The sequence below is a fragment of the Euphorbia lathyris genome, chromosome 4 (genome assembly GCF_963576675.1).
Source record: "Euphorbia lathyris chromosome 4, ddEupLath1.1, whole genome shotgun sequence".
Lineage (NCBI taxonomy): Eukaryota > Viridiplantae > Streptophyta > Magnoliopsida > Malpighiales > Euphorbiaceae > Euphorbia > Euphorbia lathyris.
The window spans coordinates 61446981-61591159 of record NC_088913.1 but is presented as its reverse complement, the minus strand read 5'-3'; the positions used below and the strand labels follow the sequence as shown (position 1 = coordinate 61591159).

The 144179-nt window shown below is 37.9% G+C and overlaps 3 protein-coding genes, 1 long non-coding RNA gene and 1 other non-coding gene across 5 annotated transcripts; all 5 read right to left on the bottom strand.

Moving 5' to 3' along the window:
- Positions 1-5102: 5102 nt before the first annotated feature.
- Positions 5103-7290, bottom strand: LOC136227582 (uncharacterized). The gene is made up of 3 exons (XR_010688134.1): positions 7184-7290; positions 6628-6776; positions 5103-5755 (listed from the first exon to the last, which is right to left on the bottom strand). It is a non-coding gene; the product is annotated as an uncharacterized lncRNA (long non-coding RNA).
- A 44376-nt stretch (positions 7291-51666) lies between these two features.
- Positions 51667-51773, bottom strand: LOC136228119 (small nucleolar RNA R71). The gene has a single exon (XR_010688453.1). It is a non-coding gene; the product is annotated as a small nucleolar RNA R71 (small nucleolar RNA).
- Positions 51774-86369: 34596 nt separating this feature from the next.
- Positions 86370-98471, bottom strand: LOC136226191 (pescadillo homolog). The gene is made up of 13 exons (XM_066014541.1): positions 98338-98471; positions 98144-98229; positions 97157-97405; positions 96908-97033; positions 90612-90696; positions 90418-90528; positions 90019-90112; positions 89531-89817; positions 88193-88300; positions 87952-88073; positions 87641-87860; positions 87109-87324; positions 86370-86624 (listed from the first exon to the last, which is right to left on the bottom strand). The coding sequence occupies exons 1-13, from the start codon at positions 98368-98370 to the stop codon at positions 86538-86540; spliced, it is 1824 nt and encodes a 607-aa protein (XP_065870613.1). The 5' UTR covers positions 98371-98471; the 3' UTR covers positions 86370-86537.
- Positions 98472-112178: 13707 nt separating this feature from the next.
- LOC136227863 (rhomboid-like protein 19) lies at positions 112179-116802 on the bottom strand. The gene is made up of 8 exons (XM_066016632.1): positions 116582-116802; positions 116256-116380; positions 114017-114077; positions 113737-113903; positions 113438-113543; positions 113137-113339; positions 112893-113030; positions 112179-112444 (listed from the first exon to the last, which is right to left on the bottom strand). The coding sequence occupies exons 1-8, from the start codon at positions 116603-116605 to the stop codon at positions 112342-112344; spliced, it is 927 nt and encodes a 308-aa protein (XP_065872704.1). The 5' UTR covers positions 116606-116802; the 3' UTR covers positions 112179-112341.
- Positions 116803-120787: 3985 nt separating this feature from the next.
- Positions 120788-133569, bottom strand: LOC136225954 (uncharacterized). The gene is made up of 17 exons (XM_066014167.1): positions 133432-133569; positions 132971-133318; positions 132518-132693; positions 131089-131254; positions 130846-130898; positions 129872-130012; positions 129643-129747; positions 129410-129535; positions 128593-128793; positions 128294-128400; positions 127881-128043; positions 127617-127682; positions 125506-125599; positions 122993-123105; positions 122530-122600; positions 121971-122097; positions 120788-121713 (listed from the first exon to the last, which is right to left on the bottom strand). Exons 2-17 carry the CDS (start codon positions 133311-133313, stop codon positions 121273-121275), a joined length of 2493 nt encoding a protein of 830 aa, XP_065870239.1. The 5' UTR covers positions 133314-133318; positions 133432-133569; the 3' UTR covers positions 120788-121272.
- Between the last annotated feature and the right edge of the window lie 10610 nt (positions 133570-144179).

Here is a 144179-nt window from a genome sequence, read left to right as displayed (position 1 = left end):
ATGGTGAAATGGTTGCGAAGCCACTGTGTGTCGATGGAAAAGGGGCGGTTGTGAAGGCGGAAGTTGAAGAGGGCGGCACCGGGAACTCCATTAGAAGTGAGGGTGGTGTAGAAATCCAAGACCAATGAGGGGTAAACGTGCTGGCGTGCACGGAAGTGATTGTGCCAATTGAGGGTACGGAGGTGATCCTCGAAAGCACTTCGAACGTTGTAATGATCAAGAGTGCTGAGGTTGATGTACGGGAGGTCCATGACATGGGCAGCGGAGAGGGTTTGGTAGGATAGGGCCTCCGCTTCGGTGAGGAGATGAAGGGAGCCCGATATTGGCGGGTGAGTGGTGGTGTTTCCTCCCGTTCGGGTGGTGGTGGTGATTGGTGTTGGTGGGAACGAGAAGAACGGGCACGAGTGGACCGCGGGAGACGGTCACTAGCGGGTAAGAGTGAGTGTAAGGGATGGAAGTTAGGGGAAAGGGAGGAGTATATATAGTGAAGGGGTGGAAATCCAAGTGTTTCTCGGATTCCCAAGGGGTACGCGGGGCGTGAAGGGGCCACGCCATGCGTATCCCACCTCCTGATCTTATTCAACGAAAAAATTGGCACGGCATGCGGGGCGTGCAGGGGAACACGCCACATGTATCGCACCTCCTGGCCGAATTTAGGCAAAAATACCGCGGCACGCGGGGCGTGCAGGGGAGCACGCCATGCGTATCCGACGAAATATTAAATTATTTTCGGTTATTAAAGACAATGAAAGGTTTATGTGGCTAATTAAATTTTTTTTATGTTTTTAATGGGCAATTAAGAGGGTGGTTAAAGGACAAATTAATGTAGAGGGAAGTTAAAGAAATTTGAATTTGAAAAGAAGTGATGTGATTGGAGGTGGAGTGTGGGAGTGGGAAAGATATTTAGGGAAGAGGGAAGAGTGATGGGAGAGGTGGAAGGGGAAAGGCTGCCATGGGGAGTTGCAATTCGCAACTCCCCGAGGATACGCGGGGCGTGCCCGAGGGGACGCTCCGCGTGCCCTTGCACGTGGCGTTTATTAGGGGGAAGACTTAACGGTCGAAGGTTACACGGGACGTGGTAGGGTGTACGCCCCGCGTAACGTCCCTTTTATTACGAAAAATGGGAACAGACATGTAGCTGCGCAGGGCGTACAGGCGTGTACGCGCCGCGTGGATATTTTGGATTTAAAATGGGATTTGTTTTTCATTTTTTTTAAGACTCGACGAAACGAACTTGGACGGAATGCGCTAGATTCACAAACTAAAAATGAAAGATGCGAAAAGGATGAAAATATATACGAATAAAATGAGAATACATTGAAAAGCGTGTATGATACATATAAACAAAAAGGTTTGGGGAACGCAAACCGGTGCTACGTTTTTAGTCGGAGTAGCTCGACTTTCTCTTGCGGCGGCTTATTGCAGGTGTAGGTGCCGCGGCCTCGCCCGGGTGGATCGGAGGGTGGACACCGTTGATGACATATGCTGTGATTGGCGCCGAAAGCAACCAATCGCGGAATCAAGCTGCTCGGCAGGACCGGAGCCTGGAGTATGGAAGAGTCGCCACCCACGAATGGGAAATGAACACCGATCCCTTGCGGGAGACCGGTGAGGGTTCGGGAAACTTAGGTACGAGCCGAGAAGGTTAGCTCCTTTCAAGAGAAAGGCTACTAGGCACCCCGACATCGTCCGGTTATGAACCACCGGCCTCCTACTTAGCGTGTTAGGCGATAACGGACTAATCGTATATTTCTTTAAGTTTAAAATTCATTTGAAACCTTTTCTTTCTCGCTTTGAAAATCGTTTTGAGCATGTTATTGAAAGCTATTTTAGTAAAGAATCACGCATTTTGCATAAATTTAAAGTATATAGGAGAGAGAGGGAGAAGAAAGAATGGATTTATTCACAGTGTGATTTATGCTTCAATTTATATATTAACTCTAAGCTAATCTCATTCCCCAAAAAACGAGTTTATTTACACGGTTCGTACCTTAATCGCCGTTGGAACGATTTAGGTACGTTTCCCAAACCCCGTCAATTTACATGATATCGACTCGAATCGCCGTTGGAACGACTCAAGCGTTTGAAAACGTGAGATAAGAAGCTTTAACAAAAAACGTGATTAAGCATACAAGTCCATTAATTTTTGTACAAAACCGTTTAGTTGGGAAAACGATTCAAAACGCTATTAATTACAATTAAAAGACTATTTTAATTACAAGGTTCGCTTAATCCGTCGTTGGAACGAATTAAGGTTTTAAAACATGATATTTGAGAAATCATTTGAAAACGATTAAGAATTAAGGAGAAACCTTTTAATTAAATTAGGAACCTCTAGAAACCATTAGTTTAAATAATCAAGTTAAAATCTCTTTTGTGGTTTATTTTTCATTTTTTCACTCAATTTACTCCTTACTTAAATATAATTACAATAATAAACAAATTAAATCCAAACCCCACCCTAAATACATTTGAAATATATATATATACACAAAAATGAGTAATAATACCCATTAAAACCAAATAGAGAAAATAATACATATTAATAGGTAAAAATAGTGATGAAAATACTATTAGATATAATATACTTTTATTCAAGTTAAAATTATGTAAAACAATGAACAAAGTTCATAGAAAAACAACCTTTAATCCAAAATAGTTTTTACCTAATAAACTCTAAACCAAGGTTTAATACCCCCCAACATCATCTATTAATTATCCCAAAACCCCCCAAAAAAACTATACATATATATATACATATAATTTACCAAAGCTAATTTAGTATAAATGATATCAAAATAAAGAATAAATAGATGTATAATTAGTATTTAATAGTTATATACCACAAAAATAATTTTGATAAACATATTACATAGTTACATATATACATATATAATAATTAATTCCAAAAGGGTAATAAATATGTTCAAAAATGGGCTTTTTAAAGTTCCAGCAGATTTACCGACGGAAAATCCGTCGGTAAACAGCCTTTAACGACAGAAAATGGCAGAATTACAGAAACAGCACCTAACTTTCCAGATTTATTCAAACACTTTAAATCTAAACTATTCTATCATTTTGTGTCTCCGAACTACCGAAATTGGATCATAGTCAATAACGGAGACTCCTAAAACGATGTTTTATTTCAAAACGTTATTCGGAAATATTTTTAAAATTTATAATTACAACGTTTGATCCCGAACTACCCTCAAATTGGGTCACGGTTCGTGTTGGGATGTCAAAACGAGGGTTTTTATTTAAAACAAAAATATTTGTTTAATACGAGACGAGAATTAAACAAACGCGGAAAGTAAATAAACAACTAAATAAATAAATAAAACTATATCCTAAAAATAAATAAATAAAACTATATCCTAAAAATAAATAAATGAAGAAAATAAATAAAATAAATAAATAAAACGAGTCTAGTCCTCGGATAATACCTCAAGATCGGTATTGACAGCTGAAGTCGGTTGATTCCACGAATTACGATTTTTCGGTGTTTTTTGGTGTTTCGGTAAAATATTTAACTTTTAGAAAATTTGGATTTTTTAGGAAAAAAAAATATTTTCTCCCAAAAATTGACTTTCTCTCTCTAAAAATGTCTAGAGTGAGAAAGCTCCAAAAATCCCCTTTTCCTGAAATGCATGGGGATCCGTGCCTTTTATAGGCACGGATCCCAAAAGAATTGGGCGTCGCCCGACGGGAGTTGGGCGACGCCCAAAACAGGTTGGGCGGAAGCCCAACGCAGGTTGGGCGCGCGCGCCCAGCTGCCGCTGGGCGTGCGCCCTGCGCTGCTGGGCGTGCGCCCTGCGCTGCTGGGCGCGCGCCCAACTGCTGTCGGGCGCTCGCCCAACGCCGCTGAGCACTCGCGAGCCGTCTACTTGACGACACGCAATCCTTTCGAACCCTTTCGTGATTTTTATTGTTTAAATTATTGGAATCAACCGCTTCAACCGTCTTGTTATGGGTTTTCATCACAGGTCCTCCGACTCGGTGTCTACAGTTGCCCCTACTTTTCTATTTTGACAGTGAGGTGTGTGCTTTTTCGAAAAAACTTTTTTCGCGAATGCGACACATGCAATGGAAAACATATTAAAGTAAAAGACACATATAGAGTGGGAGGAGAGATACCTGATCTCCATGTTGCAAGTTCCTATCTTCCCTTCAATCCTCACTTAGGCTATCCCGTCCTTGCCTCTGAATTGGCTGCCGGCGGACGCTCCTTCTGGGGACCCTAGTCTCTAAATCGACCGCGGGTAAAATGGCTCTTTTTAGCAACCCTGGTCTCTAAATCGACCGCGGGTAAAATGGCTCTCTCTAGCAACCCTGGTCTCTAAATCGACCGCAGGTAAAATGGCTCTTTCTAGCAACCCTGGTCATCGACCGCAGGTAAAATGGCCCTCTCTGGCAACCCTGGTCATCGACCGTAGGTAAAATGGTTCTCTTTAGCAACCCCGGTCATCGACCGTAGGTAAAATGGCTCTCTCTAGCAACGTTGGTCATCGATCGTACACTACAAGAAAATATCTATTTACTGACGGAAAATTCCGTCGTAAACATAGAAATTCCGTCAGTAAACTGGTTTATTGACGGAACTCTGACGGAACGAAAAACGTCAAATATACACACGTCAGTAAATTATTCTGACGGAATATTGACGGAATAATGAATTGACGGAATACTGGACATATTCCGTCAAGAAATTCTGACGTTTTATTTGACGATGGAACCGTCAAACCGTTGCCGTTTAAAATAACAGAAACATTTTCGTCAGGATATTTATTCTGACGGAAGTTTCCGTCAATAAATTTAAAATCAAAATTTTTAAAATAAATAATAATATATTAGCATTGATTTTATAATTATAATTCATAAATTAAAAAATAAATATTATTTGTTAAATATCAACAGTTGGATTGAAGGGAGCTGATTATATCTACAAAGACACATTAAAAAAAATTGTGCTCAAAACTAACAATAAAATTGTCCCAAAAAGAGGATAACCAACAAAAAGAGGATAACCAACACAAATATGGTGACCATGGATAAACAGTTGTAGGTGAACATGTTACATTTGGATTGAAGGAGCCAATAAAATATATAAAAGTGGCAAACTCTTACATTAAATTAGCAATAAGTGAGTAATGCTAATTTACATCAGGTTTATATATACAAAAGAAAGAAGACATTATAATAATCCATTCCAGGGAAACAGAATATACAAGCTATACTAAGAAACATTGTGTAAGATGGGCACAATTTCGTAATTGAAATTTGTGAACCTTTAAACATTATGTGCAATGTGGCATATCAGCAAATCTATGAACACAAACAACAAATCCAATTTTTCTAGTCACCAACACTTAAAATGAACCCATACCCTAGAGTTTTACTTTGGCAGATGAAAACTGCAATAGACAACTTCTACATAGGACGAACAGATGCTTACTGCAATTAGCTCGATTGCCACCTGCCTTGGTTAGTTACATACATCTGACTACCTAAATCTCAAATTAGCTCTAGTAATTGGCACCAACCTAAAACACGAACTGAACTTAGTACAACATTAATAAATGATAACGAGTATGACAGCAAAGCCATGACAAGAAAAACATGGATCTTTCACTGATTTGAACATGAACATCTACAACTTGGATCTCGATGCCCCTTTTTTCTTCAAAATCTAATTCACAAAGCAGGAACCAGCATGGTCCAGGAAAAGCTTCAGCCCTTTAACTGCTGCTGCAAAAATCTGGAGATCCAAATGTGGAACTTGTCAAAGAATTGAAACACAAATAGCAGTCAAAGAATTGAAACACAAATAGCAATCAGATGCATATAAAAAAAAGCAGGAACCAGCATGGTTTTAACTGTTGCTGCAAAAATCTGGAAATCCAAAGGTGGAACCTTATATATATATAACAACCCCTAAAGTAGGTCTTATATAAGTCCAGAGGCAGAGTTAAGAAGCACGAGGATAGAGGCAGAGCTAAGGTGCACGAGAATGTCGGTGCACTTCTAGCCCTTCGGAACCACCCCTTACAGGATAGTTCCCCTTCCTCTGCACATCTCTCATTTTACATTTTTAGGGAGTTGATTGCATCTTTAGTAGATGAAGGTTTATGTATCTACTTTTTTTCTCCAACCTAAGCCAAAACAGTGTCGTTCTGGCCGAGGTTATATGTACTTTACCCCGAACATCAACCACATTTTGATGAGCAAAAAAATAGGTGAAAGAAGTAAATTTAGAGGACTGTTCATTGGTACTTTGCTACAAATCCTTTACTTCCCAGTGTTAAAAGACCTAACCATTGAGGTTGAATTTATTACAATGTCAAAAATCACTTACCATAAAAAAGCAAACAAACAAAAAGTGTCCTTATTTGTGCCATAAAAACATCAGTTTCAGTGTTCACACCAATAATTTGACACTATTAATAACAAATTAATAATAATTTCAGAACTCATATTCTTCACTTTACGAAATACTTCTTACCAGACTATATATTAATGTCATTATCTAGTTTCACAACAAACTCAACTCATTCACAAGGAAATGGCTTTCCTGCATTATATGTTAATCATAGCATTCCACTTTAATCGTAATAACATGGTTATAGCTACCTGGGTTCTCTTACACTCGACAAAGAGCTTATCGTCAATCAAAAAGTTTAAGGCTCTGCCTCCTTTGCCGAAACCTAAATTGCCTCCTCTGCAACCAACCCCATGGGAAGCATCACCGACTCAGACATCATCAGAATTGCCTCCTCAACCTGCATTTACACCTACCTGCATTATATGTTGATCATAGCATTCCTCTTTAATTGTAATAAGAACCAAAACCAAACCCATTTCACATTAAAGCCGAAAAATCAGTCATTACTCAAATTATCAACATAAACTATGCAACACAAAAACCCATTTGCAGATGGTACGAGTTAAATGTAAAAAAGAACAGATCTTTTTAAGAGAAATCCAACAAAGAGCTAAAAAAAATAACAACAAAGACTAATGATCACATTAATTAATAATATAGTGCAAATATTAAATAAAAGGAACACAATGTTGAACAAGTTGTATATAAAATCCATAAAACGCTGGAATGAAAAGGGAACAAAAGCAAAATAAAAAAATGAAACTAAATTAAACGGAGAAAAATAAGAGAAGTACGAAATTTCACCGGAATAAGTAAGCTGTCGGTGAAGAAGAGAGCAGATCCATCCGAGCTTCGAGGAATAAACATCATCGTTTCCGTTTGGAAGAGAATCACCAGATGGGAGAGTGTAGCGCCTGTACATAATAGCTACATGCGGATCTATATATCTATATATATATATATATATATATAATATAAAACATTAACGATGGAGCTGAGGTGTCACTTTAGTTATATTAATGTCTGTACATAATAGCTACATGCGGATCTATATATCTATATATATATATATATATAAAATATAAAACATTAACGATGGAGCTGAGGTGTCCACCTTTTTTTTACTGATAAAAAATATAATATAAAATATTGATAATGTAGAATCCTTGCCTTTCCATTCATTGATAATGTGATATATATACACAATATATATGTGTGAACATGATAATTACAAATCAATTATATTCCTAAATTACAGCAGAAATATCCATATCTAATACACCCCTGTAGTCGAAACGGGAGGTGGTCGAACGTTGAGACTAGAGCGGAAGTCGTCGAAAAGAATTTGTGGTAGACCTTTGGTGAAAATATCTGCAATTTGATGACGAGAAGGAACATGAAGTACCCTAACCTCTCCTTTAGCAACCTTTTCTCGAACAAAATGTATATCCATCTCAATATGCTTGGTACGTTGGTGTTGTACAGGATTACCAGTGAGGTAAACTGCACTCACATTGTCACAATATACCAAGGTGGATTTACTAATAGGGCAATGAAGTTCAAGAAGAAGATTTCTAATCCAGCAAGTTTCAGATACGACATTAGCAACACCACGATACTCTGCTTCAGCACTAGAACGAGATAAAGTGGGTTGCCGCTTAGCAGACCAAGACAGAAGATTGTCACCAAGGAAAACACAATATCCTGAAGTAGAACGTCGAGTGTCAGGACATCCCCCCCAATCTGCATCTGTATAGGAGACCAAGGAATCTAGTGAAGAGGTTGTGAATGTAAGTCCGAACTCCAGGGTTCCTTTAACATATCGAAGAATCCGCTTGATAGCTGCCATATGAGACGTTTTGGGATCGTGCATGAATAAACAGACTTGCTGAACAGCATAACTGATGTCTGGGCGAGTGAGAGTCAAATACTGTAATGCACCAGCTAAACTTCGATACTCAGATGGATCATGATAAGCAGAACCAGATGAAGCACTCAGTTTTTGCTTAGTGTCAACAGGTGTTGTACAGGAATTTGCTGAAGAAAGACCGGCTTTAGAAATGATCTCAGTAGCATACTTCTTTTGAGACAGAAAAAGAGAGCCGGCGCTCCGAGTGACAGATATCCCTAAAAAATAACTCAATGGGCCAAGATCTTTCATAGCAAATTCGGAACTCAATTTGTTGATAATTGACTCTCGTAGAGCAGTGGAAGAAGTAGCTAGAACGATGTCATCCACATATAAGAGTAGATATGCCATCTCTGCTCCCCGACGAAAGACAAACAGTGAATGATCAGATTTACTGTGAGAAAAACCCATGGTAGACAAGAAAGAGGCAAACCGTTGGTACCACGCCCGTGGTGCCTGTTTGAGACCATAAAGAGACTTTTGAAGAAGGCATACATGATCTGGATAGTTGGGATCCCGAAATCCCAGTGGTTGATGCATATAAACAGTCTCATGAAGATCCCCATGAAGAAAAGCATTTTTTACATCCAGCTGATGTAGTGGCCAACCTTTAGAAAGTGCAATACTTAATACAGCTCGAATTGTTGCTGGCTTAACAACTGGACTGAAAGTATCACCACAGTCTACCCCAACAAGTTGATTCGCCCCATTTCCAACAAGTCTTGCTTTGTATCTTTCAAAAGATCCATCTGCATTAAATTTGTGCCTGAGAATCCACCAACTACGAAGAACATTAGCATTAGAAGGACGGGGTACGAGGACCCACGTCTTATTTTCAATAAGAGCCTTATATTCTTCAGTCATGGCTTGTTTCCAATTAGGGTCTTGTAAAGCAAGTGAGGGATTAGAAGGAATAGGAGAAATAGTGGTGGTGTGTAAGTTGAGCTTTCTTTGGGGTTTGAAAATTCCAAGTTTAGCTCGGGTTGTCATAGGGTGAGTCGGTTGGGTTGGGTTGGCGTGTATAGGATCGGGAGAAGGCGGGGAAGTGGGCTGTTGTGGGGAGGTGAGCTGTTGTGGGGAATTTGTGTTTGGGCCGTGTTGAATTGGAGAAGGAAAGGGACTGTCGAGAGGAGAAGGGGGAAGTGCTGGGCTGTTTTGGGAAGATGGGTTGGGACTGTTGGGCCGTGGTGAAACTGGGCTTTGGTTAGGAGTGGACGCATTAGTGGGGAAGGGAATAATGGGTTGGGTTGTTTGTGTAGGTGAGTTGGAAATAGAAGAAATGGGAGGGGAGGCCGAGACATGTTTAGTGGAAAATGGAAATTTGCTTTCATTGAAAATAACGTGACGAGATATAATTATTTTCCGCGCGGAGATGTCGTAACACTTATAGCCTCGATGATTGGATGGATATCCAAGAAACACACATGGAGAGGACCTAGGTTGAAGTTTATTTCTAGAGGAAGAAGGGACAAGTGGGTAACAAAGACAACCGAAAGTGCGTAAGTGAGTATAAGAAGGAGTACGATTGTAGAGAATTTGAGTCGGTGAAAGAAGACTAAGATTTTTGTGAGGGAGAATATTTAAAAGATAGGCCGCATGAGCAAGAGCATGAGGCCAGAAAGAATGAGAGCAAGAAGCATGTGTTAGAAGAGTGCGAATTATATTATTGATTGTTCGAATCGTTCGTTCAGATTTACCGTTTTGGGAGGAAGTATGTGGACATGAAAAACGGAATTGCATACCATTATTGTTAAAAAAATCATGAAAATGACTATTGTTATACTCACCACCATTATCACACTGAAAAGTTTTGATATCTTTTTCAAATTGAGTACGTACGTAATTTCGGAATGTGAGGAACACAGAAAAAACTTGAGATTTATTTGCTAAGGGAAAAGTCCACAGAAAATTAGAATAATCATCTAGGAAAAGAACATAATATCTATAGCCACTAGAACTTAGAACAGGAGATGTCCATATATCACTATGAATAATATCAAACGGCATTGATGACATATTTTTAGAAGCATAAAAAGGCAATTTAATATGTTTCCCAAGCACACAAGAATTGCAAATAGAAAAATCAACATTTTTAGGACAAGAAATAAAATTATTAGTTCGAAGATTGTCTAAAATTTGAGGACCAGGATGGCCCAATCTATTGTGCCAAACTGAAGGAGATAAAACAGAAGCATTTAAAGCATAAGAAGACTCTGAAGAGGAGGATGTGACTGGATATAAATCACCGGTGCTATTACATCTCATAATAGGGATCCCCGTGCGCAAGTCCTTCACAGAGAAACCAACAGGATCAAATTCAACGGACACATTATTATCAATAGCAAATTTCCGCACAGATATAAGGTTTTTGATTAATCTAGGGGCATGTAAAACATTGTTCAATTCTAGGGTTTTGTTGTTTGTTTTTAAGGATGCATTACCAAGACCGATAACAGGAATACAAGTGCCATTACCTACTACGATACTCGTGTTAGGACTCTTATTTAAATAAGATGTGAGTTTACCTCCATCCCCGCTCATGTGAGAAGTGGCGCCGGTGTCCATATGCCAAGGTTCTGCAGGTGGTGTGATTGTCAAGGTGTGCATAGCCGCCTCAATGTTTGTTGGAGTGTAATACTGGGCCAGATGGGCCTGCGGATGGGCTCCCAATATGCCTGGCTGGACTGCAGAAGAATTGTTATTAAAAACAGGCCCGCGAGTTGCACCATGAGTTGCACCATGTGAAGAATTGGGCCAAGAAGGATAAGGACATGGGGGATAGGCCCATTGGGGCGCCTGTCCAGTCCATGGCCCGTACCCCCATGGCTGTTGTAAAGAAACAGCCCCTGACCAGCGAGGACCGCTATTTTGCTGCCATCGTCCGCCTCTGCCCCGTCCGCCTCTGCCACGGCGATAATAACCCCGGCCACCGCGAGCAGCGCCAGAATTTTGAGGGAAAGAAGGCCGAACGTGATTTGAATATGGAGGAGCTTGATTCGACGGGGACTGTTGGGCGATAGTAACGGCGGCAATTTCAGATCCGACGGTGGCGGCTGTGCGTTTTTTACGGGCAGATTCTTCCAATAATAACATGGACCTTGCCTTTGTGAAATTGGGCAGAATGTCATTGTGGCGAATTTGTATTCCGATTGTCTCGTAGGCGTCAGTGAGCCCTGAAATTAATTGAAGAACGAGACGATCGTTGGATACGGCAGCCCCGACGTTGCTTAATTGGTCCGAGAGGGACTTCAAATGTTGGCAGTAGGCAGAGATATCATCAAAATTTTCAAGTCTAGCATTGGACAGTTCTTGTTGTAAATAAAGGGCTCTTGAATTTTTATTATCGGAGAATTGTTGTTCTAGGAGTTTCCAAGCGTCGGCGGCTGTTAAATTTGGTCCGATGATACTGTTGAGAAGGTCTGAAGATATGGTTCCATAAATCCATTGCAACACGATGGCATCAACACGAGACCATAAACCTGGATTGTTTGCTTTCATAACCGAAGAAGAGGTTTCCGATTTATCGTCGGTTTCAGGAAGGATATGATCAAGAACTTGAAAAGCACGGGCATGTGTTTTAAAAAGTTCAGCCCAAGTGGTATAGAGGCCTTTGCCGGATTCGAGAGGATCACGAATAAAGGAGGTAATGTTGATAATGGAGAGGGCCGGATGAGTTGGTGCGGCGGCGGCACCATTGTTTTGTTCATTGTTTGGCATGGTGGCAGTAGAGTTTTTAGGGATGAAGAACGGCAGAATGAGGAAGAGAGAAAGAAGAGATTTGGGTGGGATTAGGGAGAGAAATTTTAGGAGAGAGTTTTTAGGAAAGAAATTAGGCTCATGATACCATGATAATGTAGAATCCTTGCCTTTCCATTCATTGATAATGTGATATATATACACAAGATATATGTGTGAAGATGATAATTACAAATCAATTATATTCCTAAATTACAGCAGAAATATCCATATCTAATAAATATAATATATTAACTTTAATTATATTATTATATTTATTTATAAAAAGATTATTTTATCCGTACTATATCTAAGAGATCTACAGAATTTAAATTAATCCCTAAAATCTCTCTAATTCTCTGCATATTTATATCTAAAAGTTCTACATAATTTAAATTAATCCCTAAAATCTCTCTAAGTCTCTGCATATCTATATCTAAAAGTTCTATATAATTTAAATTAATCCCTAAAATCCATCTAATTCTCTGCATATCTATATATATATTCTATATATATATATATAATATAAAACAGTAACGATGGAGTCGAGGTGTCACTTCCTCCTTTTTTACTGATAAAAAATATAATAAAAAATATAATATATTAACTTTAATTATATTATTATATTTATTTATAAAAAGATTATTTTATCCGTAAGATATCTAAGAGTTCTACATAATTTAAATTAATCCCTAAAATCTCTCTAATTCTCTGCATATCTATATCTAAAAGTTATACATAATTTAAATTAATCTCTAAAATATCTCTAATTCTCTGCATATCTATATCTAAAAGTTCTACATAATTTAAATTAGTCCCTAAAATCTCTACAATTCTCTGCATATCTATATATAATATAAAACAGTAACGACGGAGCTGATGTGTCACTTCCTCCTTTTTTACTGATAAAAAATATAACATATTTTTATTCAAAAAAAATATAATATATTAACTTTAGTTATATTATTATATTTATTTATAAAAAGATTATTTTATCCGTACTATATCTAAGAGTTCTAGAGAATTTAAATTAATCTCTAAAATCTCTCTAATTCTCTCCATAAAATCTCTCTAATTCTCTGCATATCTATATCTAAAAGTTCTACGTAATTTAAATTAGTCCCTAAAATCTCTCTAATTCTCTGCATATCTATATATAATATAAAACAGTAACGATGGAGCTGAGGTGTCACTTCCTCCTTTTTTACTGATAAAAAATATAATATATTAACTTTAGTTATATTATTATATTTATTTATAAAAAGATTATTTTATCCGTACTATATCTAAAATTCTACATAATTTAAATTAATCCCTAAAATCTCCCTAATTCTCTGCATATCTATATCTAAAAGTTCTACATAATTTAAATTAGTCCCTAAAATCTCTCTAATTCTCTGCATATCTATATCTATATATAATATAAAACAGTAACGATGGATCTGAGGTGTCACTTCCTCCTTTTTTACTGATAAAAATATAATATATTAACTTTAGTTATATTATTATATTTATTTGTAAAAAGATTATTTTATCTGTACTATATCTAAGAGATCTACATAATTTAAATTAATCCCTAAAATCTCTCTAATTCTCTGCATATCTATATCTAAAAGTTATACATAATTTAAATTAATCCCCAAAATATCTCTAATTCCCTGCATATCTATATCTAAAAGTTATACATAATTTAAATTAATCCCCAAAATATCTCTAATTCCCTGCATATCTATATCTAAAAGTTCTACATAATTAAAATTACTCCCTAAAATCTCTCTAATTCTCTGCATATCTATATATAATATAAAACAGTAACGATGGAGCTGAGGTGTCACTTCCTCCTTTTTTACTGATAAAAAATATAATAAAAAATATAATATATTAACTTTAGTTATATTATTATATTTATTTATAAAAAGATTATTTTATCTGTACTATATCTAAGAGATCTACATAATTTAAATTAATCCCTAAAATCTCTCTAATTCTCTGCATATCTATATCTAAAAGTTATACATAATTTAAATTAATCCCTAAAATATCTCTAATTCCCTGCATATCTATATCTAAAAGTTCTACATAATTTAAATTAATCCCTAAAATTCCTCTAATTCTCTGCATATCTATATTCTATATACAACAGTAACGATGGAGCTGAGGTGTCACTTCCTCCTTTTTTACTGATAAAAAATATAATAAAAAATATAATATATTAACTTTAGTTATATTATTATATTTATTTATAAAAAGATTATTTTATCCGTACTATATCTAAGAGTTCTACATAATTTAAATTAATCCCTAAAATCTCTCTAATTCTCTGCATATCTATATATAATATAAAACAGTAACGATTGAGCTGAGGTGTCACTCCCTCCTTTTTTACTGATAAAAAATATAATATAATATATAATATAATATATTAACTTAAGTTATATTATTATATTTATTTATAAAAAAATTATTTTATCTGTACTATATCTAAGAGTTCTATAGAATTTAAATTAATCCCTAAAATCTCTCTAATTCTCTGCATATCTATATCTAAAAGTTCTATATAATTTAAATTAATCCCTAAAATCTCTATAATTTTCTGTATATCTATATCTAAAAGTTCTGCATAATTTAAATTAATCCCTAAAATCCCTCTAATTCTCTGTATATCTATATTCTATATATAATATAAAACAGTAACGATGTAGCTGAGGTGTCACTTTCTCCTTTTTTTACTAATAAAAAATATAATATATTAACTTTAGTTATATTATTATATTTATTTATAAAAAGATTATTTTATCCGCACTATATCTAAGAGTTCTACAGAATTTAAATTAATCTCTAAAATCTCTCTAATTCTCTGCATATCTATATATAATATAAAACAGTAACGACGGAGCTGATGTGTCACTTCCTCCTTTTTTACTGATAAAAAATATAATATATTAACTTTAATTATATTATTATATTTATTTATAAAAAGATTATTTTATCCGTACTATATCTAAGAGTTCTACAGAATTTAAATTAATCTCTAAAATCTCTCTAATTCTCTCCATATCTATATCTAAACGTTCTACATAATTTAAATTAATCCCTAAAATCTCTCTAATTCACTGCATATCTATATCTAAAAGTTCTACATAATTTAAATTAGTCCCTAAAATCTCTCTAATTCTCTGCATATCTATATATAATATAAAACAGTAACGATGGAGCTGAGGTGTCACTTCCTCCTTTTTTACTGATAAAAAATATAATAAAAAATATAATATATTAAATTTAGTTATATTATTATATTTATTTATAAAAAGATTATTTTATCCGTACTATATCTAAGAGTTCTACATAATTTAAATTAATCTCTAAAATCTCCCTAATTCTCTGCATATCTATATCTAAAAGTTCTACATAATTTAAATTAGTCCCTAAAATCTCTCTAATTCTCTGCATATCTATATATAATATAAAACAGTAACGATAGAGCTGAGGTGTCACTTCCTCCTTTTTTACTGATAAAAAATATAATATGAAATATAATATATTAACTTTAGTTATATTATTATATTTATTTGTAAAAAGATTATTTTATCTGTACTATATCTAAGAGATCTACATAATTTAAATTAATTCCTAAAATCTCTCTAATTCTCTGCATATCTATATCTAAAATTCTACATAATTTAAATAAATTTCCAAAATCTCTCTAATTTTCTGTATATCTATATCTAAAAGTTCTACATAATTAAAATTACTCCCTAAAATCTCTCTAATTCTCTGCATATCTATATATAATATAAAACAGTAACGATGGAGCTGAGGTGTCACTTCCTCCTTTTTTACTGATAACAATTTAATAAAAAATATAATATATTAACTTTAGTTATATTATTATATTTATTTATAAAAAGATTATTTTATTTGTACTATATCTAAGAGATCTACATAATTTAAATTAATCCCTAAAATCTATCTAATTTTCTGCATATCTATATCTAAAAGTTATACATAATTTAAATTAATCCCTAAAATATCTCTAATTCCCTGCATATCTATATCTAAAAGTTTTACATAATTTAAATTAATCCCTAAAATCCCTCTAATTCTCTGCATATCTATATTCTATATAAAACAGTAACGATGGAGCTGAGGTGTCACTTCCTCCTTTTTTACTGATAAAAAATATAATAAAAAATATAATATATTAACTTTAGTTATATTATTATATTTATTTATAAAAATATTATTTTATCCGTACTATATCTAAGAGTTCTACATAATTTAAATTAATCCCTAAAATCTGTCTAATTCTCTGCATATCTATGTATAATATAAAACAGTAACGATGGAGCTGAGGTGTCACTCCCTCATTTTTTACTGATAAAAAATATAATATAATATATTAACTTGAGTTATATTATTATATTTATTTATAAAAAAATTATTTTATCTATACTATATCTAAGAGTTCTACAGAATTTAAATTAATCCCTAAAATCTTTCTAATTGTCTGCATATCTATATTTAAAAGTTCTACATAATTTAAATTAATCCCTAAAATCTCTAAAATTTTCTGTATATCTATATCTAAAAGTTCTGCATAATTTAAATTAATCCCTAAAATCCCTCTAATTCTCTGTATATCTATATTCTATATATAATATAAAACAGTAACGATGTAGCTGAGGTGTCACTTCCTCCTTTTTTACTAATAAAAAATATAATAAAAAAATATAATATATTAACTTTAGTTATATTATTATATTTATTTATAAAAAGATTATTTTATCCGTACTATATCTAAGAGTTCTACAGAATTTAAATTAATCTCTAAAATCTCTCTCTAATTCTCTGCATATCTATATATAATATAAAACAGTAACGACGGAGCTGATGTGTCACTTCCTCCTTTTTTACTGATAAAAAATATAATATATTAACTTTAGTTATATTATTATATTTATTTATAAAAAGATTATTTTATCCATACTATATCTAAGAGTTCTTCAGAATTTAAATTAATCTCTAAAATCTCTCTAATTCTCTCCATATCTATATCTAAACGTTCTACATAATTTAAATTAATCCCTAAAATCTCTCTAATTCTCTGCATATCTATATCTAAAAGTTCTACATAATTTAAATTAGTCCCTAAAATCTCTCTAATTCTCTGCATATCTATATATAATATACAACAGTAACGATGGAGCTGAGGTGTCACTTCCTCCTTTTTTACTGATAAAAAATATAATATAAAATATAATATATTAACTTTAGTTATATTATTATATTTATTTATAAAAAGATTATTTTATCCGTACTATATCTAAGAGTTCTACATAATTTAAATTAATCTCTAAAATCTTCCTAATTCTCTGCATATCTATATCTAAAAGTTCTACATAATTTAAATTAGTCCCTAAAATCTCTCTAATTCTCTGCATATCTATATATAATATAAAACAGTAACGATGGAGCTGAGGTGTCACTTCCTCCTTTTTTACTGATAAAAATATAATATATTAACTTTAGTTATATTATTATATTTATTTGTAAAAAGATTATTTTATCTGTACTATATCTAAGAGATCTACATAATTTAAATTAATCCCTAAAATCTCTCTAATTCTCTGCATATCTATATCTAAAAGTTATACATAATTTAAATTAATCCCTAAAATATCTCTAATTCCCTGCATATCTATATCTAAAAGTTCTACATAATTAAAATTACTCCCTAAAATCTCTCTAATTCTCTGCATATCTATATATAATATAAAACAGTAACGATGGAGCTGAGGTGTCACTTCCTCCTTTTTTACTGATAAAAAATATAATAAAAAATATAATATATTAACTTTAGTTATATTATTATATTTATTTATAAAAAGATTATTTTATCTGTACTATATCTAAGAGATCTACATAATTTAAATTAATCCCTAAAATCTCTCTAATTCTCTGCATATCTATATCTAAAAGTTATACATAATTTAAATTAATCCCTAAAATATCTCTAATTCCCTGCATATCTATATCTAAAAGTTCTACTTAATTTAAATTAATTCCTAAAATCTCTCTAATTCTCTGCATATCTATATTCTATATAAAACAGTAACGATGGAGCTGAGGTGTCACTTCCTCCTTTTTTACTGATAAAAAATATAATAAAAAATATAATATATTAACTTTAGTTATATTATTATATTTATTTATAAAAAGATTATTTTATCCGTACTATATCTAAGAGTTCTACATAATTTAAATTAATCCCTAAAATCTCTCTAATTCTCTGCATATCTATATATAATATAAAACAGTAACGATGGAGCTGAGGTGTCACTCCCTCCTTTTTTACTGATAAAAAATATAATATAAAATATAATATAATATATTAACTTGAGTTATATTATTATATTTATTTATAAAAAAATTATTTTATCTGTACTATATCTAAGAGATCTACATAATTTAAATTAATCCCTAAAATCTCTCTAATTCTCTGCATATCTATATCTAAAAGTTATACATAATTTAAATTAATCCCTAAAATATCTCTAATTCCCTGCATATCTATATCTAAAAGTTCTACATAATTTAAATTAATCCCTAAAATCCCTCTAATTCTCTGCATATCTATATTCTATATACAACAGTAACGATGGAGCTGAGGTGTCACTTCCTCCTTTTTTACTGATAAAAAATATAATAAAAAATATAATATATTAACTTTAGTTATATTATTATATTTATTTATAAAAAGATTATTTTATCCGTACTATATCTAAGAGTTCTACAGAATTTAAATTAATCCCTAAAATCTCTCTAATTCTCTGCATATCTATATCTAAAAGTTCTACATAATTTAAATAAATTCCCAAAATCTCTCTAATTTTCTGTATATCTATATCTAAAAGTTCTGCATAATTTAAATTAATCCCTAAAATCCCTCTAATTCTCTGTATATCTATATTCTATATATAATATAAAACAGTAACGATGTAGCTGAGGTGTCACTTCCTCCTTTTTTACTAATAAAAAATATAATATATTAACTTTAGTTATATTATTATATTTATTTATAAAAAGATTATTTTATCCGTACTATATCTAAGAGTTCTACAGAATTTAAATTAATCTCTAAAATCTCTCTAAATCTCTGCATATCTATATCTAAAAGTTCTACATAATTTAAATTAGTCTCTAAAATCTCTCTATTTCTTTGCATATCTATATATAATATAAAACAGTAACGATGGAGCTGAGGTGTCACTTCCTCCTTTTTTATATCATTAATTGTAATTATTAATTATATTTTTGTTAATATTTATATATTAAGATGAATCCGTGCATCGCACGGGTAAAAAACTAGTTTTGCGAAGATATCGCAGCTGAGAGAGATGGGGCAGGAAAATGAAGAGAGAGATCAGCCATCTGAGAAAATGTGAGAGAGGCGTATCAAATGAGGATGAGAGAGAATAAGTGAGACTTTTATATGAAGCCATTAGGTTTTCATTTTAAGCCATCTGATTGGAATCAAATCAATGGTTAGGATTAATCATCTTGGCAAATGCTCATTTGACCCCTTAAAGATAATAATAATCAAATTTAATTGTAAGTTAATTATATTTTTTCTTTTTTATATTAACTTCTCCATTTTTATATAAATAACAATTTTCTCTTTATAATTGAAATGAGAACCAAGTAATACGGTTTAATTGTGAGTAAAAAAATGATTTTCTAACCTTAAAATTAAAATACGAAGCATTTATTTATATAGAAACAAATAACCATTAATATGAATATAAATTTTAAACATTTAAGTAAACCATTAATATGGATATGAATTTATAAATATGGTTAAACATGTAAGTAAAAACAATATGATCTTATAATCTTAAAAGGAGATAGTAACATCGGAAAGCATTTATAAAAATGATAAAAAAATATAAAGTTGATATTTATTAGGGGTTTTAATAATTTAGAGCTACATATTAATAAGCATTCAAGTTAGAATAATATGACTTTTTTATTTTTTTTTATGTCTTTATATACTTCACCATATATTTTCAAAATTAGATTATTAGTATAAAATAAAATATTAATATATAAATATCTCATTATAATTGATAACAAATATAATAAAAAATGAAGCAATAAAAAAAATCTACAAATGAATTTTTGGTTTAAAAATGAAAAAATATAAAAAAGTTAGTGTTTGACGGAATTCCGTCAGTAATTCCGTCAGCAAGTCTGACGAATGTATTTCCGTTAAAATAGAACGTCAGTCATAATGGCGGGAATGTTCCCGCCAAATTATTTTGATAGAATTTTCGTTCCGTCAGAAAATCCATCAATCAAATTGACGGAACACCTTTTGACGGAATTCCGTCAAACTTTACTGACGGAATATGTTCCGTCAGAAAACAGACATTTTCTAGTAGTGGTAGGTAAAATGGCTCTTTCTAGTAACCCTGGTCTCTAAATCGACCGCAGGTAAAATGGCTCTTTCTAGCAACCCTAGTTTCTAAATCGACCGCATGTAAAATGGCTCTTTCTAGCAACCTGGGTCATCGACCGCAGGTAAAATGGCTCTCTCTAGCAACCTGGGTCATCGACCGCAGGTAAAATGGCTCTCTCTAGCAACCTGGGTCATCGACCGCAGGTAAAATGGCTCTTTCTAGCAACCCTGGTCTCTAAATCGACCGCAGGTAAAATGGCTCTTTCTAGAAACCTTGGTCATCGACCGCAGGTAAAATGGCTCTTTCTAGCAACCTGGGTCATCGACCGCAGGTAAAATGGCTCTCTCTAGCAACCTGGGTCATCGACCGCAGGTAAAATGGCTCTTTCTAGCAACCTTGGTCGTCGACCGTAGGTAAAATGGCTCTCTCTAGCAACCCTGGTCTCTAAATCGACCGCAGGTAAAATGGCTCTCTTTAGCAACCTAGGTCATCGACCGCAGGTAAAATGGCTCTCTCTAGCAACCCTGGTCTCTAAATCGACCGCAGGTAAAAAGGCTCTCTCTAGCAACCATGGTCATCGACCGCAGGTAAAATGGCTCTCTCTAGCAACCCTGGTCATCGACCGCAGGTAAAATGGCTCTCTCTAGCAACCCGGGTCATCGACCGCAAGTAAAATGGCTCTTTCTAGCAACCCTGGTCTCTAAATCGACCGCAGGTAAAATGGCTCTCTCTAGCAACCCTGGTCTCTAAATCGACCACGGGTAAAAAGGCTCTCTCTAGCAACCCTGGTCTCTAAATCGACCGCAGATAAAATGGCTTTCTCTAGCAACCCTGGTCTCTAAATCGACCGCAGGTAAAATGGCTCTCTCTAGCGATTCTGAATTTCAAGACACTGTCGTCTGTATTTTTGACTGGAGTTATTATCTCGTGTACTTAAGTCGTTGATAGGAATGGCCTTATTCTTTCATCTGGAACATTTTAGGCTAAAAATTATTTTTCTGTTGACTGTTGTCTGTATTTTGACTGGTGCCACTGTTTGGTAAATTTCCACCATCTTTTGTGATCGTCCCCCGATAGTTGCTACAGTTGGTCATGAAGCGTAGGCTGAAACGGACTGCAGATTAGAGATCAATGCGCTATCCTGTAACCTAGATTTTCTGCATAGGGCGAGCGAATCATGCCCCTCGTGAGGATATTTGTTAGTCTTAATGATGAGGTGTAGTGATGCATGTAGATGGGTGGATGTAGCCTAATCTATGGATGCGTGTAACCACCTATGTGTGTGTGTGTGTATGCACGTGACTGTGCACGTGTTTGAATGTATGTAAGTGTGGCCTATGCGTTTTGCTTTATGCGGATGTATGGACATGTGTGTATGCAAACTATGTATGTGTGGATGAGATGGTCGAATGGATTCCCTTTTCCTAGGTTGGAGGATTTTGGTAGCTTCAGATCGAGAAATGATGTTTCAGGTCATCCCCAAGGTGTGCAAGGATGAGGACAAGGATAAGTTTGAAACCAAGGGTTGTAAGGATGGGGATTTGGTTTTGATGAGTTTGTGTCAAGGGGCTCTCGCCTTTAACCAGAGATTGACGTATTCATTTTTTCCCTAATTTTGCTTGAGCCGCCCTTTTCGGGTTTCCGACTCAACGGGATCTCTTCGATATTCTCTATCTCTCCTTTTGCATGAACCGCCCCCTAGGGGTTTTCAATTCATCTTTTCTATATCTCACCGATTTTCTTTATCTCTCCTTTTGCTTGGATCGCCTCTTTTGAGGTTTTCAATCCAACTTTTCGTTCAGTTTTTTCTTTTTCTTTTTTAATTGTAAATGATACCGGATAGCACAGGGGGTTCATATCCACGGGCCACTTCTATGCTGAGCATTTGACGATGAGTCCATGCCTGATGCCTTTGTTAATGGAGAAGCTTCCGGAGCGAGATGGACGGTTATCTGATTGCATGGTCGTGCCCCCGATTGAAGTTACCGTCTTGGTGTGGGTTAGAAGTTGATGCGAGCGCATGCCCCTGCCAACTCGAGGTGAGATTTCACGTGCGCTCAAGCTAGGGATACTTCCGTGGGGAGTAGTTATGGAGGAGAGACGCTTCGGTCGAAGTTTGACTCTTGAGAGGACCACATAGGAGCGGAGGAACCAGACTTCATGGAGCATGAGAGAGAGGAATAGTCTCTTTTTTTTAGTTTTTCTTTTTTTTCTAGATTTTGGATCGGTTTATGGGTGTTGAGGTGATTTCAGTTGAGATGGGGTGTCTATTAATGCGGGTGTTTTCATTGCAAATGCAACCGCCTAGCTTAAATAAAGCACTTGGCCAACATACATTGAATTGTTTACTGCTTAGTTTATTAACCACTGTCACCAAAGTATGCCCTTTCGGGTTTTCACATTTTAGTTATTTTAACGCTCTCCTTTTACCCCTGGAATTTTCAAATAAGCGCCCCATGGGGTTTTCACTTATTGGGGTGTCCCTTATTGTTGCATAGGCTGTCCTTTGCGGATTTTCAACCTATCGGGATTTTCTTTCTTTTTTTTTCAAATTTTCATGAGAAAGATTCCTTGGTTCCTTTGAGATTAACCGTAGTTCTAAACTCCGTCGCCGCCTTTGTCTTCACTCGACTACGCATTTGATCTTTCTTTGCTAAAGTGAGCTTTTCTCGTACATTTGATCACCCATTTGCTGGGCAATGTCAACCGTTCTTGTCACCTTGATGCTCCTTGGCTAGTCACGTCTGCTTTTTATTTGAATAATTTTCTTTTACTTCTGATTGGCTTGACTTTGCCCCTGAGCCTTTTCAGCATTACCTTTTTTCTCTTTTGTTTTTTTTTACTTTGAGTCATCATAGATCTGAACCTTTTCGTTGATCCTGGAACAGGGTCTTTTATCGTTGATAGGTTAGTTGCCCCCGTCTTGTTCTGAATGGTGCACTCATGTACTGGTGTCCCCTTTGGGGGGAGAAATTTTTGTCGGTGCCTTAGTGCTAGCATGGTTCTGAGGGCTTGTTGCTTGCTCCTTCTTTTCTTTTCTTTTCCTCTCTTTTTGGACTTTGTTGATTGTCGCTCAGTCTTCTCTTTGGCACAAGCCGGTGAGAACCCTTCGTTTGATGGGTCTGCACCCGACTTATCATCGTAGAGCCAGGGAATTGCTTCTTATGATTTATTTTGTTTTTGTTTTTTTTTTTGTTTTTTTTACTCTCTTAATTTTCTCTCTTCAGTGGTCAAGTACTGAGCAATAAGTATATTCTATAGCTTACGTCCGTGCCATGATAGAAGCGGGAATATCTCAATTGAGTAGATATTAAATGTAAGTACGTATGTTTAGGATAAATTTGCGGAAACGAAATTTCATTGAATTCAAAAGGAGGTTAATAACATCTTGTGGAATAGAAGATAAAATAAAAGACAAGGATAAAGACTACAAGTGCAATCCTCTCTCTCATGCTACTTCAGGAAGCTTCAGGTTCTTCCACTTCATAAGTGTCCTCAATTTCGAGAACTTCTTCTTTAGCTCATCCTGATCCGTTGTAGACTTCACCGTTCAAGGAACAAGTCGAAGGCTTCATCTGACGAGAAGGATCTGGATCACTTATCTTTCCAGCTTCGATGAGATCTTGAATTTCATGCTTCAACCTCATGCAAGTACTTGTTTCGTGACCATATCTCTGGTGGAAGTGGCAGTACCCCCTGCGTTTAGCTAACTTAGTGATTGGACCTCCCATGGCTGGTAGAGGATGAAGTATGTCATGCATTCGTAGACCTTCCAACACTTCAAATAAGGGTTGAGTGAAAGTGGAGAACTCCCTTCCCTCCCCTCTATACTGAGCGGGTGATGGAGGGCGAACAACCTTGGCAATATCATGTCCCCGATGGTGTGGAGCTTGTTGTGTTCGTGAAACATGGTGTGAGGTTACCCTTAGTGGAGCGAATGTTTGTGGGGTAGATTGTGATGCGAACTGGAACATAGGTTTCTCCATAGCAGCTTTCGGGATTTCCGCAACCAGTGACTCACCCAGGACCTCCCGGACCAACCTTTTCAGCTCTATCTTGAATTCATCTGAAGCAAGGATATCGGGAAGAACTCGCTCGATTTCTGCTCTGAGATTGAAATCTCATATCATATCTTGGCAATTTTCAACCCCATCATGCTTAGTAGCCTCCAGATCATTAAGAGCACGTTTGAACTCATCAGAAAAGATGTATTTGGCTAAAGCCCCTTGCACACGGCTCTCAAGATCATGGTTTGAACTCATCAGAAAGGATCGATGAGTGGAGCTTTTTAGGCATTATGAATTTTGATGATGCGATGCACGTGTGATGCGAATGCCAGAGCTATCTACTTGTGCCTCCTATCGATGGATGTATGATTTATCCATGATTCGTGGTGTGCGCTTTATTTCTTACAACATAAACACGATTTGACTGGAGCTAAACCCCTTTTTTTTTTACCAGAGCCGTCGGCAGCACTGCGGTCGCCTGTGCTAACTTACCTGTTTGGAAGTGCGGATGTCTGAAACCATTTCAACTATTATGCACACATTAGTATGAACCCTACGAGTTTACCGTGCAATGCTTTACAAGATGTACAACGTTGAATGACGCTTGACATGACTGACACTTGTGAGATTGAGACGACCCTCATGATAAGTAAAATTCCCTAGGACGCTAGGTAGATGAGAGTGTACCCCGATGGTATCTGTGACGTGTAGATACATTGGAGGGGTAGCGACATGAGTGGGGGGAATGACATACTTGGTACATCAACACGACTCACGATCTAAAAATGATGACTTGTGGAGAATTTCCGATTAGCTTCCGTCCCTATGGGGGGCGTCATTGGGTTCGACGGGGGGAAGCTCCGATGCCAAAGTCAGTATAAAGTGTGAAAGAGTAAACTGAATTGACAAAGTAGGGTTTCTAGGATTGTGTGAATGTGTACCTTGATAGCTTGTGATTCAAGCTATATATATAGTCATGAAGTTGTAACCTTTAGTAACTAGAAAGTCTCCATTAATGCTTCATTAATGGCGGTTACTGGTTTCCTTTAAGTATGTATGTTAGCTTATTAATAGCTCATCAATGGTCTTTATGGCGGGATCGGCTCAGCTGCTCCACTGGCGGATTCAAGGCTTATGGCGGATTTCCACATAGGTTTGACTACGGGTCGTTCATGGCGGAGTCTTGGTGATCCGCCTGTCGGATCTCCTTACTTGATACGCCACGGCATTCCGATATCAGGCGATCAATACGCGGTCATTCTAGGTGAATATCTCCTTTGATCCTCGGGATAATATCCCAATGTTATCAGAAGCCCCCCTAAAGTTCCTTTAAAGTCCTTTAGGGCTTTTGAGCTTCTCCGTGTGCCGCCATAATGACTTGCATTGATGGTCACTCTGTTCGATGCCAATCGATGGGTGACACGTGTCATGGGCGCGCCGCTCGAGGGAAGAGAAAACGTCTTCTTCCTTCCTCTCTTTCTCTTTCTACCTCATTTGCACTTCTCTCCCATCTTTCTTTGCGTTTTTTGCCCAGAGTTTTCCCAGAGTTTCAGAATCCTCCAAGCCTTAACTTCCATGTAAGTGAATCTTTTTAATTCTGTTTTTTCTGAATGTTTAGGAGTTCTTCTTCATCCTCCGAATCGACCTTCGAACTTTTTAACTTGACCTCTTCTTCTGAAATCGTAGTTAGCTGGACTTCTTCTTTCATCGGAAAATTCTTATTCTTTCGAAGGTACCGTCAGCTCCGACTTAGCTGAGTTGCGTAACTCGGCGTGTAATAGCAGTCGAACTCATTCAGGTAGGATTCAGAACTCTCCCGCCACCGTTGCTTGCCATGCTCCGGCAATAGATTCTAGGCGGTTTTCGGGGATGGAGGCATCTTCTTCAGCCCCGTCTAGGAAAAACGTGCCTCGTGCGGAGTCCACTTCATCCCGTATGAGCACTGCGGATCTAGCGAATCTAGCGGATCGCTTTCCGTGGATAAAAGAATATGAGACTCAATTGGCGGCCGCTCATCAGCGACCCGCCTGCCGCCAGTTGGATATTTATCTGTATACAGTTGCCACGTAGAAAGAGGGTTCCGACTTCCTCTTCCTAAGATGATGGCGGACATCTTAGCTTACTTTGACATCACTGGCAGCCAGCTGCATCCAAATGGCTGGTTAGATGTGGCTCTGGATTGCTATTTAGCTTCAAATTTAGGGGTAGTTTGTAACCCTCGAGTCTTCCGAACCCTTCACAAACCGACGAAGCGAAAGGCCGAGTCCTTTTACACCTTTGCTAAGTTTGGAACCTATTCGTCGTTTAGCGGCAAGATGTCTAATGTCCACTTTTGGGATGAAAAGTTCTTCTATGTAAAGATAAGGGAGGGCGAATCTCTAGGCTTTCCGTCGGTTTGGAATGCCAGACCTTTGCATATGGCTGGAGACATGCGTATATTGACAGACAGTGACGAGGAAGTGGCGGACATCATGAAAAGTGTCAAGGCGGAGGCCTGGACATACGCCGACGCCTTGGACTTCATGATGAATGATGTCCCCCTGATCCGCCAGGAAGGGAACAAGATCACTTATGTGAAGTTTACACAACTCGATGAAGGTAACTTTGTTTTTCCCTTGAACCTTGATTATTTTACGGTTCTCTTGTCAGGGGTTTGTCTAAGGCCAGTCACGCTCTTGTAGAGATACGCAAGAAACTGAAGGAGGATGAGGCTCGAAAGAAGGGGCAGGCAGCGGATCCCCAGAAGGGTGCAGGAAAGCGTCCCGCTGATACAATGGCTGATCTTCCTCTGCAGAAGAAGAAGAAGCCTACAGCTTCCGGCGGACGAAAGTTTATGGCGGATGCCATGAGAGCCGCGATGCCCATTGTGGAGAAAGAACATGTAAGCTGTTTTAATGTTTCTTTTCTCCATATCGTGAATCTAAGTTTTGACCTTCCAATCTTTGTGCAGATGGTGAAGCCTGATCTAGGAGGTTACTGGTCCGCCAAATATGGTGACAATGGATCTTTGAGGAATGAATCCATCATCAATGACCTGGACGAAGCTCTTGGTCAATTAGGCGAGGTGCGAAAGAGTCAAAACCAGATCCCGGGATCAGCTCATGTTCAGATGGAAAAAACGGAGCTTCTCACGGTAAGTTCCTTCTATCCTTTTGCATTTTTGGATGAAAGAGCGATCTCCTTTGGGGAGAGTTTTGCTGTTGTTCTTTCGCTTGAATGGGCCTTTGCATTGATAGGTATACACCCGTATGCGTGCTATGGAAGCGGATCTCCTACAAGGTGTGGCGGATAAGGCAACTATAGAAAGGTTGGAAAAAGAGGTTGCCGTGGCCAACGCGAATGCTTCCTCCGCCGTTGCGCTTAATGAGAGTAAAGATGCTTAGATCGATAGATTAAAGGCATAAATCGCTGCAGATGCTAAGGAGCATGAGGCTGCCTTAGTGGACACGAAGATCTTGGCAGGGGAGCGAGCTTTCTACTACGGTAAATGGATCATGGCGTATGTTCAACTGGCACATCCCGAGATTGATTTTACAGATCCGGAGTTCGTGGTTCTTGACGTGGATGTTGTCCTTAAGTATCGCAAAATCCCGGAAGTCAATGACTACATCCGTGATCACATTCGCAAGGTGATGAATGGATCCGCCGAAGAAAGCAAACCCCTTGTCAACCTCGAGCTAGAGGACCTCGATAAAGTGCCTCCAAAGGCGGATGACCAGAGTGAGGAGCTGATTGCTGATAGTACTATTCCTCTAGGAGGAATTATTTCTGTAGAGAAGGAAGCTCCACTGGAGGGTGCATCTGGTGAAAAAGATGCTAAGGAGGATGCTCCTGTTGATGTTTAGTTTTGTAAAACTAAGTACAATTTTTAATCCTTGCTATAACTATTTATGTTTACTTTATGCTTTGTGCAAGTAAATTTATAGGCTTTAGGATTGATTTGAAGTAGGTGGCCAGCCATACCTCATGGTGTGAACCTTTGCGAAGGTTTGAAGCTTTTATTCCTTTAGAGGAAGTTAAGCTGCCTTAGGGGATCGATTTGCTTCCTATCTTTAAGGTGAATTGATCCGCCCTTAGGACTTATGAACCCTTCTTTGGGAAGGATGTAAGAGAGTGTAAAGATCTCGCGTCTGAGAAATGTTTTAACTCTATCTCTAATGGTGATCATTTAAGAATTGATCCGCCCATGAGATTGTTCTCCTATCTTTGAGGAGAAAAAGTAGCTATGGCGTGATAACATTACTTTTTTGTGTGGGAAGCGTTGGGTGCCCCCCTTCTTTTTTAGGCTGGAATATTTATATTGCTACAAGAAAATACTTAAAAAAAGAATGTTTGACAAGATAACAATTGCTTTTTATTAAATGGAGATACGCCTTATTACAGCAAGCGGGTCCTATATGTGAGCCTCATTAAAACCTTTAATAAGAAAAACCTCATGGGAAAAAAGCTTACTAAAGGAAAAAGAGTACTCAAGACCTTGATTACATTCTATTTTCTGGCGAAATATTTGCGGAGATTTTGGAGATTCCATGTACGCGGCAGCGTATTTCCCTCCATGTCTTGAATTTTAAATGTGGCGAATCCAATCTTGTTGACTATTTTGTACGGACCTGTCCAGGTGAGTCCTAGCTTTCCTTTCCCTTCCTTAGATTGGATTTTGTCCGCTTTGCGGAGCACAAGGTCTCCCACATTCAACTTTACAAGCTTGGCATTTTTATCATGGTAAGCTGCGATCCGCTGCTTGTAAGCTGCCATGCGTACATATGCCTTTTCCCGCTTTTCCTCCACTTGATCAAGACTTTCTTTCAATCTTTGGCTGTTTTCATCCTCGCAATAGAATGCAAATCTATCACTTGGGACCTGTATTTCAACTGGGATTACAGCTTCCACACCGTGAGAAAGGGCGAATGGCGTCTCGCCCGTGGCTATTCTGGGAGTAGTGCGATACGCCCATAGGACGCTCATTAACTGATCCGCTCACTTCTTGTCATGCTCCCCCAATCTTTTCTTTATTCCTTTAACGATCGTTCGATTTGTAACTTCGGTCATACCGTTGGATTGAGGATAATAAACTGAGGCGAATCTGTTCTGAATGCCCAATTTTTCACAGAAAGTTTTGAACTCTCCACAGTTGAATTGCGTTCCATTGTCAGTGATAATCGTGTGGGGAACTCCATACCTTCCTACGATGTTATCCTTGACAAACTCCACCATTCATTCAGCATTGATAGAGGAGACTGCCTCAGCCTCTACCCATTTGGTGAAATGATCCACAACCACTACCACATACTTCCTCTGTCTTCGGGTAGGAGGAAAGGGTCCAACGATGTCAATTCCCCAGACTGCAAAGGGTCGACCTTCGACGATGGGCCTTTGGAGGTGTTTAGCTGTGTGTGATTCATTTGCATGAATCTGACAATTATGGTAAGACTCCACCAAATTTTGAGCATCAAGTTCCGCCGTAGGCCAATAAAATCCTGCTAACCTGGATTTCTTCAAAATGGAGGCTGATGCCTCATGGGCTCCACATGTGCCTTCATGAAACTCTTTAAGGATCAGTTGTCCTTCTTCCGGCACGATGCATTTCAGCCAGGGGTGGCTAAAAGACTTTCTGTATAGGCAATCATTTATCACGAAGAAATAGGCCGCCTTTCTCACGATCCGTCGAGCTTCTTCCTTGTCCAAAGGCAATGTTCCATCTATTAGATACTGGCGGATTGGTAATCTCCAATCACTCTCCACAGACATGAGTAAGGATTCCATCTCCGAGGCGAATGCCGGCGTTGTCTTGACTTCAAACGGGCATTGCAGATCCGCCCAATGCTCCTTGCTTGAAGCCATTTTGGCTAGGTGATCGGCCTCTGTGTTGGATCCTCGAGGCACATGGATCAATTCCCACTTGGTGTCTTTGGCTTCGAGGTGATTTAGCAATTTCTTAACCTCTTCAACATATTTGGCAAGAATGTCATCTTTTACCTCGAAATTTTTGATCACCTGATTGACCATTAATTTGGAATCGTTGTAGATTACGATCCGCTCGGGAGTGATTTCCTTTAGTAGGCGTAGTCCCAATATTAAGGCCTCATACTCCGCTGCATTGTTGGTTGCGAGGAAATCCAATTTTGCTGCGTAGTGTAGCTTTATATATTGGGGACCTTTGATCACGATGCCAATACCCACACCTTCTGCCGAAGAAGCCCCATCTGTATACATCGCCCATTCCTCGACTTTAGATTTGGAGAGATTTATTCCCTCCTCAGTGAATTCATTCATAAAGTCTGCCAAGACTTGACTTTTCAGGGCTGATCTGCTTTCATAACGAACATCGAATTCTCCTAGGCGAATTGCCCATTCCATCAATCTTCCCGAAGTCTCGGGCTTTTGCAACACTTTCCTCATCGGTATGCTTATGCGAACTATGACAGCATGAGCCTGAAAGTAGGGCCTGAGGCGAATTGCTGTGGTGACAACGGCCATCGCCATTTTATCGAGCTTGGAATATCGGGTTTCAGCATCTTTTAATACTTTGCTCACGTAATAAATTGGATACTGCTGGCCATCTTCTTCCCTTATCATGACCGTGCAAATGGCTTTATCTGTAACTGAGACATACATGTAGAGATTCTCACCTTTCAAGGGTCGACTCATCAGGGGTGGTTCTGTGATAAACTGTTTGATTCCTTCGAAGGCTTTTTCACAATCTTCGTTCTATTCAAACGCCTTTTGCTTCTTGATCACCTCATAAAAGGGTTGGCATCTGCGAGCTGAACATGAGATGAACCTGCCCAAGGCCACGATAGGCCCGTTAAGACGTTGTACTTCCCTGATATTCTGCGGTGCTTTCATTTCCAGGACAGCTTTGATCTTGCCAGGGTTTGGGCTCACTCCCTTCTGGCTAATCATGAATCCCAAGAACTTTCCATACGTTGCTTCAAAGGTACATTTTTCTGGATTCAGCTTGATGTTGTGACGTCGGAGTACGCCCAGTACCTCCTTTATATCATCTGCATGCTTTTCCACAGTGGTACTCTTGATGATCATATCATCTACATAGACAGAAAAGTTATCACCTTTGCTTTCCCCGAATATTTTGTTCATCATCCGTTGATAAGTTGCCCCTGCATTTTTAAGCCCAAAGGGCATGACTTTGAAGCAATAGGTGGCTTGGTGAGTCACGAACGAAGTTTTGATTCTATCCGAAGGCTCCATTGGAATCTGATGATAACTCGACTTCACGTCGGTGAAGGAGTACATGACGTGTCCCGCGGTTCCATCTACTAGGATATCAATACACGGAAATGGGTAGTTGTCTTTGGGACAAGCTTTGTTGAGATCTGTGAAGTCAATACACATGCGGTATGATCCGCCAGCTTTTTTGACTAGAACCACATTCGCCAGCCACTGTGTATAAAGTACCTCTTCGATGGCATCCGCCCGTTTGAGCTTGGTGATCTCCTCTTCTATCACCTTCTGCCTCTCAGGACCATGGTTTCTCCGTTTTTGTGCCACCGGGACCGCGTCCTTGTCGATGTTGAGTTTGTGAGTGATCACATCTGGACTAATCCCTGGAAGAATCTCATCTTTCCACGCAAAAACATCTTCTGATTCATGGAGAACCTTCGTAATATCTTCCTTTATCTCTCCTTTTAGCCCTTTAGCCATCCGTACCTGTTTTTCATCTGCCATAAGGTACATCTCTGTTTCACCCAAGGCCATTGGGACAAGCTCTTCCTCGTCTTCATCTTTGGACTGCGGGCGAATCATTAAAGATGCCGAATACGTCTCCTGAGCCACTTTTTGGTTTCCTCGGATCATTACACCTCCCTTGGCCGTGGGGATGTAAATAGTTAAGTGGCATATGGAGATGAGAGTTGCGGCTTCGGAGATAAAGGGTCGCCCAAGGATGATATTGTAAGCTAACTGGCCATCCAGGATGGAGAATTCCAGATCTCCTTTCCAGATTTGATCTTCATCTGCTAACTCACAATCTAATGTTACCTGGCCCTTTGTTTGGATGGTGTGCCCTGTTACTCCCAGGATTTCCACTATGGTGGTTTCCACTTGGATTGGGTCGACCATAAGCTTAGTGAATGCTCCTCTTGTGATGACATTGCATGAACTTCCGGTGTCAATCATCACTCTTTTCATCTCCCAGCCTTCCACCATCATAGTAATGACCAGGGCGTCCGCATGAGGAGAGATCTCCGAGCCGGCGTCTGCAAAAGGGCGGTTAAGTGATGCCCTATCTAGAGCATTGGTTTTTGCCTTTTTCAACACAGGTTGGTATCCGGGTCCGCCTGCTATGACATTGATGTTCCATTTTGCCTTCTTTTTCTGATCATCTCTTGATCTATCACCATCTCCCTTCTTGCTATCATTTTGGACGAACCTGTCCAACTTTCCCCTTTCGATAAGCCTTTCTATCTCTTTGGCCAACTCCCAGCATGCGTCTGTGTCATTGCCATTCCTTCTATGGTATTTGCAATAATTTTTGGGATTTTTCCCGGTGTTGGTGTACTCCCCCCCCCCCATCGATCCATGCCGTAAAGGGCGAATAACGATTGGCGAATGGATTATGCCTGGCATTCTCTTCATTTATGCGGAGCACCGCAGCTCTAACGCGATCATCAAAATTTTCCGGACCTGCCCTGGGGCGTCCCCTATGTGGCGATCTACTCGGAGGTCTCCTATGGGGAGATCTACTCGGAGAAGATGAGGAGCTAGAGCCGGACGACGGATCTGATGGCGAATGCCCACCTCCATCGCCATGCCCTCTAAGAGGGGCTTGTCTATCATCACCTCCATATTCTCCCGGAGGAGCGTGCCTATCATTCCCTTAGTTCGGCGGTGATGGCGGCCTATCCGGACGACGTGTCTCTACTGGCCTCTTACTTTGTCTCTGACCAGAGGATGGGGGTGATCTACCCCGGTGGGAGGATCTCTATCTTAGAGGCGAAGGTGACTTTGATCGCCTGCTTTTCCCCTTCTTCCTCTTTTTGTGTCTTCGACCCTCCGATCCGCCTTCTGAGAGATCTAGCCACGGGCGACTGGATCCGCTGAGAGTATTTCTAGGGTCTGTTGGTCCTCCGGGGAAAGCTGGATCATTCCTTTGGCTCCCTTCCGCTCCTTCAAGAAATAATGGCCGATTGATTGGCTGCTCGCCAAATGTTAGAGTTGTAATCACCATGGAATCCGTAGGTTGAATTTGGAAAAATGAAGAGTCATGAGCATTTGATCCTATAGCTGCATTTGGCCATTGAGATACTGTTGAAGTTGGTGCCGTGCGCCGAAGCGGGGGAATTATCATGAATGACCTTAGGCAATTTTCATGCTCAGGACCAAATTCTCTTCCTATTGCTCATGCACATAAGTCGATGAATGAATCTGGCGACATACCCCTTTCACCATGCATTGTAGGAGCAGTTATATCAGCGCGACCAGCGCTAGTTACAGGTTGGCTTGATGGTGTTATCAATGGTGTTTCAATCCCCGATGAGGGATTCTGACCTCCACTCGTCATGTCTTTTAACATGAACGAAAACCCTTTATTTGGTTAAGGATCCACCTTCACCACACCAATTGATGACTTGTGGAGAATTTCCGATTAGCTTCCGTCCCTGTGGGGGGCGTCGTTGGGTTCGACGGGGGGAAGCTCCGATGCCAAAGTCAGTATAAAGTGTGAAAGAGTAAACTGAATTGATAAAGTAGGGTTTCTAGGATTGTGTGAATGTGTACCTTGATAGCTTGTGATGCAAGCTATATATAGTCATGAAGTTGTAACCTTTAGTAACTAGAAAGTCTCCATTAATGCTTCATTAATGGTGGTTACTGGTTTCCTTTAAGTATGTCTGTTAGCTTATTAATAGCTCATCAATGGTCTTTATGGCAGGATCGGCTCAGCTGCTCCGCTGGCGGATTGAGGGCTTATGGCGGATTTCCACATAGGTTTGACTACGGGTCGTTCGTGACGGAGTCTTGGTGATCCTCCTGTCTGATCTCCTTACTTGATATGCCACGGCATTCCGGTATCAGGCGATCAATACGTGGTCGTTCTAGGCGAACATCTCCTTTGATCCTCGGGATAATATCCCAATGTTATCAAAAAAAAGAACCACCTAAGCGACTATGTATGAGGTGTATGTGAGGGATTGTCATCACCGGTTGTAATGACGTACTTCGAACATACGGGGCATTACCGGGCTGAGGTGACGCTCATGGTACATCTGAGACTTAAATGGACCATGATGAAGACGTGCGGGGCATGTGTGCATAGTTTACTTGGTATCGATACCGATAGCAGGGAACCGCCTTTTTGGGAAACACAAGCTTCCTGAAACAGACCGACATACAGGGTGTGTCCTAAACTAGAAGCGAGCGGGATATGACCACCACACATGGGGTTTGGGTCAATGGTTAGTAGATGTACCAACGGAACCTTGGTGTGCTATGTGGAAAGTGGTAACGCACAGGGTGTGCCCTAAACAGGTTAAGGCATAAGGGAGACGCGAGTGACATACATGATGTGCACTAATTGTTAGCTTCTCTTGGAAAGCAACTATTACACCGATATTCGAGATACCAGCAATGACACATAGGGTAGACGTCGATAGTTCGATTGGAACCTATCACTATGAACAATTTGAGGAGCAACGAAGGTGCAAACCAAGACTTTCGAGGTAAGTGCCAAATGTTGGACTTAGACGCGGTACGAACAACTCGATGCTACTGATACGAGCGAGACCCAATAGCGACACATAGGGCATATGTCTCAGACTCGTAAATAAGGCAATTCGGAGTTTGGGGCGCATGGAAAATGGTAGCAATGATGTAGGGGGAGCGTGTCGAGGATTTGACAATATAAACAAACCGCTGTTTGAGGCGTACTTAAGGCATAAGTGACAACTTACGGGGCGTACGTCAAAAGTTTGATAGGAGCCTCATGACATGAATGACTCAGTGTGTCAAGGTGTGAGCGGGACGCTCGAGATGGCCCATAGGGTACGTGCCTAATGGTATGACTTGGACTCGACGACATGAATCACCCTATATAACAGGTATGTGCCAAAAGTTCGACTCGAACTTGACGATACAAATGACTCAACATTGGAGATGTAAGCGAGATGCACGTGATGACATATATGACACTTGCCCCAGATTCGACTTGAACTTGATGACATGAATGACTCGACATTTGACATGCGGATGGGACGTACCAAACCGTGTACGGGGGTATGTGCCACTAGCTTAACCCTGACCGGATGGTATAAACGACTCAGCCTTTGATATGTGAGTAAGGTGCGAGGGATGACATACGGAACGCGCGTCAAAGGTCGGTCCAGAATTGGATAGCCTAATGACATATTCGCGGACTACAAATATTGCCGATGACAAGGCGACATGCGGGGCATGTTTTGACAAGGCCCAACGTATGACTAAAGAGCAAGCGGTGACATACGGGATATGCACCGAAAGCTGATACGTGCTCGAAGCACCAGCGTTACATGTTTGGAATACTGACGTGTTACGGTATATGGTGACATACCTGGTATGTCTCATATCGATTTGGCCGTTGTGAAGTTTCGATGGGGTGTCTCAAGAAGGTCAAGGATGCGTGGGTTACCTTAGTACAATGACGTGTCGATATACAAGGTACGACCAAGAGTACCCATGGGGCATGAGGATGACCTACTAGCTAAGAGGTTAGTACAATGATGCACAGATTTATTAGATGTGACGATGTGACATATAAGGCGCCAGTTAAAGTGCGGATGTGACGTGATGACTTCGTGCGTCAGAGGGTCAATGTGAACCTGGGGTCCGGACAGTGGGACGATGTAAATACGAGAGGGCACCATGACGACCCACGTGGCACACCTAAAGGTACAAACGGGAGGTGTGGACGACACACGAGTTAAGGGTTCGTTTCGGAGCTCAGGGTATGGCCCACAACTCTGAAATACAGAGGTGCTATGTATGGACTACATCCTCTAGATGTGAATGACGACAGGTAAGCGAGATTCGTGTGAAATAGTTGACTCAACCCTAATGTACCTGATCGTACAACAACGTAACTTTGGAGTATAGGTGCACGGTGCGCCGACATGCGTGGCATGTCTTACCGTACGAAGGTCATGATGACAACTTACGAGATGAGAGGCACAGATAATATAACAACGTAATTTGGAATCACATGGGCATTGTGTATAGCATGGCAACATACGTAGGTATGTCTTGAGATACGAAAGGGAGGTGACGACGACCCGTGGATTATGGTTCTATTTGAATTCAAGGTACCGGTCACAATCTTGAGATGTGTTGGCTAAGGCGCAGCGACATACATGGTATGTCTTGAGGTGTAAGTAGGACGTGTATGAGACATGCGACGAATGGTTAATTCGAATCTCGGGGGAACCGATGTCGTGACAATGTTTCTTTTTTGAACTACCGATATGTTGTTAGCGACGTGGCGACACACCTAGTATGTCTCGAGTTGACCATGCGGAAAGTGAACAGAATTTGCCCCACGATGCGAATGTTATGACAAACGAGGTATGACCACCAAGCAGTTTGGATCCGGTAAGGATGCATATCTAACGAACAGTATTCCTAACCATGATAGAGGGAGGTGGAGTACGTCGTGACACATGGGACATGTCTCTGGATAACTTAAACACGGTGGCAAAGACGCATGTGATATGTCACGATGCACAGGGTATATCCCCTAACGGTATAAACAGGACAATAAAGATGTGCGCGGCGTATCCCACACAAAGTATAACACGACGAAGACATAGGGAATACCTCAAGGTCTAAAGGTGCTCCTCCGGACTAATATATGAGACACATCATAACATGCGGGGTAGACCTTTTGACAGGCATGCGAGGCGTGGTAAAGACGCGCGAGATACATTGTGATAGATGGGGTATGTCTTCCGTCAGGCACCTAGCCAGGCGAGAACTCAAATCATGATATACGGGGTATGGCTCTAGACTAGCGTATCCGATATGGAAGACGCATATGCGACCTATTGCGATGTACGACCTTGACAATACCTGGACGTACGCGATGCACGGCGGCGCATCGAGTACACGTCTTGACTGGTGTTTAGCTGACGTGATGGAGACGCATGGGACACTTCACGATATGGAAGGTGGGACGAGGTAAGGACGTACGGGATACGTCATGGCCCAAATGGTATGCCTTTCACCTAACGTATATAACATGGTGAACAAGCACCTAATACGCCCTGACATACGGGGCATGCAACTCATGCCCCTCGCTTGGCGCAAGGAATGAGGCGAAGATGTACAAGATGCGTTATGACACACATAGTACACCTTCTGACCGGTGTGTAATGACACGATAGAAACACAAGGAATGGGTCACAATATACGAGGCACAACAGGGAAAAGACATATGGGATACGTCACGACATAACAAGTATGCCTCTTGATCGGTGTCTGAAGGATTAATGGAAGATGTACGGGGTGAGTTACGTCCTACGAGGTACGATAAAGTAAAGACGCCAGGAATACGTCACCACATGACAGGTGGGCCTCTTGACAGGTGGACGCGTGATGACACGACGCAGCAAGGACATAGGGGATACGTCACAAGAGAACAGTACGCCTCTTGACAGGGTAAGGACATATTGGAGGTGCCACGACATACGGGGTATGCCAAAACAAAGGCGTAGGGGATATGTTATGACATAAGGGTTGTACCTTCTGACTAGTGCCTACGATACTGGAGAAATGTACGAGGTACGCTACCATACGTACAGTATGATAAGGCGAATATGCATAGGATACGTCACGACATAACGGACATGCCTCCTAGATAGCATACAAACGACACTGTAAAGATGCACGAGCCATGCCAGGGACACATAGGATACGTCCCAAAACACAGGTATGACAAGGCAAAGACGTATGGGATACGTCACGACATAACTGGTATGCCTCATGATGAACACGCGACACTGGGGTTGACTCTTTCTCACATTCCTAACAAACACGTCCTAAGTCTACAAAACCTAGAATGGCTATATGCAATTCGGTTAGCATGCGACACTCTATATGGTATGACTTCAATGATTCGTTAAGCATAGGATGCATTATGACTTAAATCTGACTCGACTGATGTACAAACAGATAGAAATCCATACGAACAAACTAGTTAGCGAAAATCGTACATAACGCGTAATTAGATCGCAATAAGAGAAAGAAAACGTTAGATAACAATTAATTATCACATCATCTCTCTTCCATCCTTATTCCTCCACACACTCGTTGGTCCAAGTCTCTTTCCTAGGATTTTGGTTTGGGGCTCACATTGCGGTCCAGGGGACGCATGATGTCGTCGATTATTGCTGGAAAATTAAATCATCCATCAGACAATACAATTCGTTTTAACGCATCAGTGTTTAGTGACTAAGATATCGACCAAATTGGATTGTCCTCTCGAATAACTCGTCTTTTGTTATTTCGTGAGAAGCATTAGTTCAGGTTTTGACTCCCTTTCAGCGCATCTCGGATTTTAGACGTGGTACGAGTTATTCTTTCTGTTCAATCGTTCGTTATGGGCAATGATTCGTTCCCTTTTTTATTCGCGTGGGTTCATGTCTCGATTTTTGGATTACGATGGGATTTTTTGGATCTATCGAGAGACGCAACCACGTGTTCGTTTAGTGATGAAATCACTTTTTGGATTTTATTTTAGGGAATGGACTCATCGCGTAAAGTGTTTGTTTCTAACGTCAAAATCCGCTTGCTCGTTTTAGCTACATGAAAAGACGGCGAGTCTTATTCGAGCGAACGATAATCTTTCGGCTAGTAACAACTCTTTATTTCTTCCAATTTACGAGATATATCATCCTAGCGTGGTTATAGAAAATCAACGTTTCGTTTAATCGCATGCTTATTCGAAGCAGGGATATCACCGTTCTTTTCACTTTGGCACGAACTGAGCGAACACGCAGATCGGGCCATATTTCTTGTAGTTTTGGTAATGGTCGAAATGATCGAGCCATTAGTCAAACCCACAGTCTCGTCCATATGGTGCGATTATGCGGTTTAGCTTAATTCGACTTCATGATTTTAAGCGGCGTATATACCAGTTCGAGGCACGTATTTAACGACATTGGTTCATTTTCTTTAATTACTCTCGGGATTGACATATATCGTAGATACAGAATGATTTTGGTCATTTTTATTTTTATTTTCCTTTTATTTTCTTAGTCACTTTTGCGGACACGTCCATTTCTCCTTAGAACAACGCAAGGTGTAACGTAAGAGCTCGTTTTTTATTCGGAAGGGACAGGCCACGTTCACGAAACTCTTTATGTTACAACGGGGTCGTTCAAAACAGAAATGTTCTTTGTTTTTGTTTTGTCATAATCTCGTTTTACCCCAACGTATTTAAAGAATGTGAATAACGGCTATCGTTAATATAGTCTTTTGAATCGAGATATAACTATCCTTAATACCAAACCAATTCGTACTAATACGTGCTTACATCACAACGTATTTCCTGAACATGTGCCTTCTTCGGGACACGGAAAGGGACCAGGCGGGTCGCACAAGTTCATTCACACGAGATGACTAAGTCGTCTTTAGTTCGAATCATTTCGATGTTTTGGGGTAGTTTATATATCGGTTTAAGAGTATATATTAATGCATCGTTTCGTTTCATTAGACACGTATCATGGCAATCTGAAAACACGAACTGATTCATTTATCACATCAAAAATAGTAACGGGTAATCCTATGGCAACTTCTAAGGCTACTATATGCTGACACGGCTGATCGCGGGACCTCACAGGACCGCACAAATTCGCCCCTAACGAATGGATGGGGACCCTTTGGCGCTTTACTGTAAGGGGGAACTTACGCTAGCCTCTTTCGAGCGACGAATGGACTCTCGCTAGAGGTTTCACGGAAATTACCCAAAAGGTTTGCAATAATGCGTATGAATGCATACGAAAAGAAATAATACGATCCGTCCCCGTTAAGGGCTTAATACACGCCTTTCGAAATCAAATTTCTCGCTTCCCCAGCAGAGTCGCCACTTGTAGGTGCCGCGGCCTCACCCGGACGGACCGGGGGGTGGACACCGTTGACAATAGATGCTGTGATTGGCGCCGAAAGCAACCAATCGCGGAATCAAGCTGCTCGGCAGGATCGGAGCCTGGAGTATGGAAGAGTCGCCACCCACGAATGGGAAATGAACACCGATCCCTTGCGGGAGACTGGTGAGGGTTCGGGAAACTTAGGTACGAGCCGAGAAGGCTAGTTCCTTTCCGGAAAAAGGCTACTAGGCACCCCCGACATCATCCAGTTATGAACCACCGGCCTCCTACTTAGCGTGTTAGGCGATAACGGACTAATCGTATATTTCTTTAAGTTTAAAATTCATTTGAAACCTTTTTTTTCTCGCTTTGAAAACCGTTTTGAGCATGTTATTGAAGCCATTTTAGTAAAGAATCACCCATTTTGCATAAATTTAAAGTATATAGGAGAGAGAGGGAGAAGAAAGAATTGATTTATTCACAGTGTGATTTATGCTTCAATTTGTATATTAACTCTAAGCTAATCTCATTCCCCCAAAAAACGAGTTTATTTACACGGTTCGTACCTTAATCGCCATTGGAACGATTTAGGTACGTTTCCAAACCCCGTCAATTTACATGATATCGACTCGAATCGCAGTTGGAACGACTCGAGCGTTTGAAAACGTGAGATAAGAAGCTTTAACAAAAAATGTGATTAAGCATACAAGTCCATTAATTTTTGTACAAAACCGTTTAGTTGGGAAAACGATTCAAAACGATATTAATTACAATTAAAAGACGATTTTAATTACAAGGTTCGTTTAATCCGTCGTTGGAACGAATTAAGGTTTTAAAACATGATATTTGAGAAATCGTTTGAAAACGATAAAGAATTAAGGAGAAACCTTTTAATTACATTAGGAACCTCTAGAAACCATTAGTTTAAATAATCAAGTTAAAATCTCTTTTGTGGTTTATTTTTTCTTTTTTCACTCAATTTACTCCTTACTTAAACATAATTACAATAATAAACAAATTAAATCCAAACCCCACCTTAAATACATTTGAAATATATATATATATACACAAAAATGAGTAATAATACCCATTAAAACCAAATAGAGAAAATAATACATATCAATAGGTAAAAATAGTGATGAAAATACTATTAGATATAATATACTTTTATTCAAGTTAAAATTATGTAAAACAATGAACAAAGTTCATAGAAAAACAACCTTTAATCCAAAATAGTTTTTACCTAATAAACTCTAAACCAAGGTTTATACCCCCAACATCATCTATTAATTATCCCAAAAACCCAAAAAAAAACTATACATTGATAACATGGTGATATTATCCCAAGGATCAAAAGAGATATTTGCCTAAGAACGCCACGTGTTGGTCACCTGATACGGGAATACCACGGCGTATTGAAACAAAGAGATCCGACGGGCGGATCACCAAGGACTCACCAAAAGAGGCCCGCGGGCGAACCTGTGAGGCGAATCTCCATAAACACTCAATCCGCCATTAAGAACGGCTGGGCCGATCCGGCGATAAAGTCCATTAATGAGCTATCAATTAGCTAACCGCCCACTTAAAGGTAACCTGTAACCGCCATTAATGGGACATTAATGGAGACTTTCTAGTTACTGGAAGTTACAACTTCATGACTATATATAGCCTATGTCTCAGGCTATCAAGGTACACATTCACTTACCCTTTGTCAATTCAGTTTGCTCTCTTGTTCTTCCTTATTGACTTTGGCATCGGAGCTTCCCCCCGTCGAACCCAACGATGCCCCCACAGAGACGGAAGTTAATCGAAAATTCTCCACAAGTCATCAATTGGTGCGGTGAACGTGGAGCTCTTAATCAAATAAAGGGTTTCCATTCACATTAGAAAAGATATGACAAATGGAGAACAAAACCCCTCCTCAGGGGTTGAAACGCCCTTGGCAACACCCTCAAGCCAACCTGAATCCAGCATTGGACACGTTGATGGGAGCACTCCGGCAACTCAGGACGGAAGGAGTTTGTCGCCAGATGCATTCGTTGAAACGTGTGCGGGAGCCATAGGAAGAGCGTTTGGCCCTAATATGGAGAGACGCCTAAGGTCGTTCATGATAGTACCAGAGCTTCGGCGCACCAACCCTACGTCATCTCAATGGCAACAAGCCATTGTTGGATCTGGCGCCCATGATTCTTCATTCTTCCAAGCTCAACCCACGGATTCCATGGTGACTACTACCGTAGCTGGTAATAACCCGCCACTCAATCGGTAATTATTTTCTGATGAAGCAGGTGGAAGTCAAAGGATGAATCTGGGCGGATCAGGTAATCCAAGCCGCTCGCGGTCGAGTCTCCCTGAGGGCGGATCGGAAGGACGAAGGCATAAAAAACACCGAAAAGGGAAAAGTAGGCGGTCGAAATCACCTTCGCCCCGGAGACCAAAATCCTCCCGTAGGGGTAGATCACCCCCATCTACTGGTCGTAGACAAAGTAAGAGGCCAATAGAGACGCCCCGTTCAGATAGGCCACCGCCACACCAAGGAGAGGGTAGGCACCTTCCTTCTGGAGATCATGGAGGCAGTAGTGGTCAAGGTGGTGGAGGCCAAGGTGGTAACGGGCAAGGAGGTGGAGGACAAGGTGGTGGCGGACACGGTGGTGGAGACAGACGTTCGCCATCAGATCCGTCATCTGGTTCCAGCTCGTCATCTTCTCCAAGTAGATCTCCCCGTAGGAGACCTCCGAATCGCCACGAAGAGGGCGCCCCAGGGCTGGGCCGGAGAATTTTGATGATCGAGTTCGAGTTGCGGTGCTCCGTATTAATGAAGAGGATGCCCGATATAATCCATTCGCCAATCGTGATTCGCCCTTTACAGCATGGATCGAAGCGGAGGAAACGGAGAGGCATCAAAAAATACCTAATATACCCGTTTACACGGGTGCGGACAACCCGGAGGCTCATGCAAGAAAGTATCGAATGTTGCTCAGCCTTAACCGTGGTAGTGAAGCAGTCTTATGCCGGATGTTTATCACCACTTTAGGAGGCCCCGCTTATGATTGGTTCCAATCTTTACCTCCTGGGTCAATCGATAGCTGGGATCAATTAAGTAGGCGGTTTTGTGCAAAATTCGCCGGATGTATACCTCCAGTGGTCAAATCACGAAAGCTTTTCGAATTGAAGCAGAAAGCGAACGAACCCCTTCGAGAGTATGTAGACAATTTCAACAAATTGTGCATACGAATTGTCGATGTGGATGTCTCCATGGCGACGGAAGCTCTAGCAAAAAACATGTAAAAGCTTGCAAGAAGATTTAATTCGGAAAAAGCCCCGAGATATGGCAGAATTAATCGAAAGGTGCAAGGATTTTATGGAGGTAGACGACATTCGCCGCGAATCACTATCTCCGCCTAGAAAGGACAAAGGCGAATCTCGCCACCGAGATAGAGAGAAGGACAAGCACTAGGATTCCTCTTCTAGAAACCGGCGAAGGGGTTCTAAGAACAAATCGGCATTTGTCACATCCTTCACACCTCTCAATGCCTCTAAAAGCGAAGTGCTAATGTGGATAGAGAACAGCCAGCACAAGCGGAGCATTTCATACCCCGAACTAAAAGGGGGGAGTACACTAACACTGGAAAAATCCCAAAAATTATTGCAAATATCACAGGAAAAATGGCCATGACACAGACGCATGTTGGGAGTTAGCCAGAGAAATTGAACGTCTCATCGAGAGAGGCAAATTGGACCGGTTCGTCCAAAATGATGGCAAGAAAGGAGATGGTGATAGATCCAGAGATGATCCGAAGAAGAAAGGAAAAGGGACCATCAATGTCATAGCAGGCGGACCTGGGTACCAACCTGTACTGAAAAAGGCAAGAACCACTGCTCTTGACAAGGCATCACTTAATCGCCCTTTTGCAGATGTTGGCCCAGAGATCTCTCCTCATGCGGATGCCTTGGTCATTACTATGATGGTGGAAGGCTGGGAGATGAAAAGAGTGATGATCGATACCGGGAGTTCGTGCAATGTCATCACAAGAGGAGCCTTTGCCAAGCTTATGGTCGACCTAATCCAAGTGGAAACCACCGTAGTGGACATCCTGGGAGTGACAGGACATACCATCCAAACAAAAGGCCAGGTAACACTAGATTGTGAGTTAACAGATGAAGATTAAGTCTGGAGAGGCGATCTGGAATTTTCTATCCTGGACGGCCAGTTAGCTTACAATATTATCCTTGGGCGGCCCTTTATCTCCGAAGCAGCAGCCCTTATCTCTATACGCCACTTAACTCTTTATATCCCCATAGCCAAGGGAGGTGTAATGATCAGAGGAAGCCAAAAGGTAGCTCAGGAGACGTATTCGACATCTTTAATGATCCGCCCCCAGTCTAAAGACGACGAGGAGGAAGAACTCGTCACAATGGCCTTGGGCGAAACAGAGATGTATCTCATGGCGGATGAAAAACAGGTACGAATGGCTAAAGGGCTCAAAGGAGAAATTAAAAAAGCAATCACCAAAGTTCTCCATGAGGCGGAAGACATCTTTGCATGGAAAGATGAGATCCTCCCCGGGATTAGTCCCGATGTGATCACTCACAAACTCAACATCGACAAAGACGCGGTTCCGGTAGCCCAAAAACGAAGAAACCATGGTCTTGAAAGGCAGAAAGTGATAGAAGAAGAAATCGCCAAACTCCAGCGGGCGGATGCCATTGAAGAGGCACTTTATACACAATGGCTGGCGAATGTAGTTCTAGTCAAGAAAGCGGGCGGATCATACCGCATGTGTATTGACTTTACAGATCTCAACAAAGCTTGTCCCAAAGACAACTACCCTTTGCCGTGTATTGATATCCTCGTAGATGGAACTGCAGGACACGCCATGTACTCTTTCACTGACGTAAAGTCGAGTTATCACCAAATCCCAATGGAGCCTTCAGATAGAATCAAGACCTCGTTCGTGACTCACCAAGCCACTTATTGCTTCAAAGTCATGCCCTTTGGGCTTAAGAACGCAGGTGCAACCTATCAACGGATGATGAAAAAAATATTCGCGGAAAGCAAAGGTGATAACTACTCCGTCTATGTAGATGACATGATCATCAAGAGTACCACTGTGGAAAAGCATGCAGATGATGTAAGGGAGGTACTGGGCGTACTCCGACGTCACAACATCAAACTGAACCCGGAAAAATGTACCTTTGGTGCAACGTATGGAAAGTTCTTGGGATTCATGATTAGCCAGAAAGGAGTGAGCCCAAACCCTGACAAGATCAAAGACGTCCTGGAGATGCAAGCGCCACGGAATATCAGGGAAGTGCAACGCCTTAACGGGCGGATCGTAGCCTTGGGCAGGTTTATCTCATGTTCAGCCCGTAGATGCCAGCCCTTCTATGAGGTGATCAAGAAGCAAAAGGCGTTTGAATGGAACGAGGATTGCGAAAAATCCTTCGAGGGAATCAAACAGTTTCTCACAGAACCACCCTTGATGAGCCGACCCTTGAAAGGTGAGAATCTTTACATGTATGTCTCGGTTACAGATAAAGCTGTTTGCACGGTCATGATAAGGGAAGAGGATGGCCAGCAGTATCCAATCTATTATGTAAGCAAAGTATTAAAGGATGCTGAAACCCGATATTCCAAGCTTGATAAAATGGCGTTGGCCGTTGTCACCACAGCAATCCGCCTTAAGCCTTACTTCCAGACTCATATTGTCATAGTTTGAACGAATATACCAATGAGGAAGGTATTGCAAAAGCTAGAAACTTCAGGGAGATTGATGGAGTGGGCAATCCGCCTGGGAGAGTTTGATGTACGATACGAGAGCAGGTCAGCCTTAAAGAGTCAAGTCTTGGCAGACTTTGTGAATGAATTCACTGAAGAAGGGATGAATCTCCCTAAATCTCAAGTTGAGGAATGGACGATGTATACAGATGGAGCCTCCTCGGCAGAAGGAGCTGGTATAGGCATCGTAATCACAGGTCCCCAATATATAAAACTACGGTACGCAGCAAAATTGGATTTTATTGCAACCAACAATGCAGCGGAGTACGAGGCCTTAATATTGGGACTGTGCCTGCTGAAAGAAATCACTCCCGAGCGGATCATGATCTATAGTGACTCCAAGTTGATGGTCAACCAAGTAATCAAAAATTACGAGGTAAAGGATGATGTTTTGGCCAAATACGTTGCTGAAGTTAAAAAATTGTTGGATCACCTTGAAGCCAAAGAAACTAAATGGGAATTGATCCATGTGCCTCGCGGATCAAACACTGAAGCGGATCACCTAGCTCAAATGGCTTCCAGCAAGGAAAACTGGGCGGATCCACAATGTCCATTCGAAGTTAAAGCAGCTCCTGCCTTCACCTCAGAGGAAGTATCCCTACTCACGACAGTAGAAAGTGATTGGAGGTCGGCAATCCGCCAGTATCTGTTAGATGGAGCACTACCTACGGACAAGGAGGAAGCTCAGTGGATAGTCAGGAAATCGGTCTATTTCTCCATAATAAATGATTGCCTCTACAGAAAATCTTTTAGCCACCCTTGGTTAAAATGCATTTTGCCGGAAGAGGGACAACAGGTTCTCAAGGAGTTGCACGAAGGAACATGTGGAGCCCATGAGGCATCCGCTTCCATCTTGAAGAAGTCTAGGTTAGCAGGATTTTATTGGCCCACAGCGGAACTTGATGCACAGAAACTGGTGGAATCCTGCCATAGTTGTCAGATTCATGCGAATGAATCTCATACCGCCAAACATCTCCAAAGGCCCATCATCGAAGGTCGACCCTTTGCTGTCTGGGGAATTGACATTGTTGGACCATTTTCTCCTACTCGTAGACAGAGGAAGTACGTGGTGGTGGCGGTAGACCATTTCACTAAATAGGTAGAGGCTGAAGCTGTCTCCTCCATTAATGCTGAACGAATGGTGGAGTTCGTCAAAGATAATATTGTGGGAAGATACGGAGTTCCACACACGATCATCACTGATAATGGAACGCAATTCAACTGTGGTGAGTTCAAAGCTTTTTGTGAAAAATTGGGCATTCTGAACAGATTCGCCTCCGTATATTACCCACAATCCAACAGTATGACCGAAGTCACGAATCGGACAATCGTAAAGGGAATAAAGAAAAGACTGGGTGAGCATGATAAGAAATGGGCGGATCAGTTAACAAGCGTCTTATGGGCGTATCGTACAACTCCTCGAACGGCCACAGGCGAAACCCCATTCGCCCTCTCTCATGGCGTGGAAGCTGTAATCCCAATCGAGATATTGGTTCCAAGTGACAGAGTTTCATTCTATTGCGAGGATGAAAACATTCAGAGATTGAAAGAAAGTCTTGATCAAGTGGAGGATAGAAGAGACAAGGCATATGTACGTATGGCGGCATACAAGCAGCGGATCGCAGCTTATCATGACAAAAATGCCAAACTTGTAGACCTGAATGTGGGAGATCTCGTGCCCCGCAAGGCCGACAAAATCCAATCTAGAGAAGGGAAGGGCAAGCTAGGGCTCACCTGGATAGGTCCATATCGAATAGTGGACAAGATTGGGTTCGCCACATTTAAGATTCAAGACATGGAGGGAAATACATTGCCGCGCACTTGGAATCTCCAAAATCTCCTCAAATACTTCGCCAGAAAATACAATGTAAACAAGGTCTTGAGTACTCTTTTTCCTTTAATAAGCTTTTTTCCCATGAGGTTTTTCTTATTAAAGGTTTTAATGAGGCTCACATATGAGACCCGCTTGCTGTAATAAAGTGTATCTTCTATCAATAAAAAGCAATTGTTCTATTGTCCATATTATTTTTAAGTATTTTCTTGCAGCAATATAAATATTCCAGTCTCAAAAAGAAGGGGGGCATCCAACGCTTCCCACACTAAAAAGTACTGCTATCTCATAGCTACTTTTTCTCCTCAAAGATAGGAGAACAATCTCATGGGCGGATCCATCTTTAGATGATCACCATTCGAGATAGAGTTAAAACATTCCTTGGACGCAAGGTCTTTACACTCTCTTGCACCCTTCCCAAAGAAGGGTTCACAAGTCCTAAAGGCGGATCGCTTCACCTCAAAGATAGGTAGCAAGTTGATCCCTAAAGGCAGCTTTACTTTCTCTAAAGGAATAAAACAGCTTCAAACCTTCACAAAGGTTCGCGCAATGGAGTATGGCTGGCCACCTACTCCAAAATAAATCCTAAAAGCTTATATATTTACTTACGCAAATGTAAAGGTAAAATAAATGACAACCGTAAGGATTAAACAATTGTACTTAAGTTTTACAAGCAACAAGACTAAACATTGACAGGAGCATTCTCCTTAGCATTTTTCTCGCCTGAGGCACCTGCTTGAGAAGCTTCCTTCTCAACAGCTCCAGATACGCCCACCAGGGAGACTTCCTTTTCCACAGAAGGTGTTCCCTCAGGAAGAAGGGTGCCATCGGTTATCAGCTCTTCACCCGCCTTTAGAGGTACTTCCTCAAGGTCCACTAGCTTGACATTGGCGGAAGGCTTGCTTTCTTCGACGGGTCCCTTCATCCATTTCCGAACGTAATCACGGAGGTGGTCCTTGATGTCCGGGATTTTGTTATATTTGAGAACATCATCTGGGTCCGGAACGGCGAACTGCGGATCTGTAAAATCGATCTTGGGATACGCCAGCTGAAAATACGCCATGATCAGCTCGCCGTAATAGAAAGCTTGCTCCCCAGCCATGTACTCTGCATCTCCTAAAGCATCCTCATGCTCCTTAGCATCTGCTTCAATCTTCTCCTTTAGCTTTTGGATCTCGGCATCCTTAAGGGCAATGGCGGACGCGGCTTTCGCATTGGCGTCAGCGACTTCTTTCTCCAACTTTTCTATAGTAGCCTTGTCCGCTACACCTTGAAGGAGCTCCGCTTCCATGGCGCGTAAACGAGTTGTTAAGCCCAAAATATACCTAGAATATCATCAATAATTACATCAATATTACTACGAATTTATGCTATTTATACCTATTTAGAATACTTTTACTCTCGAATATGTTTCTTTCATGCAAGGTACATAAATATTTGGTAAAATCCAAATAGGAGTAAAAAGAGCTTAAAAATAGAAGAAAAGCCCTACAAAAGGAGTCGAAGACGACGAAAATTAATAACGCCAAGTCGAGGACACGAACGAGAGCCGAAGAGGTGAAAAACGCTCCGTGCCGCGATCGCAGCCCCCAATATTCACGGTCGCGACACGCGTCCCTCAGCCCCTCCTTCCCTTCGTCCGAAGTACAAATTGTTGCTCCCCCATTCTCGGTAGAGAATTTAATATTCTCGGTACGAGCAGGAGTTTGAAGAAGCCTAGTTACACACTTTCGTTTTTGACGAAACGCGTTCGTTCGAGTGGATAAAGACGTCCTTTCGCAACGGATACGATCCTTCATAACGGACACGACACTTCAATCAAGACTCTTCAACATCTATAAATAAAGAGTTGATGGAGAGTTGAAATATAATGATATATGTGTAGAAGAAAGAGATTAGTGTAGAATTTATGCAGAAATTCCGAGTCAAGTGATTCAGAAGTTAGATTTAGATTCTGTAAAAAGCAATATGATGTACACACATTGTTTACTAAATAATAACAAATTTAGTAGCGTTTAGACATTGTTCCAATTTAGTTTTCATTTTGGTAGTAGACCGACCCAGTCTCTATTACGAAGATTCAACGAGAAGATTGAGTAGAGGATTCGCCCCTAAGCCTGACAAACTCTAACGAAACCCAAGGAAAGGATTGACAACCCGTTCACTTGCACGCCGTCGAAGAATTCAATGCTCCATGTTCTCAGTAAACTTGTATCAATTTATATTTCATCTAATAAAGTCCGTTCTATTCGATAGATTTTTATGCAGCACTTATGGTAACCAATCCACTAAAGTGACTGTCGGTGTTTTCATTAAAACGTAGTTTAATTCAAAATCTTTACAAGGAAACTTTGTTGAACACTTAGGCAAATTATTATCTCCAAAGAGTTTTAATTTGATTAAGGGCAACTATCCCGAAAGGGTTTTGTCGCGTTCAAAGCCAATTAATTAGAGGTTCCGTCATTTATTTCATCTTTATAATTCGTACAAAGTTTAAAGTTGTTTTCTTTGCTTAATGCAAACGAATATACTTGTTTACTTTTCTAAAGTACTAAAACGTTCCTGTTTTGCAAATTCATTCTTAAATCAGATATTTTCTAACATCTTCATATTCTAATCTAATTCTTATTCTAGCAATTTCAAAACCAAAAACCGATTAAACGATTTTTCCATATTACAAACCTAAAAGTAAATTTAACCGATTCAAAATAAGTTTTTGTTGAAAAACGTTCCCTGTGGGATCGATATCTTTTATTACTACAAGCGTATACCGTGCACTTGCGGAAATCGCTCAACAAGTTTTTTGGCGCCGTTGCCGGGGAACGCCAAAATTTTTGACAAAAATTTAGATTTTTCGTATTTTATTTCGAATCTAGGTTTATTTATACTTATTCAAACTTTTATATTTTAATTATATCAGGTTACTAATATATTTATTCTTCAAAATTCTGTTTTATAGGTAGTTTCGGTTCGTGCAAGATTTCAAGTTCATGCACAGTTCTCGAAGTTCAGGCACGTCACCAGATCTTATTGACCCAGAAATTGAAAGAACTTTTAAAAAGAACAAGAAAGAAAAGAAAAGGAAAAACCAAACCCCAATAAAAACTAAAATTATCGAGCCAGAAGTTATGGCCACACTTATGGATTACGCTAGGCCAGGAGTGGCCGGTGTAACAAACAGTATAGTTAGACCCCAAATTAATGCACATCATTTTGAAATTAAGCCTGTGTTGCTTAATATGTTGCAAAATAATGTAACGTTTTACGGGTTACCTAACGAAAATCCTAATACCCATTTGACAAATTTCTTAGAAATTTGTGACACTTTTAAAATTACTGATGTAACTGCAGAAGCAATCAAACTTCGCCTTTTTCCTTTTACTTTGAAGGATCGAGCCAAAGAATGGTTAACTTCTATGCCAGCCGCATCGATTGAGACTTGGGAGCAATTAGCCCAAGCATTTTTATCAAAAAATTTTCCTTTAGCAAAAACCGCAAGAGTCATTAAAGAATTAACGTCTTTTCCTCAAAATGATAGTGAAACTCTTTATGAGGCTTGGGAACGTTTTAAAGAACTTCAACGTTTATGCCCACACCAAACAATTGCCCGCTGAACTTTTAATGCAAACATTTTATAATGGACTAAATCCTACAACTAGAGGTTCATTGGACGCTATGTCTGGAGGGTTATTCATGAAGAAAACATCTTCCCAAACAAGAGAACTTTTAGAGGAAATGGCAATCAACAGCAGTATGTGGCCCGCGGAACGTGGACACATACCAGTAGCAAAACGATCATCCTCAACTACATCAGCAGTTAAAGGTATAGTGAATATTGATCCACTAGCGATGTTGCAAGCCCAATTTTCTGCCTTGTCGCACAAAATTGATAGGTTTATGGCACCGTGTGATCCAAATGGTAAGCCAATCCAAACGGATGTGGATTACGAAGGTATGAGTGAAATTGAACAGGTAAATTTTGTCCAAGGGCAAAACCAAAATAATAACCCTTATTCCAACACATATAATCCTGGATGGAGAAATCATCCTAACTTTAACTGGAGAGACAATAATAATGTTAATGCTAATCAAAATCGTACTACTAATTATCAAAATCAATCAAGAGATTCGATTAGCACTTTATCTTCTAAAATCGACAAATTCATTGATGCTATGAGCGGAAAAATAAGTAATCACGACGATGGTTTTAAACAGATCGAGAATAAATTCGATCAGCTTATTAAAAACCAATCATCTAGCATCCATAATTTGGAGATTCAAATTGGACAACTCGCTAAATCAATTCCATCCCACAAAAAGGGAAGTCTTCCAAGCCATACGGAAGAAAATCCGAAAGAGCATGTTAAGGCTATCACTCTTCGTTCAGGAAAAAATTATTCAGGTCCGGAAATGCCCGGAAATTCGACTTTACCTGGAACTGATTTATCAAAGTCCAAAGAAGATATGTTAAATAAAAAAGATGCACCGATTGACTCTAGTACAAAAACTTTTGTACCCAAACCACCTTTTCCACATAAAGTCCGCAACAAGGACTATGATAAACAACTTTTAACATTTTTAGACAAACTTAAAAATTTGCATATTAATTTGACGTTTATGGATGCAATTATGCAAATTCCCAATTATGGTAAATTCCTCAAAGATTTAATTTCAAAGAAAATCAGTTGGGAAGGAATTTCATCCATTTCGCTAACTGAAGATTGCAGTTCGATTGTGTCAAGCAATTTGCCCACAAAACTCAAAGATCCCGGATGTTTTACCATTCCGTGTAAATTGGGAGATATAGAATTCCCAAGTTGTCTTTGTGATTTAGGAGCAAGCATTAACTTGATGCCATTATCTATTTTTGATAAGTTAGGCTTAGAAGAAGACATCAAACGTACCAATATAGTTTTGCAATTAGCGGATCAAACCACTAAAAGACCATACGGTATAATTGAGGATGTTTTAGTTAAAGTTGACAAATTTATTTTTCCTACCGATTTCGTTATTTTAGATTTTGCTTATGATGTAAATTGTTCGCTAATCTTTGGTAGACCGTTCATGAACACGGGACGTGCTCTAGTTGATGTGTCGGAAGGGAAAGTAGTTTTACGAATAGGAGATGATAAGATTGAGTTTGATATGAATCAAGCGATGAAATATCCTATAGAAGATTTCGCTTGTATGAAACCTGATTTAATTGAAGAATGTGTAAATGACATTGTTCAGAAAGAAGAAATAATAGAACCTATAATGAGTGAGGAACTAGAGGATAAGGACCCAGAACCTTTGATTCGAGAAGATGGACCAGTTCCGCCTTCGATTGTAGTTCCACCTGAATTAGAACTTAAGGAATTACCAAGTCATTTGAGGTACGCTTTCTTAGGCGAAGGCGATTCTCTACCTATAATTATCTCTAACAAATTAACACAAGTTCAAGAAGAAAAATTGAAAGAAGTTGTTAGAAATAGGATAGGAAGCATGGGTTGGCAAATTTCTGACTTAAAAGGTATTAATCCAAGTATTGTAATGCATAGAATTCACTTAGAAGAAGATAAGCCACCTAAAGCGGATAGGCAAAGATGCCTAAATCCGAACATGAAGGAAGTAGTAAAAAATGAGATTACTAAACTTCTTGACAATGGAATCATTTATCCTATTTCGGATAGTGAATGGGTTAGTCCAATCCATTGTGCTCCTAAAAAGGGAGGCATAACAGTTGTAAGGAATGAAGAAGGTGAATTAATACCCACACGAACCACCACTGGTTGGAGAGTTTGTATAGATTATAGAAATCTAAATAAAGCAACTAGGAAAGATCATTTTCCTCTTCCCTTCATTGATCAAATGATCGAAAGGATAGCTGGTCATGCTTTCTACTGTTTTCTTGATGGTTACTCCGGATTCTTTCAAATATACATTTACTCGGATGACCAAGATAAAACAACCTTCACATGTCCTTACGGAACATTTGCATATAGAAGAATGCCCTTTGGTCTATGTAACGCACCTGCAACATTTCAACGTTGTATGACTGCGATTTTTAATGATTTCATTGAAGATATCATGGAAGTTTTTATGGACGATTTTTCAGTTTATGGAGATTCTTTTGATTCGTGCCTAGAAAATTTGGATAAAGTTTTGTCTATGTGTGAAGAAACAAATTTGGTATTAAATTGGGAAAAATGTCATTTCATGGTTGACGAAAGAATTGTTTTAGGTCACAAAATATCTGAAAAAGGATTAGAAGTAGATAGAGCAAAAACCTCAGCAATAGAGAAATTACCCCCTCCAACTACTGTTAAGGGAGTAAGATCATTCTTAGGACATGCTGGTTTTTACAGAAGATTTATTAAGAACTTTTCTGTAATTTCCAAACCACTTACTAATTTACTCATGAAAGATTCCACCTTTTATTTTAATGAAGAATGCGTTAAAGCTTTCGAAACATTGAAAACTGCTTTAGTCAGTGCACCTATTATTGCTAAACCCGATTGGGATTTACCATTTGAAATTATGTGTGATGCAAGTGATTTAGCTGTCGGATGTGTTCTAGGTCAAAGGAAAGATAAGAAACTTCATGTAATTTATTATGCAAGTCACACACTGTCTGGTGCTCAATTAAACTACACCACAACAGAAAAAGAAATGTTAGCCGTAGTTTTTGCATGTGACAAGTTTAGGCCATATTTATTAGGTTCAAAAGTTATTATTTATACTGATCATGCAGCATTAAGATATTTATTTGCTAAAAAGGATGCAAAACCACGTCTAATTAGATGGGTTTTATTATTGCAAGAATTTGATATAGAAATCAAAGACAAAAAGGGAGTAGAAAACCTTGTCGCCGATCATCTATCGAGACTTGAAGATGAAAATGGTCCTATAGGTGAAACTATCGGTATACGAGATGATTTCCCTGATGAACACCTCTATCAAATAAAAAGTGCCCTGTCACCATGGTATGCAGATATTGCTAATTATCTTGCAGCCAATATTGTTCCGGAAGGATTAGATTTCCAACAAAAGAAGAAATTTTTCTTCGATATTAAACAATATTTTTGGGAAGATTTTTTTTGTTCAAAACTTATGGTGACGGGATAATTAGGAGATGCGTTGGTGAAAATGAATACGAATCCATAATGTCGGAATGCCATTCTAGCTCTTATGGAGGACATAATGGAGTTAACAAGACAGCAGCTAGAATATTCGAAAGCGGTTTCTTTTAGCCTACGATGTTTAAGGATGTCCGTTCATTTATTACTTGTTGTGATAAGTGCCAAAGAACAGGAAATCTAGGAAGGAAAGATGAGATGCCCCTCACAACCATATTAGAAGTTGAAGTCTTCGATATGTGGGGAATAGATTTCATGGGACCTTTTCCCCCTTCCAATGGTAAAACTTACATATTAGTTGCCGTTGATTATGTTTCAAAGTGGGTTGAAGCAATTGCAACCCCGACGAACGATTCTAAAGTTGTCGTTAATTTTCTTGACGATATATTTTGTAGATTTGGTTGTCCAAGAGTTATCGTTAGTGATGGCGGTACTCATTTTATAAACAAGAGTTTTGAAACGCTTATGAAAAAATATGGAGTACGCCACCGAGTATCAACGCCGTACCATCCTCAGTCAAATGGTCAGGCGGAGATATCAAATAGAGAACTCAAATGGATTCTCGAGAAAACAGTTTCATCTTCTAGAAAAGATTGGTCTTCTAAACTCAATAATGCATTATGGGCATACCGTACTGCATTTAAAACACCAATAGGAATGACTCCGTACCGCTTAGTGTATGGGAAGGCATGTCATTTGCCAGTCGAATTAGAACATAAAGCCTATTGGGCTATTAGAAAACTTAACTTTGATTTACGACAAGCAGGTAAGAAACGTTTGCTCAATTTGAATGAGTTAGATGAGTTACGTCATCTATCTTACGAAAATGCAAAGATTTATAAAGAAAAAGTAAAAAAATGGCACGATGCCAAAATTAAAGTTAAACACTTTAATGTTGGGGATAAAGTACTGTTATTTAATTCACGACTTCGTTTATTTCCAGGAAAACTTAAGTCCAGATGGTTAGGACCATATTTAGTCGTCAAAACATTCGACTATGGTTCTTTAGAACTGGAAGGTCCTACCGAAGTTCGATTCAAAGTTAATGGTAATCGATGTAAAATCTATTACGAAAATATTTCACAAATTGAAATTCCGTTCGTAACAAGATTATCTGACGTATAAATTACTCAGTTTATCTTACACAGTTTATTTTGTTTTATTGTTTTTATATTTTTGTTCATTTATTTTATTTTATTTTAGTTTAATTTTATTTTATTTTTCCAAAATGCAATTTTTATGATTAGATGACTTTATGTTATGATTTAAATGCATAAAATATTTCTATTTCATGATTTTAGATTTAATTTTTAGGAAATTAAGATGAATTTGAAGTTTCAGGCAATTCTCTGCCGAGAATTTAGAATTCCCTGCCGAGAATCCCCTTTTTTAAGAATAGTCCAAACAGGTTCGGATTTCTCTGTTCATACCGAGAATTTTAAATTCTCTACCGTGAATAGGGAGGTAGCTTCGATGCCTGATTTCCGCAAGGAAATCAGCGTGTTGCGACCGCGGCTTTGCCATTCTCGATCGCGACACGCATGTTTCCTGCACTATCAGGTCTGAAACACTCTAACCTTTAGACGAACCTCTTGGCAAATGAAACATTAAGTTTCTTCATTCCCGAAAGGTGTAATTTTATACCTTTTCATAATTAAAACAACACCTCTTTTCATCTTCGACTCTTATAAATTAATCCTAGAGGATTCAAGTTCTGTTACAATTCTTTTCATTTTTGTCAGAACTCTGATTTTCTTCGCAAACACCGTTCTTTGCTAAAGTAACACAAACTTTGCACCATGCCTACCAAATACAAACCATCTAGGCACAATGCTCCCTCAATCAACAAACGCCCAGACTTATCCAAGCGATATGGGGCGCCTTTTCCTATCTTCAATCACGATGAAGGTAGGCGTTATTGGAATCTCCGTTACAAATTCTTCACCGGAATGTTGTATATGGATGAATTCTTTAACAACCAACTTGGAATTAGTGATGACATGAGCCGCTATATGGAGCGCTTAGGGTGGACAAAATTCGCCCAAATGCGATTTCCAATAATAGGTGACTGGATACTCGAATTCTTTTGTACCGTGCGTTTCACTAATAAACGACGAGTACGTCTCAGTTTTCGTCGAGAAGGCGAAATCTTCACTTTCGGCTATCCCGAGTTGCATGCTTGGTTTGGTTTTCCCCCGAGGGATACAATCAAACGTCATCCGGGAAGAGACATGACATCCACGGATGTTTGGAGAATGCTCACTGGATTCTGGTGATTCAATTCAAAACTCGCCTATAATCACTCTTTTCGCTCCAACTCCATGATGTATCTGCACAAATTCCTGTGTCAGTTTATTCGGGCGCACATTTAGTAGTGTGGTCCGTGACACAGATCTTTATGTCCTTGGAGATATATTCCAGGGAAATGCAGTGGATTCTTCTAAAATTCTGATGGAGGGTCTTGTCGCCGCTTCTCGATCCAAGGATAAGAAGATTGGGTTCGGCAATATAATCTGTGGAATAATTCTTAGTACAAAGGGTACCATTGATATTCCCTGGAGTGATGATGAATTCTTCCCGACAATTGACTATGAATTTCTCAAGCACGAAGGACTTGTGAAACGTGTCTTTCGAGCAGGGCCTCACTTTCTGTCTGCACCGGAACGTGAAACTTTCGTGCAGTTTCAAATTGATCGTATTAAGGCTAGAAATATCCCGTTTGATAGGGATGAATATGTAGAATAGTTTATGTTTTTCATTTTATTTTTGTATATATTTTGTTTTGTCTTAATTATTGGTTTGTTTTCATTATTTGTACATATGTTAATATAATAAAGATCTTATTTAGTTCAATTCTTAATTTTATTAGACTTATCTATTTGATCCATTATCTATACTTAGCATATTTCATATGGGTCGATTCTAATTATTCTTACTCAAATTAAGATAAAAAGGATTCACATGAACTAATATGGTTTTCTATTTTTCCACACGTATATCCACATTTAATTCCATTTGTAACTCAATTTATTTTCAATGAATTAAGTTTTCATTTAATCATTTCAATTCATGTATTAAATATGTATTAACATGCACTTATTATGCATTTAATATGGTTCTCTTAACTTATATGCATAAATGCACATTTACGTTTCATTAATTCTTCATAACCAATTTATTCCACTTTAATTCAATTTATTAAGGTTAAACCTTTGGTTTTCCTTGCAATTAATGTCATTTATTTAAGTTTTAAGTGCAGGAACACTTAATATTAAGTTCAGGAACCATTCCACCAACAAAAATGCACAAACCAAGTCATTAGGCACCCAAATTGGCCATTTTGACCAATTCTCTACCGAGAATTGATAAATTCTCGGTATGAGCAGCAAGTTCGGCCAATTTTCAGGACAAAAATTGCCTGAAGATCGCGTGCCGCGGCTTTGCCATTCGCGGTCGCGACACGCGTATTATATGCCCATTTCAATCCGATTTTGACACCAAATTTTGCCTATTCCTATTCCTATTCTACCTATACACCTACCTATACAACCCTATATAAACCTACCTCTTACACAAACCTCACATCACCTCTATTTTTACCCAATCCCTTACTCTAAACTCTTCCCCAAAAATCTACTTTTTCCTCTTCCCAATTTATTCACTCCAATTTCTATCCTCTTTTCTATTTTCAATCACTTCCAATTCAAAACCCCCAAACTCATCTTCAAGCTTTCCTCTTTCTCTCAATTCCTTTTTCTTCTTCTTCTTCTTCTCAAACCCTAAAAAACCCTCACCACCATCACCATGGTTAGGACTAAGCGTGTTGGCAACAAGCCCGCTGTTACGGAAGCTAATCGCCTTCGGGTTCAATGCAGAGCTTATTTTGATATCTATTCGGAGGAGGAAGCCGCTCGTTTCAAACATTTTTCACAATCTGATCGTCAATTTGTGGAGATGCTCTTCCTAGACTTCCATTCAGTAAGAGCATTAAATTTCTCTACTCGAATTGATGCCTTTATTGAAACTTTGGGTTAGCAAGAATTCGTTAATATGCGTTTCCCGCGTATTAATGAATATGTAGTGGAATTTTTGGTCACTTTGACCATGAACAAGAAGAAAACTTCAATCTCTTTTAGGAATGTGGGTACTACTTACACCATTGATTATGAAGCAATGGGAAATATGTTTGGTTTCCCTACTTCTGATTTTATGATAAGCCTAGGGATTTTGATAATGATGCTGTTTGGCAAACTCTCTCGGATCAAGATTATTTTAATTCGAAAAACACTTCAAGCAAGTTGATTAAGGACAATTGTGTGTTCTTCTTTCATAAGTATTTGAGTTTCTCCTTGTTTGGTCGTGTTGAGAGTTCCAAGATTCAGGTTCGGGATTTGTATGTTTTGGATAGTTTGCTTAAAGGCTTGCGGATTGATAGCATTGGTATTTTGTTTGATAATTTGTTCCGTGCTTCGAGGGCTAGTACCATTCAAATCCCTCTTTGTAATTTTATCACCGCAATTGTGTTGGGAGCACGGGGTGAATTGGCCGAATATGACATGTCAACCTACCGTGGGTTTATTCCGCTTTTGGACATCTCGGCTCTTGAGCGAGCTCATTTATTGCTTCCACAAGGACCTCCCGTCTTTATTTCCTATGCTACCCGTATTGCCCATCTTCATGGCACTATGGGTGGTGGCGCTTCAAGTTCTCAATTTGTAGGTACCGAAGGCGGCGGAGAGGCGGAAGGCGAGGAGGATGAACCACCGGCTCAAGCACAACCCCAAGCACCTCAAGCGGAGGATGATCCGGTAGATTTGCGAAGAATTTTGAACCAAATCAATTCCAACAATCGTCAAATGAATTTAAGAATTGATGATTTGGTTGAAAACAATATGGTGATGAATGACAACCTCAACCTTTTGAGGCGTGAACATCGATCGACTCGGCATCGGATGCTTTCCTTTTTCCAACGCCGCAATGTGGAGACGTCACCTACACCTCCGGATTCCCCGCCTCAAGCTTAGGTTGTTTTCTTTATTTTCTTTTTATCTTGTTATATTTGGTACAATTTTCATTTTCATATGTTTGGTACATTTTCTATTTTTAATTTCATGTTGAATGTTCTATTTCCTACAATTTCAATCTTAGTTTCGTATGCCATATATTTCGTATTTATTGTTTATGTTTTCTCCATTTTTGCACCAATGAGGACATGGTCCACTTTAAGTGTGGGAGGAGATATACATATATCATTTCCACATATACGAATAAATGCTACGAAAATATTATTTTGCAAAATGAATAAATGCAACGAATAATCTTATACAAATGCAACACATTTTATTTTTCATATGTTCATAAATTAACCATAAGTTAATATGATTATTTGTTTAGGTTATCATTATCGTTAGAAATAATATTTCTATACGGGTAATATTTTTCAATTTTTTCACAAATCTCCGATACGATTTTAAGTAAAATTGTCTCGAGTGAATGTATTTAAGTAATAAATTCTTTATTTTCAATCTCTATTTTATATCATGCAAATCATGATACAATAAGTCTTATTTTAAGTTTTCAATTAGGTTTATAGGCATTAAATTGAACTAACAATTTTAGCTCGGTTTGATTTCGTCTTACATTAACACCAATTGAAGTTTTTAAGGAAACTTTAGTCATAATACATGTTGAATTTCAAGTCAATATAGGATGAATGTGCTATCTTTCTTTTTCCCAAGTTACAATTTTAATTTTATAATTCATATTAATTAATCAATTAGTTGAATTCTTAACTTTTGGCCACGATTGAGACCAACCTTATCACAATCGAGGTATGAAAGGGAAGAAAGTTAAATACCGTTTACTTTTGGCCACGGTTGCGACCACCCTTATCACAATCGAGGTATGGAAGGAACGTTTAAAAAAAATATAATAATAATAAGCGTGTATAAGTTTAAAGTAACGATTGCGTCCACCCATGGCATGGTCGGTACCTCTTAAGCAAACACAAAGCAATAAAATACGTATAAAGTTACGATCAAGACCACCCTTATCTCGGGCGTAACTAAGTAAATAATTAACCCAAGTACTTATTTAAATATTTAATATATTTCATATATTAGTTTAGGTTTGGGAAAGGAAATTTTAGTGCTTTGAAATGCCTTGAGACGAAAAACTCAATAACATGCGTGCTTATATCGTCCCGAATGCTTCAATTCAAAATTAGAAATACAAGACGAATGATATATCGTATTTATACTAAGTTAGTTTGATATTTTGCGTATAAATTTGCCATGCGAAGTTAGTCTTTGCGGCTTAACTAATTCAAAAGGTAATACAGAGATATATGTTTTATTTTCATAACGAGATTAGTTAAAGAATAAATTCAGTAAAATTTTGCTCGGGACTAGCAAAAGATTAAGTGTGGAGATTTGTTAAGCCCAAAATATACCTAGAATATCATCAATAATTACATCAATATTACTACGAATTTATGCTATTTATACCTATTTAGAATACTTTTACTCCCGAATATGTTTCTTTCATGCAAGGTACATAAATATTTGGTAAAATCCAAATAGGAGTAAAAAGAGCTTAAAAATAGAAGAAAAGCCCTACAAAAGGAGTCGAAGACGACGAAAATTAATAACGCCAAGTCGAGGACACGAACGAGAGCCGAAGAGGTGAAAAACGCTCTGTGCCGCGACCGCGACCCCCAATATTCACGGTCGCGACACGCGTCCCTCAGCCCCTCCTTCCCTTCGTCCAAAGTACAAATTGTTGCTCCCTCATTCTCGGTAGAGAATTTAATATTCTCGGTACGAGCAGGAGTTTGAAGAAGCCTAGTTACACACTTTCGTTTTTGACGAAACGCGTTCGTTCGGGTGGATAAAGACGTCCTTTCGCAACGGATACGATCCTTCACAACGGACACGACACTTCAATCAAGACTCTTCAACATCTATAAATAAAGAGTTGATGGAGAGTTGAAATATAATGATATATGTGTAGAAGAAAGAGATTAGTGTAGAATTTATGCAGAAATTCCGAGTCAAGTGATTCAGAAGTTAGATTTAGATTCTGTAAAAAGCAATATGATGTACACACATTGTTTACTAAATAATAACAAATTCAGTAGCGTTTAGACATTGTTCCAATTTAGTTTTCATTTTGGTAGTAGACCGACCCAGTCTCTATTACGAAGATTCAACGAGAAGATTGAGTAGAGGATTCGCCCCTGAGCCTGACAAACTCTAACGAAACCCAAGGAAAGGATTGACAACCCGTTCATTTGCACGACGTCGAAGAATTCAATGCTCCATGTTCTCTGTAAACTTGTATCAATTTATATTTCATCTAATAAAGTCTGTTCTATTCGATAGATTTTTATGCAGCACTTATGGTAACCAATCCACTAAAGTGACTGCTGGTGTTTTCATTAAAACGTAGTTTAATTCAAAATCTTTACAAGGAAACTTTGTTGAACACTTAGGCAAATTATTATCTCGAAAGAGTTTTAATTTGATTAAGGGCAACTATCCCGAAAGGGTTTTGTCGCGTTCAAAGCCAATTAATTAGAGGTTCCGTCATTTATTTCATCTTTATAATTCGTACAAAGTTTAAAGTTGTTTTCTTTGCTTAATGCAAACGAATATACTTGTTTACTTTTCTAAAGTACTAAAACGTTCCTGTTTTGCAAATTCATTTCTAAATCAGATATTTTCTAACATCTTCATATTCTAATCTAATTCTTATTCTAGCAATTTCAAAACCAAAAACCGATTAAACGATTTTTCCATATTACAAACCTAAAAGTAAATTTAACCGATTCAAAATAAGTTTTTGTTGAAAAACGTTCCCTGTGGGATCGATATCTTTTATTACTACAAGCGTATACCGTGCACTTGCGGAAATCGCTCAACACGAGTATACATCTGTTAAGACGAAATGGTTCATTCAAAAGCTACCAAAAAGGGATCACTTATAGCCAAAGGCCAGAAGGAACTAACCGTTAGAAGCTCAATCTTTCCCATTTGAACATGGGCTGATCCTGGGATCTGATTTTGGTTCTTCTGTACCTCGCCCAACTGACCTAGAGCCTCATCCAGGTCATTAATAACAGATTCATTTCTCAAGGATCCCCTGGCACCATACTTGGCGAACCAGTAACCGCCTAGGTCCGGCTTCGCCGTCTGCATGAAGATGAGAGGATCAAAACTTAGATCCAAAGTATGGTAAAAAGATTAAAGTAAGAACAACTTGCCTGTTCCCCCTCCACCAAAGACGCGGCGGATTTCATGGCATCCGCCATAAACTTTTGACCGCCAGAAGCTGCAGGCTTCCTCCTTTTTGGAGGCGGATCGGCCGTTGTATCCGCCAGGCGTTTCCCTGCACCCTTTTGGGGATCCGCCGCCTGCTCTTTCTTGCGAGCCTCATCTTCCTTCAACTTCCTGCGCTTCTCTGCAAGAGCGTGATTGGCCTTAGATAAACCCCTGCCAAAGAGAACAATAAAAAGATCAAGGTTCAAAAGAAAACACAAAGTTACCTTGATCAAACTGGGCAATCTTCGAGTAAATAAACTTGTCCCCTTCTCGGCGAATCAGGGGAATATCATTCATCATGAAGTCTAAGGCGTCAGCGTATGTCCAGGCATCCGCCTTGACACTCTTCATGAGCTCCGCCACTACCTCATCACTATTCGTCAATATACGCATATCTCCCGCCATGTGCAAAGGTTTGGGATTCCAGAATGTTGGGAAGCCTAGAGATTCGCCCTCGTTTATCTTTACGTAGAAGAATTTTTCGTCCCAATAATGGACGTTGGACATTTTGCCGCTAAACGGCGAATACACTCCAAACTTGGCAAAGGTGAGGAAAGACTCAGACTTTCGCTTCGACGGTTTATGAAAAGCTTGAAAGATACGAGGAGTGTATACTACCCCTAAGTTCGAGGCAAGGTAACAATCTAAAGCAATATCTAACCATCCATTTGGATGTAATTGGCTAGCGGTAATGTCAAAGTAAGCAAGGATGTCCGCCATCATCTTTGGAAGAGGCAGTCGGAATCCTCTTTCTACGTGACTACAGTACACAAACAAGAATCCGCTTGGCGGACAGGCGGGTCGTTGATGAGCATCTGCCAGTTGGGTCTCGTAGTTATTTATCCATGGGAATCTACTCGCCAGATATGCTAGATCCACGGCACTCATGCGAGAGGAGGTAGACTCCACACGAGGTGCCTTTTTCCTGGGCGGAGCGGAAGAAGAGGCCGCCATCCTGGAAAATCGCCTAGAATCTATGGCCGGAGCAATACCGATGATAGGAACAGAAAGGTTTTGACTTCTACCTAAACGAGTCCGACTGCGATTACACGCCGAGTCGAGCAACTCAGCTAAATCGGAGCTAACCGTACCTTCGTAGGAAAGAGAATTTTCCGACGAAGAAGTGGTCTAACTAACTACAATTTTAGAGGGAGAGGTCAAATTAAAAAGTTCAGAGGTTGATCCAGAGGATGAAGAAGAGCTCCTAAACATTCATAAAATATAGAATGAAAAGATGGACTTACATGAAAAATAAAGGCTTAAGGGATTCTGAAACTCCGAAGAAGCTCTGCAAAGAAGACGCGAAGGAAAATGGAGAGAAAGAACGAATGAAGAAGAAAGAGAAAAGGAAAAATGAAGAAGGCATCTTCTCTCTCCTCGGGCGGTGCGCCCGTCACACGTGTCACCCCACGATTGGCATCGAACAGAGTGAACATTAATGCAGGTAATCATGACGGCGCGCAAGGAAGCTCAAAAGCCCTAAAGGACTTTAAAGGAACTTTGGGGGGGCTTCTGATAACATGGTGATATTATCCCAAGGATCAAAAGAGATATTTGCCTAAGAACGCCACGTGTTGGTCACCTGATACGGGAATACCACGGCGTATTGAAACAAAGAGATCCGACGGGCGGATCACCAAGGACTCACCAAAAGAGGCCCGCGGGCGAACCTGTGAGGCGAATCTCCATAAACACTCAATCCGCCATTAAGAACGGCTGGGCCGATCCGACGATAAAGTCCATTAATGAGCTATCAATTAGCTAACCGCCCACTTAAAGGTAACCTGTAACCGCCATTAATGGGACATTAATGGAGACTTTCTAGTTACTGGAAGTTACAACTTCATGACTATATATAGCCTATGTCTCAGGCTATCAATGTACACATTCACTTACCCTTTGTCAATTCAGTTTGCTCTCTTGTTCTTCTTTACTGACTTTGGCATCGGAGCTTCCCCCCGTCGAACCCAACGACACCCCCACAGAGACGGAAGTTAATCGGAAATTCTCCACAAGTCATCATACATATATATATACATATAATTTACCAAAGCTAATTTAGTATAAATGATATCAAAATAAAGAATAAATAGATGTATAATTAGTATTTAATAGTTATATACCCCAAAAATAATTTTGATAAACATATTACGTAGTAACATATATACATATATAAGAATTAATTCCAAAAGGGTAAGAAAAATGTTCAAAAATGGGCTTTTTAAAGTTCCAGCAGATTTACCGACGGAAAATCCGTCGGTAAACAGCCTTTAGTGAGAAAATGGCAGAATTACAGAAACAGCACCTAACTTTCCAGATTTGTTCAAACACTTTAAATCTAAACTATTCTATCATTTTGGGTCTCCGAACTACCGAAATTGGATCATAGTCAATAACGGAGACTCCTAAAACGATGTTTTATTTCAAAACGTTATTCGGAAATATTTTTCAAATTTATAATTACAACGTTTGATCCCGAACTACCCTCAAATAGGGTCACGGTTCGTGTTGGGATGTCAAAACGAGGGTTTTTATTTAAAATAAAAATATTTGTTTAATACGAGACGAGAATTAAACAAATGTGGAAAAGTAAATAAACGTGATAAATAAACAACTAAATAAATAAATAAAACTATATCCTAAAAATAAATAAATGAAGAAAATAAATAAATAAAATGAGTCTAGTCCTCGGATAATACCTCAAGATCGGTATTGACAACTGAATTCGGTTGATTCCACGAATTACGATTTTTCGGTGTTTTTTGGTGTTTCGGTAAAATATTTAACTTTTAGAAAATTTGGATTTTTTAGGAAAAAAAAATATTTTCTCCCAAAAATTGACTTTCTCTCTCTAAAAATGTCTAGAGTGAGAAAGCTCTAAAAATCCCCTTTTCCTGAAATGCATGGGGATCCGTGCCTTTTATAGGCACGGATCCCAAAAGAATTGGGCGTCGCCCGACGGGAGTTGGGCGATGCCCAAAACAGGTTGGCCGGACGCCCAACCTCAATTGGGCAGACGCCCAACATCAGTTGGGCGAACGCCCAACTTCTGTTGCGCGCGCCCAATGGATGTTGGGCGCTCGCCCAACGAACGTTGGACAGACGCCCAACGCAGGTTGGGCGCACGCGCCCAGCTGCCGCTGGGCGTGCGCCCTGCACTGCTGGGCGCGCGCCCAATTGCCGTTGGGCGTGCGCCCTGCGCTGCTGGGCGCACGTCCAACTACCGTCGGGCGCTCGCCCAACGCCGCTGAGCACTCGCGAGCCGTTTACTTGACGACACGCAATCCTTCCGGATCCTTTCATGATTTTTATTGTTTAAATTATTGGAATCAACCGCTTCAACCGTCTTGTTATGGGTTTTCATCACAGGTCCTCCGACCGGTGTCTACAGCAGGCTGTCCGAGTTAGAACTCGATGGGTCTGAACTTCTACTGTTAAGTAGAGTTATTGCTTGTCCGGACTCTCTATTTTTGGCCCGCGGGTTTTGCTCGGTGTTTGTCGGGAGAGTTCCTAACTGCCTTTCCTGTTGCTGACGATTCAAATGGGCTACCTGGTGGCTTAGGTCCCTGCAAAACACCTCACTATCGGCAAGACGGGTTAGGATGTCCTTTAATAAGGAAGTTACCGATTGGCCATGCACGTTGTTGGGAGGTTGAGTGTTCCGACCTCCGGGCATGGTTTGTGATTGTCCTAGCCCATTTTCCCTATATTCTTGATTAAAGTCGAGTGGGGGCCTCAATACATTATTGTTATTTCCGTACGACAAGTTAGGGTATTGGTATCGAGGTCTCCACCCGCTATCATTATTATTGTGGTGGTGTGAGTAGGAGTTCGGGTTAGGGTTGTACCTTTGATTACCTCCTATGTAACTTACATTTGCGGTGTCACCGACGAAATTGCTACCGACATGGCAATTAAGTCCGTAATGATCTCCACCATAATGATTGCACATCATGACCTGTGCATCTTTGTTGAGGCTCAACTGTGCTATCAAAGCATCTAGTTTCTTATTCATTTCCGCCATGGAACTTTTTGGAGCCTCTTTTTCCACGGCGAACGTTTGATGTCTCGGGGGTCCGGCAAGCCGATCTGCTTGCCACTGTACGCTTTTCCTTGCGAGCTCAGGGATGAGCTCGTATGCTTCGCTTGCTGATTTCCTAAACAGGTCCCCACCTGCTGAAGAATCCACGGTAGCACGATTAGTAGGTGTTAAACCATGATAAAAAAGTATTTACAAGATTGTGCTTGGGGATATCGTGGTGCGGGAAACTTCGAAGCAATTTTCGGAATCTCGCCCAAGCCGCATGAAGGGCTTCGTGTTCGAGTTGCCGAAAGGAAGTGATATCATTGCGCAACTTCACCATCTTGGAAGGTGGAAAGTAATAAGAGAGGAACTCCTTTTCGAGCTCGTCCTATGACGTGATAGCTCTGGCTTCCAAAGAATGCAACCACTCCAACGCTTGGCCTGTCAAAGAGAAAGGGAAAAGTTTCAAACGCACAGCCTCAATCGGAACACCATTTTGCCGAGAGGTATCGGCACACATAAGAAATTTGTCAAGTTGTTCGTTAGGGTTTTCATGGAGTTATCCTCCGAATTGACCGAGTTGTTGGATCAACTGGATCATGCTAGTCTTTATTTCATATGTGTTGGCGGGTATGACGGGGGCGATGATTCCGTTGCGATTTTGGGGCCTATGCGGAGCAAGGATCTCCATCATCGTTCGAGTATCATTGCCTCCTCCGTTCTGGATGTTGTTCACGGGTTGAACAGGCGACCTTTGGTTGGCCTCGGGTTGGTTAACTTCATTGTTGGGGTTGGCCATTTTCTCTCTCCGAATCCTGAAAAGAGTACGTTCAATTTCAAGATCAATAGGAACGAGAGTACCACTTCGAGATCGGGTGTGCATAAACTAAAGAAAGGAATAAGGAACAATTTAAGTATACAAAGAATATTGTTAGTAAAGTATATATAAACACTTATAAAAGTAATTGATGATTAAATTAAAATATATATGATTTGTGACTATTCAGAGGACTAATTGATTGTGGGCTTTCTCCCCTCCAAATTGGACTATTTGCTCTGCAATTTATTCTCCAACGCAACCTTGCGAGAAAATCATACTCTTCTTCGCTTTGAAGTTCTCCATTTTTGATCCTCTCTGCATTGCTTTCCAGTGCGTTTTGCTTAATCTTCTATTAGATATCTTTGATTCATCTTTGCTTATGATAGCAGCCGGAATGGAGATTAAATACCTTTCTTTTCCGGCTGATACACCTCTGCTCTCCGTTATCGCTGCCGCCAAGGTTGCAGCCATCAATTTGCCTACTTCAACTGTTACTGACTCTTCTTCTCCACCTACTGTCGTTTTCTCCAATGGGTATTTCATTTTCCCTTTGTCTTTACTGAAATTTCTGACATTTTAAGCTTAATTCTTTAGTTGATCTTTTCTTTGCTTCTGATTATGGCTTTTTTGTTTCTGTTGTTTTTTTTAACTGTAGGGCGAAATTGCAACTTGTAGTTCTTCGTTAAATTGGTCGGATTGCTAAACTTCCTAACTTCTATGGGCAGCATGCCTTCGAGTCCAGTCGGGTAGTTTTCTTCGTGTTTGGTCTTTTCTCTTTTTTCTTCATTTGACTCAGCTTTTTAATTTAGAGAGAGAAAGATAGCAGAGATAGAAAAAGAAAAAAAAAATTAAGGAGATATAGAGAAGATGGTGAAATTGATTTTTATTTTTTTATTTTGGGATTGTTTGTGATAATTAGATAATAATGAGAGTTAATTTATAAAATAAATAAGTATAAGGACTAAATTAACTCTTTTTCCTTTGACTTTTAACACCGTTAGTCAATTTGGTATGTGTTTGCTAACGGAATGAACCTCAAGGTACCAGTTTGTAAACTTTTAAACCACAGAGGTGCCGATCGAAAACAGGTCTAACCACAAGGTTTATTTTTGTACTTTTTCCAATTATTTAAGTATATGATAAAAAATATTCTAACACATTAAATTTAAATGTTTTGATTTATTCATACTACTGTGTTTGTTCAATGTTGAGTTTATTGTTTATAAGACATTAAGATTAAAAAGCTTAAAGGCCCATAAGTGGAAGTCAAGCCCAAGTCAACACATCAAGACCATTTGGCCTAAGATTTCAAAACGCGGTCGTTTTGTACAAAGCACAAGCTCAGCTTGAAGAATGATCGAGAAGCCTTCTCTCAATTGCTTCAAGATGAAGCTGCTAAGTGGAACGACAAGAAGTACAAGTCAGCGGCAGACAAGAACCAACTTCGAGACAAAGTATTTCTACTTTGGGTAAAGTTCAAAAGGCGCATGAAGCTGTCTGGAAGACTTTGCCATAAATGTCGAAACATTCTGTTTATCGGACGAAAAGCTGCCAAGCACTGCCGTAGACAGAAGATGCAAGAATCTCATTGGCCAACGACACTGAGCACGTCCTGAGTGACAACGACAGGAAGCCGTTTGCCTCCAACTGTTATTTTGAAATTCGAAATAACCGGTGCTTGAAGTGTCACTATATAAAGGCCTTTCATTTGCTTCAATCGATGCAGATCTTCAACTAGTCGAAATGCTGACCAAATTCACACTTGAAGTTCTGTGAGAAAAGCAAAGCAAAAATCTTACACCAATTTCCAATCATTGTGTAAAAGTCTAGAGTGATTTCAATTCATCTAAAGTGTCTTAGCAATTGTTGTTTAGGACAAACACTTTATCATTTCTAGAAGAATAGAAAGGAGAGGCTGAGTACTCGGTTATAGTACTCAGCGGTAGATATAGGAGTGAGTAGAGGTATAGAGGAAGGTACTCTTGTATATTCAGCTTCTATTGTAAAAGGTTTCGTGCTCTACCTTTAAAAAGCTCAGTAGAGAATTCAAAAAGCTCGGAACACGTTCCGGGGACTGGACGTAGGCGGAGAGGCCGAACCAGGATATGTCTGCTGAGTAACATCTTTCTAACCCTTAAACTCCTTCATATATTGCTTGCTTTAAAAACTAACTAAGTAACGAACTCACGCTGAGTTGAGTGCACTAAGAAGCTGAGTTCAGGAATAGACTCTAAGTGATATCTCCCGACTCAAGGAAAGAAACAGACTTAGTCACAAGTTGACTAAGCTTGTGTCTTATAACTACTTAGCGCCGCTATGTAAACCTTTTCTTAAAAAAAGAAGTCAGCCTTAACGGACAAAATTTTAAATAGTTCATATCCCCCCCTTGGAACTAAACTTGTCACGTTATAAAGGACCAACAAGTGGTATCAGAGCTTAAAAGCTCACTAAGCAAGGTATAACTACCTTGAGCTGATCCCCACAATGGCTGAGAACAGCACTCGTTTCCTCCCAGGAAATCAGACAACTCAGATTTTACTTGAGGGACTGTCCATAACTCGGCCTCCTCTATTCTTCGGGTCTAACTATACCTTTTGGAAGAATAGAATGAAAAATTTCATTCAGGCTACAAATATGAGTGCATGGCTATCTATAGTCCAAGGCCCATTTATTCCTGTTGAAACTATTGACGGCCAAACGGTTGTTAAAGCTGAGACTAAATGGACAGAAGATGATCTCAAGAAGCTACAAAATCATGCTTCGGCTATAAACATGCTTCACTGTGCGTTAGATGCTGCAGAGTACAATAAGATTTCAGGTTGTGAGTCACCACAGGAGATCTGGAAGAAACTGGAGTTCACCTACGAAGGGACCAACAAAGTTAAGGAGTCCTCTAAACACTCAGTACTGAAGTACTAGTCAGCAAAGATGGAATCCTCAGCGGAATGTCCAGTGTGACTTATTTGGGAAGAAAGGACACACCACAAAGGTGTGCTGGCACGCTCAGCACTGGGGTGCTGACCAGTCAGTGAGATATCCTAAGAGGAAGGTCAGCTGTGACTTCTGTGGGAAAAATGGACACACTGTCCAAGTATGTCGTCATAAAATTAAATATGATGCTTTACCTGTTGAACCTAACAAGCAAAGACCCAAAAAGAATTGGGTACCTAAAAGTAACTAGCTATATTGCAGGTAAGCCTGAGGTGTGCTGAGAAATCAAAGATGTGGTACATTAACAGCGCATGCTCGAGGCATATGACTGGTGATGAAACTCAGTTCATCACACTTGTGCGTAAACAAGGTGGAAGTGTAAGTTTTGGAGACAACAAAAAGGGTAAGATAGTAGGGTCAGGAACCGTTGGTGGTAATCCTACTATTGAGTCAGTCTCCCTAGTCAGCGGACTCAAATATAACTTACTCAGCGTAGCTCAGCTATGTGATAATGGGAGAAAAGTTATATTTGATGACACTGGATGTAAAATACTCGAGGGTAAAACAAATGAGTTAATCTTAACTGCCCCTCATATTGATAATGTCTTTATGCTGAACTTAGAAAAGAAATTTTCAAAAACTGTATGCTTAGTGTCAAAGGAAGAAAATTCCTGGCTATGGCAAGGAGACTTGGTCATGTAAGCATGGACCTCCTGGCCAAATTAGCAAGAAAGCAATTAGTTGAGGGACTGCCAGAACTTAAGCTCGAAAAAAATCAATATTGCAACGCTTGTCAAGCTGGAAAACAAACCAAACAATCTTTTCATAGTAAAAATATTGTCTCAACTAAGCATCCATTAGAGTTGCTACACTTGGATCTCTTCGGACCAGTCCAGCCGCTGAGCTTGGGTGGTAGGAGATTTTCCTTGGTCATTGTAGATGACTTTTCTCGGTACACTTGGATCATCTTGCTGAGTAGCAAGGATGAAACCTTTGAGACGTTTTCAAATTTAGTAAGAAAACTTGAAAATGATAAAGACCTAAAGTTGGCTCACATCCGAAGTGATAATGGTGAAGAATTCAAAAACCAACAGTTTGTTGAATTCTGTGAAGCCAGCGGCATTGACCATAATTTTTCTGCTCCTAGGACGCCTCAACAAAATGGGGTCATTGAAAGGAAAAACAGAACCCTGGTTGAAATAGCCAGGACAATGCTGAGTGAGCATAGGCTTCCAAAGTACTTTTGGGGAGAAGCTGTCAACACAGCGTGCTACATACTCCATAGGGCTCTAGTCAGACCCATATTGAAGAAAACTCCCTACGAACTTTGGAAAGGACGAAAGCCCAACATTGGATACTTTCGTGCCTTCGGTTGTAAATGTTTTATTCTAAATACTAAAGACAGCCTTGCTAAGTTTGATTCAAAAGCTAATGAAGCTATCTTTTTAGGCTACTCAACAAACAGTAGAGCATACAAAGTTTTCAATAAACGAACTCAGATCTTAGAAGAGTCAGTACATGTTGAGTTCGATGAAACTAACCCTGCAGGAAGAAACATGCAGCTGACTGAGGATGATCCACACTCAGCTCCCGCTGACCAAGAAACAGCCGCTGAGTCACTACCTCAAGGGCTGACCAAAGGTAAAAGTGAACCTCAAATTGTTTTCACTGACCAATCTACACCTGCAGAGATTGTTGAAACACAACCAGCACAAGACATCAATCTACCAAAAGAGATCAGAATACCAAGAGGACACTTAGAGAGTGCCATTCTTGATGCCGCTGAGAACACCCTGATGACAAGAAATCAACTCAGGAGATACCTCAGCAACGTAGCATTCGTCTTAGTTCAGGAACCAAAGAACTTCGCTGAAGCTGAGCACGATGAGTTCTGGATGAGTGCAATGCAAGAAGAACTTGATCAATTCAGAAGAAATGAAGTATGGGACTTAGTGCCAAATCCAAGAAGCCAGAAGACCATAGGAACAAGATGGGCCTTCCGCAACAAGCTGGATGAATAAGGAAACGTGGTCAGGAACAAAGCAAGACTTGTAGCTCAGGGCTACAGTCAGCAAGAAGGTATTGACTACGGTGAGACCTTCGCCCCAGTGGCAAGGCTAGAGGTTATAAGAATTTTATGTGCATATACATCTTATATGAATTTTAAATTATTCCAAATGGATGTTAAGAGTGCATTCCTTAATGGAGTTATAAACGAGGAAGTTTATGTTAATCAACCTCTAGGGTTTGAGGATCCCAAATTTCCAAACCACGTTTATAAACTCAATAAGGCTCTGTATGGCCTCAAACAAGCCCCACGTGCTTGGTATGAGAGGCTGACCAGTTTCTTGCTTACTAGAAATTATGTCAGAGGTAAAGCTGATACAACCTTATTCATTAAGAGGAAGGGTAAAGATACCCTACTGGCTCAGATATATGTGGATGACATTATTTTTGGTGCAACTAACGAGTCAATGTGCAAGGAATTTAGTAAGCAGATGCAGACTGAGTTTGAAATGTCAATGATGGGGGAACTCAACTTCTTCCTTGGACTTCAAATCAAACAAGGGAAAAATGGCATCTTCATCAGTCAAGCTAAATATGCCAAGGAGATATTGAAGAAGTATGAACTTGATAATTGCAAGCCAATATCTACTCCTATGGGCACTGACACTGTCCTCTGCGCTGACGAGAATGGTAAGTCAATAGACAGCAAATTGTATCAAGGTATGATCGGCTCTCTACTCTACTTAAATGCTAGTAGACTGGACATTCAGTTCTCAGTATGTTATTGTGCTAGATATCAATCTAACCCTAAGGAATCTCATTACATAGCTGTAAAAAGAATCCTTAGATACTTGCAAAGCTCAGTGAATGCAGGTTTATGGTATTCCAATACTTATGATTTCACACTTATTGGATACACCGATGCTGACTACGGATGAGACAAACTTGAACGAAAAAGCACCTCAGGAGGATGTCATTTTCTTGGGAGCTGCCTTGTATCTTGGTTTAGTAAGAAGCAATCGTCAGTAGCCTTGTCAACCACTGAAGCTGAGTACATTGCTGCTGGAAGCTGTGTTGCTCAAGTCCTCTAGATTCAGCAACAGCTAGAAGATTATGGTGTTCCGACTAAAACAATTGAAGTCAAATGTGACAACAAAAGTGCAATTGACCTATCAAAGAACCCAATCCAGCACAGCAGAATGAAGCATGTCAGCATAAGACATCACTTCATTAGAGACCATGTACTCAAGGGTGAGATCAAGCTGACCTATGTCCCAACGGATGAGCAGCTTGCGGATATCTTCACAAAGCCACTGGATCGTGAGCAATTCAACATACTTAGAGAAGCCATTGGTATGTTTAATCCGCTTCAGTAAATTTTCAAGTATAATATGTGATATATGCATGCTGAGTTGATTACCATGCTGTGTGATCTGTGCTAAATTAATTTTTATTATATGATGAGTAGATATACACACTGAGTGATTAAACACGTGAATTATTCCTTGCGTAGAACTGACTACTCAGAACATTAAACATTTGAAATCCTTAACACTAAGTAAAGACCCGTTGTAAAATTTAATGCAAAACACGCTAATTAAATAGCCACCTAGGATGACGTAAGCGCAATAATTAGAAATACATGCGCCGAATGTGTCATAAATGCCAGAATCTTTGTCGATTGAGGATCTCGAGGTTAAACGGCCAACTTAACGCTTTAGATCAACTCGATACTTCTATAAATAGTGGACGAATTCCCACTTTTATCTCTTTACGCTTAGAAATTTCTGGTATTCAATACTCTCTTCTCTAAAAATTCCGAAACTTCCCAAACTTCTCTAAAAATCATGACAAAAGTTTCTCAGAATGTCTCCGGTGCCGATTACGCCGATAATCGCTCCGATGAAAACCCTTCATCTCCTTCCCAGCGCGATCACTCTAAGGTCACCACACCGAGTAAGCAAACCAAAGCTGACCAAGCTACCGCCTCGAAAGGGAAACAAAAGCAGGACAAGACAAAGAAACCATTGGAACGCACCTACTCCCTGGTCTATGAAAGTGTTAGGGGCTATAAGGTGGACCACTCCCGCTGGTTCTCGAAGGGATTTGTGGAAGCTGAGCAACCCTTCTGTGAGTGGATCTCAAAGAACGAATGGACCGAGCTGTCCTCAATACGTGAAGCTACCTATCCTGAGTTAGTAAAGGAATTCTACGCTAACCTAAGAGTCGCAGATGATAATCGGGATTACATGGTCTCCAAAGTTCAATGAAAGGATATCTTCATCAACCCTGCTTATCTTGCCTCACTACTGAAGCTAAAAAACGAAGGAGCAATACTCAGAAAATTGGGTGATCAAGACAAGATTGACTATCCCGTTGAGTTCTGTAAACCCACTGATCACGTAGGAGAGATCTCTAGCAGCTCCATGGGTCAGCATCAGAAGATGGCCCATTATATACTGACCAACTTCATCTTCCCTAAGATCAACTGCACCAGCTCAGCGACGAACTTCGAGCAGTGTTTTATTTATCACATGCTGAACTACCTGCCTATCAATATACCAGTCTTTCTAATTGCTGGTTTCCAAAGAAGTACTGGAACTCTTAGATTAGGCTCCCTCATTACCAGAATCCTCAAGGATCATCAGGTGAGTCTGGGTAAGGAAATCCACACCTGGGGTACAGAAATCACTCCAGCCGCGTTGTTCGGCTTGGCATACGATCAACCAATTGTGCCCAAGAAAGGAAAAGGGGCCGCTGTTCAGGACACTGAGGGAATGGTGACTAGAAAAGGGAAGAAAGAAAGGACAGTTCAAGCTGACAAGACATATAAAAAAAGGAAAGCTGTTCACAGCCCTTCCAAAGAAGCTAAGTCTCCACCAAAGAAGATTAAGTTTGTATCCCGAGGAACTAAGCCTCAAATACAACAAGGTCAGGCTGAACCTAAGTCAGCTGAGAAAAGACCAAGGCAAGTTGAGCCTGAGGTAGAAGAAAGAGAGGACACTGACGAGCAACCACTTAGGAAGAAGAAGAAAATCTCTTCTGGATTAAGTCATATCAATGCACCTCCCACTGACTTCGTCATTCCTGAAGACTCACATTATGTGCGAAGTCTTGGCGTTGATATTGAGCAACCATCAGTTGAACTAGAAGAAGACGAAGAACTGGATGATCAGTTTGACACTGAGGAGACAGTGGATGTTGAGCAACCACAGGTTGAACAAGATGAGGAAGAAGAATTGGGTGGTCAGGATGACACTGAGGAGACAGCAGACGATGAGCAATATGAACCAACCAACACTGAGCTGGTTGACGAAGAAACTGAGCAAACAGCAAATGATCCCGCTGATCAAAGGGCAGCTTCACCCACTGACTCTATTGAATCCATTCCTGCTTACCCCACTCCTCAAAAGACTAGGAGACTAAAGAAGAAGGCGCACAAGTCTCCAGTGATTGACCTTCTACATGACTCACCACTAAGAGATCCTATCACTGATCTCTCTGCTAAACAGTTCAAATTTTTCTCCAATCCCCATGAGTCTCCACCAGAGCAACAAGAAAAGCAAGCCTCTGTTTCTCAACCAAAGGAACATGCCGACTCAAATACTTCCAAAGAACAAGTCAATACCGAGCAAGTACTCGATGTTCTTGCTCCTCAACATGTTGAGATAGCGAAGGAAATACCTGCTCAGGTCAGTGCTAAAACACCTCAGCCTCCTCAAACTAGTCAGCTTCAGCCTGACTCTGAGCAAGTACAAATTTCTGCCGATCAACTATCTCCACAACCACAAGTGCAGAATATTCATTCAAGACCAGCCGCTGATCATGCTTGCACTTCTAATCTTGAGCAGAACCAAACACCGCCTCCATTCGGTTCTACTCGTCCTCCTGCAACTGGGCCAAATAATGATGGATCCTTTTCATATCTGAATGCCTCTGAGTCTGGTCGAAGAATCCTTGACTCAGCTCAAGCTCTACTCTAGGACATCCATCAAACCAATGTCGATGCCGCTGGGACAGTTCCTGTTTAGCCAACTCAACTTTCGTCTGTCACTCAGCTTCTCACACAAATCAAAGGTTTCAAGGATCTTCTGAGTGTCATGACTTCACTTCAGTCTCAACAGCCCAGGCAGGAATCAATAACCAAGCTGGCAGAACTCCAACTGACTATGGTCAATCACTTGAACTCTCTACAGGGTCAATTTCATTCTCTGTCAGCTGCGAACACTATGTATGCAACTTCTGCCGAAGTTCATCAACTCTTCAACCAGCTTCACACTGAGCAAGCCAAAACCAACCATCAACTCTCTTCCTCCTCCCAATGCTCCATTGAGCAAATTAGCGAGGCTGTTCGTCTATTCAACTTGAGTAAGGAAGAGATGGAAACTAACCAACTCAAAATGAATGAGCTGCTGCAATACTCTAACTCCATCTTCAAACACGTGCGCCATTCAAATGCTCAGCGTCAGTATTATGACCCGACACTGCTTAAGATGTTTCATCAAGCTTTTGCCATGCTGACTGACAGTATCACTTGGGTTGGAAAGTCTCAGGAATACATCCTGAGTATGCTCAGTGCCTCGACTATCAGGGTTCCCCATGAAGTCTTGGATGATGGTATTCCTGTTTTTGACGGCATAAATGAAAGCACGCGCAAACTTAAGGCATTCTCTGCATGATTAACTCATGTTGCTATTCATGACACTTTCATTCCTCCTCGACCCGATGATGGAAAAACGGGGGAGAAAGAACAAGCTGAAAGAACTCAGCATCAAGGCGAAGCAAGTCAGCAGAAACAAAAAGGAAAAGCCAAAATTGTGCATTCGGCCCAAGTCAATTACAAGAAAAAATAGCTTTACTAGGATTGACTAGGATAGCTAGATTTTGCCTTTAATATCTGTATTCCTTTTTTATATGAACTTTGTTGTGATGACTTTAATTCAAAACAATTATATGCATCTCTTATTCATACTGACTAATCTTATATGATGCCTACTTATGTTTTGTGATAAATGTTAAACGCATCTTAATTAAATCAACTGTGCTAAATTGTCTACATTGCTTTATGATTGTCTGCTGTGTTGATCAATATGTTGACCATTTCTTATATGTTCTCTTAACTAAAACTCATTGAACAAATAAATACTCAGCGCTCTCTGATATCTAAAATCTTCCGCACAATCTGAGTTAAAAAGAATATGTTTCATGAGCTGGCCTATTTCTGAAAACTGACCTTTACTCGATTAAACCTTGAAATGTTTAGAGTAAAACTAAGTCAGTAGCTCAAGCCTTACGGGGGAGTAATTTGAGTAATATAAGGTCAACTATCATGGGGGAGCTCAACACTGAGTTCTTCACTGAATATTTTTGCCAACATCAAAATGGGGGAGTTTGTTGAAACACCTTTCCACATGATTTTGATTTGATAAAATTATTTAAGTATATGATAAAAAATATTCTAACACATTAAATTTAAATGCTTTGATTTATTCATACTAATGTGTTTGTTCAATGTTGAGTTTATTGTTTATAAGACATTAAGATTAAAAAGCTTAAAGGCCCATAAGTGGAAGTCAAGCCCAAGTCAACATATCAAGACCATTCGGCCCAAGATTTCAAAACGCGGTCGTTTTGTACAAAGCACAAGCTCAGCTTGAAGAAGGATCGAGAAGCCTTCTCTCAATTGCTTCAAGATGAAGCTGCTGAGTGGAACGACAAGAAGTACAAGTCAGCGGTAGACAAGAACCAACTTCGAGACAAAGTATTTCTACTTTGGATAAAGTTCAGAAGGCGCAGGAAGCTGTCTGGAAGACTTTGCCATAAATGTCGAAATATTTTGTTTATCGGACGAAAAGCTGCCGAGCACTACCGTAGACAGAAGATGCAAGAATCTCATTGGCCAACGACACTGAGCATGCCCTGAGTGACAACGACAGGAAGCTATTTGCCTCCAACGGCTATTTTGAAATTCGAAATAACCGGTGCTTGAAGTGTCACTATATAAAGGCCTTTCATTTGCTTCAATCGATGCAGATCTTCAACTAGTCGAAACGCTGACCAAAATCACACTTGAAGTTCTGTGAGAAAAGCAAAGCAAAAATCTTACACCAATTTCCAATCATTGTGTAAAAGTCTAGAGTGATTTCAATTCATCTAAAGTGTCTTAGCAATTGTTGTTTAGGACAAACACTTTATCATTTCTAGAAGAATAGAAAGGAGAGGCTGAGTACTCGGTTATAGTACTCAGCGGTAGATATAGGAGTGAGTAGAGGTATAGAGGAAGGTACTCTTGTATACTCAGCTTCTATTGTAAAAGGTTTCGTGCTCTACCTTTAAAGAGCTCAGTAGAGAATTCAAAAAGCTAGGAACGTGTTCCGGGGACTGGACGTAGGCGGAGAGGCCGAACCAGGATATGTCTGCTGAGTAACATCTTTCTAACCCTTAAACTCCTTTATATATTGCTTGCTTTAAAAACTGACTAAGTAACGAACTCACGCTGAGTTGAGTGCACTAAGAAGCTGAGTTCAGGAATAGACTCTAAGTGCTATCTCCTGACTCAAGGAAAGAAACAGACTTAGTCACAAGTTGACTAAGCTTGTGTCTTATAACTACTTAGTGCCGCTGTGTAAACCTTTTCTTAAGAAAAGAAGTCAGCCTTAACGGACAAAATTTTAAATAGTTCCTATCCCCCCCCTTGGAACTAAACTTGTCACGTTATAAGGGACCAACAAGTTTGTCACCACTCGCGATTACGAAGTCTGCTGTTTTAAGAAACTACCGATAAACGACAGTGGTGGCGATGAGGAAGGGCTCGAGGCAGTCAGGGATAAGCTTATGTGTGATTTCAAAGCGGCCGTTGATAAGTTGAAAGCTACGATTTTGAGGAAAGGAGTTGGGGATGAAAGCAACGAAGCATCACCGGGAACGGAAAGATAAAAATGACAAATCTCCTCCTCGATCCCAATCGGCGGTGGTTGTAGTGGAGACAGAGGTACAAGCGAAACTGTGGAATCTGAGAAAAAGAAAAACATCGGTTGGGGGAAATTCAGTGAACAGGAAGGGCTTAAGAATTGAGGAGAGATGTATATCAATCTAAAGATTAATTTCCTTTTATTGAAAGCATTTGCTTTTCTCCTGATTCTTATATTAATTTGGTTGGTGTTCTTGCTTTTGGTCGCAGATGTTAGAGTGAGAAATGGAAAGATAGAGAGATAAGGAAGAGAGGGAGTGGGTTCTATTTTTTTCAATTTGGAAGGGATGAGGGTGTTTTAGTAATTCTATATTAGGGGTGTGAATTTTTGACTTTTACCGTGGTCAAAATGGTGATGTGGCAACGTTGACCGATCATTTTCACCAGCTGTACAATTTAGTGGGAGGTCACCAGAAGGTTGTACACTTTAGTGTGAAAATTTTTTGGTTATACACCAAAGTGTGAAAACAGATAAAAGTTGTACACCACGTATGTAATTTACCCCGTTGCTTCTACCTTGAGCGTTTGCCCTAATCTTAAAGACCCTCAAATGAAAGAGCATATAGTAAATGGCTACACTTCTAGTTTTGCAGAGACAAATTTGGTTGGATTTGTGCATACTCGCTCATGAGTCACTAAGATGGCTTATAAGTGTTGAAGGTATCTCAGTACACATACTTCTGCAAATTTCTTCTTACTGTATTTCTTCTTTTGAATATTTGATATTCATGCAGGACCACTGGATGTTCACCTGTTAAAAGGGGTATTCACTATTAAAGGCCCCAAGTACACCCCCTATGAAGGAGGTGTATTCAAAGTATACATCTGCTACCCTCTAAAGTTCCCAGCCAAACCTCCAATAGTAATATTACAAAGCTCATTAAGCATTCATTAGTAATAGTACATATAATAGCATGCACATATATATACACTGATTAACCTATTCCTATTCTTAGTTTATCTTCATGACTAGGATTTATCATCCTAATGTTAGTCCCCAAGGGCTGGTCTCTCTTCCCCAGCTTGTTTTACGACATTCCTTTCCCACTGCCACGGTTAGTTCTTATCTATTTCTTTGGTCCATCTAAATTCCATGTTTCCATCTAATTTATATATTCATTTGTTAGCTGTTGTGGCATATATATGACCTGATGATAGTGCCCTACATTGAGGATCCATATTCAGGGCAGGAACCAGTTGTTGAGCAATACAACAACAACAATGTAGAATAAGATGCAACTGCCCGGGGATGGAAGGAAGAGCACTACAAGAAAATAACAGTTTACCGATGACACAATATCGTTAGTAATTGTCAGATTTTCGTCGGCAATTCCAATTAACAACGACATACCGATGAAATATATGTTGAAGCCTAATTGCTTGTTGGTAAAATAAATACCGACGACAAAATATATGTCATTTGTATTTGGGACGACAATGTCGTTGGTAAATTGTAATTGACTATTGAATAGAATTTTTGTCCTCATTAATAGTCGTGACTGTTGTCGTCGGTGATTTGTCAGTAAATGTTGTGTCGTCGGTATATCGTTGGCATTTCACGCTCTAAATTTGGTGCAAAATTTATTGGTGCGGAAGTTGACATTAATAATATCGTTTGTGAATGGTCGGTAAAATGGAAGTTGTGGGTATGCTGTTAGTATTGTTATCGTTGCTATGTCCTTTTTAACTTGTAAATCGTTGTAATTACATCGTCGTATTAATTTCATTTATCAAAATGCGGCAATATAAACTGGTACAGATTACACTCCTAATCAACAAGCAAGTTATTAAATAATGTTACTTCCTTTCAAATCCCAATAACTATTATATATCACTCTTATGCAAAATGACAACCCTTCAAAACACATCATTTGTCACAATAAAATTCAGTAAAACAACTATGTTCTTAGGAATGTGATACATGGGAAAACTGAGTAGCTAAACCTTGATCAGTCATTAGAAGCTTGTCATAGACCATCAAAGTCTCGGCCAGATTCCTCTACCATCTCTAGAAATCTCTCTATCAGTGAAGTTGTCACCCTGCTTCTTCGCTATTCGCTTGGTTCATCAAGTGATATCTTTCCCTGCACCCAGATGTTAAGAAAGGATTTGCCATCAACAAAAAGAAATAATTATGAAACTATAGATGAAAGAACAAAACTTGACATTTTTAACTTAGTTAATGACTTGAAATGCTTGTAAACTCCTATTTAGTGCGAGTCACCCTCATCTTGGTTGTCATCATGTGCATAAATTCATCAATATTAATTGCACCATTACCATCTTTGTAACACAACTGAACACAACTGTAACATATCTGTAATATAACTGTAAATAATTCCAGAACATTACAGATCTCAAACAGTATGAACCTATAACACAATTGAACACAACTAAACATAACTGTAACATAACTGTAACTGAATCATTCCAGAACATTACTGAACTCAAACAGTATCAACCTGTAACACAACTGAACATAACTGTAACATCTATATCATTCCATAACATTGCAGAACTCAAACACTATCAACCTGTAACATAACTGTAATATATACACAATAACGATACAACTAATTGCCCCTAATGTCTACAAAATACACAATAACGATACAACTAATTGCCCCTAATGTTTACCAATCAGTTCCACTGTGCTCTACGATCATCATATAAGCGATCCCACCCTTCCACGCTTCGATCATGGTCGTCAAACCACCATACCAGTATAGGGGGTACCAGAAAATTATTAGCTAAATTTAAACGGCTATATTGTCGGTAGTTAGTCCCTAAATGAGCTATACATATCTCTCGTTCTGGTCTTGTAGCAGTGGAGTTGGCATACAATGGTAAGACAGTACCATAAAACATCAATGTCTGACCACCCCCGAAACCGAACAACATGACGGCATCATTATACAATGTAGCAATCGGATACAATTCGTCCCAAACGAGCATCCAATAGTCTTGGGTACAACCTGCCCCGTCCCAACCAACCCTCCTAATTGCTGTATCAACAGGATCAACAAATACATTTTCATATAGGTAACGGTTAGCAATTATTTCATTTCTAATGCTACGCCTAACTACATGCCACGATTCTTCGCTACCAAAAATATAGGATGCAACGACACAGAACCCACAATTTCCATCACCAATGACGTCGAGATATGATTCGATGTACGACTTAATTATCGTGAATATTTTATCAGAATGTGCAAAATCATAAACGTCAAACGTATTTCCATCTGTAGTTAGTGAAATAAGATTTTATAAAGCTCGCATGACTTATTTTGGTTGTAAATGAACTAGATATTGAAAAACATTTACAGAACTGTGTTTATCAAATAAACATTACTTGTTGAGGCAACATTATGGACCGATGATGAAGAGCTTTTTCTACCACTTCTACCACGACTCCTAGACGAACTAGAAGAACGAGCACATCCACGACCAGTGTCATTGTACTTCCACGCACTCGGCATACATTTTGTAGATTTACTCCCCTTAGGTCGTCCTCGCACATGAATTTTTACACCTGGTTCTGTATAGTGCGCTTGATCCGGGTGCAGTTGATCATGGATCAGTAATGAAATATTCCGCATAAAGTTTGGGTCGCCTTTAGAGACCTGGTCGACTAAGGATTGAAAGTCTGTCTGATCATTGCACCCTATATTTTCATCAGTGCCACCATACTTAATTAAAAGTGTCTTCCAGAACACATGAACATCCTCAATACTGATCGGATTGTTAGTCTCATAAGCTTGTTTGAGCTTGCATGCACATGTGATTTGATGAGAGGTTCTCAATGCACAATTGCAACGCACGTTCACTTCATAACTCAAACCTCTCATGCGCTCTAACTCATCACTGAGCAACTACATACAGCGGTGGGAGACATTAAAGACTAGGTAGTTAAGTGGGAATTCGGAGTACATGCCTCCTTTATGAAGCCTGGACTGCTCAAGCATGTACCTGATAATAAGATAAACATACTATCAGTTATAAAATATATTCATAAATGCAAATTACTTAACTGCATTATAACAAATTGCAAATACCTGATATTAGTTGCTTGAGATCCTATTTGTTTGTGAACCTTCTGCCATACCGTATCGAGGGAGCCAGTGGCAGTATTGAGCCATTGCTTTAGACTCGCATGTTCGCTATCCACTCTACATGAAGTTGTGTTGCCAAAATGTAGGAAATCCTTCATCCAAGCAACAACAAACTTCTCATTGTGCACCAACCACGTCTCCTCAATGTACGAGATAACATTTTGGTACTTAGTCATCGCATCCTTCATCTTGCTCAGATTTTGCTCATACTCAGCAATGGTTATTGATTGTATTATTGTTCTCCATCTTCCATTCTTGAATTTAGCGGCATGCACCTTATCTCCCATAAGTCTGTACACCCGATCTTCTACATCCTTATTTATATGCCATGTGCATAACAAGTGTGCCGAATGTGGAAAAACCTCTTGGATTGGCTTCAACAACCCCAGCTCCCTATCACTGATAATAACAGTCGGGTTAAGATCAAACCCCATCAAAATCCTCCTCCGCTGCAGGACCCAATGATAGCTTCCTTCAGTCTCATCTTTAATTATGGCATGCGCGATCTTAAAGTTGTTATTGCATGGCGTCATCCCAACAATTTCAACAAATGGCATTTTGTACTTGTTAGTTTTGTACGTTGAATCAATGTCGATATACTAGTGGTAGGTCCTGAATATATCTACTGATGCGAGATGTGCCATAAACACATGCGTTATCACGCCAGAATCAGGATCAGCCTGGGCATAATGAACATATCTGTTCTCGACAGCAATATGGTAGAATTGACTAGCCAGGTCTCTACCTTCGAATCCATCATTCCTCATCTTATCCCTGTAATTGTAGACGTGTTTAATTGCTGGATGCATATCACGAAAAATTATTTTAGATGCGGTACTGAGTCCGCTCATCTGTCGACTTCCCTCTGGATACACACGTAATGTATTATTGTGCATACTAGTTGCCCCAAACTTAATCTGTATCCCCTAACCAGAAAGGTCTGCATGTTGATAGACTTTCATCTGAAATTTACATCTACACGCTTTAGTTTTACTTTTTCTTATTAAAGTCTCTTCAGAAGTTCTCAGAACACCTCTATAGCATTCACCCCGTGAACATCTCAACAGCTTCTGCTTTTCTCCATGTTTGTGCAAAGATATTATTATCTCAAATCCATTCTGAATAGCTATCTGTTTTACCCAATCAACATCATCTTGACACGAAGGGAAAACGGTGTTCGTTATGAAACGGGAACTGTAATCAATGTCGTCAGGATTCCAATCTTCTAACGGTTCTTGAATATACCAAAAATGCATAACAGTTGTTAATATAGTCTGAAAAAATACAAAAAATTAAATTTGTGTGGTGTTTCGGCACTATTTTAAGGGCAACGGGCAGGACATCCAGCTCCACCACAGGTAGGAACGGACAGCTTACGCTACCCGTCCCACGGGTGGAACGGGCGGCGCGCGCCGCCCGTTCCACTGGTGGAACGGGTGGCGCATGCTGCCCGTTCCATAGGCCGAACGTGTGGCTCATGTGTTCGGTCTATGGAACGAGCAGCATGCGCCACCCGTTCAGGCCAAACTCATGGAAAAAAAATGGAATTTCAAATTTCAAATTTTTTTTAAGTGTAGGATCGTAATATTACCTCGTGTTCGGAATCATCTACTTCGGGATTGCTCGGTTCCATTTTCGTAAAAATCGATTTTTTTACTCGGGATAATGATAATGATGTAACCTTTCCTTGATTTTTATAAAATTCCTATAAAAAAAAGTATTATATATATAATAGACTAATTTTAGTTAAATATTAACTTCAAAAATAAAAAATCATTCATCAATTTCAGTTAATCTAATTTTCAAATTGATCAGTTAGTTTTTGTATAGCCTATAGAAACCCTCACAACGCGACAAGGATCACTTTGAATACATTAAATCTCTAACAAAGACATTGAATTGAGAAAAATCCATATATGCAGAAACTCAGAAATTCAGGTCGATCAAATATAAATTTGAGAAGGTTGAGCACATTTTTGACAAAATATAGACCAATACCAGATGAAGATTACAAAATTTGGTAAGCCAACTTCAAAAATAAGGAAAAATCTGTCAGCAATATTTATTTCTTCCCAGATTTCTCAGCATCATTTGCTTTCTTACGCTCCCTCAGTTTATTATTTCGGGCATTCTTTCGATCATGGTGTTTCTGCACAGATGATAATAAAGGAAGCAGCGTATCAGTTAGATAAATAGCATTTGCTTTTGAGACACTGCAGATAGCACTGTAAACACCTACAAAAAGAAATGCTTACAGGCCAAATGAGGTACTCTACATTATTATACAAATAGAAGCCAAGTGAACATCTATTCACAAAATATCAATTTATAATCGCATGACAATACAAAATGGACAACTAAATTCAAGAAGGAAAATGTAACCATTTCCGTATTCAGAATATAAACCTAAGCTTCTAGAGTAAAAGGTACCAGCAAACTGAGCTAAACATTTACCTGTACTCTAGACCAAGAGCACATGGACTAAAAAAAGACTTTTCTGAAAACCAAGAATACGAACTTTATGAAAGCACAATGAAACTGTCTTTTGATAGTTCATGCGCTCACCATGCATACCCTACATAAATTAAATTATCAAGAAAGCGGAAACGGAGCATCAGAATGTTATCATTTACCCTCATAGCTTCAAGAAGGCCCTTCTGTTTACGTGACATAACTACTTCTGACATTCTCTCAGAATCCTCAACAGTCTGCTGAAAATCTGGGTGAGACACCTTACCATCTGTGTCCTCATCATAACTCTGCTTACTTTTCTTCGACACTGATGAAGAAGATCGACCCTGAAGCTCCGCTTTTAGCTCTTCATGATATTGCTTCTCGAGGGCTTCAGTCTGCAATGCTCAAAATGCAGTCAGGTCAACAAGATCATTGGGAAAGTAGGCATGTAATGGAAAGAAGTAAAACCAAATAATATTCAAACCCACAACAAAGATTAGATTCAGGACAATTTGAATCTTAACCATAAAATCTGAAGTCCTAGGATTGGGATTGGAGTGGTGAGAAGAGCAGATAGGAGGAAGTTTATGCCAAAAGTATGTCCTGGCCATACAAACACAAATATGCTCATACACTCACATGAACTCCAGTTACTCAAAAATTTGCCATCCATTGAATAATAATACCTAATTACTCAAACGAACTACACACCTTTCTCTTTCTCTCAGCAGCTTCAATAGCTTCTGTCCGACTGATGTAATTTTCAGCTAATAAATTTTTGGGATCCTCAATATCTTCCTTTCCAACACCTGTAATTGGAAGAACTTCATTTATGATAGCAGCCTGCAAACGTTTGATGGTCTCTGCATATTCGGGAACATAGCCTTCAGCCTCATTATCAACAAAAGGTGATAGGTGTGGTGGAGGAATCCTGTTACACGAACCAAAATTTAATATCACTAAGCAGGCGGGTTATATTATGAACAAAAAGAGAGAACTATCATAAATCCACTGTAATTTACCTCCCCACTAAATATTCACCGGTTGGCAATATGATCCTTGCATTTACACAATCATAAATCCATTGTGGTTGGACATAATGTCTTGAAAGATATTTATGTCCTTGGGTTGGCCTATCAACAATCTGCACAGCAAAGAGAACTATCAATATTTGTTAAAAGTACATTCACTTAAGTCAAAAAGAGACAAGCAAGGGTGCAAGTGTCCATAATAACATCTTTGTTTCTAGCACAAGAGCCTTACCTGATAAGTAATGCTCTGGTCAGCTTCCTTAAATGGAGCTCCATCTCCATCCCAAGAAACAACACCACCGAAAGAAGGAATGACAAAGAGTAAGGACTCTCGAGGAACCTGAGCAAGATATCATTCCCCATTGAGCATTTCAAAATAAGATGTATAATAGGTACATATAAGAAGAAAGAATTAGACCTTATCAATCTCAAAAAACCATTCACATGAAATGACTAGGGTATAAATACTAGACTATTGTTTGTCTTCTTAAACAACCAAATTCTAGACAAACTGAAAATCAATCAATAAGCTTAAAAGAAAGATACTTGGACATGAATGAGAATGTAGAAAAAATTTATATATATGAAGCATAGAAGTAGAAAATAGGTCCCCGGCTATTTATTCTACAATAAATTCCTTAACTTGCTATCACCAAGAGAGAAAAGTGAGAGAATACTCAAGAAATAGACGTATACATGTTCGAGTTTAAGGATAACAAAGGGTCTAGTATCTAAGGAGATGCCATAAAACTATTTTCAGATAAAAATTCATGGCCACTAATGAAGAAAAAATAGCCATCCACAAGGAAAAAAACAGCAGACGAATTTTTCTGAAGCTTAAAAAATTTCATAAATCCTAAGGAAGAAACACCACTACCTTAAAGCAATACAAGATTGTACAGGTCAATTTAGTATGTTGCGGACACCATACAACCAATTTAAATCTTTACTTTTTAGTTTGACGATCCTATATTATTATTTAATTCCTAGTTGCTAGCTGTCAATTAAGTATTTAACTGCCTATTGCTATTTAGGTTCTATTTAAGTACTAAATTATCAGTTTTCCTAGTTAGGTCGGGTTTTCCTAGTTGGAATAGTTTTCTATTTTAATTAGTCTGCTGGTAGTTTTTCTTTTCCATATTGTATTCGGCTTATGTCTCCTATAAGAGGCAGAGTTCATAAATAAATATCATCATCAATTTCAAGTTAATAACTAAAGGAGTTAGGTGATCTCTTAAAAATCACTATTGAGTTGAGGCTCAAAGATAGGTTCCTCAAAAAACAGGAAGAATTAAGAGGGTTTTCCTGTGAATAGACTTATGATGACATCCTATTCGTGCCCATAACATAGTAATAGTAACTTCAATATTATTACATGATGAGAACTATCTAAAACGAGCAGTTGACATGGGATAATGGAAATTGTCTACCCTCATCCTGTCCACAACTTATGCAGAAACATGCTTTAACTGTAGGACATTGGACAATCAAACTAACAATATGCAAGCCAACAGTTCAATAAATGACACCAATGAATCTTATAATTTCAGCAATTAAATATTTATCTCACCTCACGACTTAGGAAGAATTTCATATTCCTAAAGAGGTTCTTACAATCCTTTGTATCTTGATCATCTTCCTCTTCATGCACAGTATCCTGAACAAGGCGCATCAGAGCACCAGGTTCATTGGAAGTGAGTTGATGCTGAAGTTGGGCAAGTCTTACTTCAGACTCCTCAACTTCTGTCCCTTCAACATTGACCTTAACTGGATCTGTAACTGATGAACCGGAAGCTTTAGATCCTTCCATTGGTCTGCTAGAATGAACATCAATATACCTTGACAGTGCATAAAGACCTGCAGAACGTTGCAAGAAAGCATTCATGTGAGCAAGCACTAGCTAAGAGAATAAGAGCTAAGAACTAAAATAGTAAAAAAAAATGCAGGGTTGAAAAATATAATTCATGTGAGCAAGCACTAGCTAAGAGAATAAGAGCTAAGAACTAAAATAGTAAAAAAAAATGCAGGGTTGAAAAATATAAAATTATATGTGCACACCTGCTGCTAAAGCTTCCAATTGAGGATCAAGGATCGGAGGATACTCCAAATTTAATGTATGATAAAGCCTAAAGTTGACAAAGCCAAGAAGATTCTGCAGCAAAGTACTTCCAAATTAAGCACGGTCAAGTAAATCAGAGTAAAAACTGAACATGACAAGCCAATTTCACTGCTGAAAGATTTAAAGAAAATTGATCAATGATGGCACTTTCTAGTCTTTATCAAGGATGTTACTATTAGAAAAAGTTATAACTTCTAATCGGTGCCAGCATTTAATATATTTCATGCTAAAGTCACTCATCTATTTTGCATATATAATCAACTATCAGAAGAACTATGGCAGTATAATAGAAATATGATATCAAGAAAGAACAAGCCCAGAGGCCATTGAAAAGTTACCTGGTAAAGTTCCACGAATGTTAACATGACACTGTAGTTGACATCCTCAGGCAAAACTTGCTGCATTGCATGAGGAGTCAGCCATGTGATTGTTTGACCCTCAACCTCAGCCTACAGAAATAGGAAATGTAATAAATAAGTTTGATTTAACCGCCAATTACACTTAAAGACAATAAGATCAATGATTAGTCTACCTGATAATATATTCCCTTGACAGATACAAAAACTTTTCGTAATTTATGAGTGCGGACAATGTAGGCTTGCCACTCATGACTCAACCTAGTAAAGTACAATGGCAAAAGATATATTATCCAATCAAAATAACAATTGAAGTTGGTCACAGCATTAAGGATATAATAGAACAGACAGCTAACACCATGTTTACTACTGATAACAAACCAAATTATTCTTGAATAAAGAATAAGGGAAAATTAATAGAAATAATGGCAAACCATTATTCCTTCTAAAAGAGATATTTATACATGATTAATGTGGCATTAATGATAATTAATGCAGGGGAGAATATGCAAATAATGAGGAAAAATAAGGAGTTTCTAGCACTATGCCACGCCACGTGGACCATGGCGAGATACGCCATAACGAGATACGCCCAATGAGAGCAAGTAGCAGAGACCCGCCATATCTCTCAAGGAGAGCGTACATATGCCTTGACGGATCAAAGAATATTATCCCAAGGACCAAAAGGGATATTCACCTTGAGAACGCCGCAAGAAGAACCAGATGGCGGATCTCCACGGTTCAGCTCAGTGAGATCCGCTGGCGAACCTATGAGGCGAATCTCCTCTTTCACCTGATTCATCACAGTAACGGCTAACCGCCAACTCGGCCATAAAGATCATTAAATGAATCATTAATAGTCTTAAACCACCAGGTTAAGAGTAACTTGTAACCGCCATTAAATGAGCATTAATGGAGACTTTCTAGTTACCTAGAGGTTACGAATTCCCCAACTATATATAGCCTACATCCCTAGGCTATCAAGGGACACACATTCACTTATTCTTTGTCAATTCAGTTTGCTCTCCTGATCTTCCTTACTGACTTTGGCATCGGAGTGTCCCCGGCCGATCCCAACGGCGCCTCACAGGGACGTGCTCTGATCAAGGATTTTTCCCCGTGTTATCAATTGGTGCGGTGAACGTGGATCTCTAACAAACAGAAGATCACAAAATCTTGATTGTATAGAGTTTCACAAAGAACAAAACAATGGAGTCAACAGAATAAAAATCACAATCTCCAACTTTGGCTCAATCAGTACAACAAATCTATCCAAAGATACGGTTCTCCATATATTGGTGGGAAAGAGTTTTCTACATTAAATCTGGAATTTTATGATGAAAAAGATAAGTTTCCTCCCATTTCTTATTCCATTTTTTATTAAAGAAAATTGAGATCCCTCACTCTTATAAAGTGCTATGAATATCGTTACATGTTATTATGATAAATCTAATAAATTGTAAAAGGTGAAGTCATAGACGCAAATCTTTCATTAAACCTTGCATGCTTACTATGCCCTCATATTTTTATGCATGACAAGTGTAATATGATATTATCATTGAACCAGTACAAACGCATGTATAAGACCCGTGATCTTGGGATTTACAAAAGGAAAAATCATCCATTCAATGTGATTTTGTCATTTGATATTAAAATATCATAAAATTGCTCATGTAATTGCAAAGGATTTAGATCTAGTCGGTCTTTTGGGTGAACATGCATATAACTATTAGAAGAAATTGCAAAAAATCATATTTGGTTTTCCTTGTACAATTCACCATCTATATATGGCTTTTCTCCTATTTAGTACTTTTAATATCAAAAATTCATATTTTTGAATATTGTTTTGTCAAACGGTTATTTCATTCCCTTTTTTACAAGGATGTGTTTATTCATATAAAAACTGTTTATCTGACATTATTAGAATTTCTTTTACCGACGTAAGAGAATTGAACATATTAAATCAATTTGTGATCATCATGTAACTGTCCCTAACTATTAAGGCCATTATGGGTTGATGAATTGCCAAATTGGATAAACAAAACTTTCATGTCTTGAGCTAACTACAAAACTGTGCAAATGTCAGTTTCGAATGAGAAGCATCATAAAACATCTTCGCCACGAAGACAGGGCTCTTCTCGCAGAGGTAGGTCACCTCCCTCTCCAATACGCTGACGTAGTAAGAGGCCTATTGATACACCCCGGAGTACCGGCCCACCACCATCATCCTCCCGACCAGGAGACATTGGTCATGTCCCCGTAGGAAACCAAGGAGGTCATGACCGATTACATATAGGCGGTTCAGGCGGCGGTGGATCAGCTGCAGAAGCATTGGCCAAAAATACAACATGTAAAAGCTTACAGGAGGATCTGATCCGGAGAAAACCCCGCAATATGGCGAATCTAATTGAACGATGCAAAGCATTCAGGGAGGTAGATGACATACGCCGCGAATCGTTATCTCCATCACATAAAACCAAAGGCGAATCTCACAATCGAGATCGTGAGAAAGACAAAAATCGGGGTTCTTCCTCCATAAACAGGACTTTAGTACAAGTAATATAAATATTCCAGTGGTCAAATTTGAGGGGGTACCCAATCTAAGATTATTACCACCCTTTGGTTGGCCACCACACTGAAGCTTGCTGGGAGCTGGCAAACTAGATAGTTTTGTCCAGAATAACAAATAACAAGATGACAAGCAGAAGACAGATCCCAAAAATAAATTCAAAAGTGTCATTAATGTCATGGCGGATGGACCAGGGTATCAGCCACCCGTGGAAAAAGCAAAAAATATCCGCTCTAGATAAAACATCCCTCCATTGCTCCTTTTGCAGAAACAGGTCCAGTAATCTCTCCACATACAGATGCGTTGACAATTGAAGGATGGAAGATGAAATGAGGCGGGTAATGGTAGACACGGGCAGTTCTTGCAATATCATCACCATAGGTACATTCTCACCAACAAAGGAGGAGTAATGATTAGCGGGAACCAAAAGACGGTTCAAGAGACCTACTCAGCGTCACTATCAATTCGCCCACAATCCAAAGAGGACGAAGGTGAGAAATATAAACTTGTCACTACAGCTTTGGGCGACACAGAAACGCTCCTTATTGCTGATGAAAAGCGGGTACGAATCGCCAAAGGATTAAACATCATTGAGTCTGAAAGCCTATTTGCATAGGAGAATGAGATCCGTACAGGAATAAGCCCAGATATGATCACTCATAAGTTAAACATCATTAAGGATGTGGTTCTAGTTGCTCAGAAAAGACGGAACCATGGGCCTAAAATCAGTATTTTTACATATTCTTATATGTGCATCAAACTGTTATAGTATCCTATATTTTATAATTTATTCTTTCTCGCCATACTTCTTATATTCACTTGCCTAGCTTTTAGTGCTGATATACGTCCAGTGGCTGGCGAATCATAAGTTCCACAGGTGGATCAATTACCTCAAAGATAGGACAATTGATCCCATCACGGGCGGATCCCCTTTCCATAAAGGTAAGAAGCACAGACCCTCAGGAGCTTTCAAATAAGCTCAACTCTCTCCTCAAAGACAGGAAAAGGATTGACCACCATCAAAAGCGGGTTAAAATCGTCTCAAACATGAGATCATTACACCCTCAACTTTCTCCTCAAAGATAGGAGAACACTCTCATGGGCGGATCCATCTTTAGATGATCACCATTCGGTCGGACACCATTCGGTCGGACACCATAAACGAGTTAAAACATTCCTTGGACGCAAGGACTTTACACTCTCTCACTCCCTTCCCAAAGAAGGGTTCACAAGTCCTACGGGCGGATCGCTTCACCTCAAAGATAGGTAGCAAGTTAATCCCCTGGGCAGCTTTACTTCCTCTAGAAGGAATAGAACAGCTTCTAAACCTTCACAAAGGTTCACACATTGGGGTACGGCTGGCCACCTACCCTAAACAATCGGAGAAATCGTAAACCAGATTCTAGAAAATTACTTGCTAAAAGATATAATGCATTAGTAAAAATAGTTCTGGAAACCAATTCAATTAATGAAGCCTCGTCTTCATCCAATTCATAAAGCCTCGTCTTTATCCAATTAATGAAGTCTCGTTTTCATCAAATTAATGAATCTGCATCTTCATCATAGAAATAACAAAGTCTCGCCTCCACAAAATGCACAAAGGTCCCTAAATGGCTGATCATTCTTACTGATCCCTAAGGGCGGGTCATTCTCCTCAATATGGCAGAACTGAAGAAAAGAAGTCCCTAAGGCGAATCATAATCCTATGCGGTAGGAACAAATGGCCCCATCTAGGGCGGGTCCACTTTCCTCCAAGATAGAAAAATAAAACACGGCGGATCAAGCCCTGATCACCGCCAGGATTAAAACATTTCTCAGACGTGAGATCTTTACATCCTTCAAAACTTCTCTCAAAAAGAGGAGTTTTCTACACCTATGGCAGATTGATCCACCTCAAAGAGAGGAAGCAGATCAAACGCTTACGGTAGCTTGATTCCCTCAAAAGGAATACCAAGCACACAAACCTTCACCAAGGTTCAAGCCTTCACAAAGGTTTTCATACAAGGGTATGGCTGGCCACCTACTCTAAGTTGCCTTGGACAGATCACTCAAAGATAGGTAGCAAGTTGATCATCAAGACTAAGCCATATGAGATCCACGGGCGGATCTCTAAGGCGAATCTCCTTATAAACGGTCAAAGTTCACAGACAACGTAAAAAACTCCATATATTGGATCCTAGGGAAAGAAATCCATGAAGCTTATCATAAGCTTCTAGGGATATGGTTGGCCACCTACCTCGAGACATAACAAGTTTGAAACCTTCGGAAAATTCATAACAAGATTGAAACCTTCGGAAAATTCATGACAAGTTTGAACACTTAAAAGATCAATAGCATGGAATACGATTAGACAGCCCTAAATAGCTTTTTATACCTTTAGGGGGGCTTCTGATAACAAACCAAATTATTCTTGAATAAAGAATAAGGGAAAATTAATAGAAATAATGGCAAACCATTATTCCTTCTAAAAGAGATATTTATACATGATTAATGTGACATTAATGATAATTAATGCAGGGGAGAATATGCAAATAATGAGGAAAAAGAAGGAGTTTCTAGCACTATGCCACGCCACGTGGACCATGGCGAGATACGCCATAACGAGATACGCCCAATGAGAGCAAGTAGCAGAGACCTGCCATATCTCTCAAGGAGAGCGTACATATGCCTTGACGGATCAAAGAATATTATCCCAAGGACCAAAAGGGATATTCACCTTGAGAACGCCGCAAGAAGAACCAGATGGCGGATCTCCACGGTTCAGCTCAGTGAGATCCGCTGGCGAACCTATGAGGCGAATCTCCTCTTTCACCTGATTCATCACAGTAACGGCTAACCGCCAACTCGGCCATAAAGATCATTAAATGAATCATTAATAGTCTTAAACCACCAGGCTAAGAGTAACTTGTAACCGCCATTAAATGAGCATTAATGGAGACTTTCTAGTTACCAAGAGGTTACGAATTCCCCAACTATATATAGCCTACATCTCTAGGCTATCAAGGGACACACATTCACTTATTCTTTGTCAATTCAGTTTGCTCTCCTGATCTGAAGGTCAGGTGTTCGATCCACCTTCACCGCACCAATTGATAACTCGGGGAAAAATCCTTGATCAGAGCACGTCCCTGTGAGGCGCCGTTGGGATCGGCCGGGGACACTCCGATGCCAAAGTCAGTAAGGAAGATCAGGAGAGCAAACTGAATTGACAAAGAATAAGTGAATGTGTGTCCCTTGATAGCCTAGGGATGTAGGCTATATATAGTTGGGGAATTCGTAACCTCTAGGTAACTAGAAAGTCTCCATTAATGCTCATTTAATGGCGGTTACAAGTTACTCTTAACCTGGTGGTTTAAGACTATTAACGATTCATTTAATGATCTTTATGGCCGAGTTGGCGGTTAGCCGTTACTGTGATGAATCAGGTGAAAGAGGAGATTCGCCTCATAGGTTCGCCAGCGGATCTCACTGAGCTGAACCGTGGAGATCCGCCATCTGGTTCTTCTTGCGGCGTTCTCAAGGTGAATATCCCTTTTGGTCCTTGGGATAATATTCTTTGATCCGTCAAGGCATATGTACGCTCTCCTTGAGAGATATGGCGGGTCTCTGATACTTGCTCTCATTGGGCGTATCTCGTTATGGCGTATCTCGCCATGGTCCACGTGGCGTGGCATAGTGCTAGAAACTCCCTTCTTTTTCCTCATTATTTGCATATTCTCCCCTGCATTAATTATCATTAATGCCACATTAATCATGTATAAATATCTCTTTTAGAAGGAATAATGGGTTGCCATTATTTCTATTAATTTTCCCTTATTCTTTATTCAAGAATAATTTGGTTTGTTATCAACTACACTGAAACAACTTGTTAAAATTTTGATTAATTCAAGATTTGAGTACCACCTCCTACAATTATGCACACATTCCACATCAATTTTCAACCTCTCCATGGCAGGCAATACTGCAAATAGGTGTACCATTGTAAGACAATCATCCAAGTCTCTGAGTGCATCAACAAATTTTGGATACCTAAATTACCAGGGAAAAGAAATACAGATCAGAATGAATTCCACCAAATCAACAATAACAACCATTAACAAAAGAATACCAAATAAACAAGACTAAGAGCGAGCTTTTCTGGCTTTTGCAAACCTTTGTAAAATAACCCTGTCAAAACTGGGTGTAGGTTGACGAGTCTCAAGACGAGCTGCCTGATCTTTATCCTTCTTAGCCAAAGCTTTCTTTATCTTCTTCTGATATGCCCTTATTTCTCTAAACTTCTCAAGCAATGGCTCATGTTGAAGGTATGCTATATCCTTCACATGATAGTAAGTGTGGTTATTTCCCTTCACCTTTTTCTTTGGCTCCCGAGGGAAAATGCCTTTGAGAATGCATAGTTTCCTACAATTAAAGCAATAAACAATGAGTACATACATACACGCACACATATATATATCGAAAGTTGAGAATGACAAAACCAGTGCTTCACTTGACTTCCAATTTGATTGCCAAAAACATGACCCAAAAGGCCCAGAAGAGATTGATGGACATTTTAACTCAGTTAGAAACATCTATTAGTCACACTAAATCGTTAAATAGAGAAGGTAACAAAAGAAATGCAGTGAAGGAAAGAACCACTGAATCAGCATTTAAACAAGCAAATCTAACCACTGGAGGAAGCAGCTTGACAATATTAGTTGATGTCTCCATTCTCCATTCCAATTAAGCAAAAAGGCAGTTTGGACCAAATGAATAGTTCACAATTAGTACTGCTTATCCAGGGTCTATATAACCCTATACATGAGCAAGCAACTATAACAAATAGAAAAACCTTAAACTGCAATCTAAAATAGTAAAAATATAAATTCCATTGAGAAATCATTAAGTTACACGCACGGAAAAGCAAACTTTTGAGCCTTTCATTTCCCTGTCCGCGCAGCCAAACTCAATTCAACATAATAACGGTATAAAACAATCATAATATCATTTACGTCCCTATTCAAAATGACAAAAAAAAAAAAAAAACTAACTCAAACCATTGAACAAAAACACTAAAAACGATTTTAGTCTGACACATGAATATTACAACTAGTGCGCATAAGCGGTACGAATAGCAAAAACATGAATTGAGATGCGCACCTGAAAAGAGTAAGACTGCACTGGAGCTGCTTGACGGCTTGTGACCTAGTGATGAACCTGGCGGCGTTGCCTTCCTTCTTCTTTCCCTGAAAATGCAAAAGAGAATCAAGGGGAATGCACGAAATAGAGAGAGATCGTTGTTAGTTAAACATGACAATTAGTGGATTGGTCATCCGCGAATTCGGACAGCTTACAGGAGGTCTGTAGTGCTTAATCTTCCTCGTCATGGCTGCAGAAAAACTTCAGTTAGGGAATAATAGAAGAAAGGGAGAGGCCGCAAAGAAGTTATGTAAAGTGATTTATAATCGGATACAACCGGTGACCAATTTGTCGGGTGGGTTTTCAAATTCTTTTCTCGGGTTTCCTCAATAGTTGCATCAAAAGTGAAATTTGAAATTAATGGAAGTAAATAGAAGTAATGAAAGGTTAAATATCAAGTTAATATTGTTTGGGAGTTATTTCTTAAGAGCAAATGAAGGTTAATGTAAGTTAAATGTTTACTTCATCTAACCTCTAAACTCTAACTTCCAAATTGGAGATTAATGAGAGTAATCTAAAGTTTTTTAAAATTTTATGTTTCTGCAGAGTAAATTTAATTTTTCTTCCCCTCTATTTTCAAACTTCCAAACAAAGTTAAACATTTAACCTCATTTATATTCTATAAACTCTCAAAAAAAATGTTAATTTTTAACTTTCATTTCCATCACTTCTCCTCCCTTTCCATTACCTCCTTTAACTCCCACATCCATTAATCTTCAAATTTGACTACGTTAATTGTTAGACGAATGTGGCTAACTTTGATTGTGTATAATCTTGTTTGAGAGTTTATATTTGACTACGTTAACCTTCAAACTCCCAAAGAGAAATGACATTTTCATTTAATCAACTGTCACAAAAATTATTCATATTTGACTACGTTAATTGTTAGACGACAGTCCTATTTTTTGTTTATGTCATCTTAATGTTTTAGTCATGACAATATTTCATTAACCTGGTATCGTGTCACACATCATAATATGACATCTTTTTTAATTTAGCGCTCATTCAATATTGCATTAGACGCCAGACTATTTTTACCAATTGTGTCGCATAACCTGTAACCCTTTCATGCACATGTACATACTGCCATTGAAATTACATGATAGTAATACTTCACTTACAACAAAGCTATAAACTTCATATATAACTTTACGTATCCATTATTTACATAATATATACACCTGTTGTGCACAATATATACACATAGAACCAGTGTCATACCATTGTACAAAAATGTGCACCAAAACAGACCAAAAATATGCACAACAACTGTACCACAAACTGATAATCATGTTGTACGAAAACATTACATACACAATCCATTGTCACTTCAAGTGAAGCACATGATCTGCCCATTCTTTATAGAGTTCGTCCAAATCCGAAAGTTTGTAACTCAATCCACACTTTTTTATCCACTACAAAATATAAATATTTTACTATTAGGAATTTTCTCTATAAGTGATAGCTAGAACAACTACATAGACCTCAACACAAAATTATGGTAATAAATTATATACAGTCTGAGGATGGTACCTTTTCAACAAACTTTAAGTCCTTATCCATGACGATCTCTCTCATGTGCATCATTACCCAAAAACCACATGTTTTATCATATCGTTGCTCAGGTATGTCCTGTGGCACGGAATATAATGGTTAGACCCTAAAAAAAGACAATATACACTTGCTCATGTAACTGTAAAACTTACTAGAAGCGGTGTCATCTCCAGTTTGGTCTTCGTCACCTTCTTTGGGTCTTTCTGAGCATAGTAGAACTTCATCGCACTGCAACAAGTGTAACAACATGTATGTATGTGAGGAATAAGACTATTTGACTGTGTACACATTAGACGCATTTTGTAACTTACTTGCTGACAACATTCGTCCATTCTGTTGAATTTGGCAATCTCCTTTTCAATGGATCTAACCAATATGATATTTTCTTCTCAATGTCAACAACGTCCAGAGTCCAATGTGATCTACAAACAATAACAATTTCAGTTGTATCAATATCAGATAATCAACTGATAAACACACAGTACAAAGTATTCATAGTTACCCTGAGTTGTAAGGAATAAGGAATAAAGAATTAGTATCACCCTGTTTGAACCGATCCATCAACTCCTTCGGCCGATCTGTTGGAGTTTTCTTAGTTCCAATTGCAAAAGTGGTACATGGATCAACAAATAATACATTTTCTTCCATTCATGCTTTTTTCAGTAGTTGGGATAGATGATTGGGCAAATACATGTACAAGTATTGATGAAATAGATATCCAAATAATACATTTGTGTATTTCATTCATGTACCTCATGTAATATGTAGTTGTGCCTGCGGTCAGCTCAAGTAGGTGTGCCATTGCATATAAATCTGTAGGCATCAATGCTTGCAATCGTTCTGCGCCGAACAACTCAGGTCCAAACATAGTTTTTATACATTTACCTTCATCCATATTGTTTCTTGCCTAGTTGCACAACTTCATCAATGGGCGTGGTAAATTTGGTGGCAGCTTAATGAAATCAATTGCATCAGCCTGACTGTTTACTTTCTTCAATACCTTCTCAAAAACTTTTGCCGCCTTGTTCGCCTCTTGATTGCAATAATTAAACACGCATAATACAACCAACGAAATAATCGGAACACAGAATACAACCAACAAAATAAACGAATATTACCTCAACAGATTTGACACTACATAATACATTTGGCCATACTACAATAGACCCCATTGCCTCCCTAACAACTTCCATTTCACCTTTTATCGTGTATGGCAGACGCGCAGCTCCATCATCAAATGACACAATCTCCACTCTATAATTGTCTTTTCCCAGTGGCCACCCATGGATTGTCTGCTTTTCTAGGTCAATGTCTGATTGTAGCAATCTGCCATGGGCAATAATCTTCCCACTCTCTCCCACTGACAGTGCAACCTCAATGTCAAGTACATTATCTTGATTCAACAATTTCAAATACAACTAATTAACTAAGTATAAGTAATAAATTCAACAAACTGACAATCATTTAAACCGTTTACCTCTAAGATCATTGGATTCTCATATCTTGCGCCTTCACCAACAACTTCCTCAGTCGTAATCCCCTTGGACACAAGTTTCTCCATTCGATCTAGTTTTTGGCCCATTTTCTATTCAGACTTCTTTAACTCCTCTTGATACATCTCATGCAACTTATTCAATTCTTCATCATGTTTCCTTGTTGACTCTTCCTCCCACTTTTCCCTTTCTTTTGCAAGCAATTCTTGCAACTCCTCGGCTTGCTTTTTTCTTCCCCTCTTCTCACCCGATAGCTTAAAGAATACTACCGGCTTCACAACACCCACTCCTCTAACTCTGCCACTGTGTTCTGGATTCCCCAGTACATCAGTTAGCACATCATTACTACCATTGGCTTTAAACACACCTTTGACCTCCTTATTTTCCAGCGTCAACTATGCAAATAACGAAGATACATCAATTACATATACGTTTTTTGAATTACATTGTGTATTTGAATAAATGCTACTTACAATTTTTTAACAGCCTCCTCTACTTCAGTGTCCTTATAATTTCCCAGTTTGTCTTGCCTTGCCTTTATCCAGTATGTGTGTCTGCTGATTTTTTCGACTTCCTCTTTTGATAACTCTGAGGTCTGCCACATACAAATCCGAATTCTGAAAATACACAATAAACGACCATACCATTTCAATCTGGATTCCTTTATATCCCTTACGAGACATCTGGTGGTTATACTTGTTCTTTTGCCGCTTAGATATCTGCATGTGGCGGATTTCCTAAACAATAAAGTCATATATGTGTATTTGTAAGCACGGTAGATACAAACTAAAAAATTCAAATTAAAGCATATACGTAAATCAAATGGCAAACCATATGCGGATTTGTAAGCCGGTCAAATACAAACTGATGTCATTCCTCCTTATTCAGGAACCGGTAGTCATCATGAACCTTTTGCAAGACTTAAACATCATTATTGTAGGGCATGATATACTTGGACGTAAGTAAAGACTTGAAGTTCCTCCATTTGGTTGCAGCAGAAACCAGGACCTCCTTCTTTTGACTCGGTGATAGCATAAATAATGTCTAAAGAACAACATGCAAGTAATGTCTAAACAAGAACATACAACTAACATCTAAAGAATATCATACAAATAACGTCTAAAGAATAGCATACGAGTATAGGTATACCATAACAGATTCCCAAAGTTGTTCTTTTGCATTAGACGGCACATGTCTCCAGTCTTTATACTCAATAGATATCCTCGTGCGTGCTAATACTCCTATATACGATTGCATCCACCCAAACTCTTTGCCAATCAGATCTCCATGGCAATTATACTTAATGTTCATATTCTTCGCACGAATCATGGCTTGGATCAGCCACCAGTCACATTTGTGACTTCAGGTTCGTCGATAACAGTTGACGGTTCAGAGGCAGGTGATGTCGATTGACGCTTATTGAGGGTTGTGATCATTGTATCGTTATTGGTGGGTGACCCTTTATGTTCTCTCCCATGCACACTTTTCTCTCTCTTTCGTTCCATTGACCTCTGAGCAGCTTCCTTTATTTTTTTTTGCAACAAGCTGTGCACGCGTTCTTGGTGGTGCTCCTCTCGTATTAAAGCTGGGTGCCATAATGATATTCCTGAAGTTGCGTCAATTTAACATACATGAAGAAAACTTGTAGGTACATGACATTAGGAGTATGCACAATAACTCAAATCAATCACATTATAACCAAAGCAAGTAAACACACAATAACTCAAGTAAATCACATTGATTTCATCAAACAACATTTATTCCAAAGTGTACAAAGTACGAAATGAATCCAGATTGGAATACATGGTACAAGAACAAGCACACAAACAATTTCATCATAATTTCACTTATCAATCCATATTGCTTCTTCTCCTGGTATGGCATATGAAACTGTACAATCAGCGTCAACATCATCATAGATAGGCACATCCAGAGGTTGTTCATAATATCATGTTGTTCTCATCATCATAATAATCATCATTAACCACATCAGCTTAATCTTCGTCATCACATTTGAAATATTTATTCGGGCACGTCACGACAACTGGCCATTCAGGATCCAAGGGGTCCTTAATGTAAACTATTTGCTTTACATGAGTAGCTAACATAAATGGATTGTTCAAAAGACCAATTCTATCCAGTTTGACCAAAGTAAAGCCTAGATCGTCTACTTTCACCCCTCTAGATGACTCAACCCAATCACACAGGAATACTGGAATCCTAAAGTGGTAGTAGTCCACCTCCCAAATCGCACTGATACGGCCATAAATTTCATGTCCATAGTCTTAGGTTTTTATCCTTTGCGCTTGCAAACTCCATAGCATCGGCAACTAAGAAGACACCACTGTTTTAAACTGATCTGGTAACGTCCCGTGCTTTTGTGTTGAAATCAAGGTCGTTGATATGATAACCCTGATATATAGGAACGTGACTATTCGGTCTAGAAGCAAGTCACCTCAAGGTCTCAGAAACGGCAGACTTGTCAACTCTTATTTCATTTGAAACCTAACAAATGAAATCATTTATAGTTAGTACACAATAACCCATTACTTTAACCGGAGATGCATAAATATCAACAATTGAATTCATATATAAATTACCATGATTTTAAGCTAATCGAGAAATGTCTTGTTTTGTTTATCTCTCATCCACTTAGGAGTATTTTTTTGGCCGGGATAACTCAACTCTAAAAACTTCATATGCTCCCTATAATTCATACATATTTCATAGATAAGCAATAATTATTTATTCTACAAACAAGCAGAAAAAAGCAACTTGACAAGGTATACACGATATTACTTACAAAAAATAAGGTTGTACACCTTCACAGTTTTGCAAAATTGTTAAATGTGCCTTATGTAGCTGTTCTGTGTCCACTTGTACAATAGTAGGGGCATATAAAGACTTGCATCCATTTACTATTTCCTTCATGTTTCTTCTAGGAAGCCCCACAGTTGCAACATCTCCATTACTCATATGCTCTTGAACAAATTCTACGGCTTCTTCAACAATGTAGTACTCCACAATGCAACCCTCAGGAAATTGTCGATTACGAACCATTCCTTTAAACCCTTTCATATACCTCTCAAAGGGGTACATCCATCTATAAAATATCGGACTGCACAACTCGACTTCTCTTACAAGGTGTAGGGTTAAGTGAATCATTATGTCAAAAAAAGAGGGTGGGAAAAACTTTTCAAGCAAACAAAGGGTATTAACAAGCTCACTTTGGACTTTGTGAAGGACTGAAATGTCGATTACTTTAGTGCAAACATATTTAAAGAATAAGCAGAATCGAATGATGGCAATTCTAACAGGTTTGTCTAACACTGAATGCAATGCAATGGGCAGGAGAAATTGCATTATAACATGGCAATCATGAGATTTTAAATTACCTATTCTAGAATCTTTTAACGAAACTAGGTTCCGTACATTAGATGAAAAGTGAGAGGGAGTCTTCATATTGAAAAATGAATTACAGACAATCTTTTGTTCTTCCGCATACAAGTTGATCTGACTCATAGACATCTTGTCTCTCTTTTCACCAGATGCGGGTCTCAAGTCAGTACGGATTCCCATATCAATCGTATCATTTTTAGCTGCAACTCCATCCTTTATTTTACCCGGTATGTTCAATTGTGTCCCAATAATAAACTCACAACAATTCTTTTCAATATGAATTACATCTAGATTATGTCTAATGGAAAGAATTTGCAATATTCTAGTTCGTAGAATACAAACTTCTTCTTCCAGCATGGTCTACACTCAAGGTCACCCTTATACAGAACAAATTTCTCACCCTTCCCACTAGCTTTGGGCAAGAATTAAACTCTTTCATATAACTCCTCTCCAGTTAATGGTTTAGGAGGATCATCCTTTTCTATAGTGTTATCAAAAGCAGAAGCTTGCTTCCTATAAGGATGGTTTCTTGCAGTCGACCTATGAGTCCTTATATAAGCCATCTTTTTAGAATACTTCAACCTTATCAGTTTGGTCTGGTCAATGTATAAAAGACATGCATTATACCCTTTAACAATGCTCCCTGATAAGTTCCCATAAGAGGGAAAATCATTAATAGTCCATAACAAGACCCCTATCAACCTAAAGTATTCTCCGCTCACTGCATCATACACCCGATCAATTTCATCATCCCACAATACTTTTAGGTCATCTATTAAAGGTTGCAAGTACATATTAATATCATTTCCAGGCTGCTTGGGTCCAGAAATTAACAAAGTTAACATCGTGTACTTTCATTTCATGCATAACCATGGCAGAAGGTTATAAACAACCATTATGACTGGCCAACATGAGTATGTGCTGCTAAGATTGCCAAATGGGTTAAACCTGTCTAAAGATAGTCCTATCCCAAGGTTCCTAAGTTCGCTACCAAAATCTGGCCACTTAGTGTCAATCATTTACCAAGTTGGGGAATCAGTTGGATGTCTCATCAATCCATCCTTTTTCCTGCCAGTCGAGTTCCAAGTAAGTTCCTTAGCGGTAATTGTAGACTAAAACATTCTTCTAAACCTTGGGATTGGTGGAAAATACCATAAAGTCTTAGCTGCTACCCCTACTTTCTCTGTATTATCCCTAGCTAGTTTCCACCTAGAGACATAGACATCGTGTAACACCCTTATTAACATCTCTATACAAAATGTAGTCATTAGGACATGCATCAATCTTCTCATATTTCATCCCTAAAGCATGAAGAGTTTTTTTTGCCTCATTGGCATTTCATTCCCATCAGTCAGAATGGTGTGAAACAACAATAAAATGTCGGTATAACAAGACTCGATCAGACAATGTTTAGCTTTCATATGAAAGGTTTATATTAAACCATTCATCTTGGTGGATTTAGTACAACCGGGATACAAAGGCTTGTCTCTATCATGAACGAAATGCATAAATTCATCGAACTCTAATGAGCACCCATCTTCTTCTAAATCTCTCCCTAAGTCATGGTTCATTTCAACTGTTTCACAACCCTCACTTATATGATTTGAGTCTGCAATAGAACACTCATCGTGGCATACCCAAGCTGTATATGTTTTCATACCCAAGTTCTCTTCTGCTACTTCTCTTCTGCTCGAATGAAATTTCCGTTTATTTAATTGATATTCTTATGTGCTTTGAAAAGATTGAGAGCTACTTGTATTGTTGGTAGCGAGGCGGTTAGCATGGAGAAGTGAGACTATGGATGCGTAATCTAGATGCTAATGTCTAGTGAAAAATCAAAAGTGATGAGAAGAGATGTGTGAGGAGGGAGGGTGAGTGTTTGGTGGTGGCTGCTGAAGAACAAATGAGATGATTTTAGATCTAGGGTTTGTTGGTTTAAGTTTGATGTATATATATATATTAATTATTATAAAAAAAATAAATATATATAAACGGTTCGGTTAACCGAAACCAGTGGTTTTTTATATTCAAATCCGAAACCGAAATCGAAAATCGAAAAATCTGTTTTTATGAACCTAAACCGAAACCGTCGGTTCGGTTAACCGAATTTTCCGGTTCGGTTTTTCGGTCGGTTCGGTTACCAGTTTAATCGGTTTTTTTGCCCACCCCTAGTAATCAATGTCGTCAGGATTCCAATCTTCTAACGGTTCTTGAATATACCAAAAATGCATAACAGTTGTTAATATAGTCTGAAAAAATACAAAAAATTAAATTTGTGTGGTGTTTCGGCACTATTTTAAGGGCAACGGGCAGGACACCTAGCTCCACCACAGGCAGGAACGGACAGCTTACGCTGCCCGTCCCATTGGTGGAACGGGTGGCGCATGCTGCCCGTTCCATAGGCCAAACGTGTGGTTCATGTGTTCGGTCTATGGAACGAGCAGCATGCGCCATCCGTTCAGGCCAAACTCATGGAAAAAAATGGAATTTCAAATTTCAATTTTTTTTAAATGTAGGATCGTAATATTACCTCGTGTTCGGAATCATCTACTTCAGGATTGCTCGGTTCATTTTCGTAAAAATCAATTTTTTTGCTCGGGAGAGAAAGAGAGAGAGAGGAGTTTGAGTTTTGGATGCAACATCATGAGAAGGGCGGAAAGGTAACAGGGGGCCGGTAATAAGTAATTTGGGGGCGGTGAATAGCAAAACCCTTTAGTAGATAATCATTAATGTTATCAGAACCGGACCGGACATCAAATCGGATTGGTGACGATCACAGGTCACTTGTTCGGATCGGATGGCTCGGATTGGTCGAACCGGATGACGTAATAAATAAATAAATAATATTTATATATATTAAATATATATAATTATTTTAAAATTATTTTTATAAATTATATATATCCAAAACAAATTATGAACAACTTTTGGTTTGTTATTTTTTTGTCAACTTGAGACTTAAATATATAACGGATAAATAGAATTTAGAATAACTTGAAATATGTAAATGTATTCTATGACATGCGATCTTTTTAATGGTATATTATAAACTTAAAATGAACAAGTGATGAATGAGAAATTGACGCTTAAAGTGAATCACTTGAAATGCTTTAGAAGAAACTAAAAATAAACTAAGCATTCTTATCCCACATAGGAAAGAAATGAGAATATTAACTAGTTTATAACTCCAGGGCTTTCACAAGCCTTTAAGTAATTACTATGGGAAAGACTCTCTCACGCGCAGGGGGTGCAGTCGATCCGCCATCGGGTTAGGGGCGCACCCGTACGATGTGGGCGACGCGAATGCCACACCGAAAGGTGTTGAACCGGGACCGGTTCCTGGTTTAACCACCGGTCGAACTGGTGCATTGTCGGTTCACACCGGTTTTCGGAGGGTTGATCAACCCAGTGAAGCTCAGATCGGACTGCCTGCCGGTACGGACTTGATTTTTTTTTGGTAGAAACAGGAAAAGAAAGACAACACAAAGAACAAACTAGCCTGGGATCAGCCTAGGAAAGCTAACCCCAATTCTATCCTCTAAAAGAAGAGAAGAAAGAAAGATAGGAGGATCAGAAAGGGTGGTAACACCTAACAACCCCTCATGCCCAGCCGCCGCCAAGCGATCCGCAATCCGGTTCTGCTCTCTGAAGATGTGGCTGAACTCTAAGAACTCAAAAAAGGAACCAAACCTTTTGATAAGGTTTTGACTATTAAGGCATATAACTTTAAAATTATTCACTTTAAAATTAATATATAACTTTAAATGTTAAATTCAAATTCAATTAAAAAATATTCAAACAAATATATTTGACGTTTTTAACTTATAAAAGAAAATGATTTTCTAATCTATCCGTTACAATTAATCTATTTTTCAGTGAGGTTTCGATTTCGATTCCTCAATTTTTTAGTTATTTTTATATACCTTAAGTTAGGCGTGCAAAATTCCATGAACAGATTTAGGTCTCATTGTTATATAATTTAATGAGAAAATTGTCGACTTTTTCATTAAAATAAATTCTAGTTATTTTTATCAATATTATTGATGTATTTTTATTTTGTTAAATATTTAATTTTTTTCTTTTCTTTTTTCTCTTTTTCAAGAGTAATAAATTATATGAGATTATTAGATTTTTATTTTATTTTTCACGCCTTATTATTAGGAAATTTATATGAAATGCCATTTTTTTTCTCATTGGATTCCGATGTGTGAGTTGTGGTATTTCCACATGTGCCATACTTTTAAAGTTTTATTTCATTTTTACAATCTTTTATATTGTTTTTTCTTGTATCATTTTACTTTTCGCATATTTTTTGGACTGCGTTCTTTGACTGATATAGTGTTTAGCATTTTCTTCTTTTTTTACTCTTGCTTTCTATAGATTTTTGGTGGTATTATGTTCGATTTTTTCAATTTGGGTATTTTGTTATCTTTTCGTTCGTTCATTTTTGCAGTTTTCCGTGTATGGTTGATCGAAGTGAAAAGGTTGATTGTAATCATTATGTGAATATCGATCAAGCATCGATAACTTCTAGTCATGTGGGTAGATGAGGGTGTGCAATGAGCCCTAACGCACATGACCTCAAATTATAAGGGCTCCAAAATTTAAGACGTGGTTAGTTAAATAGAGATATTAGCTTAAATTGAAAAAAATAATAATATAATGTAATAAGATCTATTTATATTCTTTCACTCTGTTGAATCTATACGTGATTTAGATATTCAACTATCCAAAATTCACAACCTTACCATTCATTCATTTCTTTTTAAATTTTCTTCATACAAAATTCTATTAAATATTAAGGATTTGATATAAATTTAGCACATAGACCCCAAAAAGTTTAAGACGGCCTGCTTCTAGTTTAAAGAGCTCTGAATTGTTTTTAGTTTTTTATATGATGGACCAGTTTAATAATGTTAAACCTCTTGGAAGTGTAAAGAAGGGGAAAAAACTGTTAATGGTGTTAGATTGTGAGAAAGAAAAAGAAAGATTATAGGAAAATTTTGCATGTACGAGATATGAAGGTTATTAGTTTTAAAAATAGGCAAAAAGCATTATTAGCCTTCTTATCTTTTATTTTTTTGGTCATTAAGCCTTGCTTTTTTATTTGGATACATTAAGCCCACGATTATTTATTTTTAGTCTCATAAAATTCGGTTACAAACTGTTATTCATTGTATGTGCATTCAAAATTTGTGTTTTTTACTATTTGAAAACAGTTTTGGATGTGTAATATGGTTGTAGGAAAACTGTAAAAACCTTAATTCAAACTGTAAAAATATTTTTTTAATAATTTCAAATACAAATGAAGTTAATAATGTATTTTTAACATAACTAGATGTTCATAACTTACTAATTTTGTCATAAAAGGCTTAATGAGACAAAAAGAAAAGATCATGGGCTTAATGTATCCAAAAAAGATCAATGGCATAATGAACCAAAAAATGAAAGATCATGGCCCAATAATATTTTTTTGCTTTAAAAATATTGTTGAGGAGAAGGTTGAGATACATATCTCATAAAAAAAATTTATACGAGTTTCACAACTTCCTACCAGTTTCACCGAGTTTCACTTCACCGATGTTTTACTAGAATTTTACACTTGTAGTTCCACCAAAATTACACAAGAGTTTCACCTGAAAACTTTGGTGAAACACATAAACAGATAAAATTTGTTGAAAGTCCAATATAATTTGATGAAACACGGGTGAAACTCAGAATTTGATCTTAGTGAAATTTGAACAAACTCAAATGAAACTTGATGAAACCTTACTGAAACTCATTGAGACCCTATCCACCATCGCTTGAATAATGTTTCACCAAGTTAGACTGGAGTTTGAACTTCGTAGAACTTGGTGAAACCTAACTAAAAATTTCTTAGCGAAACTCTTGCACAACAGTAACTGTACTATCATCATAGTTGTCAAATCGAGATTCGACCCGTGAATCGAAATCTTTATTTTGTGAATTGTGACTTATGAATCAAACCGAATCGTAAGATTCAGTTAAATTTTATAATATTATAAAAAAAAATAGAATATTTACTATGTTGAACTTAAAATATTATCAAATATTAGTCCTGAAATGTAATTTTAATGTAAAAAAAATCATATTGACCTAGTACTTAAAATTCAAATCCAATGGAAATGGAATCCTAATAAAACTAATTCAGAATGATTCTATTTGATAACTTAGTAGATATGAAGAATTTGAATGGTGATGAAGATCCGGTTTGAAATAAAGCTAAATCGAATTGTGATTCGAATCGGGAATCATAAGAGTTTATTATAATTTAGATTCACCTATGTATTCGAAGCGAAATAAAACTGAATTGAATCGAATTGTAAGATTTAAATCTAGAATCATAAGATTCTAACAACAGTGACCACCATTAAATTCACATAAATTTTAGCAAGGGTTTAAGGTCTCACTACAGTTTCATATACTAAAAAAATGAAACTTGGTGAAATCCAAAGTTTGACCTTGATGAAACCTTTTACAAGTCTGTGATACTCTACCTAATAATGAATCATGATAAAACTTAAGTGAGACTTGATAAAATCTTAGCTGAATCTCCTATATGCCAAATCCACCAGACATTTGAAATACAGTTTCACCATGTTTTATGGAGTGTTTTCGTTACCTACTTTTCACCTCATGTTTGCAGAGTTTGAAATGTTTGGTTAGACACCTGCTGTTTACTTTTTACAGCTGAAAAGTAACTTTTTACAATAGCAGAAATCTCTGCTTTTTGGAAAAATAATCTTTTCCAAAGGCAAACAGCAAACATGAGTATGAACCAGCAAACAGCAAGTAGCCAAACGGAAACCATTTAATGGTGAAACTTGAAAAACATGAAACCCCAGTGAACTTGATGATTTTGGGTAATTTCCCCAATAATCATTGATCTAGATCTTTTTTAACTCAATTATTTCATTTATTGGTTGATTATTTTATTTTGGGTAAATTTCAAATAAAACCCCCGTGGTTTTACTAATTTTTAGATAAAGGACTGTGGTTTACTTTTTGTCAAAACAAGGATTGAAGTTTCACACTTGGATTAATGCTATTAAAACCATCTTTAACGACCTGAAAATAAAAAATTTCAAGAATTAAAGTTGTTCAGTGTCATATTTTTTATGGAACTACATTTTCGATTTTCGAAAATCATCTTTTTTAGAACTTTCTCTCTCTTTACCAAACATTATCTAAACAATCTCAAAATAAAAAAGTTGAAAAATTAAAGTTGTTTAGAATATTAGTAGTTCTTAAAATATGTCATTTTTGAAGTCGTCAAGGGTAATTTTAATAGTATCAACCGAAAAAGTCCTTATTTTGCTAAAGTTGAAAACCTCAATCATCGTTTTGACAAGAAGTTAACCACAGTCCTTTATCTGAAAATTAGTGAAACCACAAGGGTTTTATTTGAAGTTTACCCTTTTATTCTGTGTATGTAATTATCAGCTCACATTTAAGAGAGTCGAGGCACACGATGAGCAACTCAACTCTTTTCATCAATATAAGACTGAATAAATGATTGGATCATCAAGTACAAAAAAACAAAAATAATTTAGTGTGAGAAAAGTAATCCAAAGAAATATGCATCAGAAAACTGCTATCTATAAATCAGGTCAAAAACAGAGCTCAAGTAAGTACTGCACAATTCTGTAATCTGTTATCAGAGTACAATTTATATTTCTTTTACTTGGGGTTTCAAACATTTTCTGCTGCATCTTTTTTAGACTCTTCTGCACTTCTTGTAGCAGCCAACCTCTCAGCTGCCAATCTTTCTTCAAGTGCTCTAGCTCCTCTTTCTCTGCAAAGGGCAGTTAAGTAAAACACCCTTTCTTTTCTAATACACTTTCAGTGTGTCACACAAGTTTAAAATGTTTGAGATTGATTATTTCAATGTCAATCAACTTTCATTTGTTTTCAAGTTGGTGTTTCATTATTTTGGTGCAACCTCTTTTTACCTCAAAAATTTCCAGATAAAGGGTCAATTTGTCCCTTCAAATTGACTCCCGCAATCAATTATGCCCAAAATAAATTTCACTATACCCTTTATCCAAAATTTCAATAAAAGTACTCATTTTTAACATTTTTATAGCAAGTTAGATGCTCGTATTCTTTTGTTATGCAGTAGAGTTGCATCTCCAAACAACTATATGCACCTTAAATTGAGGTTTCTATTACTCCTGCAAATCATATTAACGCATTTGTGCTATAAGACCAAGAACAGGGGCAAACTAGTAACGGATTCTTACCTCCTCCGAGATGCCTCAATGGGATCAGAGCCAGGCAAAGGAGCACCACCCAGTGTATAACCTTGTTCATCAGTTGCAGCTTCAGATCTTCCACAAAACATCCGATGGAATATTGATGCTACGGGATCAATGACTGGTCTGCATTTACAGCAAAAGATCAATGAGTGGGGAGGGCATAAGCAATAAAACAGGCTCAGTTTCTCCTATTCTTAAAGACTAATGCATTCAACGAAAACTTATTTACCTTAAAATTTCTGGGAAGAAAGAAGAGAAGGCAAAATCATCATTTGGATCGCCCCTTAGTTTGGTTTCTTGTTTCCTCTGTAGGTATCTCAGATATATCCAGCTCACATATGTACCAAATATAATGGTTGGAAGATACGAGGCTGAATCTGGTGTAAAGAAGCTTGCAGCAATAGCCAACAAGAGAGTAATGGATGGAAACCACTGCATAGAAAATAAAACAGCAGCAATTAAGTGAGATAACTCAGCCTGCAAAGATTCAATTTCAAACCAAGAAGTAAATCGAGCCACAGTCTTCATACCTTTGCCTTTATTCTCAATACGGAAAGCTCTTGGTCAGGTATAATTTGCTTTATACCAACCAAGAAACCTGCAAGGACCCCTTGGAAACCAGAAATGGGCATATAACTACCATTGAAAAACAGTAGAAAATCAGCACCAATACACGTTTAGAAAAACATGAGCAATTATAGTACAAAGATCCAGGACACGTTTTTTGCTAAATATTACAGCCGTATCTTAAAGATGCTAAGAAGCACACGGAATTGTAATCTTCTATTCTACAACAAAGATAATTGAACATTTTGAATGAAGCACTTACAGGTAGTTTTCCTGCGTTGTTATGTAGTACAATGCAATAGCAGTAACGAAAACGCACAAAGAAGTAAGAAAGTTGACTATGAAAATGAACTTCAAGAATTCCTTAGAACCCCACACAGGTTCTAGTAGCTTCCCCATAACAAGGAGACAAAAAGTGCTGACGACCACCTGGTTAATAAGGTTACTCATAAGGATAAGTTTATGAAGTCCATAAAATTTCAAAACATATTTATTCAAATATCATGCAACCTAAATACAGATAGATTACAGAAACCGCATACCCCATATATTGATTGTTCAATGTAGCCTGCTGTTATGAGGTTCCATCCAAAAGGAATTGTCCTACAAAATACATTTTTGAAACAGAAATAAGATTACCTTCCATGTAGAAAATATGTCAACAAAACATTATGCATGACACAATGCCACTCTTCCTTAACTTGCAATGCAGGTAGGGTTGTAAAAAGGGCAGACGGGTACGGGGAATAGTTCCCCCATCCCCGTCCCTGCATATTTTGAAGATTCCCCATCCCCGTATATGAATCAGGGAAAAATCTTTCCCCATCCCCGCCCCACGGGGATGCGGATCCCTGCGAGGATTTTATTTTTTATTTTAAATACTAATTAAAAATTAAGCTCATATAAATAAAATATCAAATTAATAAAAAAATAACTAAAACAATTTAAAATTTTAATTAAATAGAAATAATATACATAATTTTTTAGTGTTCTAATTAGATTTATTAAATATAAAAACGAATATTAGTAGCTAAAATATATATAATTTTATTAGTAATTTCGGGCATTCTCCATCCCCGTCCCCATTTGTATTTCGGGGATAAAAAAATTCACATCCCCGTCCCGTGGGAAATTTTTCAGGTATATCCCGTCCCCATCGAGGCGGATCCCGGATGGAGACGGAGAATCCCTTCTCCATTTACAACCCTAAATGCGGGCGATATACAAGCACATTATTGAAAACTAGTATACTCTTGATTATATTTCATTATACCCACAAGAAAGTGTACTGGATTAACTATATACAGTATCATAATAGGGATAAATTGGCACATTGGCTGTTTTGGAAAATCAACAGAAACCAAAATATCAATATAAATCAGAAAGCATAAATTATAATCCAGCTATGGCTACTGCAGCCACAGGTTTTGGCCTTATTTCCTCCATTCCTATAATTATTCTAAGAGGTCCTAGACAAGAAAATATGATCATGCAGTTCAAAATTTCTACAAAATCTATGCCCAGATATCGCCGTAATCTGCCACGACTTTCATATATACAGCTTTGGAACACTACATATGAAGTAATTGTGTTCAAAGAAAATAAGCAACTGAGCTTGACAGTGTTCAGTTGCAGAAAGAATTGTTTAAATTATCCAAGAATTCTAATGACGATAAAAACCAAATTGGCTTTTCTAAACATTACTTAGTTCACACTAAGCTAAAGCATAGGAAGTTAAATTGTCATTTAAAATACAGGGGATAAATGAGTATCCAAAACAACTATATTCATGAACTAAGATAACAAATACACAAAAAGGCTAAAGCAGAATTGATATTTCATATTTCACATAAAAATGAGGCAGAGGAGACATGCCTAAAGAAAAACATGTAGCTCACAAATCAACTAGATCATCACAAACTAAAAAATAAATAAAAAGCGGCCCGGTGCACTACGCGTCCCCGCTGAGCAAGCCTTCCCCTACCAATTTATTTGGCAAGAGGCCGCTCCTAAGACTCGAACCCGTGACCTCTTGGTCACACGACAACAACGTTTACCGTTGCGCCAAGGCTCGCCCTCATCATCACAAACTAAAATGTCTAAATTTTTTGTCCGTGGGTTGGGCTCAATTCATCTCAGACTTTCCATAATAACATTACAAGCCATGTGCTTTTTGATGAAATTTATTGTCGTAGTGCGACCGGGCTGCCCTTTTATAGCTAACAAAAGATGTAGCTTGAATCCAATAAAACCAAGGCTACAACTAAAGAATTGACATGATGGATCCAAGTTAGAGAATTTAGTGCAATTTTATGAAAGAATAAATCTTTTCAAATTCAAAATATATCCACAAGAATCACTTCTTTAAAAAAATTATATACTGCTGCTTTTATAATCGGAACCAATATGATCTGAATTGACAGCCAACAGTAATTTGTAGTTTTGTACTCCTTATCATCAGGAATTTTAGGAACCCAGAACCAAGTACCGTAGCTACTCCTAGATAATTTTTTGCCCCTCCATTTTCTTATGATTCTGCTGCAGCAGAATTTAAAAGCTTACCACTGAAGAATATATATAGTCGATTCACAAGTTGTTTAGAGGAGAAAAAATAAAGAACTAATGAGACAAACATCTTCTTAGTCCTAAGCACGAGATCAAGCATAGTACTAAACAGATGATGTATATGCAACTATGTAAAGTTTTTCGATATTAACCACTGGTAAATAGCATCTGTTCTGTACGTGACTAGATTAGAGAGAGGGAGAGATTGAAAATTACTTAGCAGGAATAAGAGCAAGATAGGTAAGAGCCGGAGGCAAAATCTGAACTACAATGTGACCAGCAACAAGAACAACAGCCAGACCCTTGCATAGTCTCGTGAATCCAGTAAAAATCCCTGTGCCCTGGGCATTAACAAAGCTCTATAAATATAATACTAAATCAAATCAATCCAAATCACAAGCAAAAAAATAAGGAAAATAGATTAAACTAATTAGCTGAAGCAAGATCCAAAAAGGCACAAATATATATAGAAATAGAACGGTGGATCAAATTGAAGATCCAAACAACAAAATCGCAAAGAGAGAGAGAGAGGGGAAGAATACCCCAGGAATAGCCGGAGAGCTCATAATGGAGCGACGAGGAATTGAAACAGAACGTGAAGGAAAATGTAGAAGCTTTGGTGGAATTGTTGGATACCGACTGGTGTATTACGGGATTGGGAAGTAGATATGACTTTTTCGGTTGGAGAGACGAAAACAAGGGTTCACACTTCAGAGGTTCTGGTTCTACACAGGTTCTGCAGATCATGAAATCATTCTAATTCTAATGCCTTCATTCCTACGACACGACTTGCCGTTCCATTCCATTCTATTTGGACAAAACGACACCACACCCACAACAATTTGTTAGCGAGTACGAAATTGTCCAATATCCACACCAATATTGTTCTCTTTTGTTTAATATAAAATGCCATATATCATTACATCAAAAACTATGAAAATTAGGAGTAACAAGAGCTCGCAATCATGCAAGTTACGAGTGAGTTTAAGTGATTCGCAACTGTTTGAGTTCGGTTCGATTAAATCTCGATTAAATAGAATTTGACTCAAGTTTAGAAACGGCTGGAGACATTTACGAGCCAAACCGAGCTTTTTTTAGATTCGTTTCAAAAACTCACAAGTGGATATAATTGATTTTGTCATTATTATTATTATTAATGAAATAAATAATGAAATTTTTTTTATCAATTTTATTCTTAGCTCCTTAATTTTTGTAAAAAAAGGTCACATTTTTTAAAATATATTCAGCTTTATTCCTATCAATTTTATTCCTAACTTTTTAACTTTTTTTTTCAATTTTATTTTATAAATTTGTTTTAAACTTAAAACTATAAAATTGTAGACTTTATATTAAGTTTGAATTTGTTAGAAATTATATTTCTTTAATCTTATAAATTTATTTAACTTTTTGTTTATGGTATGTTAAATTTATTTTAAATTTAAATTTGGTATTTCCTTTATTAGAAGATAAATAAAAAGCATCAACTGAAATTTAAGGAGTAAGCTTCCAAAAAAAAGACCACATAAGATAGAAATTGGCCAACAAACACTCGAAAGTTGGAGAAACCGAATACTAACCAAATAGGGAGGTCAGAAATGGCTAGACGATGTTGGAGGATAAAACTAGAGGTTCGAGAGATGCGCTGTCACTCACTGGCGCATGGGTGACGAACAAAATGAATAAACGGTCCGTGAAGTCCACACGCTTCAGTTTCGATGACCGAACTTGTGGGAGAACGCCGATCAGGAGGAGGGCTAGTCGCTGGAGTGGGTGATGAAGTAAGGTCAACTCACCCTCCCTCTTAAAAAATAAGTGTCTAACTGTTACGTACTCGGAAGGGAATAAAACACAAAACTAGATTTAACGAAAAAATATATATATCTAAAACCATTGTTCAAGATGGTAGCTCTAATACATGAAATGATGAAATTATATTATTTCATATTTCTGATAGGAAATTTTACACATATATATACAATGAAAGAGTACGAATATAATAAGGAGACTCATAACTTACAGAAACCTACAAACCTATAATACAGCTGACAAAACAAGGCTGTCTGGACTGCCTAGACGCTCAAAATTGGAAATTCGTTCCTATTTTCTTCAATTAGTCCGTCTAGGCGTTTTTTGGTCCCTAGGTGATTTTTAGCCGTTTAGGTTCCGCTGAAACCGCTTCGACTCTGCTCAGATCGCCTAGGTGCCACCTAAGCGGCGATGAACAATTTTTTTTTGTGAATTATTTTTTGCTTTATTATAATTCACTTTTGAGTTGTTTCAATTATATAGTTGTTGAAATGTTGATGTTTGCACATTTTTAAAGATATATGTTAATATACATATTTTTCTATATTACATAATTTTATGCTATTAGTTTTAGATGGTATAATACATATTTTAATTGAATTTATATAACAATTTGTTGATTAACAAATAAAAAATACAAATCTGAGTAATCTCAAATAATCCTCGACTAATCCTCAATTAATCATTAAGAGTCTTGTCCGTACAACTAGGCCCCCGTTTGTTTGGGGGAAAATATTCTGCTGGAAAATATTTTTCCAATTTTTCGGTGTTTGTTTGGGCAGGAAAATAAGTCAAAGAAAAATAAGTAGTAAGTCAATGGAAAAGGAAGGAGGAAATAAGGGAAAATGTTTTACCCTTTTTCAAAAGGGTAAGGGTAAAACATTTTCCCCAAAACATACGCATTTATGGAATAATGGAGAAAACGTTAAAAAATGTAAAAATATGAAAAATATGAAACACGAAAAACATGAATAACATAAAAACGTTACAAAATACGAGAATATGAAAAAAAAAACCCGCAAAAAACATGAAAAAGTGAACAAACGCGAAAAACACAAAAACACACAAAAAAAACAAACACTTAAAAAAGCACAAAAATGTGACAATACGTGAAAAACGTGATAAACATGAAAAACCGAAAAATGCAAACAAAACATGAAAATGTAAAAAAACACGAAAATATGAAAAATACGAAAAACATGAATAACACAAAAAAGTAACAAAATGCGAAAAATAAAAAACGCGAAAAAAAAGAAAAAGGGAAAAACTGAAACTAAACTTGAAAACACGAAAAAATGAAGAAAAAATACATGTGAATTTCTTTTTTGTGTTTTATATATACAATTGAAAATAATAAAAATACAGAAAATCTATATTTAATGATTGGAAAATATTTTTCAGTGTTGTTGCCAAACACAAAAAAAATATTTTACTTTTCTACACAATATTTTCCCTACATAAAATTTTCTAGAACACAATATTTTTCCTCAAACAAACGGGGCCCTAGTGTCTAACGTTTTTCACAACCTTGACAACCAACTTAATAATGAAACTAATAATTATAATTTGAATCTGTAACAAATTTCAACAAAACCAAAACTCAGCAAAAACCATCGTAACTAATTAATATGACATATTAGCATAATAATCATGAATTTCAAAACTTCTAACTTAAATAAAAAATTATTAAAACAGCGAACTTATCTTCTATTGATCTCTTTAACCAATTATATTTTCTAGCTTCACTTGTTTATTATGGAAATGGAGTACGAAAGGGTTTTGATGTCTGTCGTCGTAAAGTAGTAGTCGCCGCGAAACTTTCGGGAAGAGGGATAGTCTTTTGTGTAAGCATAGCATTTCTGCGAATAGTAGTTTTTACGTAAAGTAAGAATGAATATCCCTTCACTCCTCCGATAGTGTGAAGGGATAACTTAGTACAACTCTCATGTAGACGTCCTGCTTGATACAAGCAATCAGTAGAAAATAACATCGCATTCAAGAAAAAAGAGCTCACTTGGTAGATTTTCATGGCTGGTCGATTGATCTCTTTAACTGTCGTAATGTCTTGAATCAGTATAACACACTACAACAGGAAGCAAGTACGTTTTATAGCTTCACTTGTTATTATGGAAATGAAGTACAGAAGGGTTTTGATTTGAAATTGTTAGAAGATGAAATTGAAGAGTTAGAACCTCAAATGTGGAAGGTTTAGATTTAGAATATCGAAGTAAAAGTGTTATCCATGTTTATGTTTAAGGTGAGTAGGTGAAGTTTGTTTCATGTTTAAATGAAACCTCATGCTAAGTGATAGAGTTGTTTGCTAAAACTCATTTTTAGCCCTTATTTTCACTTTTCAACTCTAATTTAACCGGTTAAATCCATTTTTCACTCATTCATGTACATCCTAACACAATTTACTCTTACCCTAAATACCTCACTAATCACCTACTAATCGTACCTTAATTGTATTATGCATATAAAACTTGTTACGAACATGAAAGAAATTAAAATATACTCATATTAATTACGATATATATGAAATTGTAATGCATATTTATAGGTATGTTACAAAAAGGTAAGGCAAAAAAAAAAGAGCAATACGGGGAGGAAGTGGTTCCCCTTGCTAAAGCTAATGAAAATATGCAGATCAGCAAATTGTCCTGGACAATGACAGATCCACGGAGGTTGGGTCAGGATATACCCACTCGTCGTCAAAGAAAACTTCGGAAACTCCATATAATTTGTGTACAGAGTTTTTTTTTTCTTTTACATATACGAAAAAACATTCAAAAATTATCAATTGAATATCCATAAAACACAAAAGGGCACTTCAAACAAACCCTGGCATAAATCCTGAATCTGTCGCTGATCATGCACGACTTGCTGTCATTGCTTCAAAAACATGCAAATTATCATCAATGTTAATATCAACAATACAGTCAAATAATATAATATAATCCTTTCCAATTAAGAATCATCCACAAAACAGGATACTACCGGTAAAATTAGGGATTTCATTATCAATATAGAGTGCTAAGTTAGCAACTCAAAATAATGTCTATATTTCTACACACGGCCCAGGATTTACAAGACCCTTTGCTATTAAGTCGTACACATTTATCATCTGCTACCCCCTACCACATATCATTGACATTTTCACCACGGACGGTTACTACTTATACACTACTCGAATATTTCTTTCAACAGCTTGTCTCGGACACTCCTACTTACCATTTTGTCCTTTGTAAATTGCTATTAGAACTCACCACAGAAGATCTGGAATTTAGAAGACAGTATGTAATGCTTGGTCCTGATGTGCCAATTCCTGTATTAAAAATTCAGAATAGTATCACAATCTTTAATCCTGTGCTGTAAAATCTTACTGTCAAGGTGGATTTTTCACATGTAATAGTCTTCATGATAGATTTCAAGCACCAACTGCTACTCTCTTCGGAGCAAGTGAGAGAGGACCAACGTAGACTTCAGACAAAGTGACCAAAACTCGATGAGAAGCCAGTGCTGAAGCCGTGAAAAACATGACAATAGAAGTCCAGCAGAGTTTTAGCATCAGTACTGGATCCTTCCTTGCGGAATTCAGTATCTTGGATAAAATCACTTTGAGCCGTCGATCTTTGAACATGGACTGATACTCATAGATCGATATTGACAATACAGAGGAGCCACCTAGCTCTCTGCTGTTAGACTCGTTAGCCAGTATTGGTTGGGGACTATTTCTGGTTGCTGTACTGCCAAGTCCAAGTGTTAGAACCATACATTGATATAATATGTCAGCAACGACCCTGCAAAGTTGCTGCCTAAAGAAAACTGCCTCCTTGGAAACCATTGCTCGGACCACTGAAGCTCCATCCTGTTGGTGGAAATGAAAAATGAGTCCAATGCATATGAGAAAATGGATGACAGTGATCCTGCAAGCGCTAAGACCCTTCCACATCATTATAAGGGATAAACAAGTCAAATTTTATCATTCTCAACAAGAAACCATGATGCCACAGAAAATATTATGGGCGAATGATATTTTACAATTCAGAAAGGAAATTACAGCAAGTAGCAGATACGACACAATGAGATATTCAAGGACAAAGGTTCGAGTGCAAAGTCACTTACTGCAGTCATTAGAAGCTTCCTAATAACAACACCATCTTTTGATGATAGCATCAACATTAAGTGTGCCACGTCAAAAATACCATCAGAGGTCCTGTTTTTTGGTGCAATTTTTCTAGTCAAGACTCTTCTGCAGAAAACACCGGCATTTATACACAGATCAGACGACGTGATATATGATAGAATGGATGAGGTAGGAGCATATTACAATCAGAAATGTAAGAAGAAACCCATGGGCAACATGCCAGAAATTATATATCCAAAATGGATTAGGCATTTTGTGGCTGTCCATAATTGAGAGTTTACCAAACTTTAGGGCATTCAGCATTTATAATGTGTATTCTTATTTCCTTTTTACTGAATAATGTGTATTTAGTTCATTGTGGTTTAAAGGAAATTAGGATTGGGAAAAAGGAACTTTTCTGTTTTTTTCTGAAACTTCAAAGAAAAGATAAAAGATATTGGTATAGCTATGATGATAAGATTATTTTCACTGTATCTGAACAGATGTCAATTGGTAGCTGTAGCATGTGGGGTTACAACTAGGGATTTCTTAACATACCTAGTTGACCCTACATTAAGGAAAAGAGCAAGCCTGTCCCACCGGAATTCTTTACTCTTGTTAAAAACTACCTGGAAAAGAAACAGAGTTTCAGTATTTCATGACTTAATGACAATAAGCACTGGGAACATGTCTATAAAAGAATGTGCCTCACAAAGATAGAGGACCAAACAAACTTCATTCTTAAGACATCCATTCAAACATATTAGACGAAGGCCAACAAATTTGAGCAGCCTTCGGAAAAGTACATTTCGACCAGCTTGTGATCATCAAGAATTTCTGTTTGTATATCATATATATGGCCCCAAGGTCATATGGATATTTCAAATATGTATATGTATATATACATATATATATATATATATATATATATATATATATATATATATAAAGATTTGGTATTAACTGCGATATGTGGTATTATTCATGGAGTAGCGCAATCAAATATTTAAGCATTGGATACCGAATGTAAGATTCTCCTTGTTTCTGTGGAATTTTCAGTGAGAAGTTTTCTAACAACAAATGGATATGCAGCTTCAAATGTCTTGAAGTTTGGATCTGCAGCCACTGCAAGACCTGAGAGAAAATAATGGAAAAAAATAATCAATAAGATCAGCAATTATTACCAGTGTGGACGTAGAACTGCAATAGAACAACATAAAATGTTCTGGTGTAAAACATCGAGTTTAAAACTTATTGTGCAAACAATATGTTGGAGAAGAGGAGAAAATATTGAATGCTAATCATGCCATTTCCTAAATTATTTGCTCTTTATGTCAAGATAAACTGGGTAAGTGGGACCATGCAGATTGATTGTGGCTGGAAAAGGATTTCAGCATGAAGTTCAAGAACAAAATTCTGCTTTCTGACTCAAGGATGACCTAACTAGCTCATGGAGTTTTAGAACAAAATTCTACTTTCTGACTAAAGGATGATCTAACTAGTTCACCATAACAGGAGAAACTATGTCTAGTCAACAATTAGTTAGAGAATCAAGAATTTTGAAGCATCATTCGTCTAAGGGTAGCACACTTTGCTGTCCTATTTACGGATAAAATACACCCATGGCTACTCAACTTAAGCCTTACTTTCTTTATGGCCCCTTACCTTCGAAACCGGACATAAAAGTCCATGAACTCCACCCTTTACTAACATAAAAGTCACTTATGAAAGTAATGGACCTCAAAAAGACCATTGACTATCTCAAAATGGAAAGTCCAAAAATTAAAGTTGTTTTAAACCACATTTCCCATTGGAACCACGTTTTCGATTTTCCAAAATCACCATTTTCGGAACTTTCTCTCTCTAAATAGTCAATTTCTCTCTCCTAACCAAACAACACCTAAATGACCTCAAAACCAAAAAGTTCAATAATTAAAGTTGTTTAGAATAACATTTCCATTAACTCTATAATGGAGGGTTACCCGCTATTGGAGTGGTTAAAGGTTAAGGGACTTTTATGTTCGGAAAGGGCAAAATACGGGATTTTTATGTCCGGTTTTGAAGGTGAGGGGCCATAAAGAAGTAAGGCCTAAGTTGAGAGGCCATGGATATAATAATAATTTACCCTCATCTCACAATGATATATATCACTGAGTGGCTCTAACTTCTAAAACGTTGTTCATCCCAATTCTCCTCACTGAGAATGCTCCCATTAATACATATGAACAGTCAAAATGATGAATTTTGTTTATTATTGTTTATTAAGGCAGAGCAAAATTATATGCTTAGCCCTTCTTTCCTTGTCGTCACATGGATATGGCCTTGAGTTGTTAGCGCAGTGGCAACATCCAATCAAGAGCAACAAGAGCAACAAAACAAGGCAAAGCATTTAAACAAGCTATTGCTGCTAGGAAGGTTTATTTTTTCTTCGCTCCAGGTCCAGCTGTTGAAGCTAAATCTAAATCACATTGCCCCATCAATTGCTACTAGGTAAAGCAGTATATTCCAAAATTAAGAAATATAGTATATATTTGAAGTGTCAAATACATCTGAATTCTAGCTGCACTGATATGTCTTGTTAGAGATCTCTATTGTGCTTTAAAATTTCAAATGGCCTACAAACGGTCAGCTTTATGTACTCCTATCCCCAAACATACAACTGTGAGGATTAGGTAAAACAAAGATCATCTAGATTTGGAAGCTTGAGTAGACTTCTAAGAGGGCAGAATGAGCTCAACTCAGGATACCATAAATGCAATTACATAATTTATGAAAGGGATAAGGTCCAAATTTACACCTATCCTTTTTGGAGAATTCAGATTACTCCTAGCATACAAAATGGTAAAATTTTAACGCTAACGTTTCCAAGTAAAATCAATTTCACCCCTACCTCACTGCAAATTTGATCAGATTGGTTTCTTTCGTTATTTGACTGTCATATTGGAACTTCCAAACAAGTTTTTCGATAAACTGAAGCACCTTCATGTATTTTGGCAGGTGGTTTGTAACCGTGTTAATAACACAGTAAATATTTTAAACACTTCTATAATTTTTTTGTGATTAATTTATTTTGGCACGTCGTTTGTAACTATGTTAGTAACACAGTAAAATAATGGGTCAAATATCCGTAAATCAGCTTGTTCAGATTTTCTATTAGCCCTAACATATAAAGGGATAAGGTCCAAATTTGCCCCTATCGTTTATTTTGGCAGGCAGGGGTAAAATCGATCTTGCTTGGAAACATTAGGGTAAGCTTTTACCATTTTATATGTTAGGGGTAAATCTGCATTTCCCAAGAAACGATAGGGGGCAAATTTGGACCTTATCCCTTTATAAAATTCCTTTTTCCACACATAATAAAACTGTCCAACCCTGAATTTTTTTGTATACGCTCCTGAAATTCATCCATAGGCCAGTTGATGAATTTCCCTCATTGTTGCTTTAATATGGAGTAGTAATCCCCAAATCAAGCATAAATCTTTCACAAACAAGATAAGATAGTGAATAAGAGGAATGTGGCATCCAGCAAGTTACCTTCGAATGATGCAAGAGACCGTAGAACAAGCGTGTAGTATGGCGGCATCCGAAAATGATACTTGAGGGCTACAGACCATATTTTGCTAAGAACCTTCAAAAGTTATTGTCTAAATCAGCCGTATAGTACCACAAACCAGAGGAATGACATGAATGATAATTGAACAGAGAACAGTTGAAGCTAAGACAGAAGCAGGAGGACTAGAAAAACTAGAAAGAGCCGAAACCAAGGAGTACAAGCAAGGATTTACTTGCCAATAATAACCATTAAAACCTATGAAATAGAAATACCAAAACAATATATACATATATATATATACACACACACACGTATTGGTGTAAACCATCTATAATACCTTACTTTTGTTTTATGTAATCAGGGGATGAGAATTGAAAAGGTTGGATTTCAAATTCATGATCTTCACCTTCACTTTATATAGATGTACCATTTGAGCTAACACCCAATTGGTTAATACATTACTATATAAATTAACACTGATAAATTATTGAGGAAAACAGGAGTCCATTTCTGATATCTAGCGTGAGAACCAACATGATAAAGCGTATAAAATATTCCTAATCTTAAAAACATTAGGTGCCGTTTGGTTCGCGGAATGGAATGGAATAGAATGACTATTCCAAAGGAATAGAATAGCAAAGAATGGAATAGAAATTCTTTAGGAATAATTATTCCTATGTTTGGTTGGTGGAATAAAATAGAATAGATAATTTTTTCATTCAAAAGACAACATTACCCTCAAATGTAATGTTTTATTTCTTTTAAAATTTTAATTATTACTATAAATTATTCAAATATTTAAATATATTATTTTACAAAATATATACAAAAAGAAAAAAGGGAACATGAAATACGGAAAAAAACACAAAAAATAGAAAAAACATTAAAAACGAAAAACAATAAAAAGATGAAAAAAGGAAAAATTTTAAAAAAGCGAAAAACGTGAAAAAAATCGAAAAACACGAAAACGTTAAAAACACAAAAATGTGAAAAATGCGTTTATTACGTTTTTCCATATTTTCAAGTTTGTTTTCCGCGTTTGTTCACATTTTCATTTTTTCGCGTTTTGTCACATTTTTGTGTTATTCACATAATTTTATTTTGGGGTTTTTTTTTGCGTTTTCACGTTTTAGTTTTTCGGTTTTTCCCTTTTCCCTTTTTGTATTTTTAGCATTTTGTTACTTTTTTGTGTTATTCATGTTTTTTCACGTTTTTGTGTTTTGTTTGCGTTTTTCGCATTTTCATGTTTATAGCGTTTTTCACGTATTGTCATGTTTTTGTGTTTTAGCATTTTTTACGTTTTCGTATTTTTCGTATTTTTTCACATTTTCGTGTTTTTCGTATTTTTTTACGTTTTCGTACATTTCGTGTTTTGTCACTTTTTCGCGTTATTTATGTTTTGTGTTTTTTTGTGTGTTTGCTTTTTTTCGCGTTTGTTCACGTTTTCATGTTTTTCACGTTGTTTTTTGCATATTCTCGTGTTTTTGAAGTTTTTACTTTATTCACGTTTTTCGTGTTTCATATTTTTCTTATTTTTACATTTTTTAACATTTTCCATATAAATTATGGATTCGCCAAAATATATAGGATTTGAGAAATTGGCTAGAGAGAAATTGATGATTTAATCCATGGTAATTTTGTAAATTACAAGAACACAATATTAGGAATAGACTATTCCTTGGATAAATTGAAGAATAGTTATTCCATGAAAACAAGGAATAGAAATTCCATGGAATAGCTATTCCATCATAAATATTGAACCAAAGGTGGGAATAGCTACTCTATTCCTCCTCTATTCCGCGAACCAAACGAGCCCTTAGAACTTTACAATAAATCAAATAATATAATGGTGCCACATCTGGTTCAAGCATGTTCGCAATGTTGGACACTGTTACTAATTGTAGCATCAAATGGCAGAGTTCAGGTCCCAGGGGTAAGCTTTTAATTCACCATATGGAATAAAAATTTGGACCAACCAAGTTTTAGCTTAACTATCAATATACCATGGCTCTCATATGAAACTCTTGGTTCAAGGGTATCAGATGAGGTAAATTTTATACAAATTACTGGTGTTCTCAATTGCAAATCTTACCCTGCTGAACTTAATATCAGGAATTCCATCTCTAAATACCACCTCGCCCAAAGAATCTTCCAGTTCCTGAATTGTTTACAAAACAGTAACATTCATTAAAAAGAGTCCTAAAAAGATGAGCATTTGAGGGGAACAAAGCATTAAACTTGAGTATGGTAAACACATGCACATCCTATCTAAATACACACATCTCACTGTTTTCAGTAGAAAATTTTCACCCAGTATCAGCATATCAGATATCTGATAAAGAAGCACATATGTTACCATTGTGACCCGCCGAATATTAGTCCCAGGTTTTATGACATCCATTTCAGTGAGAGAATGCACAAGAGATGCCCAATCTCCATTTACTATGTGCACTATAGATGCAAGCATAGCAAATTGATGCTTCTTTTCCATCTGGCAAAGTAAACCAAAATCCAGGAACCTGGCACAAATTTGATAAGTGAGTTGAACTGCAAAGAAGCCCTCAAACTACAAGTGGATCTTGACTTCATCCAATAAGCATTTTCAAATTTTTGATTTTTGATGTTTATGCATTAGAATAAAGGTTGATTTTGAAGCCACGTGCTCATAATGAATATGTAAAAATGGTTTCATTACAAATCAAGCAACTTCCTTTGGAAAGAAAATATCAGAATTTCCTCTACACTAAGAATAGGATGGGAAAATAGTACCCTATTTGTCTTGATGATATGTAGCGCAAGTTTCCTGCATGTGGATCAGCATGTAGCAAGCCTGTTTCAAGGAGCTGAATAAGTGTTGCCTCCACTCCTTTGCTAACCTGGAAAAATTAAAATATATGCAAAGCATTTCTTTTTCAGTCACAAAAAAAAATGTGGCAGTTTTGTACGCGACAGGACTCCCCAGGTGATGTGGGTGGGACCTTGAACAAAATACCAGACTTAGGAATCGGAGAGTCGAAGAATTCCTTGAGTTCCATAAAGAAAAGAGAGTGTAAAGCTATAATACAAACCATATCAAGAAGCCGCCTTTTTGCTTCAATTTTCTCCCTTTCTGAATATGCAGAACCATGGCCAATGGAATTACTAGTAGATTGATCTAACAAACGGGAAGGACTTTCACCATCCACCCACTCCATTGTTAGAACTTTCTTCCCACTCAAATGACAATATACTTTTGGGATTCGCATAAATGGAAAGGATGAATGAGCATGCTGAAAAGAAATCAATATATAGTCCTTGTGAGAAAGAGAACTTGCACAGAATATTAATATGCCATTATAATCTCCAGTTATAAACCCATTGTGGCATCAGAACTACATTAACTATTTTACGTATCATTTAGCCACCTCAGCTGGGAACATCATAGTACATTAACTAGGTGAGCTGGAAACTTCTTTCTTTTAAAAGTCTTATCATCATTTTTTTCCTTTTTTGATTAAATTCGGTTATTGTTAAAAACATAAGAGATGTTGCTTCTCTTCCCATTTCTGGAAGTCCGTATGAGTTGCAGATGATCCCAACAATTAGTTTTCAAAAATATCAACATAGTTATGTTTTGTTTTCCAGAGAAATTTTTGAACCCATAACATCATATTTAGCTGAACGCTATCCACAAATTTATTGCTTCAGACAGCACGACAAGCTCTGACTTTAAGCACTAAATTTGACAATTTTATATCCATCCACACTTCAATCATCAGCATAATGATCCCCATTCTGGAAGGTTACTGGCTGGCAAGATACATTGGTAGCTTCTTTGATTGAAAACTTTTCTACAAAACGGTTCAACTATGAGTAACTAAACTTGAATGTGAATCTGATGCATACCAGAAACTTGGTGGCATTGGCAGCTTCTAGAGTATAATCCAGTTCTCCAACTAAACCTTTCCCAAGCTCATCAGCATAGAGGCGAAGGTCATTCTTTCTCTTCGCTATCTTTTGCAACAGTCCCAGCTGAACAAAAATGATAAGCTAAATCAGATACGAACTACAAAACCAGAAAAAATATTAGATAACAAAAATGAGCAGAAACATGGAACATCTTTTTTATTGATACAAACCCCAACTCGAAGTATGTAGACATCTCGAACTACCACATGACGCAAATTAGGACGCTGAACTTTCACGGCTACTTTAGTGCCATCAAGTGTATTTGCACAGTATACCTAGCATATGTAAAAAATGCAAAGAATAGAAGTATCAAATGTTGGAAATGACAACCCTAACCACCAACATTTGCAGATTTTCGATGTTTTGGCGTCTACTAAGTAATTAGGTAAATAAAGATACCTGACCAAATGATGCCGCAGCTACAGGTTCCTCGGAAATATTGCTAAATACAGATTCAACTGAACCTAATTCTTCCTCTATGATTTTCATAGCCATATTCCTGGAAAAAGGAGGGATTTGATCATGCAGCTCAGAAAGTGCCTGCAGTGATTACATGAAAAAATAAGATTCAAGTACTGTCTAAAGTGCTTCAGCCAAGGAATTCACTATCTACTTATACCAAAATCTCAAAAATTGTTCTGATTCAGGTTCAAATTCAATTATGAATTCTTCACTCAGCAGAAATTTATTATTAGCTTAGTATTACAAATACTGTCAACATGATAATCTTAAGAACAGTCATACTTCCGTGCAGAATATGCTGCATGAGCACCTTCAGTCTTCTGTAAATATTTTATCAAACTACTTATAATATCAGGAATATCAAACTGATCAGTCAAGCAAAGAAATAGTTTGGAATTATTTTATATTTAGTTCATATAATTGTGCAATTCAGATTGCCTGGAATGTTGTTTAAGTAAGGAACACTCAATATTATGAGACCTTTCCAATAAACATCCCCCTAGACGCTTCATCATGATTTTGAAACTTTTGACTTTCATTTCTAAGGAATGATAAATTGTCCTTGTTTATATTCTTAATTTGATTTCAAAGTTTTTTGTGCCTCTTGCTTTTCTCTTTACTCTCCTGCTCTCTTTTTTCCTCTTGCTCTTTTCTGAAGGCCTGCATATTATAGCAAGCCAAGCAACTGTATACAGCAACAAAACAACCACAAAGACAGTCAATTTCATCCAAAAAGACACAAAGAGTCCATTTTACCAGAAAGCACAGGAACAGCAAGAGGTCCATAAAAACACATGAAAAGACTAGAACAAGGTGAGAATTAGGGTATTTCATTGGAAGAGATTGGATATTAGATATTTTAGAAGCAGAAAAAAAAAAAAAAAAAGAATAACTCAAATTTTTCATCTAACCTTGGAGATCTCAGTACCAATTATATCTGGTCTTGTGGAAAGGGACTGGCCAACTGCATCAGGAAGCAAAGGCATGTGACTAGCATAATGGTAATGTTCTGACTGCAGAGGAGAAATAAAATATGCAGCATATAATTTCAAACTGCAATATGGGAATGAGTGACGCTAAAGAGCAAACCAGATGCAAGAGATAATAGTGAACTGAACGTTGCGAATTCAAATTTCAAGCAAATCAGTCCTGACCTTTGATAAAAGTGGGACCCAGATTTAGCATTGTCTCTTTTAAGACAAGTCCAAACTTGTACTGCGAGATGTTTCCATCTATATCTTTTTCTGAGGTTGGTCTCAAAATCTTTTGCATCCCAGAGGCTCGAATTCTGATTGTGGCAGAAGCAAAGGCTGAAAACACCTTCCAGTACACGATGCGAAATAAGAACATAGTAGGTAATATTATCAAAATCAGGGAATTTGCCACAGCACAATGCAGAAAATGTAGGTAACCCTAACACAAATTCTTTCATAACACCTATGTGCCAGTTCTTTAGCACATGAAATGGAAGAGTAACCAAATTAAAATGTAGTCTAATACATGCTGCTTTTAAACAACATAAGGAAAAAAATCATACCAAGTTCCACCACATGGATTTTGTCAACTTCTGCTTTACAAAATCCAATAAAATTATACTAGTTGCTCCACAAAGGAAAACAATATCCTTTTCTTCTTTCAGTGCCATGTCTATACACTCTATTACCAGAGTGCATTTTGTCTGTGTTGGTTTGTGACAATTAAATCCCACTATAATAAATTCCTTAGTTCTAAATGGAACACATAAGCAATTAATGACAATAAAGGAAACCCTTGCATTCATATCTCAACATCATCAGCGATGATAAGACAAAACTCCACCATGATTAAGACATGTTTTCAGTATCATTCACTCTTATCTAGGAACTAATAATGGGGTTCTTGATATTTCCACACACTTGCTCTTATATCTTTGCCTTAGAATGATACTAGAGATATCAGTGAAGGTAAAAAATTATGGGTTCTTTCAAACTTAACTATGTATAAAAGAAGCCCAGTTACCAACAAGATTCAACAAACCTGCTCTAGTTAATCTTAAGGCTGGAATAAAAATGCTTTTATCTGAAAATGGAAGGATGAACTAGTATTTACACCCTAGCTTCATGAAATTCTTGTTCTTCCTTTTCTTGTCATTTTCCACAAATAGAGATGAATGTGAAATAGCAATACCCCAAAAAAAACATTCATTTACAAAAGCTAGCAAATAGCGGGCCAAAGCATGGCATAGGCTTTCCATGCTTAATGAAAGGATATACATAACAATAAAAGTAAACATAGTTTTCTTTTGACAAGTTCAATAAAAGGAAATCCATTGCAGGTTATATCATCATCAATCAAGGAAATGCTGAATTTGCATAATATGATATCTAAACATGCCAAATTACATCCTCAATATAATTACTTCTCCACATAATGAAAGGATATACATAACAATAAAAGTAAACATAGTTTTCTTTTGACAAGTTCAATAAAAGGAAATCCATTGCAGGTTATATCATCATCAATCAAGGAAATGCTGAATTTGCATAATATGATATCTAAACATGCCAAATTACATCCTCAATATAATTACTTCTCCACATATACCTCAAGAAGTCGAAGAGCCACTACATGAGGTCTACAACTGAAATAGTCAGCAACATCTTGGGGATCATAGACTTCAGGAAGTGGCTTGGACCAGATCCTAGACAGATAGTAAAAATAACTAGCATATGCTTCCAACGCTTTCAGATCAGCCATAAATAAGTCTACTCCAGTAAGTCCTGTTTAAGATATGCCACATCTTAATATTAATAGCAAATAATAATGTCTTGGCCCTTATGGAACAACAAAAACATGATGCAGACACAAGAATGCAATTTGTGGATATCTTAGAGAGTGCATGCAAGAGCATACATGCTTATATGGTTTTGGCTATATATTAGGCTACTTTACTCCAAGATTCCAAGTCTTGTGTGTTAACTGAAATCACTTACTAATTTTGTTGTTAAATTAGTTTTTAATGAACAGCTGCATACAAATTAGCTCAGTGAAGTGAACCTGGATAAGAAGGTTGAGGCAAAGACTGAGGCTCCAAAGGAGGAGATTGATGATCCTCGAGATTCCTCAGCCACAAAACATCATCTAGGGATTTAGACACCTTCGGAATTTGGAATACATCGTTCGCCCAATTAACTCCTATGGTAATTCCCTTCTTCAAGAAATTAAAATCCTTGCGCACCGTATCTCCAAAGTGACTAAAATTCCCTAAAACACGTACTTCGTGCTGCCTCTCCTGCTTTGGCACCGTTTTTGGTTCTTGCGCGCCATACAGAAAGCAAGCAGGCCGCTTCATCGTCATCGACGGCGACGCTAATGCCGCCGCCGCAACCAGAACAGTCATTTTGCCTAAAAAATGGCGGGATTGATTCAATAATTACTGGTAAATATAGCTTAAAATCGTTACTAAGCAAAAGGAAAAGAAATTGAAGGCATTAGAGACAAGAGTAAGACGAATTTACTGTGGTTTTGTAAGTTATTTTTGTACTGGCGGTGGGTAGTGGTCGGGAAGGAGCCACGGCAGTGGAGAGTGAGAATCAGATGGGATTGTACTCTGAATTGGACACGTGTCGTCTTTTTATTTCTAAAGAAGTAAAAGTGACAGTTGAATCCCGCGTACGTATACGGTTGAACCTATTTGACTATGGATTAGGACTTAGAGATTCATTTCAATCAAAAAAAAAAAAAAAAGGACTTAGAGATTCATGGCTATTAGTCACGTTGGAAGTGTGGGATCTTATTCGATTATTTAAGAATACTAAATTAGTTTATCAATTTTTTTTTTACTAAATTAGGAAGATGATCTGTTTGTGCCAAATTCATGCCCCTTTCTAGTAGTGTTTGTAAGATCGGACCTAGGTGGTAGGATAGAAATAAAAAGATGAAAATTTATCTTTATGTTTATATATATATATGTCCGATTTCTCAATTCGAAATTCTGTCATGGGATGATAATGGAAGGATAAATATTTAACAGCATTTTTCACACGATGGACTCTAATGACCACGTGAATTTGATCATTTACCGTTAGATGTAGGCTGATTAAATCTAAGTCTTAGGATGCTTTGAATCTCCACCTTAGAATTTTAATCAGCCTACATCTAACAGTGAATAACCAAATTCACCGTAGTCGTCAGGGTCCATTTTTTTGTGTTTTGAAAATTTATTACAATCATTTTTAATTTAGAAACTTAAGTTTGCTCCTATGTTATTATAGTATCAATTTAGAATGAAATTAATTAGATTCAATATATTTAAATTTGGATAGAAATAATATAATAAAATACCAAACATGAGATAATAAATCTCATATCTTATTTTGATATCTATCTCAATCTTTTATCTTTATCTCTATCCCAACCTTTATCCATATCTCTATCAAATACCAAACATCCCTTCATGTTTTTCTCATAAAAAAAATCTTTAATTTTTTTATAGAGAAATTTACAAATTAACTATTGAATAGAAGGCTCGTTTATATTTTTAGACTCATTTGAACACATACTACTAAATTATACACTTACAATACATGTTTTCCAAAAATACCTTTAAAATATACATATATACAACATAGGGGCGGATGTAGGGGGGTCAAAGGGGCATTTGCCCCCCCCCCCCCATCATTCCATTAAAAAAAAAATAGCCCAGAAATAAGGGTTAAAGTGTAAAAATACTCTTAATGTTTTGGGTCAGGAGCAATTTTATCCCTAACATTTAAAATGGTACAGTTTTATCCCTAATGTTGGAAGCCAAGAGCAATTTTACCCCTAACGTTGATAAATTGGGTCAATTTGAGAAATAATTCATCAAACTGTCTTCTCGGTCATGAATAATAGTGTCTGAAATTGATCCAATTTATCAACGTTAGAGGTAAAATTGGTGCAAAATTACAAAATTGATATGCAATTGGTGCAAAATAAAGAAAAAAATGACTGTATTTTATAATAGTGTCTGAAATTGATCCAATTTATCAACGTTAGGGATAAAATTGCTCTTGGCAACAAACATTAGGAGTAAAATTGCACCATTTTAGATGCTAGGGGTAAAATTGCACCTGACCCAAAACGTTAGGGATATTTGATGCGTAACAACCCGAGAATCCCGGAAATGGATGATTACGAGTCGGAAACATTATAATTTACGTTTTTTTTATCAAAAAAATCATAAAAATAATGCATGACAATTGAACGATTTTGCATTTTTCGTCACAAAAAATTGAACAATTTTGCATTTTTTGTCTAAAAATTTTTTACATAGAATTTTGCCCCCCTCCCTCAAATCCTGGATTCGCCACTGATACAACATAACACAAAATCACAATCCAAACTTCATCTCTTTATTTTCTCATCTCATTTTATTCGAACTTAATCTCCAACATCACTTTCAAGAATTAATCCAAACTTTTTGTTAATTTCCAACATCATGTAAGTTTTTATTGATATTAAATACATAATAATCAAATGCAATTTTATATAATCCATACCTCAAATACGTGTGCTAACCCTCCTAGTTGATATTTACCAAGATCCTTCTTTTCTCTTGACTCAATCGCTTGCAGTCTTTTGGAGATAGCCCTCATCAAAGTTTTGTGTGTCTCATCCCAAGCCACCTCTTCCTATGAAAACACATCAAAGAAAGTTGGATAATTAGCAAGCACGATCCAATCAGTATTCACCAATCTAGTTTTCTCGGTCGTGATCAACAACGATGTATAAAATACAACATTGCAATACTAATGGCTTCACCGTCATCCTTCTTTCACCAATCAGGATTCACAAGCACATTAAATATATTTTGGTGAACTCTATTCCTTTGAAGTACTTGCTGATTACTTCCTTTTTCTTTAGCTTTTTTTGATCCTCTTTGTCATCTCTTCCAAACCACCAAACCACAAGCTACTAATAAGTCCGAACTCCCAATTCCCAAACCTTAATGCAACTCCTCCAATCGAGAACCACATCTTTCTAGGGAGAGATCTAACATGCTCAATCTCCCTAGTTAACAAAGTATGGACAATGGTATTAGAGAACATTATATTATCCAAATCCATAAAGTGCATGAAACGTCTATTTTTGAAGGCCTTTATCTGAGATGTCATTAAATGATTTTGCAGCTCCACCATGGCAACAATGTCACCTCTAACTGTTATTGTGTCTTTTCAACTCAAGCTTCAAAGATACTTGAATTTTACACCACCATCTGATTTTAGCTTTGCAACTTGACTCTGTAAAAATAAAAAGAGTTTGCATTTCAGACAATATATTTGCATTTCACATAATATAGTGTGCATTTCATACTTACATTTTGCATTTAAGTAAAAACAGACCAACTTCGTAATTCATCCAAAGGCTTCACATTTATCTATTTGCGAAGCAACCAAATTCTCAATTTACAATTGCGAAATAGGTGGAAAATTGCAATTCGAAATCCAAGTGGAATGTTCTCAAGTTCGAAATTGTGAAGTCCTTTGCTAAAAAAAATGGCTTTAGATTTACCTATTTGCGAAGCCCTTTGCAAGGCTTCACATTTACCTATTTATAAAGCCTTTTGCTAATAAATGGCTTCATAATTCATTAGAAGGCTTCACATTTACCTATTTGGGAAGACATTTTCTAGATAAGAGTTATAGATTGAGGGTTTAGGGTTTATGCCTTTGCAATTTGGTAATTCCGAAGCAAACTCATAATATGTGAAGTATCGCAACTGAACCCTGAACACTGAACCTAAAAAGACATCCATCTCACCTTCGCCGAACTAGTCATCGGGGCTCGCCTCAGCAGGGGTCATATCAGGGATATCAATGGCATTTGGAAAGGCGGATTTTTGGTGAATTTATGCATCTACATGGCTTTTTAAGCAGAATTATGGTGTCTTTACTTCGGTCCCAACCATGCCTGGGAAAAGGGCCACAGACGAGTTGTCTTTGAACTTGATTCGAGCTCCGTCCTTTCTCTTATTAATAACCCTGATACTCTCCAGCACCCGACCTCATGGCTCCTTCTAAAGTGCTTGGATTTCCGAGATTGGGACTAGGAAATTCGCTTCCATCATATTTACAAAGAGGGTAATCAGGCCGCTGATTGGTTGGCAAACTACGCAGGTGCTTTATCTTTAGGTCATCATGAGTGTGGTGGCCTCTTGCATGCCTCTAGGATATTCTTTTTGCTGACCGCACGGTCCGTGCGATCTTGAGAAGTATCTAATTTTCGTTTGGCACGTAGTTTTCCTTTTTTTCCTTTTTGTTTTCCTAGGCTAATTGTCTTCCTCAGCACTCCCACTCTGGCCTTACTTCTTCGAATTAAATAACATCACTATATATTATAATATTTTTCAAAGATATACAAGTATACATAATCATTTTAAGGACAATTTATAAATATATTTCTAGAGAGTTTGATTTTATTAATAATTTCAAAGTAAATAAACGATGTAATTATTTATATTTTTGTATAAGTATTTTCTTAATTCAAGGAACAATTTTAAAATAAATTTTCATTATTAAAATATTTATTAATTTAATAAAATAAAAAATACATTTATAATATTATGTATATTTGTGCATCGTGCGGTCTTCAACTAGTTTATCTAATAGCCAAAACATAAAGCATTATCACAAGTTGACACGTTAGCATAAATGGTGACTTGTAAATTAAAAAAAAAATCACAAATAAAAAAAATCTCTTCACATTTATGCTTCAGTTCTTTTTTTTTCTTGCTATAAAAAAGCTTCATCTCCTCTTATTTTATTCATATTAACTATATGTGTTATGGTATTAAATTATTTGGGCTTACATCAAGAAGGCACACCATGATTTAAAGAATTCAGATGGGTCCTAGTCAACACAAGAGAAAAGAAGATTTAATAGTCTTGGCCGAAGCATTGACCGTAGTCAATGATTTGGTCGTTTTCAGATTGCCAAAGGCAACTTCTAGTGGGGCATTTGTGAAGGACACGTGGACTAATCAAAATGCTGGATTTCAAATGCATGCTCCTCACTTTCACAAACATGTTGGCACGCAAAGATAAGGTCCATTGACATATCATAAGCTGCCATGTGTCTAAAAATACTACTTTGATTATTTATAAATAGCAGAGGTATTCCCAGAATCCAGGTATCTCATTTCTAATCATTTTAATATATTTCAGTCACTTAGTATTTGATATTCTCTTGATTATCAACTAACTTTAGCATCAGAGAGGGTTTGTCGGTCTCGTGTCCTTTTTCTGACTGTTATTGTGTTTTCAAGTGATCGAAGTTCTAATCGGAGATTCAACACACAAAAGTACGATAACATTTTGGTGCAATGAGCATGGATCGAACACGCGATAAGGGATAAGGTGGAAGTGTACGTAGATGGCATGATCATGAAGAGTTATTCGGTAGAGGAGCATACAACAGACCTGGCTACAGTCTTCTCCACTTTGCAAGAGTATAATCTGAAGTTGAACCCTGAGAAATGTACATTCGGTGTATCATCAGGAATTTTGTTGGGTTTCATGATATCTCAAAGGGGCATTGAGGAAAATCATGATAAAATTCAAGCGATCATTAATATGGAGCCGCCAAAGAAGATTAATGATGTGAAGAAATTAAATGGGAAGATTAATGCTTTAGGAAGATTCATTTACTCAAACAAACATTGCATGTCATTTTATAAAAGTCTAAAGAGTACCAAAAATTTTGAGTAGACGGCTCACTGCCAAACGTCCTTCGAACAATTGAAACAGTTCCTAGCTTCGCCTCCACTCTTGAGTAGGCCTGTTCCTGGTGAGATGCTATACTTATATATAAGTATGGCCGAAGACTCAATTGGAGTAGTTTTGGTTTGGGAAGAAGAAATGAAGCAGTTTCTTATTTATTATGCTAGTCGTGTCTTAAGGGATGCAGAAACTCAATATCCAAAGCTAGAAAAGTTGGCATATGGGGTATTCATTGCTGCGCAAAAGCTATGACATTATTTCCAAATTCATGCCATTGTGGTAAGAACTAATATGCAACTCAAGAAGATTTTACAGAGACTAGAGACATCAGGGCGAATTGTCGAATGGGCTTTAAAATTAACTAAGTAAAGCCCAGGCTCTAACTGATTTTCTGGTGGAAATCCATGACCATAAGGGTTTGGTACCAACAATTTTGGAGATTTGGGAAATTTTTGTTGATGGGAGTGCAAATAAGGATGGTTCTGGCATTGGAGTTTTTATCAAGGGTCCTAACGGTATCAAGCTTCATTATGCTACTAATTTAGGGTTCACATGGTCCAATAATGTGGCCGAATATGAGGCATTGTTACAAGGATTGAGAATCCTTAACATTATCAAGCCCAATAAAGCCATCCTTAAAAGTGGTTCTCAGTTGGTAGTATGCCAACTCACTGAAAATTTTGAAACTTCTTCGAAAACTATGAGAACGTATTTAGCATTGGTAAAAACTCTTCTTCGGGAAGGGAAGGACGAGGGCCGAAGCTTAGAGGTACAGTGAGTTTGAAGAGAGGAGAACGAAGAGGCTAATTATCTTGCAAAATTAGCTTCGACTCCAAGTGGGTCTCGTGTATGTCAATCTCCCATTGAGTTGATTATGGTTCCCAGCATCCAAAAGGATGAAGTCATGGTTATTGATCTCTCGAAAGAATGGTTCTATCATATTTAGTCATATCTAACCACATGTATCCTACCCAAAGAAAAGAATGAGCAAATTCGGATCTTGTGTAAGTCTGGTAGATATTTATGGTAGAAGGAGTTTTGTACCGGAGATCTTTTGACAGACCATGGCTAAAATGTGTCGGCTTCGAAGAGGGGAATAGAATTTTGCAGGAAATTCATAAGGGTCTATGTGATGCCCATGAAGGGAGGGATGCTTTAGCAAAAAAAGCCCAATTGCAAGGTTTTTTCTAGCCGAAGATGGTTAGAGATGCGGCTGAATTTGTTAAGAAATATTCTGTATGCCAATCTTTTGCTCCAATTATTCAATCCCTAGCGACATCTTTAAGGGTTATTCAACCAGCTTGGCCGTTTGCAACTTGGGGAATTGATATTGTGGGTGCTTTCCCAGCTGCCAGAGGATAAAAGAAGTTTCTAATTGTGGCTGTTGACCATTTTTCTAAGTGGGTAGAAGCCAAAGTAGTTGCAACAATATCTTCAGCTCACATCATTACTTTTATGGAAAAAATGGTCATATGTCGCTTTGGAGTTCCAAACACAATTATAACCGATAATGGCAAGCAGTTTGACTGTAAGGCCTTTCGAACATTCTATGAAAATCTTGGCATCAAGCTTCGGTTTTCTTCGGTAGCTCATCCTCAAACTAATAGGATGACCGAAATAACAAACCGAATGATTGTTCATGGCCTAAAAAAGAGATTAGGAAAGGCAAAGGGATCTTGGATTGATTAATTACAACATGTCCTATGGGCATAGAGAACTACTCCTAGGGCTGCCACTAGAGAAACTCCTTTCTCTCTTACTTATGGAGCCGAAGCTTTCGTCCCGGTGGAAATAGGTTCATCTAGCCCTAGAGCAACATATACTTCTCCATCAATGGAAATGAAGAAGCAATGCGCCGAAAGCTACAACAAAGAGGAGAGGCATTAGTCAAGACAACTGCGTACAGACAACGTATCAAAGCTAGTCATGACAAACGTGTACGATCTTTAATTGGGGACTTATGAGGAATGCCAAAGCTTCACAATCTAGAGTTGATAGAGGAAACTTGGAAGAAATTGGGAAGAACCTTTTCAGGTTGAAGAATGTATTGGCACACATATATATAAGCTTCGGGATTTGGATAGCAGATCAATCCTAAGAACATGGAATGTTGTGTCTTTAAGAAAATTTTATCAGTAAACCTACCTTTCGGTAGTTTGTAATCTTTCTTTTTAGATAAGTGTAACTTCTTAAGTCTGTAAGATCCTGCTTTTAAGCAATCGAACGAAGCGATAAATGACAATATCATTTTCTCTTTCTTATAATCTTACTTATAATCCTTTTTTGTTATATTAAAGACTAATCCTATGCATGCTAAAAGGATTCTAGTCACAATCATCAAGTCGAAAATATTCTAAAAATGTAATGAGATTTATCTACATATTCACACAATTGGATAAACAGATAAATTTTTCATAAAAAATTGTCTAACATTCAACAAATCAAAAAGATAAATTATGAGGAAAAATCAATTTGGTAAATTTGGCTTTGGAAACTCTCTTTCATCCGGTATTTGAGGATAATCAGGATCTTCGAGCGGAAAATGATTAACCCAGAAGTCAAAGTCAGCATTAGGGATTTTTTCGCTTAGAGTCCAAAGGAAAAGGACTCTAAATTGTAATGACTTCTTAGTCCCAAGTTCTTTTGCCTCTTCGGTAGCTTTGGCGATGGTTTCCATGGTTTGAGCTTTTAAATCCTCAATTGTCTTTGAAAAGCTGGCCTCAGAAGTAGTTTTCTCTTCTTCAAGGAAAGCCATCTTCCTTCGAAGCTCGGTATTTGTTGTTTGGGCAAAAATCATAGCTTTCCGGCTGTTTCTGCTTGTTCTTTTTCAGCTTTAGCTTCGGTTTTGGCTGAATTTAGAGAGGAGATAGTCCAGCGATTTTATCTTTCAGAGTCCAAAGCTCGCTCTCAAATTTTTTCCGGGCCTTAAGATACTTTTCTGAATTAATTTTCAAAGTTTTATGCTCATTTTGTACCGCACGGCAATCAGACCAGCATTGTTATATGGTACAGAGTGTTGGGCAATGAAACACTATCACATTTATAAGATGTCGGTGGCGGAGATACGTATATTGAGATGCATGTGTGGTCATACGACAAAGGATATGATGAGTAATGAAATAATTAGGACAAAAGTAGGGTTTACATCTATTGAGAATAAAATGAGGGAAAACCGACTAAGGTGATTTGGCCATGTAAGACGAAGAGCGCTTGATGCGCCGGTTAGGAGGACTGAAGAATGGCAAAGGGCTGTAGTGGTGAGGGGTAGGGGTAGACCTAAGCAAACTTGGAGGAGGGTGATCGAGAGTGATATGAGTTTATTAGGGATTGAGGAGAATATGGTAGTGGATAGGACAGAGTGGAGGGAGAGAATTTATGTCGTTGACACGACTTGATTGCACAGTTTCATATGATGGTTCATGTTAGCCGACCCCGAATCATTTCGGGACTAAGGCTTTGTTGTTGTTGTGCTCATCTTGAAGAGTCTTCAGGGAATGTGTATGCTTTCGGATAAGTTCTTCCCTGACGGCTATAACTTCCTCAAGGCCATCAACCTTAGCTGCTTTCTGAAGAGCTACTTTTTCTGCTTTCTCGGAGGCCGAAGCTTTTTGCTGAGCTTTGTCCAGTTCTTCCGTCACATTATACAATTCCTTTATAACTTTAGTAGTTGAAAGATGTTGATCATCCATCTTCATCTTTAACTCATGATATTTGTCGCACCCTGGCTTCCGGTTTTTACGCATGTCGGGGTGCGTGGCCGGCTCGATCTGCCTTTTCGTGTTTTAAGTTTCGAGTCTCCACCAATCATCACTTGGAAATACGTGCATACGGGCGTGATTGGTAGCCCTATCTGTTTGGATTGACTCTGTATGTTTTGGTTTGGATAAGGATAGTCTTCGGAGAGATTTAAGGTTCGTTTTTCCGGTTACGTGTAGGGAAGAGATATGATCTCACCCTACCCCGCTCGACGTGTCGGTACTATTGTGATATCATGTGTTTGCTATTTGTTTTGCTTTGAATTATCGATATAAACCAGACACTCGTGGATTTTGGGGTTATTGGGTTTTGTATTGAACTCTAATAACGTTTTCACATCGATTCGAATTAATTTGGTTATGAATTCGAACGACGTTTTCACATCGATCCGAATTAATTTAGTTATGAATTCGGATGACGTTTTCACATCAATCCGAATTAATTTAGTTATGAATTCGGATGATGTTTTCACATCGATCCGAATTGATATGGTTATGAATTCGAACGACGTTTTCACATCGATCCGAATTAATTTAGTTATGAATTCGGATGACGTTTTCACATCAATCCGAATTAATTTAGTTATGAATTCGGATGATGTTTTCACATCGATCCGAATTGATATGGTTATGAATTCGAATGACGTTTTCACATCGATTCGAATTAATTTGGTTTTGAATTCGAATGACGTTTTCACATCGATCCGAATTCATTTTGTTTACAAATTCGGATGACGGTTTCACATCGATCCGAATTAATTTAACTATGAATTCGAATGACGTTTTCACATTGATCCGAATTAATTTGGTTTATTTGATTGATTCGAGATAACATCTCGAATTGGTTTGATTTAATTTGGAACTACGCATACAACATACGCGTAGTTGCATTCGTAGAATTAGAATTACTTTTACATATATCACATATACGATATAAAAATATTGTGAATATGTGCATGTAATATTTAGTACAATAAAACATATAACAAAAACTAATTTTTTTTTTGATAAAATACCACATATCATTCCATTAACTTAATAATACAAATACAGCACGAAAAGAAAGAGAAATAAAACCTCCATCCCATACGGGTAATGACCCACAAAGGGAAGAAAAGACTACAAAGAGCAATACATAGGCTACAAAGAGCAATAAAAGACTACAAAGAGCACTAAAAACCAGAAAAGATACAAATACAACAGACATAGAAGTCATATCCTTCTCGTAAGTCGAATCCCGTTGAAAAACCGTTGTAATCCATACTCCATCCTTTAGGCTCTTCCGGACGTTCGGATCTGAGTCCTTTCTGTTTGTGCATCCACGCAGATCTATAGATCTACGGACAAGATAAACCTTTTCCGCTCTTGCTAAGACCGAAAAAAGAATAAAAGAAAGAAATATAGCTCACAAGTGTAGATCTGACGGAAAAAGAAGTTCAAGAAGGTATATAGACTTCAAAATAACGAGAAAATGTAAATCTAAAGCTAAAAACGAAAACTAAAATATAAATGGGAGGAGGAAGAAGGAAGACAAGCTTCCTTCTTCCTCCTCTAAGTAAACTTGCAAAGTGACGGTGGTAGCAGCGGAAAAATTTGATAAAAGAGGGAAGAAGATCTGCGTGAAGGAATGAGAAGAGAGGCTGAGAAATTGACGATGATAATGGAGGAATGTAGGGAGAGAGAGAGGGAGAGAAAAGATCGAGTAATATAACAAAAACTAAATTAAAAGTCATAATAACGGATATCCCCGTT

Coding starts and splice junctions, on each gene's coding strand:
- LOC136226191 (XM_066014541.1), bottom strand. CDS start 98,370: ATGACGAGGAAGATTAAGCACTACAGACCTCCT. Junction 90,697..96,907: donor TGTGTGCATAATTGTAGGAG/GTGGTACTCAAA, acceptor GTACTTTACTAG/GTTGAGTCATGAGTGGCAAG. Junction 89,818..90,018: donor ATTGGAAGCTTTAGCAGCAG/GTGTGCACATAT, acceptor AACGTTCTGCAG/GTCTTTATGCACTGTCAAGG.
- LOC136227863 (XM_066016632.1), bottom strand. CDS start 116,605: ATGAGCTCTCCGGCTATTCCTGGG. Junction 113,031..113,136: donor TTCTTCCCAGAAATTTTAAG/GTAAATAAGTTT, acceptor CTGTAAATGCAG/ACCAGTCATTGATCCCGTAG. Junction 112,445..112,892: donor ATTGAGGCATCTCGGAGGAG/GTAAGAATCCGT, acceptor TGCCCTTTGCAG/AGAAAGAGGAGCTAGAGCAC.
- LOC136225954 (XM_066014167.1), bottom strand. CDS start 133,313: ATGACTGTTCTGGTTGCGGCGGCGGCATTAGCGTCGCCGTCGATGACG. Junction 129,748..129,871: donor CTGCGGCATCATTTGGTCAG/GTATCTTTATTT, acceptor TACATATGCTAG/GTATACTGTGCAAATACACT. Junction 129,536..129,642: donor TCTACATACTTCGAGTTGGG/GTTTGTATCAAT, acceptor ATTTTTGTTCAG/CTGGGACTGTTGCAAAAGAT.